Below are 144179 nucleotides of genomic sequence, written 5' to 3'. Positions count from 1 at the left end.
GCTGCGGCGTCCCCCACAGCATCATCACCGACAACGGCACCAATTTTGCCAAAGGTGCATTGGCGCTCATCTGCTCTAAGGAGAGCATCCGGCTGGACTTCGCATTGGTGGCACATCCACAATCCACCGGCCAGGTGGAAAGGGCAAATGGCCTGATCCTGGCCGTCATCAAGCCAAGACTGGTGGCACCACTAGTCAGGTCAGCCGACTGCTGGATCAAAGAGCTACCGGCTGTGCTGTGGATCCTCTGCACCATGCCGAACCGGTCAACCGGCTTCACACCATTCTTTCTCGTATATGGGTCCAAGGCAATCATCCACGTGGATGTTGAGTTCGACTCTCCTCGGGTCACCCTATACACAGAGACGGAAGCAAAGGAGGCAAGAGAAGACGGCGTCGATCTGCTCGAAGAGGCACGAGAGATGACCTTGAGACGGACGGCTATATATCAACAGAAGCTAAGGTACTACCACAACAAGAAGATCAAGCCCCCCTCTTTCAGAGAGGGAGACTTGGTGCTCAGAAGAATCCAGCGAACCGCCGGCCAGCACAAGCTCTCTTCCCCATGGGAGGGACCTTTCATCGTCAGCAGGGTATTGCATAACAATGCATACTATCTGATAGACTCCGAGAAGCCAAGGAAGCGCAAAAGAGACGACTCCGGCCATGAAACGGAGCGTCCATGGAACGCGACATTACTTCGCCTGTTCTACTGCTAGAATGCATGAGAAATAAAAAAGCATGTACGTATGTATCTTCTTCCCTTTTTGGGACTTTTAATGAATGCAATGTGTGTTTCAAGCCGGTGCTTGAGGCACACCTCTTTGAGATTGATGGCAAGAGTTATCCACACATTTGTGATTTCCCTGGTCCGGATCTACGGGCTCAGGGGCTCGCTAGCCAGCCCAAACGGTTTACTTAGTTGTAGGTGAGCGTATAGTGTATGCCAGGTTGAACCCTTACCGTCTCGCACAAGCTACAGTCTGGCTCCCGGCTATCCGGCTAACGAGATGGTGGCGGGGAAGGCAGGCTGCATGAAAAACTCAACTACAAACAAGGTTTTTGGCTCGGGTTGGTTTGATCGCTTTGGATCTTAATTTCTAGTCGGCCTCTGCTGGCTCGCTTTTGAGTCTAAGAGTCTCGATGGCTTCAAAAAATCTAGGTCTAATGTTTTCGAAGGCAGAAGCCTCATCCCAGTCACAGATCGGCTCCCGACTGTCGGGCTAGCGGGGCGGATGCTAGAGAGAACAAAGGAGCTGGGTGAAAAGGAGTCAAAAGGGAATCAAAAGATAAAAATGCGAGTCAGCAAGCACAGTGCTTATGAATACAATGCAGAATAAGATAGCATACATCACATTCAAAGCATTCAGAGGCCCACGACCGAAGTTCATTACATTAAAAGACCCCCAGTGGGTGGAACTATTGGACTGACATCAAAATGCAGAGAAAAAACAAAAAGGGCAAGCTAGTGGGTGGCGGCTCCGTCTGTAGCCCCGGCAGCAGCTCCTGAAGTGGTGGCTTCACCATCGCCGGCTACGTCTGAGGTGGAAGCGCCATCTCTGCCTCGGGCACCTCCGGCACCATCCTTCATGGTTGAGTCCGCGTAGGCCTCGCTGCTGGAGTCGGCGGCTTCCTCCTCAAAGGCCGCCTCGACAGAACTGCCTTCGACGTCGTAAGGCTGCAGATGGAATAGATCCTCAGGGACCACGTTGTCGTATGTGTCATGCTCCAAGCCAAATTCGTCCCACGCGGCGAAGGAGGCGATGCTGCTGGCTCTCACCTGTAGATGATCCTCCAGGGCCACCAGCTCCCCCTCTGAGCCGGGGCATTGTGCTGCGAGCTTGCCTAAGTCCAGGTTTTGGTACCAGGACTTGGCCAAGCGGAGTGCCATGTATGCACCAGCGCGCGCAGCAAATGCGCGCCAGGCGTCGAGGCAGGAGCTGTCGGCCTCAAGCGAGCGGGACAGCCGGCTCATGGACGCCGGCTCCACTCCATCAGGCCACAGCGCCTTCACCATCTCTAGTCTAGCATTCTGGAGCCGCTCCAGGGAGCGCGCTAGTTCGTGAAAGCGGGCCTTAGCGCCAGTGGCAATCTCCTCCACGGACCAGCCGGCATCAGCGTCTACTTCTTCGCCAGCGGCGCGATGCTCTTCACGGCTGGTCTCCATAGCCGCTTCTGCTGCCTCCCGTGTCCCAGGGAAGAACCCTGGGGAATGGGGGATGGTATGAAGGGGAAGCAGGGGAAGCGCCAGCAACAAGGAAGATCAAATCAAGACAAAGGAGACTTACGGTTGAAGTGGATATCGGTCTCATGGGCCTCCTCCAGGGCCTCGCGATCCCGTGTCATGCTCTCTATAGCCATGTGGGTGAGCTCTCCTTGGAGGGCCTGAGCCGCATCGGTCTCCTTCACCAGCTGCGCCTACACTTGGGTCAAGGGCCTCCTTCTCCTTCAGGGCGGCGTCCATGCGCTCCGTCTCCTCGATATGGACCTTCTCCAGGCGCTCCAGGTCGGCGGTGTGGGCGGTGTGCAGTTGTTCCATCTCCGCCTGGTGGGCCGTCTCGCGGTCCTTCTTCTCCCTCCGGAGAAGATCCAGCTACTGGTGGAGCTGCTTGTCCGCCTCGCACAGGGCGTCTCGCTCCGAGACGGCCACGTCGAGCCTGCTCTAAAGGTTGCCGGTTCGGCCTTCGGCCGCCTGGATCCGGGCCAGCAGTGCGTTATACGCTTGCACTTGGGCGTCGTGGAGTTCCTACACACAAGGCAAACAAAGCAAAGAATAAGATTCGGCTCGGCTAATTCTCAGCCGGTCCGATTCTCGGGGGCTACACCCAGTGGGTGCGCTAGCGCACCCCCATTGAAAAAGCAACTGCAAGCAGAACACAATGAGATTCGGCCCGGCCAATTCTCAGGGGCTACACCCAGTGAGTGCGGTGGCGTGCCCCCACTAGCGCAAGAACAAGGTAGAAAGAACCAAAACAAAGCAAATAAAGAGCAAAGGTTTGAGGACTTACGGCAGTTCGGTCCTCAAGGCGATCTAGGTCGCATTTGGCCATCAGGGACGCATGCGACACCTTCTCGCGGCTGCGAGAGAACTCTGCCACCAGCAGCGGGATGTCGCTGAGTTCGGTGCCTGGGGGCAGTGTTGCGCGTTCGGCGTTGGTCGCGCACCAGGTCTTCATGGGCCGGCTCCTGGCGCGGTCGGGCCACGATTGGCCATGACTATTGTGCCCTCTCCGGGTGGTGTGCCTGCTGTCGGCTCCCTCGACGTTTTGGCCGGCGCCATCTCCGTAGCCGGAGGTGGATTTGTCGTCTCCGGCGCCTCCAACATCGTCTCCGACGCCTCCAATGTCATCTCCGGCGCGCCGTCTACATCAGCTTGAGGCGCGTCGGGGATCACATCGAGATCCACTGGCTTGGAAGGTGCCGGCTCAACGAGCTTGGCTATCCCGGCCCCCTTGGTGCGGTTTGGGGTCGGCTCGCTAGTCGGGTTCTCCGCGCGCGCCCGTAAGACGGGGTCGTTCATTGCCTTCGATCGCTTCTCCTTGGAGGGATTCTCGGTCCGTCTGGGTTGAGGTTGTCCTTTGGCCACCTTTCGAGCCGCTTTCTCCCAGGGGAGAGTGGACTCCTCATCCAGCGCCTTCTTGGCAGCATCGGTAGCTGCCCAGGCGGCTCGTTCGACGGCGGAGGCAGTTTCCTCCTGTATCTCTTCGGCATCCCTAACAAATTCAAACCAATAAGGAATCAATCTTCACGCAAGAATCCAAAAAAGGGTAATGATGATCTCTTACCCAGCAACGACGGGCAGTGGCCTCCTACCGGTAGTGGTTCGTTGCTTCTTAGCATCGCTGCCTCGACTCCGGCTGGAGGTCCCGTTGCGGCGCGCTTTGGGAGTCGGCTTGGCACCGGCGACCCCCTTGCCCTTCTGCCGGGCCGCCTCGCCATCCGCCGCCGTCTCGCCAGAATTTCGGCGAGCTCGCGTCAGGGGAGGGCTGGATACTTCTTCCAGGTCCTCTTGGTCCTCCCCGAAGGCTGCACCGTGCATAAGAGGCGGCGTCTCGTCAGCATCCATCCATTCAAGAAGAGAGGGCTTAACGTGCTCATCAGGCGGCTCGGAGCCCTCCGACTCCATCACCTATTCCATATCTACGGAGGCAAAGACCCGCGGCTCCATCACCCCTTCGTCCTCTATCTCTGATGGGTCCGACGCCTCCACGTCGTCCGCCGGCGGCTGAAGTTTTTGCAAGCGCTCGAACATCTGGAGGCCGGAGTCAGCATCCAGCTCAGAAGTGCCAACAGTACATTCAAAATAAGAAAAGAGGATCTGAGGAGGCACTTACCATTGGAGCCGGATGGTTTCGGTCATGGGGTGTCATTCCCCATTCCCATTCTCCGCATTCGTCCATGTTAGCGAGGAGATATGGTTCACGTTCCGGGCCATCGCGCCGGCTCGAAAGTTTTGGTGGAGAGCCGGCAGGGCTCGCGTCGGCCGCCCATCTGATATATCAGATGCGACCGTCGCTGCAGAGGCAGGACCCGGCGTGACACCATGCTGGCGAGCAGGTCACGAGCCAAGAGGCCCCGAATCTTCAAGTTGTCAAGGTGAGCGCATATTTGCTCCACCTCGACGATCGTCTTCGGAAGTGTCGCCTTCCACTTCAACTTCGCCGTCGGAGGAGCGCTGGCAAAGGGGTGAAAATTGATGTAGTCGCGGGAGGGGTCGACGTTCTTCACGTAGAAGAACCCCTTCTGCCACATCTTGACAGAATCTTGCAGCGGCATCTGAGGGAAGCCGGACGACTTCCGGTGACGCACCAGCGCGGCGCCTCACGGGGTCATCGGCTTGGGGCCCGTGTGCTTCGCCGCCTCGGCCTTGTCCATCATCACGGATTGCTGCTTGAAGAAGAAGAACTTCCGCCAAATGTCCAAGCGAGGCTCGATCCCCATGAATCCTTCGCACAGGACGACGAAGGCGGCTAGCTGGAGGATGGCGTTGGGCGCCAAGTGATGCGGCTGCAAGCCAAAGATGGTGAGAAAGCGGGCGAAGAAGTCACTCGCCGGAAGGCCGAAGCCATGGTAGAAGTGTTCTTCGAACACTACCACCTCGCCCTTCTCAGGGGTCGGGGCCGCTTCGGCGCCGGGCACCCGCGCCACCACGAGGTATGCTGGAGGCAGCATGCGGCGGTCGCGGAACGCGTCGATGTTGCCGTAGCAGATGTCGCTGCCCACCCGAGCGCCTCGGAACTGCCCCTTCTCTCGGGCACTGCTGGACATGGTGGGTGGCGGCGGAGGCTGAGATGGTCTTGGTGGCGGCCGGCGGCGATGGCTCGAGCGGTGGCGAAGGCAAAGCGGCGCTCTTATTTCTCTCGCTCACGAAAGGAAGGGCCGTTGGTGCAGGGCGAGAAGGGGGCGAATGGCCTCCTCGACACCCCTGCACCCCATTTAAACCCCCACGGTAGATCGTGGGGTGCGGATCCGGTGTGCATAGTGCCCACCTCCTCCGATTATTATGGGTGCCTTTACGCCCCACGAATCCCAACCGTCGCGGAGCAATCCGCAGAGGATCCGCTCACACGGGGGCCGAGGGGGCGTCATGGCGGGACCTAGGGCGCAGGCCCCATCCCGTCACCTGTTCAATTCATCATCACGTCAGGCCCGGGGCCAAACATGTGGTGCAGCAGCGCTACATGTAGAGAAGCCGAGGCGTCCCTTGGAAGCGAGCCGACTTCCGACCCGGCGCCTCTTGCTGCAAGCGACCTAAGAAGAGCGTCATCAAGGAACTCAAGCCCGCGAGGCCTTCCGCTTTGAGGCGGCAAACCTTCCCTGCTACGGGGACTACTGATGGGGGGATAACCCCGGGGTAGGCTCATCAAGCCTACTCCTTTGCATTCAATACTAAAGGGAAACCACAACTCTCTCCATACGGCCAAATCCTCCGGGCCGGCTAGGAATCGCCTGCCGGCTACGAGCGAGACGGCTACCTCTCTCAGGCCGTCTGGGAGGCGCCTGCCGGCTACGAGCAAGACAGTCGTTCCTAGGCCGGCTAGCGAGGTGGCTAGCCGGCTAGGGAGCTCAAGCCACATCAGATTGTAGGCCATGACGGGACTCTATAATTAAAGGGGAATATGCGTCAGCACGGGTACAAGCTTGGAGCGCACGACAGGTACAGTGTCAGCGGCCATGCCTCTGACCTACTTCAACTCCGATCCATCAACCCCGCACAGTACAGGCCCCTCAGCATCCACTCCATTACCAAGCTCGGCGTGGCAACAGTGGAGACGGTCGTACTGGCGACCCATAACGAACCTCGCAAGACGATGCCGGACGTACTACACGTGTCCTCCTTCGGCCTTACACGAGAGCCTCATTGGCTAGCCGGCGGGTCCCATGGCCAGATGGGACCTTGTAGCCGGTGGGCCCCTCCAGCGACAAGACAAGACTAATGGACCCCCTGGCCAGCTGGCGAGGCTACCATGCGGGTCCCTCCTTTGTACTTTTATCCTTATTGTAGGTCGGTAGGTTCGTCTCTAAAACCCCCTGATCCCCCTCCATGCAGAGGGTCGGTCAACTACTCGCACACACACCCATACAGGAGCGGTAGATGCGAGCCGGCAACTCCTTCTTCCTCCTCCGTCGAACAGCTCCAGGAGCACACGGTAATCCCTTTGGTGCATCAACCATTCCGGTAGGACTAGGGGTGTTATCTCTACGGAGAACCCCGAACCTGGGTACATCGTGCGTCCCTCGCTTGTACTAACCCCGTTCCCGGAGCCTGCCGATGTCCTTTCGGTTCCCACCACTCATGTTTAGCCTACCCATGGCTGATGTCGTGAGTAAAGAGCGACAAAGGAGTTGAATACGATGAGACTTTCTCACTCGTAGCGATGCTAGAAGTCTGTTGGAATTATGTTAGCAGTTGCTGCATTATGAAATCTTGTAGATAGGATGTCAAAACATTGTTTCCTCGATGGTTTCCTTAAGGAAAGGTTGTATGTGATACAACTAGAAGGTTTTGTCGATCCTAAGGATGATAACAAGTATGCAAGCTCCAGCGATCCTTCTATGGACTGGAGAAAGCATCTCGGAGTTGGAATATACGCTTTGATGAGATTATCAAGGTTTTTGGGTTGATACATAGTTTATGAGAAACTTGTATTTTCAACAAAGTGAGTGGGAGTAGTACAAAATTTCTGATGAGTATATGTGGCTGACATATTGTTGCTCAGAAATGATGTACAATTTCTAGAAAGCATATAAGGTTGTTTGAAAAGTGTTTTTCAAAGGAAAACCTGGATTGAGCTACTTGAACATTGAGCATTAAGATCTATAGAGATAGATCAAAACGCTTAATAGAACTTTCAAATGAATACATACCGTGACAAGATTTTTAAGGAGTTCAAAATAGATCAGCCAAAGAAGGAGTTCTTGACTGTATTGTAAGGTGTGAATTTGAGTAACACTCAAAACCCAACCACGGCAGAAGAAAGAGAAAGGACGAAGGTGGTCCCTTATGCCTTAGCCGTAGGTTCTAAAGTATGCCATGATGTGTACCGCACATGATGAGTGCCTTGCCATGAGTTTGTTAAGGGGTACAAGAGTGATACAGGAATGGATCACTAGACATCGGTCAAAGTTATCCTTAGTAACTAGTGGACTAAGAAAAAAAATTCTCGATTATGGAGGTGATAAAAGAGTTCGTCGTAAAGGGTTACATCGATGCAAGATTTGACACTAATCCGGATAACTCTCAGTAGTAAACCAGATTCATATAGTGGAGCAGTCATTTGGAACTGATCCAAGTGAAGTGTGGTAGAAGGATCTACAGTATGACATAGAGATTTGTGAAGTACACACGGATCTGAACATTTCGGACCCGTTGACTAAAAACCTCTCTCACAATCAAGACATGACCAAACCCCATAACTCTATGGGTGTTAGATTCATTACAATCACATAGTGATGTGAACTAGATTATTGACTCGGCTGCAAGTGGGAGACTGTTAGAAATATGCCCTAGAGGAAATAATAAATAGGTTATTATTATATTTCCTTGTTCATGATAATCATTTATTATCCATGCTAGAATTGTATTGATTGAAAACTCAAATAATTGTGTGGATACATAGACAACACATTGTCCCTAGTGAGCCTCTAGTTGACTACCTCGTTGATCAAAGATGGTCAAGGTTTTCTCGCCATAGACAAGTGTTTTCACTTGATAGCGGGTCACATCATTAGGAGAATGATGTGATGGACAATACCCAAACAATGAACGTAGCATATGATCGTGTCAGTTTATTGCTACTGTTTTCTGGATGTCAATGTATCTGTTCCTATGACCATGAGATCATGCAACTTCCGGACACTGGAGAAATACCTTGCGTGTATCAAACGTCACAACGTAACTGGGTGACTGTTGGGTTGGCATGGATCAAGACTGGGATTTGCCACTCTGTGTGACGGAGAGGAATCTCAGGGCCCACTCGGTAATACAACATCACAACAAGCCTTGCAAGCAATTTGACTAAAGAGTTAGTCACGTGATCTTGTATTATAGAATGAGTAAAGAGACTTGCCGGTAACGAGATTGAACTAGGTATAGAGATACCGACCTCGTATCTTGGGCAAGTAATATACCGAAGGACAAAGGGAACAACATACGGGATTAACTGAGTCCTTGACATAGAGGTTCAACGTATAAAGTTCTTCGTAGAATATGTAGGAACCAATATGGGCATCCAGGTCCCGCTATTGGTTATTGACCTTAGAGGTCTCTCGGTCATGTCTGCATAGTTCTCGAACCCGTAGGGTGTGCACACTTAACGTACGTGACACTATAGTATTGGGATATGTATGTTGGTGACCAAATGTTGTTTGGAGTCCCGGATGAGATCTCAGACGTCACGAGGAGCTCCGGAATGGTCCGGAGGTAAAGATTTATATATGGGAAGTCCTATTTTGGCTACAGGAAAAGTTTCGGATTTTATCGGTATTGAGCCGGGAAGCTTCTGGAAGGCTCCAGAAGGTTCCAGAGGGTTCCGGAGGAGTCCGTAAGGCTCCCTCCAGCCTCTAGGACGTGCATGGGCTGTAAGGGGGCGTCCAAGCCTTGTTGGGAAGCCCACAAGGGCCCATGCGGTTGGGAGGGAAGAGTCCCTAAAGGGAGGTGCCTTGGGGAGGGAGGAAACCTCCCTAGGCCCATGCCCCCTCCTTGCAGGAGCGGGTAGGGTTGCGACGCAACCCACCTCATTGCCTCCTATATATAGTGGGGGAGAGGGAGGGGCTGAACACACCAATTCCCACGCCCCAGTGGTAGCCCTACCTCTCCCATAACTCCGTTTTCTCCTTAGATCGGTTCCGGCAGCGCTTGGCGAAGCCCTGCTGGCATTGCTCCACTATGTCGTCGTGCTGGTTGAGATCCCATATACTTCTCCTTCCTCTCTTGCTGTATCAAGAAGGAGGAGACATCATCGAGCCGTACGTGTGCTTAACGCGGAGGTGTCGTCCGTTCGGCACTAGATCGGGGCGGATCGTGATGGGATCGTGGGACGGATCGTGATGGGATCATGGAACGGGCTGTGATTCGGATCGCGAAGATGTTCCACTACATCAACCGCGTCATATACGCTTCCGCTTAGCGATCTACAAGGGTATGTAGATACACTCTCTCCTCTCGTAAACGGTCATCACCATGGATAGATCTTGTATGCGTGTAGGAAATTTTTTATTTCATATGCCACGTTCCCCAACAGATCTAAGTTAGCCCATAGAAACATTTTAAAACAAAGTTTGAGCCTAGGTTGTCACAAGATTCCCTGTGAGTTCCATGGCAGACACACCCCTTCTTAAGTGCATGCGGTGGTGTCGTTTGTGAAGGTAGTCAGATTCGTGTTTAAACACCCCCAACACACTTTGCAAGTTTTGATGGGATTGCTACCCACCAAAGACACGACACTAGCCTAACCATGAAGGCCCATTTGACGAAGAAATCTACCCCTTTGATTTTCTCTATTTTAGCAAAACATCAAAGTTAGAATTAAATATTTTTTACTAAACACATGATTTTTTAAATCTTTAAAACTTTCTGATGCAAATAGATATAAACTTTGTCTTGTTTGAGCAAGGAATGAAAAATATACAAACAAATCAAAACAAAAAGGTGTTTTGTGCAAATTTTAAGAAACATGGTTATAGTTTGTTAAAATTTCAAAATATACTATATGAGCATAATCCTTCCCGGATTCTGATCGAAAAAAACATATAAAGTTTGTCAAAGTCGATGCAAGTCGGAATTACTTGTGATTTTTACAAAATATAAGGACCTATTTTCAAAGTACATGAGGTCACATTTTAAACATAAACAAAGTGGATATTCATAATCTATGCATTTTTTACCCGAAGTTAATATATAATTTATATATGTTTAAGTTTAGATAACTCAAATTTGAAACCCTCAAACTTAGCATTTGTAGAAAACAGAGTAGAATTCAAAATAGTAAAGAAAAATATATATGTCTTCGGTCACCGTTAACGCCATCGGCTTAGTTGTAACGGCATCAATTTTCCGTCAGCCAACGGGCCATATGCCGACAACATGCATAGATGCTTCAATGCTATACTTTACAGACGGTTGGGCATAGGTGGGGGATGTCGGTTTAGTTTTGCTCACGACTGTCGTCGACAAATCTTGGGTTTTGCCAACGGTTGAGGTTTGTCCACGGTTTTGTTCAGGTCGTTGGTGTACATCCATGCATGCCACTTCGATAAAAAAAACGTCGGTATAATTATTTTTATCATTGACAAGTGCTATGTTTCCTCTAGTGATAGACAGAACTGTAGAATAGGATGCGAAGAGAAGCAACTTATAATCGAGATCTTTTTCTTGAGTTTTTCCACCCATAATCTAATTTGAAAGACGAAGGAACCGGTCCTTGATCTCATCACCTAACATTTCTAGCGAACTTAATTACGGAAGAAATTGCTGTCAATTACAATCATCTCTGCCATTTCCTCGGGAATCATCCGATCCAACTGAACCAACGTCTGCGAGTTGACGCATGTGATACACTATACCGCCTTTCTCTGTCTTCAGCGACGAGGTAATCCACGAGCGCAGCGCGGCCAACCACACCACTCGGTGCGGCGCACGCGTCGCTGTCCCTGTCCGCGTCCTTGTCCGCGAGCCTCATCCTTTTTCTCGTCACGCCACACGTATGCCTTGCCTACCCTTTCGCCGTTATCACACGTGAAAGTCAAACACGCCCCCCGGCACTCCGGCTGGCCAACCGGCTGCGTAAGCCTGGAGTCAACACATTGCCCATGCATGGGGGCTAGCTTCCTGAGTAGGAGTACTAGTTTTCATGGCTATGTAGTATACTAGTACTTGCTGAAAAAAAAATTAATTAAACTAGCTTGGCATTATAGAGAGAATTCCTTATTTAACTTCATGCTTAAATTTAATGTCTTATTTGATATCGATAAATATTTTTTCCTACTTAACAATGAGTCTAAATTTTTATGTCTTTTATAACACTTTTGTTTATTTTAAACCTAAACGATAGCTGAAAAACTATTTTGCCCTCATGTGATATGTTTATGTGCACGCGTGTGTGCTACTGCTTGTGACTGTGTGCTATTTATGCTTTATGTGTGCGTGTGTGTTGAAGTGCGTTTGTATGTGTGTGCGCATGTGTGCTACATGTGATATTGCGTGCGTGCATATGTGTGCGTTGCGTGTGCTGCATGGGTGTGCTTTGTGTGTGTGATGCATGCGTGCGCGTGTGCTGTGTGTGTGCTTTGTGCATGTATAACGTGTGCACACGTGCATGTGTGCTGCTGATGCACGTGTGCTGTTGTGTGTGTGTGCGGGTGTGTATGTGTTGTTGTGTGTATGGGGTGTTGCGTGTTGTTGCGTGTGTTGCTGCGTGTGTATGTGTTATTGTTGTTGCGTGTGTGTGTGTGCTACTGTCATGTATTAATGTTGCCCGTGTATCAGTGCTTTGCATTAACGTTGTCTAGATGTCGCTTTCCTCCACATACACATATCACATGAGGGGTAAAACGGGTTTTTTAAATATTACTAAGGCTTAAAATAGATGAAAGTGTTATAAGGGTACAAAATTTAGACTCGTTATTCAAGAAACAAAAAGTTTTCCAATATCAAATAAGAAAACAAAATTTAAGATGGTGTTAAATAAAGAATTACTTCAGCATTATATGTACTACCTCCGTCCAAGTGTATAGGGCATACTTGTAATTTTAGGTTGTCAATTTAACTAGCTAAATATATATTATATGTGATAAAAATTACATATTTAAAAACTACATTCCCACATGAATCCAATGATATATTATTTATTATATATAATATATATTTAACTAGTTAAATTAACAACCTAGAACTACGCACATGCCCTATACACTTGGACGGAGGTAGTAGGACTAGTTTTTTTTACTTTTAGAGCTTCTAGAATAAGGTGTCCTGCATTATCTTCATCTTGGTTTATTAGTTCTTTTTATATTTTGTGCTAAATTGTAATCTTAGTTTTAACAAACATTTTATGATATGCACTAATATTTTGTTAATTAAATTTATGATTAAAAATTGATACAAAATACGAAGTGAACAGGTAAATCCAAATCTTTTTCTAGAAATCTACTTGTCAAGTGTTAACTTGTATGTTTCTAAAAATAGTTTTCGGTTGGGCTTATAGAATAAATTGGATATGAGAAAATTATTTCAAGTTTATTGTAGAATAAGCTGGATAGCCCAGCTTATTTCAACTTATTTTAAAAGTTATTAGAAAAACTCGTCCTAGTAAAACATCCTAGGCTTCTCGCAATGGAAGTTGGGGGAGAGACGGATGAACGTACGTACTCCCTTTGTAAACTAATATAAAAGCATTTAGAACACTATTTTAGTAATTTAAACACTCTTATAATAGTTTACAGAAGGAGTACTAGACACCCGAATGTTGATCCCAAAACTTTAAAAAATAATCAAACACACATGGTTATATGTGTGATCAAGAACAGATCCTACGGTCACAAACATGATTGACACGCGCGGAGAAATCAGCCGAATGAGCACACGCGTTTCCATGATTTTATTTGTGACAGTTTTCTTGCTACCTTTTCAGATGGTTAATTCGCTTTGTACACCCAGCTGAGTCTAGATGTTACGGATAGATAACGAATTTGTATCTATTAGAGCATCTACAATCGGATCCCTCATACACGTCTCAAACGTTCGGGCACGTCATCCGATTACTGACGGGTCACGAAATTTCGACTCACCCGGACATCTCAAACAAACCTCAAATGTCCGGCTCACCTATAACCCTCGTATCCAGCCCAAATATGATGTCTGCCATGTCGGTCTGGCCTGCGCTGGCCCGCATTGACCCCACGTATATTCGTTCCCATTCGTTCGTCGGATCAAACCTTAGCCACTTCACTCCACTCCCCTCCACTCCCACCTGTCATCCAAGCTCACCTCGAGTAATCTCTGGCCTTCTCTGGCATGGAGGGCAGCAATCTAACTTCAACCAGTCCGGATATGTCGATTCGGGTGTCATCCCATGCGGGTTGGAGGAGGCAATGACGGCCCGCATTACATTCCGTCACTCCCACGAGGACATCGCCTGGCTGACGACATGATCTGTCCGTCGCGACCCCATAGCACCGGCTCAACGGGCGCTCGAGTCCTTCGGGGCTGGATCATCGTTGTCCCGGCCGCCGGGAAATCGCTCCTTCCTCTTCACCGATGTGACAAACATATAATGAAAGTCTACAATTGTCGACATATATTTCTCAACTAGATTGCAAAAACCTTTCACATGATTCCTGTCCAAAGACCATGGCCATGTCAAAGTGTGAACAACACCCGGACTGAACTCAAGCAAATGGTATAATCTAGATACAAATAATTTTGCTCGATAATTGGACGGTATTCACATAAGAAATACCTACACCAATTTTCTTTTAAAAACAGAATTGAGAATGACGAGGTGATGATACATAGAGCAATTATTGCATCACAAGGGTTCACGCACATACCCAACTATTCTCCAAAGGTGAAATATCTTTTCAATAACTTATACCATTGGCGATACAAAATCGTTTATCTACGGAGTTGATAGATGTAGTAATTACATATGCATCTGGATCACTAGATTAAGGCATAGATGGTTCCCGATGCAATCTCACTTCTGAATCGAAATGCAAAACGCAACATACATTGTGTAAAATGAGTAAGACACCATATGACTTATTATTGTCGGTACATTTCGTACAATCGATATAGTGAGAGGAGAGAGGGTATAGTTAAGCACTACTTTTTACCCCTCCATGTTATATGGACATTCTGACCCCTCACTGCATATGTCACATACACGTGGGAACCTACAACCTTTACAAAGAAAGCAATCAGGTCCTTGTACATTTTTTGGAAAAGCAATCGGGTCCCTATAACTTTTTCAAAAAGCAATCGGGGCCCTACAACCATGGGTGCGCCGACCATGGTGGTCGGTTGTGCTGGTTGCACCACTAGCCGTCACTACTGCTCCTTGTGTCGCCCATCATAGATGCTTCTTGTGTCGCGCTGCTATGCTGCTACTGTTGTTGCTGCCACGTTGCCACTTCTGCTGCTTGCACCGCCACACTGTTGTTGCCGCTGTCGTGTTGTCGTGCTATTGTCGCTCCTTGGCGGCGGGGTTGCTTCTTCTTGCATCGCCGTCGTGGTGTCGTGCTGCTATTGTTCCTTGCATCAGCGTGTTGTCGTCCTACTACTGCCGCCGCCACGCTGCGTGCTGCTACTGCTGTCGGAGGAGAGAGAGCATGCTCGAGATGAAGAGGAGAGTGAGAGAGTGAGTGTGTATGTTTTTTGTTTGGGTGGGGACCATGTGTAAGCGGTAGAGATGGGAAATACTCTTTTCTTTTTGGAAAACGTTTTGTTTCAACCGGCTGATTTCTGCGTTGTTTAAACTGTCTCAAGAGCTTCGCACGTGTCTCGCCCACACACTCCCTTATCCTATCGTCATCCTGAAACCAGTCGTCCTCCCCTTTCCACTCCTCGCATCGTCTTCCTCCCCCAAACTAATCCTCTTTCTCTCCATCGCCCCTTGATAGAGGTGAAGTTGTCCCTGTCTTTCAATGAGATGCACTACAGGGAGCAGATACTTTGTCGTCTGCCATGGAGGACGGCAAAGGGGGACAACCCGGACGGCAAAGGTCTTTGTCGTCCGTCAGCAGACGGCAAACCGGACGGCAAACTAAAATCCGGTGAAGGGCCTCTTTGCCGTATGCATAGGGACACCTCACGGCAAAGGATCTTTGCTATGAGGTGGCAGACGGCAAAGAATATGGGACGACACATCTGCAAGCACCTCCGTCAAGTGCTAATGGTAGCCTGCTAGGCCCACACATAGTTTGCCGTCTGCCATGGACAACTTTGCTGTCTGCCATGCTGGTGGGCTGACGGCAAAGGTGCCACCAAAGCCCCTCTCATTTTCCCCTTTGCCATCTGCCCACCACCGTGGCAGACGACAAAGGGGCACCCAGTTTGATTCAAAAGGCTAGTTTGGGCCCTTTGTCGTCTGTTGTAGCTCCTTTGCCGTCGTTGGGCAGACGGCAAAGGCTCCAAACTGTTAGAGCATATTTCTCCATATGTGGTTTTGGTAATTAATGGAAATCCCTATGGACTAATGGTTACCTTAAGTTATATTTATAGGATTTGTCCATAGACACTTCTTGAAGTCCATCTGTTGGGTTCAAGGAGTTTATATGATGACCAAGGTGGTATTCAAGGTATTATCCAAAGAATGGTCATAGAGACACAAGGTTGATCAAGAACGTCAGACAAAGAGTAAATCAAGATGATCAACACACAAAGCGTACAAGATGTACCGAGAGGGATCAAGTGATCCCATGGTATGGTAAGCATTGTCCATTACGTGTTTGTGTACTAACCCATGGTCTTCGTGAGAATTCTATGTGGAGTTAGGTGTGTTTTCATGGGCTTGCGTATAGAGGAAGATCTCATACAACCCATGAAGGATGACGTCAAGTGGTGATCGTCATCAAGATTGCGGCATGCAAGTTCAAGTGGATTAGCACGAAGATATCATGCCTGGAGTTTGCCGTCCATTGTGGTGGCAATGGACTTGTGAAGATATGCTGAAGAGAGGCTCACCCATGTTGTGTATGGGGGAGCAATCGACTAGTCTTCATCAAGCCAACGCAATCAAGAAGGTGGTCCATCTTGAGGAAGCCAAGATCATCGTCATCTATCTCAAGAGGACGAGGTGCAAGGTATAGGTTTGCCCTTGATAGGTTTTCTGTTGTAGGATAGATTGTCGTACTGTCAAGGGGGCTCTCAAGTGAGTAGCTTGATCGTATCGCTCGTTGAGAGCTCAAACCATTTGCATTCTTGCATCATACTTCTTGGTTCTTGTTAGGTGTTTCTCTTTGTGAGTTTTAGAGCTTATGGTCATCTTCATGAGAAGCTCGAGTTCATCGAAAACGGAGTCCATATGCATGTTCTATGATGATTTCGATGTTGGGAGTTTTTACCGGTCTTATTCGAAGAAGGGTTCTCACCATTTTCTTATGGGCCTTTTCTCACTTGCTTCTTATTGATAGTTCTATCAAGATTGTGTTAGCCCATGTAGTTAGCTTTCCAACAAACTTGGTTTCATTGAATTCGGAGTGTGTATGCGAAAGTTAGAGCAGTTTTAGTATCTAGAGGTAGTACCGCTAGGGTCTAGAGGTAGTACCACCAGGGCTAGAGGTAAAACCGCCAGGGTCTAGAGGTAGTACCGCCAAGGCTAGAGGTAGTACCGCCAAGGTCTAGAGGTAGTACCGCTAGGATTAGAGGTAGTACCTCCACGGCTAGAGGTAGTATCGCCAGGGTCTAGAGGTAGTACCGCCGGGCTAGAGGTAGTACCGCCAGGGTCTAGAGGTAGTACCGCGAGGGGCTAGCGATAGTACCGCTAGGGCTAGCGGTAGTACCGCTGTGCTCAGGCTGTAAGTGGGGGTAATAGTCTGATTTCTTCCCCCACTATATAAAGGGGGTCTTCTTCCCCCTTGGTCTTTTCTTATCCGTTGAGCTCGTGTTCTTCCCCCATTGTTGACCTTCTTAGAGCTTGCTAACTCTCAATCCCTCCAATGATTCTTGCTAGTTCTTGAGGGAAAAGAGAGAGGAGATCTAGATCCACATCTCCACCAATCACTTTCTCCTCTATGTGAGGGGAACCCCTTGGATCTAGATTTTGGAGTTCTTTGTGAGTTCCTTGTTCTTCCTCTCATATTTCTTCATAGCTTTTGTTGTTGTGGAGGGATTTGAGTGTGAGGGACTTGACAACTTTGTCTGTTCTTGCCATTGCATTAGATGCATCGGTTTGAGTTCTCCACGGTGATACGTGGAAGTGAGAAGTTGAGAAGCTTATTACCCTTTGGTACTTAGTACCCTAGAGATTGTTCTTCGTGGATGCTTTGGCGTCCTAGAAGCTTGGTGGTGTCTCGAAGCTCAATCATTGTGGTGTAAAGCTCCACGCAAGCGTCGGGGTCTCCAATTAGGTTGTGGAGATTGACCTAAGCAATTTGTACGGGTACCGGTGACTGCCCCCAGGGGTTGCCATTTGTACGGGTTCGGTGACCGCCCTCAAGGGTCCCTTAGTGGAATCACGACATCTTGCATTGTGCGAGGGCATGAGGAGATTTCGGTGGCCTTAGTGGCATCTTGGGTAGCATTGTGCCTCCACACTGCTCCAACGGAGATTAGCATCCGCGAGGGTGTGAACTTCGGGATACATCATCGTCTCCGCGTGCCTCGGTTATCTCTTACCCGAACCCTTTACTTATGCACTTTACTTTGTGATAGCCATATTGTTTATTGTCTTATATCTTGCTATCACTTAGTTGTTTATCTTGCTTAGCATAAGTTGTTGGTGCACATAGGTGAGCCTAGTTGTTTTAGGTTTTGTGCTTGACAAATTAAGCGTTAGTTTTATTCCGCATTTTTTCAAACCTAAACCTTAATTATTTTAAAGCGCCTATTCACCCCCCCTTAGGCGACATCCACGTCCTTTCACAAACTACCACTGTTTATTTTATTTTTAATAATATCCCGCAATTTTCACACAAATAAGGAATATATATATATATATATATATATATATATATATATATATATATTTGATAGTTTTATCCATAATCCATAATATATATTTGACAGTTTCATCCATAATCCATAATACATAATATATTTCACACAAACTGCCCCATACTCATAACCATATTAAAAATAAGTTTCATCCATAATACATACATATTATGCAAGTTTCATCCGTACCAAACCATATATTACACTAGTTTCATCCATACATACAAAGTTTCATATCCATTTACTACAATAGTTTCAATCCAAGCTTCCGTGAATCCATTTTAGAAGAAACCATATTGAAGCACTCCATCAATATAATCCAAGCTTCCATGAAGTGAATGTAATCTGCAAAATGGGAAATAAGTAAGTTAGAAGAAGAAGACTAGATGAAGAGGAGAAGAAATAAGTAAGTTTCATATCCATTTAGCTCCAAAAAGACATACTTAGCTAATTTAGCTCCAAGAAGAGGAGAAATGAAAAGAAGGAAGAAGAAGAAGAAGAGAAGAAGAAGAGAAGAAGAAGAAGGAGAAGAAGGTTCCTCCTTCTCCTTCTCCTTTTCCTTCTCTTCTTCTTCTTCTCTTATTCTTCTTCTCCTTCTTTTCATTTCTCCTCTTCTCCTCTTCTTGGATCTAAATTAGCTAAGTATGTCTTTTTGGAACTAAATGGGCTAATTATGTCATTTTAGAGGAAAACAAGCTAAGTATATAATATTCATGAGCTAACCAAGGTTCTTATGCCATTTTGAGCTTATTGTGTCATTTTGGAGCTAAATTAGTCATTTAGTGAGCTAACCAAGGTTCTTATGATGTTTTTACCTAACTAAGCTAATTATGTCATTTTGGAGGATAATTAGCTAAGTCTGTCTTTGTTGGGGAAAATAAGCTACGTAGAAGAAGAAACATAAGAAGCAAGAAAAGAAGAAGAAGGAGAAGAAGAAGAAGAAGGAGGAGGAGGAGAAGGAGGAGGAGGAGAAGGAGAAGCAGAAGCAGAAGGAGAAGGAGGAGGAGAATAAGAAGAAAATAAGGAGAGAAGAAGAAGGAGATGAAGAAGGAGAAGGAGGAGAGAAGAAGAAGGAGGTCTCCTTATCCTTCTTCTCCTCCATCTCCTTCTCCTTCTTCTTCTCTTCTTCTTCTTCTCTTCTTCTTCTTCTTCTTCTTCCTTCTTTTCATTTTTCCCCTTTCTTCTCCTCTTGTCCTCTTCTTCGAGCTAAATTAGCTAATTATGCCTTTTTGGAGCTAATTATGTCATTTTGGAGGATAGTTAGCTAAGTATAGGTCATTTTTTATTAAATAGACCATTTTGGAGCTAACTAAGCTAATTATATCATTTTGGAGGATAATTAGCTAAGTATGTCTTTGTTAGGGAAAATAAGCTACGTAGAAGAAGAAAGAGAAGAAGCAAGAAGAGAAGAAGAAGGAGAAGAAAAAGAAGAATAAGAAGGAGGAGGAGGAGGAGGAGGAGGAGAAGGAGGAGGAGAAGAAGAAGTAAAGAAGAAGAGAATAAGGAGAAGGAGAAGGAGAATAAGGAGGAGAGAAGAAGGAGAAAAAGGAGGGCTCCTTCTCCTCCTTCTCCTTCTCCTTCTTCTCTTCTTCTTCTCTTGTTATCCTTCTTCCATCTTTTCATTTTTCCACTTTCTTCTTCTCTTGTCCTCTTCTTCGAGCTAATTAGCTAATTATGCCTTTTTGGATCTAATTATGTCATTTTGGAGGATAATTAGCTAAGTATAGGTCATTTTTTATTAAATAGACCATTTTGGGGCTAACTAAGCTAATTATGTCATTTTGGAGCATAATTAGCTAAGTATGTATTTGTTGGGGAAAATAAGATACATAGAAGAAGAAAGAGAAGAAGCAAGAAGAGGGAGAAGAAAAATAAGAAGAAGGAGGAGCAGGAGGAGAAGGAGGAGAAGGAGAAGGAGAAGGAGGAGGAGAAGAAGAAGAAAAGAAGAAGAGAAGAAGAAGGAGAAGAAGAAGGAGAAGAAGAAGGAGAATAAGGAGGAGAGAAGAAGAAGAAGAAGGAGGAGGGCTTCTTCTCCTTCTTCTCCTCCTTCTCCTTCTTCTCTTCTTCTTCTCTTCTTCTTCTTCTTCCTTCTTTTCATTTTTCCTCTTTCTTCTCCTCTTGTCCTCTTCTTCGAGCTAAATTAGCTAAGTATGCCTTTTTGGAGCTAATTATGTCATTTTGGAGGATAATTAGCTAAGTATAGGTCATTTTTATTAAATAGGCCATTTTGGAGCTAACTAAGCTAATTATGTCATTTTGGTGGAAGCCTAGCTAACTATAGGTCATTTCGGAGCTAACTTGGGTAGAATAGGTTATTTCGGAGCTAACTATGCTTATTAATCCATTTTGGAGCTAGCTAAGCTAATTATAGGCCATTTAGTAGCTATGTTAGGGGGAATAGGTCATCTTGGAGCTACGTAAGCCTTATTATGTCATTTAGGAGAGAATTTAGCTAAGTATACGTCATTTTTTATTAAATAGGTCATTTTGGAGCTAACTAAGCTAATTATGTCATTTAGGTGGAAGCCAAGCTAACTATATGTTGTTTTGGAGCTAACTTGGGTTAAGTATGTCATTTTGGAGCTAAGTATGCTTATTAAGCCACATTGGACCATTATGCGGTTGTTAAGCAAAACACTAGAAATAACATACCATTATCGTCATCACGGCGGTGAAGCACTGTGGCTCTGGCTTGTTTCACCTCGAGAAGGCTGCCCTGGAGAAGGCTCCACTGTAGAAGGGTCGTGCGATGCGTTTCGGAGATATTCTGCAGCAAACATCATTTGCAATGTGTCGTTAGCATGATGACAATCTTGAGATCACTGCATTGAAATGAAACTCACCGTCCCCGCCATGTCAATGACTGGCATCGCCGGAGGGACGTAGTCGGTCTTCTCGCACATAGACTGTACATTTGGTTTCGACAAGTCAAACTTTTTAGTTATTAATGAAACGGACATTAAAATGCAAGATTTGAAATAATATGAAGAAGAAACTTACCAATAAGAGCTCCTACATGGCCCTGATAGATGCATCATTCCCTACCCTCTCCACCTCCACCAATGCAGCCATACTCTCCTCCAGCTCCTTCATCTCCTTATCCTTCTCCTCCAAAAGCGCTTGCATTGCCTCTCTCTCTTTCAGAATAGCATCCTGCAACACAACTCATTGTTAGCATTGTAATCATATTGGTTCCCACGCACAACATAATGCGGAAAGATAGTTGAGTCCATTAAACTAACCTCGACGGCGAGCTCGACTGGCCGTGGACGAGGTGTTATCTCAGGACAGGAGCTCATTTGGCATGCCTTTATATGAGAGAGAGTGCTAGGACAACGTATAAGGTCATCTCTGATGGCGATCGAGCCATGGGGCCTCCCGTTGCCAGCTATCATCACCAGCTCTGGATCAATAGGCCCCTCGCTCCGGTTAAAGTCCTCCCCTTTCCTCGCCTTCCCGTGATCTCTCTACTTCATGAGCTTGTGGTGGGAGGAGATGTTGGTGAAGTTTTCTAGATGCTCGGTGTCAGACTCACAGAATGCCTTGACTTTCTTGTACAGGCAGTATGGGCCATCGCATACAGGTCGTACATCTGTGGCACCTCCGTCTTATTGTGACGCGCCTAAAAGAGAGAGAGAGGAAAAATGTATTAGTAAAGGGCTCAAGATAGCATTAAGAATGAATTGCATGAGGCATGAAGCAAACCACATACCCAGTTCTCGCCAAATTAGACTAAGTTGACGCTCCCTTGATGGTGTGGCACACCAACCATTTTTCCACGCCTCTCCTTGGCGTTGTTGTGGATGGCCTCCCACGTTTCGGAGCACCACTGATCCACCAAGGCCTCCCAACAATCCATCTTATACACACACCATCTCGGGGGCACCTAAGTTAATAAAGAGAAATTTGAGCGCAGCGTGTTGATACGTCCATTTTTCATCATGCTTTCATGTTGTTATTTATAGCTTTTTGGGCTGTTATTTCACTTCACGGTACAATACTTATGCCTTTTCTCTCTTATTTTATAAGGTCTACATGAAGAGGGAGAATGCCGGCAGCTGGAATTCTGGTCTGAAAAGGGAGCAAGTTTGATATACCTATTCTGCACAACTCCAAAAGCCGTGAAAATAAACGGGGAATTATTTTGGATTTTATGAAATATACTCGATGGAAGAAGTACCAGAGGGGCGCCACCAGGAGGCCACAAGCCTGCCAGGCCCGGCCTACCCCCCTGGCCGGGCCTGGGGGGCATGTGGGCCCCCTGTTGCCCCTCCGGCGCTCATCTTTTGCTATATGAAGGGTTTCGTTCCAAAAAAAACAGAAGGAGGCTTTCCGGAGGATTCGCCGCCGCCACGAGGTGGAACTTGAGCAGAACCAATCTAGAGCTCCGGCAGGACGATCCTGCTGGGGAAACTTCCCTCCCGGAGGGGGAAATCGTCGCCATCGTCATCACCAACACTCCTCTCATCAGAGGGGACTCGTCACCATCAACATCTTCATCAGCACCATCTCATCTCCAAACCCTAGTTCATCACTTGTAACCAATCTCCGTCTCACGAGTCCGATTGGTACCTGTAAGGTTGCTAGTAGTGTTAATTACTCTTTGTAGTTGATGCTAGTTGGATTACTTGGTGGAAGAGTTTATGTTCAGGTCCTTGATGCTACTCATTACCTCTCTGGTCATGAATATGATTATGATTTGTGAGTAGTTACTTTTGTTCCTGAGGACATGGGATAAGTCATGCTAATAGTAGTCATGTGAATTTGGTATTCGTTCCATATTTTGATGTGTTGTATGTTGTTTTTCCTCTAGTGGTTTTATGTGAACGTCGAGTACATAACACTTCACCATTATTTGGGCCTAGAGGAAGGCATTGGGAAGTAGTAAGTAGATGATGGGTTGCTAGAGTGACAGAAGCTTAAACCCTAGTTTATGTGTTGTTTCATAAGGGGCTGATTTGGATCCACTAGTTTAATGCTATGGTTAGACTTTGTCTTAATTCTTCTTTCGTAGTTGCGGATGCTTGCGAGAGGGGTTAATCATAAGTGGGATGCTTGTCCAAGTAAGGGCAGTACCCAAGCGCCGGTCCACCCACATATCAAACTATCAAAGTAACGAACGTGAATCATATGAACATGATGAAAACTAGCATGACAGAAATTCCCGTGTGTCCTCGGGAGCGTTTTTCCTCCTATAAGACTTTGTCCACGCTTGTCCCTTGCTACAAAAGGTATTGGGCCACTTTGCTGCACTGTTTCTACTTTTGTTACTTATTGCTTGCTACGAATCATCTCACCACACAATCCCTTGTTGCCGATAATTTGAGTGCTTGCAGATATTACCTTGCTGAAAACCACTTGTCAGATCCTTCTGCTCCTCGTTGGGTTCGACACTCTTACTTATCGAAAGGACTACGATTGATCCCCTATACTTGTGGGCCATCACGCGTAAGAATCAAATCAAGGAAACTAACTACAAGGCCTTAATAATATGTAATTACCTTCATGTAATGCTCCTTCTCCATCTTAGAATCGCTACATGTCGCCTTGTCCTTCCTAATACGCCGCAAGGCATAGTAGTCTCGAACAGCCTGCACCCGAGCCTCGTGCCAAATTTTTTGAAGTAGGCGACGACATTCGGTTTCGATAACCTTTGCCGCGTCCTCCTCGTATCCCTCCTCACACATGTAGTAGGTCTGCAAACGAGACAACACTGATTAGTACAATAATTAGCTATGGTTGATTTATAATTGTGTTAAGGAGAAATTACCCAGAACTGTCGGATCACCATGTTGGCCCTCGTGTGGCACAAAACACCCTCGATCTCTACCTCCGGCAGGGCCGGGGCACCCAAGTAGTGCTCCCAGGTCATTCCAACCTCTCGCTCCCGACCGGGCAACGTAACAAACCCCGGGAAGTTTTGACGGCAAAGCACACCAAGGACGCTGTTGGACTTGCGGACACCCTTGGCAACAATCCAACCCCTGCAGTATGACAAATTAAAGCCAAAACATTAGATATTTGAGAAAACGTGAAGGCAAAAGGTTAAATAAGAGTAAATTAACTTACTTGTCGCCATTTGGCTTAATCGACCACCTCTGCTTGCGGGTCGCCGGCACGAGCGGGAGCCCCGAACTACCATGCTGGTAGACAGTGGCCCCCTCACCCAGCTCCTCGTCGCTATCAGCATGGCCACTTGGCACAGGCTGACCCAGATCAGCCCAGGTATCCCACTGGGTCTCTAGGGACGTACCCTCATCCCTGCTTTGCTCCGGAGTCGCCTCGAACGAAGCCTCTGGGACACGAGTCTCGTGAGTCGAAGGCTCGTCGACCTGAGCCTCGTGAACCGGAGACCGTGTAGCCTCCACGTGAGACGAATCCACCCTAGAAGTCATGTGCTCAGGTGAATCAACTTGGGGTGGCGGCGAGGAAGGCGTGGCAGCCACCGCCCTACCTCTCCCGCGGCCACGTGTACCTTTAGTACAACATAAATACCAACATGAGTAATAAAATGTATGTAAATACCAACATAAGTACAACATAAATACCAACATGAGTACAACATAAATACCAACATGAGTAATACCTTTAGTACCTCTCGGCTTCGTGGGGGGTCGGCCTCCTCTCACGAGGGCGGGAGAGTTGAAGAAGCGGCCACTCCATGCAGAGTAGAGAGCAACGCTCTCCGAAGAGGCGAGGAAGGAATGGAAGTACCCATCCCACCACTCGCCGACGAAGAAGGAGCTGCGGAGTGCTTTCGACCCTTTCCCACCATCTTTCAACACCTGTCATGACAAAGAGTAAATGAAATTAGTACAGCATAAATACCAACATGAGTAATAAAATGTATATAATTTAAGTGTATCATCATCATAAATACCAACATGACTAATAAAAATTGAATAGCTAACGTGAACTCAAAATTTATATATAGTAATAGTTGAATACCTGACATGAACTAATAACAATCGTGCTCGTCTATATATGCTTCATGGTCAATAAATGCATCATGATCATCACTATCATCAATAAATGCATCATCATCATCACTATCAGGAAGAACATGTAGAAGGCCACCATTATGTAATCGGTCACGAAGTGACAGGTCATCCGCAGCAGTAACCTCTTCTTCTTCGTCTCTTCCTGTTCGGGCTCAGGGGTGAAGACAGATTCACTGTCGCTGTCTACTTCAATGTTCTGGGGTGAAGTAGAGTGGTTCTTGAAACGTTTCTTGGACATACGTGTTTCTTTGAATAATTCTCCTTCATATGTGTTTGCGTTAATGTGAGGTTCGTAATCCTCTTCATTGAGGGTAGGTGGTCTAAAATGTGGCGGCACTTCATAAACGACATCCCAACCTTTTAGATTTGGATCAGTTTGGCAGGCCCACGGTAGATAGAAAACTTGTGTTGCCTGTTGAGCCGTAATATAGACATCGGGAACATCTAAGTGGGTGTTTTGGTTGATTTCGACTAGTCCTATATGTTCATGAGTCCTTCTAGTCTCCCTCGGCTCAAACCAATAACATTTGAAGACTACAACGGTCGGTGGGTTTTCACCATAGAATAGAAGTTCATAAATTGCTTCAACTCTTCCATAATACTCGATGCCTCCTTCGCCGATAGCAGAGACAGAACAATTTGTAGTCTTTAGGTCGGGCATAGATAGCTATTTGCCAAAGGTACGAAAGTGATACCCATTGGTGTTGTATTTGTCAAATGAATGGACCTTATAGTGAAAACCATTAGCGACTTATCTCAACTCGGCTTCCATAGACTCTGCATCAGCCTACAAGTTTAATACGAAAGAATGGATGCATTAGCCGCAAATTAGACCAAGAAATCAAATGGCCCATTAATGGTAATTAATTACCCTTTGTTTGAACCAAGAGATGAAACCGGGATGGTCGCCTCCATGCTTTGCGAGAAGCTCATACTCGTCGATGAAATCCTTTTCGATGACCGCTCCATCCGAGAATTCGCGACATATCGACTATATCAAATATTCAGGAATAAGAGTAGTTCAAAGGAATTAGAAGTTGCGGAACAATAATTTACCGAGAACTTATTCGATGTACGACCGCACTTCTGTTAGGTTGGTGAAGATATATAATGAAATGGTCCGCCATTCTTCGACATCCAACGATTGCCCTTTCGAAGCACCGGATGGTGCGAGCTTCCCTTTGAATAGGCTCAGGTTGGATCGAGCTTTTTTAGGATCGCCATCATTGTACCGAGGCTTCGGGTTATGCAAATGATGATTTTTGGCTTCGTAGTGTGCTATCATGAAGTTTGACGCCTCCTCAGTAATGAATGCCTCGGCCATCAATGCTTCAATTCTAAGTTTATTTTTACATTTAGCTCGAAGCGTCTTCTGCATCCTCTGAGTTGAGTAGCACCATCGATTTTGAACGCCCCCCTCCCAATCTTGCCTCGGTCGGGAGATGCAAAATCTAATGGTGCATTGGATTAAAAAAGCCCGGTGGAAAGATCTTTTCTAATTTGCAGATCAACTCCACCGCCAACTCTTCCATTTCATCTAGGACGCGAGGCGATAGTTCTTTCACACAAAGAGAACGGAAGAAATAGCTCAGCTCTGCCAATACTAGCCATTCATCCTTAGTGATAAAGCCACGCAACATCACCGGCATTACCCGCTCAATCCATTTGTGCCAATCATGACTCTTGAGACCAAATATTTTCAATTTCTCAAGACTCGCTCCCCTCTTTAGATTCGCAGCATACCCATTGGGGAACATCAACCGCATTTTTGACCCACAATAGCATTTCCCTCATAGCTGGCCTTTCAAGATTGAACCATTCCTTTGGCTTCGCTATGCTTTTCTTTCCTTTCCGTTCTCGTAGGTTTTGTAATGGTCTATCACATAGAACCTCCAGGTCGGTTCTAGCCTTAGGATTACCTTTTGACTTCCCCTCTATGCCGAACAATGTACCAAAAATGGCCTCCGCAATATCCTTTTCGGTGTGCATGACGTCGATGTTGTGTGGGTAAAGGTGGTCTTTGAAGTAAGGAAGATCCCATAAGCATGACTTGTGAGTCCAGGCGTGTTCCGTATTATACCCTTTGAAGTACCTTGGACGCAAAGGATCATGCTCGAGAGCGTTTAACTGATCAAGGGTCTGTTGGCCTGTCAACGCAGCTGGAGCAATGCTTTTGACAACTCTACATTTGATGAAATTTTTCTTGTATTTTCTGAACTTATGGTCAGGATCGAGGAACTCTCTATGCATGTCGAAGCAAGAAAACTTGCGACCAACCTACAGCCAATGGAACTGAAGACCTTCCTTGCATGTGGTGCAAGGGAACCTTCCATGCACACACTAGCCAGCGAATAGCGCAAACGCCGGATAATCATGCGTCGAGTACATGTACCACACATGCATTTTAAAATTTGTTTTGGTAGCGGCATCGTAGGTCTTGATCCCATTATCCCAGGCTTCTTGCAACTCATCCTTAAGTGGCTGCATGTACACATTCATATTATTCCCCGGATAGTTGGGACTTGGGATTATGAATGTCAGGAAAATGTTCTTTCTTTTCATAATCTCTCCGGGTGGGAGATTGAGTGGAGTGACAAATACAAGCCAACAATTGTATTGTGTTGCTGTCATACCATACACATTGAACCCATCTGTGCTGATGGCAACTCTAGGATGCCTTGGATCTTCCGATTTATCCTTGTGTAATGCATCGAAGTGCTTCCACGCAAAACCATCTGAAGTGTGTACTAGCATCTTGTTCCCATCCGCATCTAGTTCAGTTCTTTTGCCCAATTTGTGCCATGTCATCTGTCTGGCCGTCACTTCGACCATGAAAATACGTAGAAGTCTTGGTACGACTGGCAGATACCGAAGAATACTAATAGGGATTTTGGTATGATTCTTCTCACCCATACCGTTGTCTACCATAGTATACCTGGAAGAATTGCAAATGGGGCAATAGTTCAAGGCCGCATACTCAAGCCTAAATAAGGCACATCCATTCTCACATGCATGTATCTTCTCATAGGGCATCTTAAGTACACGGAGGATTTTCTCTGACTGGTACAGGTTTGCACGCAATACATGGCCTTTGGGTAGAAAGCGTCCAAATATCGTCATAATCACATTGTAGCATTCTCTCCCTAGGTTGAATTGAGCCTTCAGAGCCATTACTTGCGCGACGGCATCCAACTGACAAAGCTCAGTCTGCTCGTGGAGAGGACATTGTGAAGACTCCAACACTTCATAGAAGGCCTTTGCAGATTCCTCCATCTCATCGTTTGAATCCCGAGCATCATCAAAGTCTTGCACCATGTCTTTGATCCCGGTACCATGCTCGTCGATGCGACGACGAATCACCTCAGCTCTGCCACGTTGGTCAGACTCACCATGAAAAGTCCACACCGTATAATTAGGCGTAAAACCCCACTTCTGCAGGTGTTTACCCATTTCAAACTATGTCTGCTTTTTCCAGTTGTCACAATTGGGACAGGGGCACCATGTTTTTTGCTGGCCATTTGCAAATGCGGCTCTCACAAACCCCTTGGTTTTTGTTAACCATTCATGGGTCATGTCTTTCTGACTAGGGTGACAAGTGTACATCCAAGCACGATCACTCATCTTGCCTAGCTACCTATGGGCACACAAGAAATAAATATATAATTCATCAGCTATATTCATTCGCTAATCAAGTTTGTTAGTTTTATTACGTCCATGCAATCTACACGCTAATAGGTAAAGATAGGTCCTAATCCCACCCGAGTATGTGTAGATTGGGTTCGTTTTCCCATGCTCTGCTCCAGATCTGATGCAGAATTTTGGCAGCACCTCCCCGTTGTTCTCCTGAAAACACGCCTCGGCAATAAGTAGAGAGGATATGTACCCAGAGAACAACAGGGAGGCACTGACAAAATTCCGCATCGAATCCGTAGCACAGCATACGGGAAAACGAACCGAATCTACACATACTCGGGTTGTCCATGGATAACGTTGGACAATTCGAAATGATGGTGGTTATAAATATGCAAAGACATGCATATTTATAGATGTCGCCCTTTCGAACGGGAGACACTTACTGGTCACGCATACTCATGATTGAAGAAACCTATAGCTAGCAAGTTTCATCGGCACGAAGACCGGAACAGAGCAAATTAAGGGGGTAGGAGGAGAAGTCATTTGTGATCACGAACAAACGCACGGGCGGAGCTCGTCCAACGCACGTGGAGGTCGTCGAACAACTACGCATTCAAATTCACCCGATGAACACAAATATGATGTTTTTATAATTAACATAATCATGAAATATGTCGAGGGTCGGTGGTGTCGGGTGTCGGTGGCGTCGGGTCGGTGGTTAATAAATGGTGTCGATGGTCGGGGGTCAGTGTCGTCGGGGGTCGGGGGTCTTTTCGGTCAACAAGAGGCCGAAGAGGTGTCGGGGGTTGGGGGTCAGTGGCATCGGGGGTCGGGGGTAGGGGGTCGGGGTCGGGGTCGAGGGTCACTGGCGTGGGGGGTCAGGGGTCGAGGGTCAGTGGCGTTTGGAGTCGAGGGTCAGTGGCGTGGGGCATAGGGGATCGGGGGATTGTGGCGTCGGGGGTCGGGAGTCGGGGGTCAGTGGCGTCAGGCGTCGAGGGTCGGGGGTCGGGTGTCAGTGGCATCGGGGGTCGGGGGTCGAGGGTCTGGGGTTGGTGGCGTCGGTCGTCGGGGGTCGGGGGTCGTGGGCCGGGGGTCGGAGGTCCGTGGCGTTGGGGGTCGAGGGTCAGTGGCGTCGGGGGTCGAGGTTCGGGGGTCAGTGGCGTCGGGGGTCGGGGGTCAGTGGCATCGGGGGTCGGGGTCGGTGGCGTCTGGGGTCAGGGGTCAGTGGCGTCGGGGGTCAGGGGTCGGGGGTCGAGGGTCGGTGTCGGGGTGCCGGGGTTCCTTTTTCCTCTTCTTTCTTCTTCTCCTCTCTCCTCTTTTTCTTGTTCTTCGTCTTCTTCTTTTCTTCTTCTTCTTCTTCTTCTTCTTCTTCTTCTTTCTCCTCCTCCTCCTCCTCTTTCTTCTTCTTCTTCTTCTTCTTCTTCTTCTTCTTCTTCTTCTTCTTCTTCTTCTTCTTCTTCTTCTTCTTTCTTCTCCTCCTCCTCCTCCTCCTCTTCTTCTTCTTCTTCTTCTTCTTCTTCTTTTTCTCCTCCGCCTCCTCCTCTTCTTCTTCTTCTTCATCTTCTTGTTCTTCTTCTCCTCCTTCTTATTTTCCTTCTTCTTCTAATTATTTTCTTCTTTTCCTTTTTTATTTTTCATTCTTTTCCTTCTTTTTTTCCTCTTTTTTTCTTCTAACCTAATTAGCTTAATAATCTAACCTAATAAACTAACTAAATTAACCTATGATAGAAAACTAACCTAATAAACTAACTAAAGTAATTAACTTAATAAAAAATAAAAAGAAAAAGAACTCACCGGTAGTGGGCGGCGGGGTGGCATGGGCGGCGGTGGACGATGGCAGGGGGCAGCAGGGGGGCGGCGTCCGCGGCGGTGGACGATGACAGGGGGGCGGCAGGGGCGCCGCGAGGGCCGGAGCGGGCTGGGGTGGCCGGGTGCAGCTGTGGCGGTCGGGGCGGGGTGTTGGGCCGGAGCAGCTTCGATGGCGGCGGCGATGGGTGGGCACGCGCGCGAGAGAGAGGACAGGGCGAGAGGGAGAGCGGGAAGGTTGGGCGCGAGAGCCGTTAGGGGAGGGGGTGGGGGTTGTGCGCCGTTAGAGAGGGAGCCCCTTTGCTGTCTGCAAAGGCTGGGTGACACACGACAAAGGGGTGGGTGGGGTGGAGTGGGATCCGGCCGTTAGGGTGGCACCCCCTTTGTCATCTGCCACCCCTTTGTTGTTTGCCTTTGGCTTCTTTGCCGTCCGCTAGCTGACGGCAAAGGGAAGGCCGACGGCAAACAAAACTTTTGCCTTAGGTGTTGTGTTTGCCTTATGCTTTGTGCCAGCTGACGACAAAGACGCTCTTTGCCATGTGTGAGCAGACGGCAAAGGCAAGGCTGACGGCAAATTTCTGAATTCCAGTAGTGATGGTGGCTAACGTTTTTGGTGGAGTAGACTTTGACGATCCGACTACGAATGTGCGAAGACGTCGCGCCTTAGCAATCGCTAAACCAACCCCGAGAGGTTATTGACCATGCCGGAGCATAATCAACTTGACCACGAAGGTTTGTTTCCTGCACGCAAACGAAGAACAAGCAAGAAGCTGAAATTGCAATCTGGATATTGCGAATATAAGAGGAAAGCTTTATTGATGAAAGTGGGGTTCTGTGACGTCTTGGTCTGGTCATAGAACACAAACGAAGAATGCGAAGTTGTAGTTATGGCGAACTTGTAATCTAAACAAAACCCCAATCTAAATGGTGCCCTAAGGGCTGTATATATGGGGGGATAGAGGGGAATTTTGTGACCCCTTGGAGGAGGGATCCGAAAATAGTCTAAATGTCTCTATTTAATCCACCCATAAAACGTGCATGCATAGCTTCATTGTCCTCAACTAAACCACATCTAATCATGCCAGTATGTAATTCCTGATAATGTTCTTCTACAGAATTTTTTCCTTGTCTTAAGTGCTGCAATTTTTGAAGTAATTCATGTTCATAATATGGTGGAACCCAACGAGTACGCATAGCATTTTTGAAAGCAGCCCAAGTAGTTGGAATATTAGCATGGTGTATTCTACAATGTTCAGACCACCAAACACAAGCAAAACTAATGAATGAACAAACAGCAGCAGCAACACATCTATCCTCAGGAAATTGTAAGCATGTAAAACGTTGCTATGTTTCTAACTCCCAAGCAAGATATATATGAGGAACATATCTACCATAAAATGTAGAAATATTCAATATAAGTTTAGGTAGATGGTCTTGATCCCTTACATGAGAGGGTGGAGCAGCCCTACCATTGTGATTGTATCCATGTGGACGACCCGGTGATCGTGGTGGCGGTTGTTGTCCCTGGTGCTGATTTGGAGCAACCTCCCCCTCACCATCGTAATCACCATCATAATCCTCATTTTGCTCCGCCACAGAAACCTCAGTAGTAGAAGCAGGAGCAACAACACCAAAATTCTATGCTTGGCCGAAAGGCACACATCGCGCTCGTCCCACAAATTCTGGGCCTCGTTGCTGTCATTTTGTTGTTGTTGGAGAGGGACAGGAGCTGCAGCTGGTGGTGGTAGATGGGAAAGCACCTCATTGAACTTGGCATCCATCTTGGTGTCGAATGTATTCTCCAAACCGTCTAGCTTCTCCATGGCCTCTCCAAGGCTAGTCACATAGTCTTGTACATGGTCAGTCATCATTTGTTGAAATTTATCATGGAGCTCCTGGTTGGTCAGGCTCTCCCAGTCGATCTCGTCGGCTTGTGATCCTCGCATGGTTAGCAACAATAGGAACACTGAAGAATATGAACCTGCAAACTACCAGGAATGGTGGTGGTGGTGGTGTGTCACAAATCTGTTAAGAAAATCTCAAATTCTTACCCAACAGCACGTGGTAATCGGCAACCGGTGTAATCAAAACTCTCAAAGCTTGGATAGAGCGATTGCCACGTGGTGTCAAACACACGATGTAGATGTATGTGAAGCTTGGAAAGCTTATAATATGGTAGCAAAAACTGTCAGCAATAATCGGTTCAGAGATGCAAAGTTGAAAGGATGCTCAATGACGGTACCGTGTTGGTCCTAGGCTAGACCATACTAGAGACGCGAGCCTCGAACACAAACAAAATCACGACGCTACATGTAATGAAGGGAAGAGCCACTCTAGTTTTTACTGATTTTTTGCGCTCTTTTTTCAGAAAATCACCATAATGGCGAGTGTCTCAAAACTCTTCCGAAGGACTTAAAACAGGATAGACACAGAATTTTTTTGACTATTTTTTGTTTTTTTCAGAAGATATTCGTGATGCGACGACCAAAAATTGCGACAAAAAAATCGCTATGATGGCGAGTTTCTCATAACGCTCCGGACAGCCAAAAAACAGGATAGGGGAAATATTTTCGCCCTGTCACATCCTTGGAACCCTAACCAAGGTTTAGCATTGTGCTCATATCTTCTTTGCATTGCATCCAAGAAAATGGCAACAAGAACAAAGTAAGTGGTGAAGGAAAACTCAAAAACCCTAGCTACTTCTCAAATTCAAAGGAATTATAAACTTATTCAAATCAATGAACCCAAAATGGCCTCAAGATAAGTTCAACTTTTCTGATAACTCTTGAAAACAAATAAGCAATGAAGGAAGCCATTTCCTTAATACTTTTGGCATTTTAAATAAATGCAAAAGACTACTGGTTTCAAGTTTTAAATTTGAATTCAAAAATATATAGCTTTCAAAAATGCTGAATACTTTATGGGTGATTGGAAATATTCCAACTAACACCCCAGCATTTTCCAAACTATTTATAGTTTGATTGTGAAGCCAAAATAAATGGAAAACAATGTCAATAAATAAAACAGAAACAAAATAGCCCACGAGGGGCTCCCTGGTCATCTTCCTCCTCCTGCCAGTAGGCAGAGGGGAAGATGGGCACGGCGGCCAGCCCCGGCCACCTCCTGCCTGCCTGCTCGCCGCTGGAGGCCTCCAGGAGCACCAGCGTGATGCCCCGTGCCTTCTTCTCCTCCTCCTCCCCTCTGCCTTATCTCCTCCTCTCTTCCTCTCGTCCCCCCCTCTCGGACCTCTCTCCCAGGAGCTACGGTCGCCGCCGATTCGTCGGCTCCCGGAACTCCCCGACCCTGCTGTCAGCCTCAGACGAATCACCGTGAGGCACTCGCTCCATTCCCCTCTTCCCCAGCGTTCTTCCCCTCACTTTTCCGCACCGTAGCCCCATTCCCCACCATGACCAGGAGCTCCTCGCCGCCGGCCAGCGCCGCCGTCGCATGTTGGAGGTCGGGAACGAGATCCTGGAGCCGCCAGGAACGTGTTGAGCCCGTCAGCTTCCCTTCCCGTGCCCTGCAGCCATCACCCGCACAAGGCCGAGCTTCGGCCGCCGCTTCGGCTCGTCGACGGCACTCTCTCCGGCGAAATGAGCTCCTCGTGATGCCCCTGCTAGATCGGGTGCTTCGCCAGCTTCGCGTAGCCGCAAACCGCGTCCGATTTGCGTTTAGCTCAACTCCAGCGAGTCCTCCGCCGCGCCCATGGTCGCCGCCGGCCACATTCCGGTGGGGGCCGACGTGGTCAGCTAATTAACCCACTAACACCCCCCTAGCCGCTGACAGTGGGCCCCAGGGTGGGTCAAACCCCAGTTAGGGGTTGGTGAACTCGGGGATTAGCCCCTGGTCACTGACCAGTGGACCACACTGGTCAGGTTTGACCTGGCCCAGCCCCTGTTGACCAGAGACGTCACTGTGACGCAATAAAGGATTTTCTAATATAAAAATAATTCCAGAAATGTCTAAAACTCCTAAAAATCATAGAAAATAATCTGTAAGTCCAATGAAAATAATTTATATATGAAAAAGTATCAGAAACATTCAAGGAATCTGAATATGTCATTTTCAAACATGTTTGAAAATGTTACTGAACCCAAACATATAGATTAATCAATAAGTTAACTCTTATAAATACTTTGATGATGGAATTTGGAAATTATTTAAATTCCACTTCAAATGATATGATCAAACATTGTCCAAATCACAAACCAACAACCTAACATGTCATTTCCATGCATGTTAAAAGCAAGTTGATCTGAGCATCAGGTCGAATCAATTAAAATGGTATCCGAGAATACCTCGTTTGAAGTGATATTTGAATTTGATTCAAATCAACTTCAAACCTAATAAATGTTAGCTATAATAGTATACCACTTTGCATCCTCATGCCATGCTCATGCATCATCTTGTTGCATATGCTTGTTATTGATTGTTGTCACTCTTTTCGGTAGGCTCCGCTCCTCCGGATTCCACCGAATATCCGACTGACGGATATTGTCCCTCCTCTGAGCAACAAGGCAAGCAAACATTTTGATCATCCCGATAAATCCCATGTTCTCGCTCCTGCACTTACTTATTGCATTAGGATCAAATGCTTCAAATGCTTTTGCCACGTTAGTTGAACCCACTTCCTTTGCGTGACCTATCCTTGTCACAGTAAATAGCTGAACCTTGCAACCTAGCATACCTGGTAGTTGCTTGAGCCATGATGTGCCTTATCCTGCTATGCATGCTATGCTTACATTTGAGTATGGTCTGTCATCTGGGAGATGAGCATAATTGTGATAATGTGTTCAGTAAGTAAAGGTTGTGTGTTGAACCTGATTTGGTAAAGGTACCGGTGAAAGGCTGTGTAGGAGTACATGGCGGGTTCTTTCATTGGAACCGTCCTTAGGAACTGAGTTCCGTGTATGTAATCCAAGACGAGATACTACCACATGCTGGGCCCTGAAATATGACCATGCTCGACTTATTAATCGCTTAGTACTCGGTCTAGGAGTTGCAAGTAGTTTCTGGTGTTTATAGTCATGCTGGAGGCCGTGCATAGTGCTGACCCGAGAGGTGGGTTGTGATGCGATAGGCAGTGGCACGGTGTACCAAGTGGCACCCGGATGGTGGGCTTGGGAACCCTGTGCACATCATTTGGGGCCGTGGCGGAAACCTCGGCCGGACTTTCGTGCAGGTTACCCTCAGATAGGCGATAGACCCGGACTAAGTACTATCGTGGTTAACGGCCGTGGCCGACTCCCTCGTTGGGCTTCCGCTTGAAGGTTGCCGAGGTGCATGACGTGCACATGGCGATAAGTGGCGAGAGCGTGTGTGACAAAGTACACCCCTGCAGGGTTATGATCTATTCGAATAGCCGCATCCGCGGATATGGACTACTTGGAGACATATGTTGTTCATAGATAACTTCAATGGCTACTCATAAAATTGTCAAGATAAGCGTGAGTGTCGTGGACGGCATTTTCATATGGAGACAGAATGATTCCACGATGGAGTATTGTTGTGGTGTTAGTGGACTCGTGTGCAATAAATCAAGTTGTCAAAAATTGTTTTAAAATTTAAGTTGTCTAGCCACGAGTCAAATGCTGGCTTTCCGCATGAAACCCCACAATTCCTTATTGATACATTGCATGAGTAGATAGTTATCCTAAAGTCTTGCTGAGTACCTCCGTACTCATGTTTGCTTAATAATTGTTGCAGAGGTTGTTAATGACCCTAACGGAGGGTTCTTCCTAGACATCGACGACGACGAGTAGCTGGTGTCCCAGCTACGATTTGGCCCTAGGTTGGGTCTGTAGTATAGTCAGGCCATGTGCCTTCTAGTTTCACTTGTCTGTACTCAGACAGTTTTAAACACTTCCGCTGGCTAGTAACTGAATGACTGCTATGATGGTTCGTGAGACCCTTACTGTGTAATATTATGAGTGTGGCTCTTCCGAGCCTTTTAAATAAAGCTTGTATGTTTATGGTTATGTTGTGATTCCATCGATGTATCTATACATATCGGTATGCCATGCGTACGTGTGTCGTACTTGATATGTATGGGGTTCGATTACCTAGCCATAAACTTTAGTAGCACTCCTTACAGGGAAATGCCCCTTTGTGATCCAATGAGCCATGGTAGTTCGCTACTGCTCCGGACACATTAGTTGACCGGCGTGTGTCCTTCTTAGCTGTTGTGTCTGTCCCCTCTGGGGAAATGTCACGCGATGTAATGGAGTCCTTGTAGCTTGCTACGACTCGTCTACATTCGCTGGTGACCGACACCAGCTTTGCTGGGTCATGTATGTCTGTCCCTGTGCGGAACTGCCACTTTGGTTTATGACTAGACATGTCGATCCGGGTTTTTTGTAATTGGATTGCTAGCGACACAATTGCATACGTGAGTCAAAAGGCGCAAACGGTCCCGGCTAAGGTAAGGCTGCAGCCGTGGGGTTAACCGTGCGTGAGACCGCAAAGGGATGCGATGTGTTAGAGGCTGGATTCCTATGGCTTAGGATCGGGGTCCCGACATTGTTGGTATCAGAGCCTGACTGACTGTAGGACTACTAAGCCAAACTGGTCGAAGTTGAGTCTAGAATTTCTTTAGTTATATATAAGGGAATTGTTTGTGGGAGGGAACGTAAGACTCTTGTTCTCTTCTCAAGTTATTCTATTCTGGTCATCCTCGTCTTTTCTGCAGGAATTAAAGACTAGGTTACTCATCTTCTTCTAGGCTCGTGTTTCTGATCGGTAGATTATAAGACTACGGGTCGAGAGTTATATTGGGTTTCTTTTATCCCTAGGAAAAAGGAAGTAAGTTTGATGATCAGAGAATTGAACTTGTTAGTTGAGTGGTTACGCCATCCTATTTTTGGGGTTGTCTCAAAATTGTTTTTGAGCATTTACAACCGTTATGCTGCCCAATTTTGCATTCAGAGCTCTAATGCTTTCGCATTACTCTCTATTTTCAGATGCATGGCCGTCCTTCTCGTCAGGTGGTACGTCTAACCAGGTGCATTGATGTGCCGGCTCATACGGCCATGCTGGTCAGGGTGATGTCGGTGTGCGGTTACCGCTGGTACCCTGAGTACACAGTGGAGGAACAGTACCGAGACTTCAACCAGAGCCAGTATATCTGCACTGTTAGGGTATTTCCAGACTACCCTGGAGCTGAGGAGCCAATCCATTGGTCCTATGGGTTGGGAGTCACTGTTGACATGACAGTACAAGATGCTGCCTATTCAATGCTGACCATTATGAGAGCGAGACATGCACTGCTGCAGAATTCAGAGTTCTGCTATGTTCCTGCCTCTCAGCCTGGTGAAGAGGGATACCTCAGCGGAGTCTATTTTGATTCCTCTATGGAGGATCCGCTACTGCGGTCCACTGCTGAGATGCTAGAGAACAGAGACAGGGATGCTCATGCTCTCTGCATGGAGCTTTATGCTACACGTGCCCGTCTGTGGACGGCTTTGACGCAGCTGGCACCGGTAGTCCAGACAGGGTACAGAGATATGGAGATGCTGAACCCTGTTAGGACCCATCTTCCGGCCCAGGTTGACTGGCCAGCTATAGGAGGAGTCACCCCTCTTCGGGGACCCCTATTACCACGAGTCAGGGGACCAAGGCCACATCCGTGTCCTTATGGATCCCAGGGATCTCAGGCCAGAGTGGTTCCTGATCCGCAAGTTGAGCTTCCAGGCCATGGAGGTAATCTCTATGAGATGTTCTATGCGGATGCCTGAGCTGTGAGTGGAAGGATAGTATGGTAGTAGCCGTACGTTCGCAGTCCTGCGTGACTTGTGAAGTATGCTTGTGATGTGAAATGAATTCCGGAGGCCTAGATAAATAATGTATAGGAAGCTTGTAAGCCTCTGATGAGTAGTTTCATAATTTCAGTAGTTTGCTCTTCGATTAAGGTTGTACTGAACAAAGTAAGGGTGTGTATGAACCATGGTGTATATATAGCAGTTGCTTGTTACCATGTTGTTCGGATATTCATTTCCGCATTCCGTGTGTTCTGTACATTCTTAATCATAGCTAGTACTGATATGATATTGGTCTAAGCTGTGAGTTTGTTTGTCACAATGGTGTTCACCAGGTTGAACCGTGCCCCTGCTCATGAGCAAGGCGAGGGTAGTCAAGCGTCGTAGGAAGACCTGCCTCACCCGCCCTCTCTGGCGGAAGTTATGCTTGAGGCAGAGAGGAACAAAAGAGAGACCAACCGACTGTTAGAGCGTATTGAGCAGAATACGGCTCGTCAGCCTAGGAATGCTGCAGTGTCCCTCAACGACTTTGTGAAGCTGAATCCTCCAAAGTTCCATCACTCCGTCGATCCCCTCGACGCTGATGACTGGCTGTGCAGCATCTCACGCAAGATTCGCTCTGCGAATGTTTCTGAGGCCGACAAGGTGACCTTTGCGACGTATTTTCTGGAAGGACCCGCCAATCTGTGGTGGGAGAACTTTGAAGCTATGCGTCCTGCTGAACTAGCAGCCACATGGGCAGACTTCAATGCAGCCTTCCATCTGCACCATATTCCAGAGGGCCTGATGAACAGAAAGAGAGAGGAGTTATGTGCTTTCACCCAGGGCAAGTTGACCGTGGATGCCTATAGCCGCGAGTTCGGTAACCTCGCCCGCTATGCAACAGAGGAGGTTTCTACTGACGCCAAGAAGCAAGCAAGATTCCATAAGGGTATGAGCCCTGAGCTTCGTCGTGATCTGCGCCTCCACGAGTGTGCAAGTTTCCAGGCCCTGGTCAACAAGGCGACCAGTGCCGAGACTGGCCATACCGACTTTGAAGCCACAAGGAAGCACTCCCGTGACTTTGGCTCGTCATCTGGTTCCGCGTTTCCAAAACGCAGGTTGTGGGTTCCGAACAGTTCTCTGCCGCCAAGATACACTCCGAGGACATCCTACGTGGCGCCTCAGACGAATCAGACCAACCCTCCAGCAAAAACTTATGGTGGTCCAGCTAGCAATGCTGCACCATGTGCCAACCAAGTGATATGCTACAAGTGTGGAGAACCAGGGCACTATTCCCGTGAGTGTCCTCAGAATGTGGGTGCCAAGCAACCTGGAAAGTCCGTCGGGCAAGGCAAGTCGGGCAAAGCTTACTATGTGAAGCCAACTCCTGCATGTGGCCATATGAACTATGTCTCAGCAGAAGAAGCTGCAGAGGATCCCGATGTCATACTGGGTACGCTTCTTGTTAACCATCACCCAGCTTATGTTCTCTTTGACACTGGGTCTTGTCATTCCTTCATTTCAGAAAGTTATGCACAGTTGCATAACATGTCTTTTTGTGATATGCCAATTCCATTGGTTGTCCAAACTCCTGGTAGTAAATGGAAAACCTCTAGGAAAACCTATGACAATGAAATTCTAGTAGACAGGCTAGTTTTTCTAGCCTCATTGATAGCCCTGAAATCTTCGGATATTAATATGATCTTGGGTATGGACTGGATGTCAGCTCACTATGCCAAGATTGATACTCATTCTAGAAATGTTCAGCTTACCCATCCCTCGGGTGAGATAGTCAATGTCTCTACTCGAGTTGCCAAATGCCAACTCTATTCCCTAAATGTCAACCCTCTTCCGGAACTTGAAGACATCCCGATTGTCCGTGACTTCCCGGATGTTTTTCCACAGGAACTGCCAGGAATTCCACCTGACAGAGATGTAGAGTTCGTGATAGATCTTGTTCCGGGAACTGGTCCAATAGCCAGAAGACCATATAAAATGGCACCCCTGGAGCTAGCCGAACTTAAGAAGCAACTAGATGAGGCCTTGAATAAAGGTTTCATTCGTCCTAGCTCTTCTCCTTGGGCTTGCCCCATCCTCTTCGTCAAGAAGAAAGACGGAACGGATCGGATGGTTGTAGATTACCGACCAGTTAATCTGGTCACCATAAAGAACAAGTATCCGCTCCCCAGGATCAACGATCTGTACGATCAGCTCGCTGGATCCTCAGTCTTCTCCAAAATGGATTTGAGGTTAGGATACCATCAAATCAAGATCAAGAACGGGGTCATTCCAAAAATGGCTTTTGTTACTCGTTATGGCCAATACGAGTACACCGTCATGTCCTTCGTTTTAACCAATGCCCCAGCCACCTTCTCTCGTCTGATGAATTCAATCTTCATGGAGTATTTGGATAAATTCGTCGTGGTATACCTCTATGATATTCTCATCTACTCGAAGAACGAACAAGAACATGCCGAGCATCTAAGGCTGGTATTGATGAAACTTCGAGAGCATCGCCTTTATGCCAAGTTTTCAAAATGTGAATTTTGGTTACCAGAAGTGACCTATCTAGGTCACGTAATCTTTGGTAAGGGTATTGCTGTCAATCCCGAAAGAGTTCAAGCCGTCCTTGATTGGACTCAACCTGAATCGCTTAAGCAAGTTAGGAGTTTTCTTGGTCTAGCTAGCTATTGTCGCCGCTTTGTCGAGAATTTCTCCAAGGTTGCAAAGCCTCTAATTGAACTCCTCAAGAAGGATAGAAAGTTCGAGTGAACACCACAGTGTGAGCATAGTTTTCAGGAACTGAAAAGACGCCTGACTTCCGCACCTGTGTTGCTACCACCGGATTTTTCTAAGGACTTTGTTATCTATTGCTACGCCTCGCGACAAGGATTAGGTTGCATTCTCATGCAAGATCGTCATGTGATTTCATATGCATCTCGACAGTTGCGTCCACATGAGGATAACTATCCCACACATGATCTTGAGCTTGCAGCTGTAGTCCATGCACTAAAAACCTGGCGACATTAACTTCTGGGTAATCGTTGCGAAATTTTCACTAATCACCAAAGTCTGAAATATATCTTCACCCAGCCGGATTTGAATCTCAGGCAAAGACGATGGGTTGAGTTGATCTCGGATTACGACTTAGGGATAACTTACACCCCGGGGAAGGCCAATGTTATGGCTGATGCACTAAGTCGTAAATCTTATTGTAACAACTTGATGCTACAACAAGGTCAACCACATCTCTATGAGGACTTTCGGAAGTTGAATCTTCATATTGTTCCTCAAGGATTCCTTTCTACCCCGGTGGCGAAGCCTACCCTTAAGGATCAAATTATAGCTGGCCAGAAGCGTGACAAGGGTATATCACGGATCAAGGAGAATATTATTAGGGGAAACGCTAAGGAATTTTCCATGAATGATCAAGGTGTTGTGTTCTTCCAGAATCGTCTAGTGGTTCCTAAGAACCTACATCTAAGGCAGTTAATTCTTAAGGAGGCCCATGATTCTCCTCTCACCATTCATCCCGGTAGTACTAAGATGTATCAAGACCTACGCCAGAGGTTCTAGTGGACTAGGATGAAGAGAGAAATTGCTGAGTTCGTTGCTAAATGCGACGTTTGTCGTCGAGTTAAGGCAGAACATCAAAGGCCTGCTGGCACCCTTCAACCTTTAGCTATTCCTGAATGGAAATGAGATAAAGTTAGTATGGATTTCATTACCGGATTTCCCAAGACAAAGAAAGGAAATAATGCTATCTTTGTGGTCATTGACCGTCTTTCCAAAGTAGCTCATTTTCTTCCAATTCGTGAGAGTATAACAGCTTGCCAGCTAGCAGAGTTATATATCTCTCGAATAGTGTCTCTTCATGGTGTTCCCCTGGAGATTAACTCAGACCGTGGGAGTATCTTTACTTCTCGATTCTGGGAAATTTTTCAGAATTCCATGGGAACTCACTTATCTTTTAGCACTGCTTTCCATCCTCAATCACGTGGTCAAGTAGAAAGAGTAAATCAAATCGTAGAGGATATGCTCCGAGCTTGCGTTATATCGTTCGGTATGAATTGGGAGAAGTGCCTTCCATTCGCCGAATTTGCTTATAACAATAGTTATCAATCAAGCTTGGGCAAAACCCCTTTTGAAGTTCTCTATGGACGAAGATGTCGAACACCTCTTAATTGGTCAGAAACCGGAGAGAGGCAACTCTTTGGCCCGGATATGATCCAGGATGCAGAAGAGAAGGTTCGCATTATTCGTGAAAAGTTGAAAACAGCCCAGTCTCATCAAAAGAGCCATTATGATCGTCATCATAAGGTTGTGACCATTGAAGTTGATGAGAAGGCTTACCTTCGGGTTACACCTTTGAAGGGTACCCATCGATTCGGTATCAAGGGCAAGTTGGCTCCTCATTACATTGGTCCTTTTCGCATTCTTGCCAAACGAGGAGAAGTTGCCCACCAGTTGGAACTTCCTCCGCATCTTTCCAAGGTTCATGATGTCTTCCACATCTCGCAATTCAGGCGTTGCTTTTCGGATCCTATCCGTGAAGTGGACCACGAAACGCTTGATCTCCAAGATAACCTTTCTTATCGATAATACCCTGTTCGTATTCCCAACCAAGCTGAGCGTACTACTAGACGTCGGAACATTAAGTTTCTTAAAGCTCAATGGTCAAATCATTCTGAGAAAGAGGCAACATGGGAAAGAGAGGATCGTTTTAGACAAGAGTACCCGCGCTATTCCCGTCGACTTCTAAATCTCGGGACGAGATTCTTTTGAGTGGGGGTGAGTTGTCACATCCCTGGAACCCTAACCAAGGTTTGGCATTGTGCTCATATCTTCTTTGCATTGCATCCAAGAAAATGGCAACAAGATCAAAGTAAGTGGTGAAGGAAAACTCAAAAACCCTAGCCACTTCTCAAAATCAAAGGAATTATAAACTTATTCAAATCAATGAACCCAAAATGGCCTCAAGAAAAGTTCAATTTTTCTGATAACTCTTGAAAACAAATAAGCAATGATGGAAACCATTTCCTTAATACTTTTGGCATTTTAAATAAATGCAAAAGACTACTGGTTTCAAGTTTTAAATTTGAATTCGAAAATATATAGCTTTCAAACATGCTGAAAACTTTATGGGTGATTGGAAATATTCCAACTAACACCCCAGCATTTTTCAAACTATTTATAGTTTGATTGTGAAGCCAAAATAAATGGAAAACAATGTCAATAAATAAAACAGAAACAAAATAGAAGAAATAAGAGAAAAGAAAAGCATACCTGCTATCTGTCGCCGGCCCAGCCCACGAGGGGCTCCCTGGTCATCTTCCTCCTCCTGCCAGTAGGCAGAGGGGAAGATGGGCACGGCGGCCAACCCCGGCCACCTCCTGCCTGCCTGCTCGCCGCTGGAGGCCTCGAGGAGCGCCAGTGCGACGCCCCATGCCTTCTTCTCCTCCTCCTCCCCTCTGCCTTATCTCCTCCTCTCTTCCTCTCGCCCCCCCTCTCGGATCTCTCTCTCCCAGGAGCTACGGTCGCCGCCGATTCGTCGCCTCCCGGTCCTCCCCGACCCTGCCGTCAGCCTCAGACGAATCACCGTGAGTCACTCGCTCCATTCCCCTCTTCCCCAGCGTTCTTCCCCTCGCTTTTCCGCACGGTAGCCCCGTTCCCCACCATGGCCGAGAGCTCCTCGCCGCCGGCCATCGTCACCGTCGTTGTGGTGCCTCTCTCGCGTGTTGGAGCTCGGGAACGAGATCCTGGAGCCGCCAGGAACGTGTTGAGCCCGTCAGCTGCCCTTCCCGTGCCCTGCAGCCAACACCCACACAAGGCCGAGCTTCGGCCTCCGCTTTGGCTCGTCGACAGCACTCTCTCCGACGACATGAGCTCCTCGTGATGCCCCTGCCAGATCGGGCGCTTCGCCAGCTTTGCGTAGCCGCAAACCGCGTCTGATTTGGTGCCCTGTAGCACCATTTAGCTAAACTCCGGCGAGTCCTCCGCCGCGCCCGTGGTCGCCGCCGGCCACATTCTGGTGGGGGCCGACGTGGTCAGCTAATTAACCCACTAACACCCCCCTAGCCGCTGACAGTGGGCCCCAGGGTGGGTCAAACCCCAGTTAGGGGCTGGTCAACTCGGGGATTAGCCCCTGGTCACTAATCAGTGGACCCCAGTGGTCAGGTTTGACCTGGCCCAGCCCCTGTTGACCAGAGACGTCACTGTGACGCAATAAAGGATTTTCTAATATAAAAATAATTCCACAAATGTCTAAAACTTCTAAAAATCATAGAAAATAATCTGTAAGTCCAATGAAAATAATTTATATATGAAAAAGTATGAGAAAAATTCAAGGAATCTGAATATGTCATTTTCAAACATGTTTGAAAATGTTACTGAACCCAAACATATAGATTGATGAATAAGTTAACTCTTATAAATACTTTGGGGATGGAATTTGGAAATTATTTAAATTCCACTTCAAATGATATGATCAAACATTGTCCAAATCACAAACCAGCAACCTAACATGTCATTTCCATGCATGTTAAAAGCGAGTTGATCTAAGCATCAGGTCGAATCAATTAAAATGGTATCCGAGAATACCTCGTTTGAAGTGATATTTGAATTTGATTCAAATCAACTTCAAACCTAATAAATGTTAGCTATAGTAGTATACCACTTTGCATCCTCATGCCATGCTCATGCATCATCTTGTTGCATATGCTTGTTATTGATTGTTGTCACTCTTTTCAGTAGGCTCCGCTCCTCCGGATTCCACCGAATATCCGACTGACGGATATTGTCCCTCCTTTGAGAAACAAAGCAAGCAACCATTTTGATCATCCCGATAAATCCCATGTTCTCGCTCCTGCACTTACTTATTGCATTAGGATCAAATGCTTCAAATGCTTTTGCTACGTTAGTTGAACCCACTTCCTTTGCATGACCTATCCTTGTCACAGTAAATAGCTGAACCTTGCAACCTAGCATACCTGGTAGTTGCTTGAGCCATGATGTGCCTTATCCTGCTATGCATGCTATGCTTAGAGTTGTGTATGGTCTGTCATCTGGGAGATGAACAGAATTGTGATAATGTGTTCAGTAAGTAAAGGTTATGTGTTGAACCTGATTCGTTAAAGGTACCGGTGAAAGGCTGTGTAGGAGTACATGGTGGGTTGTTTCATTGGAACCGTCCTTAGGAACTGAGTTCCGTGTATGTAATCCAAGACGAGATACTACCACATGCTGGGCCCTAAAATATAACCCCGCTCGACTTATTAATCGCTTAGTACTCGGTCCAGGAGTTGCAAGTAGTTTCTGATGTTTATAGTCATGCTGGAGGCCGTGCATAGTGCTACCTGAGAGGTGGGCTGTGACGCGGTAGGCAATGGCACGGTGTACCAAGTGGCACCCGGATGGTGGGCTTGGGAACCCTGCGCACATCATTTGGGGCCGTGGCGGAAACCTCGGCCGGACTTCCATGCGGGTTACCCTCAGATAGGCGATAGACCTGGACTAAGTACTATCGTGGTTAACGGTCGTGGCCGACTCCCTCGCTGGGCTTCCTCTTGAAGGTTGCTGAGGTGCATGACGTGCACATGGCGATAAGTGGCGAGAGCGTGTGTGACGAAGTACACCCCTGCAGGGTTATGATCTATTCGAATAGCCGCGTCCGCTTATATGGACTATTTGGAGACATATGTTGTTCATAGATAACTTCAATGGCTACTCATAAAATTGTCAAGATAAGCATGAGTGTCGTGGACGGCATTTTAGTATGGAGATGGAATGATTCCACAATGGAGTATTGTTGTGGTGTTAGTGGACTCGTGTGCGAGAAATCAAGTTGTAAAAAATTGTTTTAAAATGTAAGTTGTCTAGCCACGAGTCAAATGCTGGCTTTCCGCATGAAACCCCACAATTCCTTATTGATACATTGCATGAGTAGATAGTTATCCTAAAGTCTTGCTGAGTACCTCCGTACTCATGTTTTCTTAATAATTGTTGCAGAGGTTGTTAATGACCCTAACGGAGGGTTCTTCCTAGACATCGACGACGACGAGTAGCTGGTGTCCCAGCTACGATCTGGCCCTAGGTTGGGTATGTAGTATAGTCAGGCCATGTGCCTTCTAGTTTCACCTGTCTGTACTCAGACAGTTTTAAACACTTCCGCTGGCTTGTAACTGAATGACTGCTATGATGGGTCGTGAGACCCTTACTGTGTAATATTATGAGTGTGACTCTTCCGAGCCTTTTAAATAAAGCTTGCATGTTTGTGGTTATGTTGTGATGCCATCGATGTATCTATACATATCGATATGACATGCGTACGTGTGTCGTACTTGATATGTATGGGGTTCGATTACCTAGCCGTAAACTTTAGTAGCACTCCTTACAGGGAAATGCCCCTTTGTGATCCAACGAGCCATGGTAGTTCGCTACTGCTTCGGACACATTGGTTGACCGGCGTGTGTCCTTCTTAGCTGATGTGTCTGTCCCCTCTGGGGAAATGTCACACGATGTAATGGAGTCCTTGTAGCTTGCTACGACTCGTCTACATTCGCTGGTGACCGACACCTGCTTTGCTGGGTCATGTATGCCTGTCCCTGTGCGGAACTGCCACTTTGGTTTATGACTAGACATGTCGATCCGGGTTCTTTGTCATTGGATTGCTAGCGACACAATTGCATACGTGAGTCAAAAGGCGCAAACGGTCCCGGCTAAGGTAAGGCTGCAGCCATGGGGTTAACCGTGCGTGAGACCGCAAAGGGATGCGATGTGTTACAGGCTGCATTCCTATGGCTTAGGATCGGGGTCCCGACACGCCCGCTGAAATTTTGACCTAAAGACTGCTCTGAAAACTCTGCTAGACCTACTCACGCAAGGAAGCACGAAACCAAAAACAAAGGAATCTCAAAATGAAACCTAATATGTAAAGGACTCGGATTGATGGCGGATATGTGGTGGGATATATGGTAATGATGATGATAATAATGGGTGATGATATATGGCAGCCGTGATGATAGTGGTGGGTGGCAGCGAAATCGAAGATGGGGCGGCGGCGGCGTGACAACTTGTGAATAGAACCTGAAGCTCTAAAGAACTAGACTCTAAAACCAGCAACTCGGCACGTCGATGCAACCGCAAGTTCAGGAAAGCAAAATAATGAACATAAAATTGCAGAAGACACAGATTGGTTCGGATAGGATGAACTAACCCTATATTTTTTTGTCTTTTTTTCGTGGACTATAGGTATGAAGAACAGATGCGATCTAAACTACGAAAAACTAGTAAAATCTCACTGGGCAACATGGATATATGATACAGGCGAAGTTGTCCCTGTCTTTCGATGAGATGGTGGCTAACGTTTTTGGTGGAGTAGACTTTGAAAATCCGACTACAAACATGCGAAGACGTCGTGCCTTAGCAATCGCTAAACCAACTCCGAGAGGTTATTTACCACGCCGGAGCATGATCAACCTCACCACGAGGTTTTGTTTCCTGCACGCAAATGAAGAACAAGCAAGAAACTAAAATTGCAATGTGGATATTGCGAATATAAGAGGAAAGTTTTATTGATGAAAGTGGGGTTCCGTGATGTCTTGGTCTGGTCATAGAACACAAATGATGAACGCGAAGTTGCAGCTATGGCGAACTTGTGATCTAAACAAAATCCCAGTCGAACGGTGCCCTAAGGGCTGTATATATGAGGGAATATAGGGGAATTTCGTGACCCCTTGGAGGAGGGGTCCGAAACCAACCCTAACTCCGTTTCCCCACACATACTAAATCTAAAAACAGCCTATAAAGTGGTATTTCGAAATTACATGGGCTTGGCCCAAAAATAAGGTGACGCAACACCTATAATGGCTTATGGACGAAATTTATGAAGTGGCATCTTGTGTATTTCGTCCAAGCCTTCATGCTCTCATTATGGTGGCTTGAAAATACGAAAGTCAACACGGGAAGCTCCATTGTTCTTTCCTCCGAGCACCTTCTCGTCCATGCTTGTTCCCGCTCCAATGGCCATCCTTCTTGTCCATGCTAGGTCCTTCATTCATAAGTAAAACAAAAGTATCTAACTTAGGGAGCATCATATGTTCATGAAAATTAGAAGGATTTCCAAGAAACGAAAGTACGTGGTAATTCAATTGGCGTGCGTCTGCTCTAGTAACTGTTCCAGTATATATAGCAGCACAGGTTGTGGGTGTAACAATGGTATTCATGTCCTCATCACCCCTCCTCCAACACAAACCCATGCACAACCTCGCGTGCCACTGTTGCCAGTCGTGAAACCCTCCGTCTGGCCCGCGCGCTGCTCCCCCTCCCCCTTCCCCAACAACAGTAAATCAATGGGAGGTGTCTCCCATTGTTGCAAGCAGAGAGGTGCACAACACCGAGCTCTGTCATGCTTCTGTTGCTTTTGCGCTGCATCGAAGCATCTGTCGCCGTCGCACGGCTGCACCCTCTCGTGTTGGTGCTATCATTGTTGTTTGTTGCTTCGAAGCATCCGTTGGTGCCGCTGCATGTTGGTTGCATCCGTGCATCCGCCCCTGTTGTCGCACGTTGTGTTAGTATTAGCCGTTGTCATCGCACGCTTCAATGCAGCATGACCAGGCGTTGAAGCGTTGCGAGGTCGTTGAAGCTTCATCGGGATGCAATGAAGCATTACCGAAGCGGCAACGATGCACCGTCAGCGCTGCAATGACGCGTCGTCGGAGCTGGGGTGATGTACTATTGGAGATCCAATGAAGCATCACGGGAGCCATTAAGGCTTTGTCGAGGTTGCATTGAAGAGCCGTCAGAGCTGTAATGGAGCACCGTCGGGCACCGTCGGTGCGGCCACGAGAGCTGTTGATGTGATTCTGCATGGCCAACGATGATTGTTGCAGAGGAGACGAGGGAGTGGCTTCTGTTGGTGAACATGAGTGAGAGCTGGGTTGTGGCGTGTTGTTGCAATTTAAGGAGAACGACTACACATGCGGGTGTTCACCTATCCAAAGGATGTAGGAGAAAGGGTCCAACGACGGCTGACCCGACTGATTTCCCATGCAAATCAGTCGGTTGATCCATAGAAATTGCCTTTCTTTTTTCCTTTTTCTTTTCTTTCGATGGCTCCCGCTTCTGTGTAATAGGCAACAAGGGGTACAGATGTCCACATAATAGCTCATTCACGGCCAAATGAGTTTGAACGGACGAAAATGGAACAGAAGGGTATTACCATAATGGCACCTAACGGAAGAGGGGTATATTTGAGCACTAATTTTTAGGGGTAAAGATGAGGTTGGGCCAAAAATATGGGGGGAAATGTAAATGTCCCTTTAGTGAGTTCCTTACATGCAAGGATTGCTTCTACAATGATGATTATCCATGCATTCTCGTCATACACAAGGATTACTCCTCCAATGGTGAATCGTGTAATCATCTACATGACGGAATTTGGGATGAAGGATTTGGGTAAAACCTCGAGCACCTTCACTCATTAATTAGGGAACACCATGTTTTCTATATCCAAAATATTGGAAAAATTGATTGTGGAAATGTCTTATCCATCCATAGTTCTCATGGTTGTTCGTTCTCTAGACATACAAAAAGATTCATTTAGACCATCAGGAGATGGAAATAAGATGTTGGGACCTAAGGTTCCATACCACCGTGGATGTACTGGATTCATCAAACACAATTGATTGAGACTTGAAAATACCTTTCGATATCTCCAATGCATCAATTTTTTTGTCCTAATCTTTTATTTTTAAGATAAATCTAGACACCAATATCATTGGATACATCGATTAGATCCCTACAATGTCCTATGATAGACAAGCTTTGTGTTCCTATTAGTTGTGGTAGCCATCCCATGAAAGTCTTCAAAACAAACTTTGTGGCTACATCCACCAACCATTATCTGAAAGATAATGTTGCTTGTGTTGCCCGAATGCCAACAGGTTACGTAATAAGCAATATCACTATATTTCATATATTCCAATTCAAATCATGCGACTGATTTGTTTACCAAGCCTCTACCAACTTGTATACTCCAGAAATATGTTTATGAAATTGGTATGTGTCGGCTTCAGAATTTGTAAGAATCGGGAGGGGTATCTTCCTGAATTGTTCATGTTCAAAGCATCATATTATACTCTTTTTGCCTTCGTGATTTTACTTACTGGTTCTCACAAAGGTTTCTAATGAGGTAATATCAACACAAGACCATATGTCATACTTTCCGTTTTCCCCACCAGAGTTTTGAAGAAAGTATATACGACATGTTTAGAGTCCTTTTAGTTCTATGAGTTTTCTCATATTGAGTTGAAAGAGAAAATGACCATTATATATTGCATCATTTCTCCTTATTTTTTCAGTGGATTTTGAAGAAGTTTTGGCAAAATATCAAATATTATACTTCTCACATTTTTCCCACAGGGTTTTGGAGAAGCTTTTATTTAAGATGATAATGTCTACAAGGATAGCGTAGATTCGGGAGGTGTTGAGATTTAATTAACCCATGTGTTAATTAAGGTTAATCTCCACTATCCCTAACCGCCATGCACGAGGGACACGATTGTTCGCTCGTGTCTCTCTGAACCATTGCATTTGTTGGATCCATCCCCTTGGGACTATATATACTTGTAATCGATCATCAATAAAGACAACCGTTTACTCTACATCTCTTGATCTTGTCTCTCCTTCTCTACTCGAAACAAATTTGTACATGCACTTAATTCATTAGGGGTGGGGTAATTAAAGAGGAGAGAGGTGGTGGCTTGCACTTTATTTTTTTACTTCACTCCATAATTTATCATAGTATAATTTTTATATATACATTTATTCATGGACCGAAGAAGTACACCATTGTACCAAGTTATTACCGTCTGCATTTAAAAAAGTTATTACCGCCCGCCCAAACATTTTCCCATAAGACACGTTCCTTTTCCAATTCATCTTACTCCTAGCCCATGATATTTCCCTCTATTTTTGATTGAAGATATTTTATACTCCCTTCAGTTTTAAATAAAAGTTATTTTATATATTACACTACAGATACATATAAATGTATATAGACATATTTCAGAGTGTAGATTTATTCATTTTCCTTTATATATTGTCTCTAGTAGAATATCTAAAAAGACTTATATTTAGCAACAGAGGGAGTAGAAATGATGGAGGATGAGATTAGTTTAGTTCTAGCTAGTTTTTTTGTTAAGATTTTCTATGGATTTTGGAAAATTGACGCACATGTCACAAATAGATTATGAATTTGTATCTATTAGAGCATCGACAACCAGAGCTCTCATATCCGTCTGAAATGTCCGGACAGGTCGCCCGATTACTGATCGATTGAGAATTTTGACCCAGTCGGGCGTGTCAAATGGGCGTGAAACTCCCGGGCTGACCGGCAACCCTCATATCCATCCCACATATGGGGCGGATATGGGGTTGCTCGGGCACACCCGCCATGTTGGCCTAGCCCATGCTGGCCCCATCGACCCCACATATATTCGTCCTCATTCGCTCGCTGAACCAAATCCTAGCCACTTCACTCCACTTCCCTTCACTCACCTCTGGCGATCTCCGGTTTGGAGGGCAGCAGACCTTACTTCAACAGTCGGAATCCGTTGACTCGGGTGTCATCCCGTGTGGGATTGAGGAGGCAATGGCGGTCCGCATTGTACTCCACTGCTCCCGTGAGGACAGCGCCCGGTCTATGACAGGATCTGTTCGGCGCGACTCCATATCATTAGCTCAACGGACGATCGGGTCCTCCGGGGCTGTATCATCGCGGTCTCCGTGGCCAAAAAATCTCTCCTTCCTCATCACCAGTCTGGCAAACTATGAGTCCCACCTAGAACGGGCTATCCGCCGTGGGAAGGAGAGGATAAGGGCCACCAAGGCTAGTATCACGGAGGAAATGGCGACGATGGAGCCGGCTGATGTGACAACGTGGGCGATTGTAGAGGAGGAAGCCATCCAGCCAGCATTTTAAAGAAACAACAGATGAGGAACACGCGCGCCCTTGCTAGAGAGCAGAAACGGAAGGATCGTGAAATGACCGGACTACCATTGAAGGTGGAGAGGGAGCTCCGACGAGGAGGAGGTCCGTCTCGATCCGTATTGCGTCTTCGACCGGTACTTTCACGAGAAGGATAGCAAGGGCTCCGGAAAGGGGAAGGGCAGTTGTGGGTGATGTCCACAATAGCCAAACAAGCCAAATTTTGGTAGTCTAATGTGTTGGGAATGTTGCATGGGAAACAAAAAAATTCCTACGCTCACCAAGATCAATCTATGGAGACTAACATCTACAAGAGGGGGATTGCATCTACATACCCTAGCAGATCGCTAAACGGAAGTGTATATAACGTGGTTGATGTAGTCGAATGTCTTTGCAATCCAAATCACAATCCGTCCCGCAATCCCCTCACGATCTGTCCCGATCTAGTGCCGAACAAATGGCACCTCCGCGTACAACACACGTACAGTGATGTCTACTACACAACTTGTTCTTGTAGACACGTGTTGGGCCTCCAAGCGCAGAGTTTGTAGGACAGTAGCATTTTCCCCTCAAGTGGATGACCGAAGGTTTATTAATCCATGGGAGGTATAGGATGAATATAGTCTCTTTCAAGCAACCTTGCAACCAAATAACAAAGAGTCTCTTGTGTCCCCAACACACCCAATATAATGGTAAATTGTATAAGTGCACTAGTTCGGCCAAGAGATAATGATAAAAGTGTAGTATGGATAGTAGATATGAGTTTTTATAGTGCGAACAATAAAAAACACCAAGGTAGTAAATAGTAAAACGAAGCACAAACGATATTGCAATGATAGAAAATGAGGCCTAGGATACATACTTTCACTAGTGCAATCTCTCAACAATGCTAACATAGTTGGATCATATGATTGTCCCTCCAAGTGCAATAAAGAACCAATCCCAAGTTGCTATTAGCGGAGAACATAAGATAGAAATTTGTGTAGGGTAGGAAACCACCTCAAAGCTATTCTTTCTGATCGATCTATTGGGATATTCCTAGAAGTGTCACAAACAACCCTAGAGTATGTAATAAAATAACACCATATGACACACATCAATCAACTCTAAATTCACCTAGATACTCCAATGTCACCACAAGTATCTGTGAGTTGATTCTATGATATGCATCAAACAACTTCATAATCATAATATTCAATCCACGCAAAGAACTACAAGGAGTCCCCAAAGTTTCTATTAGAGAAAAGATAATGAAAACGTGCATCAACCCCTATGCATAGATTACCCCAAATGTCACCGCGGGAATCCGCAAGTTGAGTGCCACAACATTCATCAAGTGAATCAATATTATATCCCATTGTCACCTCGAGTATTCATTATGCAAGACATGCATCATGTGTTCCCAAATCTGAATATTCAATCCGACAATAACAAAACTTCAAATGGAAAAGATTTAACTCATCACAACAAGGATGGAGAGGGGAGAAACATCATATGATCCATCTATATTAACAAAGCCCATGATGCATGAAGATCGTGACATCTCAAGATCACAAGAGAGAGAGAGATAGATCAAACAAATAGCTACTAGTAAATACCCCTAGCCTAGAGGGTGAATTACTCTCTCCTCGTCATGGTGGCCACCGGGATGATGAATATGGCCTCCGGTGATGATTTCCCCCTCCGACAGGGTGTGAGAACACGGTCCAGATTGTTTTTCAAAGGATACAGAGGCGTGCGGCGGCGAAGTCCAAGTTCTCGGTTATCCATCAGAGGTTTCTATATATATGTGAATTTTTGGCGTTGATTCACGCGAAGGGGAGCCTTAGGGGGCCCACACAACATCAGCCCATGCCGAATGGGGGGGGTATTGTGTGGGCACTTTGAGCATCTTCTGGTCCTTCCTCAAAGCTTCCTAAGGCTCTTTCCTTATACAAAAAATCATCAAAAAATTCGTTGCATTTGGAGAACTTTTATTTCTGCACAAAAAACAACACCACGGTAGTTCTACTGAAAACAGCGTCACTTCGGGTTAGTTCTAATCAAATCATACGAAAGCCATATAGAATTGTGATAAACATGACATGAATACTTCATAAATTGTAGATACGTTGGAGACGTATCAACATCCCCAAGATTAATTCCTGCTCGTCCTCGAGTAGGTAAATGATAAAAGAAATAATTTATGAAGTGTGAATGCTAGCATAATGCATAAGTTTGATCAATGATAATTTCAGTCACTTTCTCTAGCATCATAACAACAACTTATTCTCATAAAACTCATCATGACCAAGTAGCAACTAATTCACAAGTTATGGTTCAAACACTGCATTCTCTTGAAACTCAACAACCTATGTTCTTAGTCACCAAGCAATTGTAATTCAACTTAATTCAAAAAAGTCTAAGAAAGATCTCCACATACTCAATTATCATTTAGTCTTCCATGATTGCTACTACTCAAAGCATATTTTAGAACAAATGGCATCCATCAAACACAGACAAAGATAGGGGCGTAATTTTCGCCTCCCAACTTATTTATCATAGAGATCATTGTCAACAATAATTATTCATGATCAAATATATTTGACCGGTCATATGTGCTTTGATCTTTACCCACCACATGATGCTTGACAACGAGAGAATAGGTTTGGAGAATGAATTTACTCAACATGAAAGTAAATGGCATAAAATTAAATAACATGAAAGTAAAAGATAGGCCCTTTGCAGAGCAAAGTAGAGGTTGGCATGCGCTTTTTTATTTTTGGATACACAAACTCTTAATGCGAAGGAACGTCACGTGATATTGCCCCTTGTGATATCAACATTTATTATAAAATTCGTCACTTTTATTGCATTACCATCACAAGTACGTACCACCCTTATTTTCCCTTACAATAAAAGATCATATTTAATTTAGGAGCAATTTCTATTGATTTTTTGCATCGATGACAACTTACTTGAAGGATCTTATTCAATCTATAGGTAGATATGGTGGACACATATGGCAAGGAACTTGGTTTATAGGTTTTTGGATGCACAAGTAGTATTTCTGCCTAGTGAGAATTTTTGGATAGCAAAAGATCCTAAGCAAGCACCACATGTTGGAGGATCCATAACAATATAACTTCTATGCAAATATACCCAAATATAACTCATTACGTTGTCTTCCTTGTCCTACTTCAACTAATTTCCTCAAGTTTGAAAATAATTAATGAGTATTCACAATAATAAAAGATGTCCAAGATAATATATTTATATGTGAAAGTTCTCTTCCTCATACTATTCATTCACGAATTGTTTGTATGCCCAATATTGTGATTGTCAAGCTTCAAAAGATTGCACCATCTAAACTCAATGTGGAGCTACCACTAGGCATGATACAAGCATATGAAGCTCATAATACTTCAACTTTATGATATTCAATTCATTAACAATTTACTCATAGGATACAAGTGAAGAACAAGAGTAAATGACAAACTACTCCAAAAAGATATAAGTGAAGATCAAATGAGTAGTCAAACAATTAAGTAGCTATGTGAGGACTCTCTCTAAATAAAGATTTCAGATTGATGATATTATTAAAACAGCAAACAAAAGGGAAATAATATGACACACCAAGTATAGCACAACTCATGTGAAGAAGCAAAAACTTAGGCTCAACAAAAACTAACTCATAATTGTTCAAGAAGAAAGGTGGGATGCCTACCGGGGCATCCCCATGCTTAGTTGCTTAAGACTTATTGAAATATTTTTGTGGGATGCCCAAGCTTGAGCTTTTGTGTCTCCTCAATTCCTCTCATATCACTATTTTTCTGAATCTTAAAAACTTCATCCACATAAAACTCAACAAGAACTCCTAAGATAAATTAGTATAGATCAATGCAAAACCTTATCATTCTCTACTGTAACAAATCACTAAAATTATAATTTAACATTGCATACTGAATTACTATGCATATTTAATACTCCTATCCTCAAATAGGACCGTTAAACAAGCCAACATATGCAAACAATGCAAACACAACAGCAATCAGTCTAAACAGGAGAGTCAGTAAATAATGCAGCAAGATCCATGCTTAATTAACTCCAAAAATATTGAAATTTTACCAAACTGTAGAGAATTTCTAAGAGCATTATGTGTCAAAATTTCAAGATTTCATGGTATACTAAATTTTCTAGGGAATTTTTGGACTTGCAGCCAACTTTATTTTTTGAAACAACAACTCATTCACTTCCAGATTGAGCATGGTAAAGGCTACACTTGACACTTCTATTGAAACAAAGGATAATAAACTTAATAACAGGAATCAAAATTCAAGAGAATAAAATGACGCTCCAAGCTAAACACATATCATGTGACGAATAAAAATATAGTCCCAAGTGAGTTACCGATAATGTTGAAGACGAAAGAGGGGATGCCTTCCAGGGCATACCCAAGCTTAGTTGCTTGGGTATTCCTTGAGTATTACCTTGGGGTGCCTTGGTTACCCCCAAGCTTAGGGTCTTTCCACTCCTTATTCTCCTCATATCGATATCTCACCCAAAACTTGAAAACTTCAATCACACAAAACTTAACGGAACTTCGTGACATGAGTTAGTATGATAAAGAGCAAATCATTCACTTAGGTACTATCAAAGATAAGACCCATAATTGTTCTCACACAATGCCTACTGTACTCTATCATTTCCAAAATGTATATCACTTAATATAAGCTATGGAAATCCTAAAACAAGCAAACTATGCAAACAAGGCAGATTCTGTCAAAAACAGAATAGTCTGTAATGATCTGAACAACCACCAAACTTATACAACTCCAAAAATTCTGATAAATTAGGAAAAACGTACAGAATTTGTATATAAATCATTTGTAAAACAATCAGAAGATTTTGGCGCTTTGATGAATTTATAATAATCACAAACATTTCTGTTTTTGCACACAATCAAGTCAACTATCATCCACACTATCCCAAAGGCTTTACTTGGCACATTATTGAAATAAAAGCTATAAAACATGACTACCACTGTAGATTAATCATGTGAACACACAAAAATAGTAGGTAAAAGTGTTGGGCTGTCTCCCAACAAGCACTTTTCTTTAATGCCTTTCAAGCTAGGCATGATGATTTCAATGATGCTCACATAGAAGATAAAGATTGAAACACAAAGAGAGCATCATAAAGCATATGACTATCACATTTAAATCTAACCCACTTCCTACGCAAATAATTTATTGGAGCAAGAATCAACTAGAATAGGAAGGCAAAACAAGCATGACTTCAAACTTTCAACACAGAGAGAGGAACATTGATATTATTGCAATATGTAAAAGCATATGGTCCTCTCTCATAATAATTTTAGTAGCATCATGAATGAATTCAACATTATAACCAACAGATGAATAATTCTTTTCATGATCCACAAGCATAGAAAATTTATTACTCTCCACACAAGAAAATTTCTTCTCGTCAATAATAGTGGGAGCAAACTCAACAAAATAACTATCATGAGAAACTTGATTGACATAATCCAATTGAAAATAAAAATCATGATGATAAGTTTCGTCATTATTCTTTATATCATACATGTCATAAAAATAATCATCATAAATAGGAGGCATGCTTTCATCATAATAAATTTGCTCATCCAAACTTGGGGGACTAAAAATATCATCTTCATCAAACATAGCATCCCCAAGCTTGTGGCTTTGCACATCATTAGCATCATAGATTGTCACATCCCTAACCCTTAAGCAAGTTAGTCTTGTGCTCATGTCTTCTTTGCATTTGCATCTAATAATTCTCCAATCAAGAACAAGAAAGTGGCAAAGGAAAAAAACTCAAAAACCCTAGCCACTACTTTAAATAAAGAAAATCTCAAACTAGTTGAAATCAATGAACCCAAAATGGCCTCAAGAAATGTTCAAACTTTCTGATAAATCATGAAAGTAAATGAGCATTAGAGAAAACTATTTTCTTGACACTTTAAGCATTTTAATTTAAAGCAAAAGCCACTGGTTTCAAACTTTAAATTTGAAATCAGAAACTATAAATTTTCAAAAATGTTGAAAACTTTGGAAATGGTTGAGAATATTATAAAAAATATTCAGGTGTGTTTAAATTAGTTTTTACAACCTTTTTGGAGCTTAAATAAATAGCAAATCAATGTCAGAAATTAAAACAGAAATAAAACAGAAGGAAATGGAAAAAGGGTTACCTGACGCCTAGCCTGGCCCGGCCCATCTCCCGGAGTCGTCCCCTCCCTCGCGCCAGTAGGAGCAGGAGGTGGCCGTCGCCTTCTCCGGCGTGGCCACGCACCTGTGCGCGTGCCTGGCCGCCGCTTCGCGCTGGCAAGGCCGGGGATAAGCTCCCCGAGGCCACCGCTATCCATTCCCAGCGTCGGTTCCTTCCCTTCCTCTCGGATCTCTCCTTCCCCTCTTGCCGCCATTGGAGCCGAGCAAAGCTCGAGCTGCCTGTGCCCCTAGCCTTAGCCTCCTCTTGCTGAGCACGCCGTTAGCTCCGCCTCGTCGAGCCGGTCCTCTCTGCAGAAGCCGAAGCTTCCACGAGCTCTGCATCGCCCCCAACGCCATCGTCTTCCACCTTCGGCCGCCGGACCTCTCCCGTCGATTCGCTCCCTCCCGCGCACCCCCGAGCCCCTCAGCAACACCATCGGAACCGCCGTGAGCTCGTCATCGTTTCCCCTCTCGCCCCACGCTCTTTGCATCGTAGCCCTGTTCCCCACCAAGGCCGAGAGCTCCTCGCCGCCGGTCATGTCGCCGTCGCTGTGGTGTCTGATCCACACGCTCGAGCTAGGGTTCGAGCTCCCGGAGCCTCCAGGAGTGTGATGAGCGCCTCAGCTGTCCTCCTCGTGCCCTAGAGCCATCAACTGCGGGAGGCCGAGCTTCGGCCGCCGCTTCGGCTCGTCGCCGGCGCCTCTCCCGGCGACCCTAGCCTCCCCTGATGCCCCTGCCAGATCGGCTACTTCGCCAGCGTTCCGTAGCTGCAAACCGCGTTCGAATTGGTGCTGTGCAGCGCCGTTTAGATCGTCTCCGGCGAGCCCTCCATCACGGGCTTGGTCGTCGGCGACCACCCTCGGGTGGGGGCCGACGTGGCAAAGCTAACCCAGTAGATTAGGAGCTTAATCTCTCGCTGACAGTGGGCCCAAGGCCAAGTCAACTCAGTTTAGGGGCTGGTCAGCGCGGGATTAGTCCCAGAGAGGCTGACCAGTGGGTCCCCCCTGTCAGGTTTGACCTGAACAGGTCGGCTGACCTGCTGACGTCAGTCTGATGCAATAAATAGAATTTCTAGTATAGAAATAAATCCAGGAAATTGCTAAAACTTGTAAAAATCATAGAAACTAATCTGTAACTCCAATGAAAATAATTTATATATGAAAAAGTATCAGAAAAATTCAAGGAATCCGAATATCCTATTTTCAATCATGTTTGAAAAAGTTACAGAACCCTAAAATGTGGAATAAGGAATAATTCAATTCTTATAATTACTTTTAAATGGAATTTGGAAAATATTCAAATTTCATTATGAATGCCATGATCACACACTGTCCTAATTACAAATCAGTACATTAACATGACATCCCATGCATGCTAACATCAAGTTGATCTGAGCATCAGGTCGAATCAATTAAACCGGTAACCGTGAATACCCCGTTTGAATTGATATTCGAATGTGATTCAAATCAACTCTAAACCTAATACATGTTGATTGTAATAACCTATCACTTTGCATTCTCATGCCATGCTCATGCATCATCTTGTTTGCATGTGATTGTTATTGAATGTTGCCATTCATTTCGGTAGGCTCCGCACCCTCGGATTCCACCGAATATCCGTCTGACAGATATCGTCCCTCCTCTGAGCAACAAGGCAAGCAACCCTTTTGATCATCCCGATAAATCCCATGTTCTTGCTCCTGCACCTATTTATTGCATTAAGATCAAATGCTTCAACTGCTTTTGCCACGATTGTTGAACCCACTTCCTTTGCATGACCTAACCGTGTCACAGTAAATAGCCGAACCTTGCAACCTAGCATACCTGGTAGTTGCTTGAGCTATGATGTGCCTTATCCTGCTATGCATGCTATGCTTAGAGTTGTCTATGGTCTGTCATCTGGGAGATGAACAGAATTGTGGAAGATGTTCGGTGAGCAAAGTTTGTGTGTTGAACTGGATTTGGTAAAGGTACCAGTGAAAGGCTGTGTAGGAGTACATGGCGGGTTGTTTCATTGGAACCGTCCTTAGGAACTGAGTTCCGTGTATGTAATCCAAGACTAGATACTACCACATGCGGGGCCCTGAAATATGACCCCGCTCGGCCTATTAATCGCGTAGTACTCGGTCCAGGAGTTGCAAGTAGTTTCTGGTGTTTATAGTAATGCTGGAGGCCGTGCATGGTGCTGACCTGAGAGGTGGGCCGTCATGCGGTAGGCAGTGGCACGGTGTACCAAGTGGCACCCGGATGGTGGGCTTGGGAACCCTACGCACATCGTTTGAGGCCGTGGCGGAAACCTCGGCCGGACTTCCGTACGGGTTACTCTCAGATAGGCGATAAACCTGGACTAGCTACTAGTGTGGTTAACGGTCGTGGCCGACTCCCTCGCTGGGCTTCCGCTTGAAGGTTGCCGAGGTGCATGACGTGCACATGGCGATAAGTGGCGAGAGCGTGTGTGACGAAGTACACCCCTGCAGGGTTATGATCTATTCGAATAGCCGCGTCCGTGGATATGGACTACTTGGAGACATATGTTGTTCATAGATAACTTCAATGGCTACTCCTAAAATTGTCAAGATAAGCGTGAGTGTCGTGGACGGCATTTCCGTACGGAGACGGAATGATTCCACGATAGTGTATTGTTGTGGTGTTAGTGGACTCGTGTGCGAGAAATCAAGTTGTCAAAATTATTTAAAAATGCAAGTTGTCTAGCCACGAGTCAAATGCTGGCTTTCCGCATGAAACCCCACAATACCTTTTGATACCTTGCATGAGTAGTTAGTTATCCTAAAGTCTTGCTGAGTACCTTCGTACTCATGTTTGCTTAATACATGTTGCAGAGGTTGCTAATGACCCTAATGGAGGGTTCTTCGTAGACATCAACGACGACGAGTAGCTGGTGTCCCAACTACGATCTGGCCCTACGTTGGATCTGTAGTATAGTCATGCCATGTGCCTTCTAGTTGCCCTGTCTGTACTCGGATAGTTTAAACTCTTCCGCTGGCTTGTAACTGAATGACTGCTATTATGGGTCGTGAGACCCTTAATGTGTAATATTATGTGTGTGGCTCTTCCGAGCCTCTTAAATAAAGGTTGTATGTTTATGGTTATGTTGTGATGCTATCGATGTATCTATACATATCGGTATGCCATGCGTACGTGTGTCGTACTTGATATGTATGGGGTTCGATTACCTAGTCGGGAACTTTAGTAGCACTCCTTACAAGGAAATGCCCCTTTGTGATCCAATGAGCCTTGGTAGTTCGCTACTGCTCCGGACACATTGGTTGACCGGCATGTGTCCTTCTTAGCTGCTGTGTCTGTCCTCTTTGGGGAAATGTTACGCGATGTAATGGAGTCCTTGTAGCTTGCTACGACTCGTCTACATTCGTTGATGACTGATACCTGCTTTGTTGGTTCATGTATGCATGTCCTTGTGCGGTACTGCCACTTTGGTTTATGACTAGACATGTCGATCCGGGTTCTTTGACATTGGAATGCTAGCGACACTATTGCATACGCGAGTCAAAAGACGCAAACGGTCCCGGCTAAGGTAAGGCTGCAGCCGAGGAGCTAACCGTGCATGAGACCGCAAAGGGATGCGATGTGTTACATGCTAGATTCCTATGGCTTAGGATCGGGGTCCCGACATAGATATTCGTAGAAAGCATACTAACAACATTTCAATCATGCTCATCATTCAAATTAAACATTTTATGGAATTCTTCTTCAATCAATTGAGCACAATTTTCAGAATCCTTATTTTCAAGAAATACATCATAAAGGTAAAGCATTTCAAGCAACTTCAATTCCATTTTTCAATTTTCTTTTATAAAACCAAACTAGTGATAAAACAAGAACCTAAAAGACTCGATTACATGATCTAAATATATACCTTCAAGCACTCACCTCCCCAGCAACGGTGCCAAAAAAGACCTTGATGTCTATTACACAACTTGTTCTTGTAGACACGTGTTGGGCCTCCAAGCGCAGAGTTTTGTAGGACAGTAGCAATTTTCCCTCAAGTGGATGACCTAAGGTTTATCAATCCGTGGGAGACGTAGGATGAGATAGAATCTCTCAAGCAACCCTGCAACCATAACAAGGAGGCTCTTATGTCCCCAACACACCCAATACAATGGTAAATGTATAGGTGCACTAGTTCGGCAAAGAGATAATGGTAAAAGTGTAGTATGGATAATAGATATGAGTTTATGTTATGCGAACAATAAAAACAGCAAGGTAGCAAATAGTAAAACGGAGCTCAAACGGTATTGCAATGATAGAAAATGGGGCCTAGGATACATACTTTCACTAGTGCAATCTCTCAACAATGCTAACATAGTTGGATCATATGATTATCCCTCAAAGTGCAATAAAGATTCACTCCCAAGTTCCTATTAGTGGAGAACATAAGACAGAAATTGTTTGGAGGGTACGAAACCACCCCAAAGCTATTCTTTCTAATCGATCTATTGGGGTATTCCTATAAGTGTCACAATCAGCCCTAGAGTTCGTACTAAAATAGCACCATATGACACACATCAACCAACTCTAATGTCGCCTATATACTCCAATGTCACCACAAGTATCCATGAGTTGATTCTAGGATATGCATCAAACAACTTCATAATCATAATATTCAATCCACACAAAGAACTACAAGGAGTCCCCAAAGTTTGTATCGGAGAAAAGCTAATGAAAACATGCATCAACCCCTATGCATAGATTACCCCGATGTCACCGCAGGAATCCACAAGTTGAGTGCCACAACTTACATCAAGTGAATCAATATAGTGCCCCATTGTCACCTCGAGTATTCATTATGCAAGACATACATCATGTATTCCCAAATCTGAATATTCAATCCGACAATAACAAAACTTCAAAGGGAAAAGATTCAATTCATCAAAACAAGGAGGGAGGGCGAGAAGCATCATATGATCTGTCTATATTAACAAAGCCCATGATACATCAAGATCGTGACATCTCAAGATCACAAGAAAGAGAGAGATAACACAAATAGATACTAGTACATACCCTTAGCCACAAGGGTGAACTACTCCCTCCACGTCATGGTGGTCGTCGGGATGATGAATATGGCCTCCAGTGGTGATTTCCCCCTCCGGTAGGGTGCCGGAATAGGGTCCATATTGGTTTTCAGAGGATACAAAGGCGCGCGGCCAAGTTCTCGGTTGGCCAAGGTCGGAAGATTCCACCTCCCATAAGGGAGGTGGAAGCCCTAAGGAGGACTCCCTTCTCTCCAAGGCACCCCCACCTACCACCTTGTGTGCATGGGTCCTTTAGGGGTCGGCTACCCAGCCCACTAGGGGCTAATGCGCCACCTCTTAGGCCCATGTGCCCCCCGGGGTGGGTGGCACCCTCCCGGTGGACCACCGAAACCCTTTCGGCACTCTCGGTGCACTACCGGAAACACCAGAAACCTTTCAGGGACCCGAATACCACTTTTCTAAATATAAATCTTTACCTCCACACCATTCCGGAGCTCCTCGTGACGTTCGGGATCTCATCCGGGACGCCGAACAACTTTTGGTCACCAACATATATAACTCAATAATATCAATTTGTCATCGAACGTTAAGTGTGCAGACCCTGCGGGTTCGAGAACTATGTAGACATGACCGAAACACTCTCCGATCAATAACCAATAGCAGGACCTAGATGCCCATATTGGCTCCTACATATTCTATGAAGATCTTTATCGATCGAACCACGATGTCAAGGATTCAATCAATCTCGTATATTGTTCCATTTGTCCATCGGTATGTTACTTGCGTGAGATTCGATCGTCGGTATCTCTATACCTAGTTCAATCTCGTTACCAGAAAGTCTCTTTACTCGTACCGTAATACAAGATCATGTGACTAACTCCTTAGTCACATTTCTTGCAAGCTTCTTGTCATGTCGTATTACCGAGTGGGCCCTACAGATACATCTCCCTCATACGGTGACAAATCCAAGTCTCGATTCACACCAACCCAACTGACACCCTCGGAGATACCTGTAGAGCACCTTTATAGTCACCCAGTTACGTTGTGACGTTTGATACATACAAGGAGTTCCTCCAGTGTCCAGGAGTTGCATGATCTCATGGTCATAAGAACAAATACTTGACATGCAGAAAACAGTAGAAATAAACTGACATGGTCATATGCTACCTTCATAGTTTGGGTCTTGTCCATCACATCATTATCCTAATGATGTGATCCCGTTATCAAATGACAACTTATGTCTATGGCCAGGAAACCTTGACCATCTTTGATCAACGAGCTAGCCCATGAGAGGCTCACTATGGACACAATCTTGTCTATGTACCCACACATATATTTGAGTTTACAATCAATACAATTCTAGCATGGATAATAAACGGTTATCTTGAACAAGGAAATATAATAATAACCAATTTATTATTGCCTCTAGGGAATATTCCAATAGTCTCCCACTTGCACTAGAGTCAATAATCTAGCTCACGTCACTATGTGATTGTAATTAATCTAACACCCATACAGTTCTCGGGATTGATCATGTCTTGCTTATGAGAGAGGTTTTTAGTCAACGGGTCCGAAACATTCATATTTGTGTGTACTTTACAAATCCCTATGTCATACTATAGATGCTACTACCACGCTCCACTTGGAACAATTCCAAATGACTGCTCCACTGTACGAATTTGTTTTGCTACTCACAGTCATCCGGATTGGTGTCAAATCTTGCAATGACGTAACCATTTACCACAAACTCTTTTATCACCACCATAACCGAGAAAAATTTCCTAAGTCCTCAAATTACGAAGGATAATTTTGACCAATGCCCAGTGATCTAATCCTGGATCACTCTTGTACCCCTTGACAGAATCATGGCAAGGCACACATCAGGTGCAGTACACGGCATGGCATACTATAGAGCCGATGACTAAGGCATGGGGGATGACTTTCGTCCTTTCTCTTTCTTCTACCGTGGTCGAGCTTTGAGTCTTACTCAAATTGACACCTTACAATACAGGCAAGAACTCCTTCTTAGATTGAATCATTTTGAACTCCTTCAGAATCTTGTCAAGGTATGTATTCATTGAAAGTTTTATCAAGCGTCTTGATCTATTTCTATAGATCTTGATGCCCAATGTTCAAGTAGCGTAATCAAGTTTTTTTAAACACCTTTCAAACAACCCTATATGCTTTCTAGAAATTCTACATCATTTCCGATCAACAATATGTCAACCACATATACTTAGCATAAATTCTATAGTGCTCCCACTTACTTTCTTGTAAATACAAGTTTCACATAAACTTTGTATAAACCCAAAAGCTTTGATCATCTCAGCAAAGCGTATATTACAACTCCGAGATGCTTGCCCCAGTCCATAGAAGGATTGCTGGAGCTTGCATACTTGTTAGCATCCTTAGGATCGACAAAATCTTCTCATTGTATCACGTACAACGTTTCCTCAAGGAAGTCGTCAAGGAAATAACGTGTTGACATCCATCTACCAGATTTCATAATCGAAAAACGTAGCAACTGCTAACATAATTCCAAAATACTTTATCATCACTACGGGTGATAAAGTCTCATCGTAGTCAACTTCTTGAACTTGTCGGAAACCTTTTTATGACAAGTCGAGCTTTCTAAATGGTGACATTTACAATCATTCTTTGTCTTCTTTTTAAAGATACATTTGTACTTAATATCCTTTCGACCATCAAGTAGTTATTCCAAAGTCCACATTTTGGTTTCATACATGGATCCTATCTCAGATTTCATGGCCTACACCCATCCGTCGGAATCCGGGCCCACCATCGCTTCTCCATAGCTCGTAGGTTCATTGTTGTCCAACAACATGACCCCCAAGACAGGACCACCGAACCACTCTAGAGCACTACATGTTCTTGTCGACCTACGAGGTTTGGTATTAACTTGATCTGAAACTTCATGATCACCATCATCAGCTTCTACTTCAACTCGTGTAGGCACCACACGAACAACTTCATGTGCCCTACTACTCTGTGGTTGAAGTGATGGTTCAAAAACCTTATCAAGTTCCACCATCATCCCACTCAGTTCTTTCGAGAGAAACTCTTCCTTGAGAAAGGACCCATTTTAGCAACAAACACTTTGTCTTCGGATTTGAGATAGGAGGTATACCCAATTGTTTCCTTTGGGTATCCTATGAAGATGCATTTATCCGCTTTGGGTTCGAGCTTATCAGGCTAAAGCCTTTCGACATAAGCATATTATCCCCAAACTTTAAGAAATGACAGCTTAGGTTTCTTTCCAAACCATAATTCATACGGTGTCATCTCAACTGAATTATATGGTGCCCTGTCAAAAGTGAATGTGGTTTTCTCTAACGCATAACCCCAAAATGATAGTGGTAATTCGAAAAGAGACATCATAGTATGCACCATATCCAATAGGGTGCGGCTACGACATTTGGACACACCATCACACTATGGTTTTCCAGGTGACATGAGTTGTGAAGCAATTTCCACAATGTACTAAATGTATATCAAACTTGCAACTCAGATATTCACCTCTACGATCATATCGTAGACATTTCACCCTCTTGTCACGACTATATTCAACTACACTATAAAATTCCTTAAACTTTTCAACATTTCGGACTCGTGATTCATCAAGTAAATACACATGTATCTACTCAAATCATTTGTGAAGTAAGACCATAACGATATCCACTGCGTGCCTCAGCACTCATTGGACTACATACATCAAAATGTATTATTTCTAATAAGTCACTTGCTCATGCCATCTCACTGGAAAACAAGACCTTCAGTCATCTTGACCATGTGGCATGGTTTGCATGTCTCAAGTGATTCAAAATCAAGTGAGTCCAAAAGATCCATCTGCATGGAGTTTCTTCATGAGTTTACAGCAATAGGCATTGTCCACATGTCTCAAATGATTCAAAATCGAGTGAGTCCAAAGATTCATCAACATGGAGTTTCTTCATGCATTTTATACCAATATGACCTAAGCGGCAATGTCACAAGTAAGTGTTACTATCATTACTAACTTTGTATCTTTTGGCATACATATTACGAATGTGTGTATCACTACGATCGAGATTCAATAAACCATTTGTTAGGTCATATTTCTCCCTAAGTGGTTTTGGTGATTGAAGACAATGCATGTGTGGACTAATCGTGTGCATTGAGCATTACAGATAATTCATGACTAGGCACAAGACGATTCGGTGCCCCACGGAGTCTTTCAAAGACTGTTGCTTTCTACGTTTCTCTTTGGTGGATTTGAGTCATAGGAAAGCCGTACTATTAAGAGGGGGTCCGCTTTGAAAAGGTTTGGGTTGAATCAACCCGTACACATTTCTATTGCACCACCTTTCCCTTGCTTCAAATGAAGCTCCAACCATGGTTTTCCCTATAGGTGCAAAAGGGCCAACGGTAGTACCAGTGGTGCCAGCTGTACAAAGTGGTAGTACCGCCCTCGGGGCGGTAGTAGTTTTTTACTATTGTTGTGTGGGCTGTAGTACCGCTCTGAGGGCGGTAGTACCGCTCTGTGGGCGGTAGTAGTTTTTCACTACCGCTCAGTCAAAAAATTTGCGCATCCTTTTGCCTCAGCAGTGGTAAACACGGTAGTATTTTCTTACTACCATGGCTGGTGAACTGCCGTGCGGTAGTACCGCTTGTAGGAGCGGTAGTACCGCTCGGCTAGTGTAGTAAGTGGGGGGGTAATGGTTGGATTGTTCCCCCCACTATATAAAGGTGTCTTCTTCCCTGAGAAGGTCACCTCTTACCTCCCTAAGATCCATTGTTGCTCCAAAGCTCATTCTTGCCCGATCTCTCTCCCTAGCCAATCAAACTTGTTGATTTCCTAGGGATTGGTTGAGAAGGCCCCGATCTACACTTCCACCAAGAGATATTTGAGTCCCCCCACTAATCCTTTGCAGATCTTGTTACTCTTGGGTGTTTGAGCACCCTACAGGATTGAGGTCACCTCAGAGCCACATTCCATTGTGGTGAAGCTTCGTGGTCTTGTTGGGAGCCTCCTAGCTTTGTGTGGAGATAGTCCCAACCTTGTTTGTAAAGGTTCGGTCGCCGCCTTCAAGGGCACCAATAGTGGAATCACGGCATCTCGCATTGTGTGAGGGTGTGAGAGAATACAGTGGCCCTAGTGGCTTCTTGGGAGCATTGTGCCTCCACACCGCTCCAACGGAAACGTACTTCCTGTCAAAGGGAAGGAACTTCGGTAACACATCCTCGTCTCCACTGGTTCCACTTGCGGTTATCTCTTACCTTTACTTTGTACTTGCTATTGTTATGGTGTATTCCTTCCTTGCATTTGTTGTCCTTCTTGTTAGCATCATATAGGTTGCTCACCTAGTTCTTCATATAGAGAACCTTTTGTTGCTAACCCTAATTTGTTAAGACAAGCTAAAAATTGGTAATTGCCTATTCACGCCCCCTCTAGTCAATCATATCGATCCTTTCAATTGGTATTAGAGCCACGTCTCTTTATTAAGGGTTTCACCACCCGAAGAGTATGGTTGACGATGGTGGGGTTGTGCCCGAAGGGTCCGAGGCCGTGGAGTTGGTTTCCATCACACAGGGCGACTTGAATGAGGAAATGGCCTCACTCAAGACATCCATGACAACCGAAGTCAAGTACATGCTTAAATAATTACTTGAGAGGATGAAGAATTCTCCTGACCCGTTGCTTGTGGTTAAACCCACCACATCGGAGTCGGAGGCCAATTCCGATAAGGAAACGGCTAAAGGTACTCAAACTTATTCCCTTCTTGACAAGAATGGTACAGGAACCTTTGCCTCGGCTCATCCTCCCCCGGTCTATGGAGGACCGATCCCTACATCGCATATTAATAACATTGGTCCTCCTCCTAAACTTGTTTAAGGTGATTTCGCTAACTGGGTCTTTTCCATCAAGTATCATTTGAATCACAGATCAACAAATCTTTGGAGAATCATCGAACAAGGCTTTTACCCACATGATCCAAACAACCTCACTCTAAGAGAAGAGGCGGACGATCAATACAATCACTCTGTGTTGTTCGTCCTTCAAACCGCGGTTCTTCCCGAAGATCTACCTAACTTGCGCCCCTTCTCCCGTCCAAAGGATTGTTGGGAGCACATCATGGTGTTGTACAAGGGGAGCTCAAGCAATCAACGGTCTAATTTGAAGTGGTTCTTGATAAGGATGATGAGTTTTGTTGGAAATATGCCCTAGAGGCAATGATAAAATAGTTATTACTATATTTCATGTTTCAAGATAATCGTTTATTATCCATGCTATAATTGTATTGAATGAAAACATAAATGCATGTGTGGATATATAGACAAAACTATGTCCCTGGTAAGCCTCTAGTTGACTAGCCAGTTGATCAAGGATAGTTAAGGTTTTCTGACCATATGCAAGTGTTGTCACTTGATGACTGGATCACATCATTGGGCGAATGATGTGATGGACAAGACTCAAACTATAAACGTAGCATGTGGTCGTCTCATTTTATTGCTATTGTTTTCTGCGTGTCAAGTATTCATTCCTATGACCATGAGATCGTGTAACTCACTGACACCGAAGGAATACCTTGTGCGTATCAAACGTCGCAACGTTACTGGGTGACTATAAAGGTGCTCTACACGTATCTCCGAAGGTGTCCGTTGAGTTAGCATGGATCAAGACTGGGATTTGTCACTCCGTGTGACGGAGAGGTGTCTCGGAGCCACTAAGTAACACAACATAACATATAAGCCTTGCAAGCAATATCACTAAAGTGTTAGTCACGGGATCTTGTATTACGAAACGAGTAAAGAGACTTGTTGGTAACGAGATTGAAATAGGTATAGCGATACCGACGATGAAATCTCGGGCAAGTAACATACTGAAGGACAAAGGGAATGGTATATGGGATTATATGAATCCTTGGCACAGAGGTTCAGCCGATAAGATCTTTGTAGAATATGTAGGATCCAATATGGGCATCCAGGTCCCACTATTGAATATTGACCGGGGAGTATCTCAGGTCATGTCTGCATAGTTCTCGAACCCGCAAGGTCTGCACACCTAATGTTCGGCGACGTTTCGGTATAGCTGAGTTATAAGTGTTGCTGACCGAAGGTTTGTTAGGAGTCCCAGATGAGATAACGGACGTCATAAGGGTTTCCGAAATGGTCCAGAAACGAAGATTGATATATAGGATTGTTTCATTTGGCTTCCGGAAAGATATCGGGCATTACCGACAGTGTACCGAGAGTGACGAATGGGTTCCGGGTTTTTACCGGGAGGGGCCACCCACCCGGGACAGAACCTAATAGCCCATGGGTGGCGCAACAGCCCTTGGTGGGCTGGTGAGGCCAGCCCAATAGGGCTATTTCGGCCAGGAAAGAAAATCAAAGGAGAAAAAAAGAGGAGGTGGGAAGGAAGGAAGGGACTCCTCCTTCCAAACCGACGCCCTTGGGGCTTCCTTGAGCCTCAAGGCTAGCCCCTCCCCTCCTCCTATATATACTAAAGGTTTTAGGGTTTTTGAGACACGAATTTGCCACGTGAACCCTAAACCTCTACTTCGCAGTTCTTCCTCTAGATCGGTTTTCTGCGGAGCTCGGGCGGAGCCCTGCAGGAATAGATCATCACCATCATGGGCGCGTCGTCACGCTGCCGGAGAACTCATCTACTTCCATGACTCTCTTGCTGGATCAAGAAGGCGGAGATCGTCATCGAGTTGTACGTGTGCTGAACGCGGAGGTGCCATCCGTTCGGTGCTAGATCGGGACGAATCGTAGGACGACACTGATTTGAATCACGAAGCCGTTCCACTAAATCAACCGCGTTTTTCTCAACGCTTCCCGCTTAGCGATCTACAAGGGTATGTGGATCCTATCTCCCTCTCGTAGATGAACATGACCATGATAGGTCTTCGTGTGCGTAGGAATTTTTTTGTTTCCCATGCAACTGTCACGCCCAAGATGCGACCTTATCCTCAATTTGGCACGAGGACTTCGTCAGGGATAGAAGCGCATCTCGTCGTGTCGCAAGAATGGATATCATTCAAGTACCTGTACTGAAAAGATGAGATACATATTATTGGCTTACACTCGCCACAAGCTACATCAGAGTCACATCAGTACATTACATAATCATCAAGAGTAAGAGCAGGGTCCGACTACGGACGAAAACAAACGACAAAGAAGAACGACGTCCATCCTTGCTATCCTAGGCTGCCGGCCTGGAACCCATCCTAGATCGATGAAGAAGAAGAAGAAGAAGCAACTCCAAATGAACAATCAACGCGCTCGCGTCAAGTAACCTTTACCTGTACCTGCAACTGGTGTTGTAGAATCTGTGAGCCATAGGGGACTCAACAATCTCATTTCCAAAGGTATCAAGACTAGCAAAGCATAATGGGTGAGGCATGGTTAAGTGGTGAGGTTGCAGCAGCGGCTAAGCATATCTTTGGTGGCTAAACTTATGAGTACAAGAAATAAGAGGGGGAAGATCTACGCATAGCGGACGTGAACTACAGATGATCAAATGAATGATCCTGAACACCTACCTATGTTAGACATGACCCCACCGTGTCCTCGATCGGAGAAGGAACTCACGAAAGAGACAATCACGGTTACGCACTCAGTTGGCAAGTTTTAATTAAGTTACTTCAAGTTATCTAGAACCAGTGTTAAACAAAGTTTCCACGTTGCCACATAACCGCGGGCACGGCTTTCCAAAAGATTTAACCCTGCACGGGTGCTCCAACTAGTCCATCACAAATTACCACAAGCCGCATAGAAATCCTCAATCACGAAGCTCGCGATCTCATCGGATTCCCTAGCAGAAAACCTCAACCCTGAGTTTACCCAAAGCATCACCGGAATCCCGATGCACAAGATATCTCGTCAAAGGTAAAACTAATCCAGCAAGGCAGCCCGGCGTGTCGACGATCTCGATAGGAGCCGCGTATCTCGTTCTCAGGACACGACGGATAAGCACAGCGTACGGTGGCCTGATAGAAATCTCCCGAGTTGCCCCGGGTTGGCCCCGCAAACGGCTCTAGTTTTGGACCAGCACCAACAGCACTGGCCCCCCGGTATTATGTAGAATTACTCCTCGGGTAGCGCTAACTCCCTATGCATTTCAATATTATCAAGTTATTATGTTGGGAAAATGTAGTACCAATGTTGGGCCTTGCCAGACTAGCTTTAATCTAAAACGAATTATCAAGGGGGTCCCCATAACAACCCCGATCGTGTTAGGAGCGCTCAATTATAGAACATAACACCGGTAGCCGAAACTAAGGGGGCAAAGGTGGAACAAAACACCAGGCTAGAAAGACCGAGCCTTCCACCTTTTACCAAGTATATAGGTGCATTAAATTAAATAGCATTTAAATATGGTGATATAACAAGGAACCCATGTTTTCACATCGAAGCAACTGCACCTGCAACTAGCAACGCTATCAACAGGGTTAAGCAAGCAGTAACATAGCCAATCAGTGGTTTGCTAGGTTGAGCAGGTTGAAGGTTTTCATGGCATTGTTGAGAGGCTGATATTTAACATGTGGTAGGCAACGAGATATATTCGATAGAAACGGTAATACTAGCATGGCAATGATAGTAATGGTATCTGGGGAAATGGCCATCTTGCCTGAGATCCCGCTTGGAAGAAGAATGCCTCCGTGAAGCAGACGAACCGATGTAGTCGAACGGGTCCTCACATCCGACACGCTTGCGGAACTCTATCGAGACGGGGAAAACTGGATACAAGCATCAACACACGATATTCACCACACGGTGCACAACACAAATGATGCATGAGCAGCTGAACACATGCAAGTCACAGCATGACAATTCACACAATCAAACACTACATGTTAGGTGAAGTTCAATATGCAACGAGTTGCATATTGACGAAACTCCACGTTTAATTATTTAGTTCTATCCCGATTAGATACACGGCATTATTAAATGTGATTAAACATGGCAAGAGGTGAAGCGTAAGTAATCTACCTATCTAGGCATTTTATTTGAAGTCGGAAATGACATATAGCACCTCCGAAACGACCTCACATGTTAATTTACAATTCTGTCCAGATCTGATCTAATGCATTTAATTAGTTGTTAAACAGCAAAAAAAAATAGGTTCACGTGATTCTACGCGTCGAGACAAGCAATTTACACATAGAGATCATCTCCACCGGAGCTACGGATCAAAAGTTACAAGCACCGCAAGATATGATGGCATGAATGCAATATGTGTGCAACGGCGGTCACGAGCACTTCAAAACATACAACCAGCAAGAGAAAATGAAACTACACGAGATTCTAAGCAAGTTTCATGTAGGACACGATCAAAACGGAGCTACGATTCAAAAACTACGAGCAAAACAAGAAATCACTACAATCTGCCAAAATCAGCCACATAGCATTTTCTACACCCCCACAACTACGAGCTACATAACTCAAATATAATCAACCAAGGCATGACACGAAAGAGGACAAGAAGCACTACTACAAACAACTAACAACAACTAACATGGCAGCAAGGATCACTAGGGAAACAAGACACAAAATGGCATCTCACACACTATTTCAGACTTAGCGAAAGTTACACCTCATGAAAGTGCAATTTTCGATCTGAAGCCATATTGACAGCAGAAAAATCATAATCTACAGGACTACAAATGGCATGAAAATTCACAGCATGCTAGAGAAACACAAGGGCTACAAATAACTCCATTGGACCAATCTCAAAAGAGCTACATGTCACAAGATACAAGCAAGACAAGACAACAACAAAATATAACAGATTCCAGACTTAGAATTATTTCAGCTCCTCCAAATCAGCACTATTTATAGCAACTTGAGAGCAATCAAACAACACCTAAACATGCATTTCTATTGCAACTAAAAAAACTAGGGGCTAGTCTAAACATCAAAGATCAACTCCCTAGTTGACAACTCCGTCAAACGAAGCACGGAATAAATCCTAAGAAATAAACAAAAGGGCATCATGGCAGAATATCGCACGAACTAACTTGCTCTAATGCTAAAACTAATTGCGCAGAAAAATCCCACCTCGAAAACATACAAAATATGTGGGGTTGCACAACAATATAATGCCACACAAAAATACGAGAAAATAACCTATACACGGGAAAATAAACTAGCGGCAATCCCTACATGCAAAAGTACCAATGACCGCTCTAAAATACATGGAAAATTAGTTCCTAAAACATGGGAATTTCTATTACGGCATTCGAGCTATTCGGGCACGCACGAAAAATAACTACGACAATAAACCTATCAAGACAGCACACTAAACTAGACATACGACACGTCAAACAATGTCGAATAAATATGCAAGTTGTGAAATCGTGTTCTACTCGCAAAACTACCCCAAAACCATATAAAATACGCCTCGATCCGACTACCGTTTAATAAACTACGGGCGTTTGAAAAACAAGAATATTTTCTGAAATTAATTAAATCTCCGGTTAATTAGGAAATCGCCCACGGGCCGAATTTGATGCTAATGGGCTCAACAGGCGCGTGCACAAAACCTATGATGCGCACAAGGCGGAGGATAGATGGGTCTCGGGGGATGCTCACCTTGGGCCGTCGGGCCGGCCGATGAAGAGGCTGAGGCAGGCCGGGGAAGCTCGGTCGGGGCGGCTGGCCAGCTGGGCCGCGGCTCGGGGCGTCGGGCCGCTGCGGAACGGGGCCGGCCTGGGCGAGCGACGCGCTGGCGAGCGAAGACCGTCGACGGGAGGTTGCGCCCTCGCTGCCGGCTGCGGGCGCTGGGACGAGCGGACGCATGGTCAACGGGAGACGAGGAGGTGGAGCACGGGGCTTCCATGGGAGGAGCTCGGGAGGAGAGGGGAGCCGACGGGAATGGCTCGTTGCACTGCGGTCACCCGGACATGTCCGAGTTGGTCACGGACATGTCCGGTAGGTGGGTTTTTGGGCAAATCTGGGCCTTTGGATGGATATCCAATGGTCCAGATCTGACCTGAGATTGGATTTCGGGGAGAGAGGAGGTGGAGCTAGCACGTGGGGTTTTTCTAGGGGGGTGGCTACAAAAATGACTAGGGGAACCCTAGTGAAGTGAGAGGGTCTCTCTAGGGGGTGTTACTTATATAGGGTTGGTCTCTGGTGGGGTGGACCTCGCCCGTCCGATCTCGATCCGACGACCACGAACGGAGGGAGTGGCTAGGTGGAACTAGTGGGCTGTGTAGAGCGGTTATCCGGAGTCGAGAGGGAAAACGGGCGGCGCGGCAACGCGATTTAAAACACCGACACACGTCCGACGGTAGACCGAATACGGTGCCGCTACGGTCAACCATTCGGGTACCAGACGGACTCCGATCGCGACGAAATACGATAGGCGGCCTGGCTATAACTAATCACGACCGCATGCCAAGTTTCACCTTGATCAGAGAAAGTTTTTAACACACTTTTAAAACAGGGTTTTGACGATGCCGCGAGCGCGTGCGTGTGCGGTGGGGCTCAGAACGGAAAACGACGAGAACCGGCAACTAACAACGGATGCAACTTTTGAAAACTGGCGGCAACGGAGATGCCGATGCAATGCAGATGGTGCGAATGATGCGATGATGATGCGACAAATTAAAATAAGCCACACGACGAAAACGGAAATAAAGGGGAATGTTCTGGGGCGTCGGCAACGGGCTATCACAACTCTCCTACACTACAAGAGGATCTCGCCCCGAGATCCAAGAATGAAAGGGGGAGCGGATGAGAAAGAACAAGAGGTAAAAACTTAGTCGCTTCTTTGACAAACGAGTGAAACCAATGATCCTTGAAAGTTGCAAGGTGATGAGGAATGAAAAGAGAAAGAAGCAAGAATTCACGGAAAAGTTCGGCAGCACTTCGGTAGGAAAATGGGACAAAAAATTCGATAAGATGGAAGAATTAGACAATATTCACAACAAACAAGTAAATAGAACAAGGGAACGCCATGATCTTGATAGAACAACATGATTGACCCAAAAGAGCAACAACACAACGCCTCCTGGACAATAGAATAGGAACTAGCTCATACAGAAGAAGAGAATGAAGAGAGAATGACAACTAATACTCCAATGAACTTGGCAAGCATGCTTGCAAGAAAAATTGGACGGAGTTCTTGGAAAAACAACAACGAAAAGAACAAGATAGTAGTGGGCTTATGAAAACCATCTCACAGTTATGAGATGACAACCACCCACTAAAAGAAACAATGAATGATTGGGAGAAACAAGATATGAACAATTCCTTACACCAAGAGGATACATTGAGAACTTGGATTAATGACAAGCACCATGATAGCAACAATCCATACGAAAAGCTTTAGGTGAAATCTAAACCAAGATAGCACAATGAAGAAATCATGAGTTGCAAATATCTCATGATCATAGAATTGGTGGATTTAATTATCTCATTCTTGAAAGGAAAACTCTTCGAGGCTCCTACACTAACAAGAATGCCATAATACCACCTCAAAGGATAAAGGAAGGACAAATGCACATAGAAATGCAAGAGAAAGGATACTTGAGGTTCTCCAACAAGAATCTTGAAGAACACTTGAGAATGGATTGAAACCTTGATAAACCACCATGAAGGACCTTCCTATACAAATGAATGATGCAAAGATATCAAGGTAGAAAACAATAAGATTATGACCTTGCCAAGATTTAGATGAAGCAACACGAAGAGATACTGATAGACTTGGAACTTCGGAAAAGAAAGATAAGCAATTGAGAAAAGAATTGATATCATGAGCCCACCGGAAGAAGAATTGAAATCTCTTGGAAGAAGGAAGGACAATAATAAGAATTATGTTATGCTCATCCTTCATCAAATTAAATTGATGACAAGCAACGGATTTAAGCATACAACTTTTCTTCTTGAAAAAATCTTGAAGAGCCAGAGAGATAAGCACCACTTGAGGAAAAAAATTGAAGGACGCACCGGTAATAATTGAAATGAATGAGGCAACCATGAATGACTGGAGATACATGAGAATGAAGAGATCTTGAGCCACCTAAGAGAAAACTAGAACAAGGCACCAGAAGAAAGGAGAGACGAACGAAGAGACAACAATTAAGAAGAATTGAGGATGAAGCTGAAAGCTGAGAACGAAGAATCTTCTAAAATGATGGCCTTCGGAGGATCGAGAATGAAAACAACTCAGAAATGCACCGGGTCGCAAGAAAGGAATTACTCATGAATGACAACAATTAAGATGATGGCACAAAGCTGAAATGATGAATCTTCAAGAGAATGAACTAAGATTTACGAGGAACACTCCTTCAAATTTGCAAGGTGAGAATGAAGACGAGAACAACACCACCAAGAATTAATGAGACACTCCGGAATAAGAATATGCAAGGCTGGGCGAAATGAGAATTAATTCCAATAGATCTTGACAAAGGGATATGACTGATGAAATTCATACTTACATCATAGTTGAAAAGAATTAGAGATCTCCGGGAAAAAAATTAGAAGAGCCAGGAAAGACCCTAGGAAAGAACCTGTGGGTTATGGGCCCACTCAAAGAAACCACTGTTGAAAAGATTACTAGAACGAGAGATATTGTACCGGTATGAAGAGAACTAGATGAGGTTAGAACCTCGAAATAATTGAAAGAATTGAAAACGAGAAACTACTGAAATATCTTCAACGCTCCGGATAGACTAGAGAGAAATGATAACAACATAGGCTGGCAAGAATTCCCAACATAGGAAAGAATTTAATGGTTGAAAAGGATATGATGACCACGGATAGCTGAATTAAATTCACCGGTAAGGATGACAAGAATGAACAAATATGATACGAATCTCCTGAGAATCTTCACAATGAATCACCGGATAGGACACGGAAGAAAAGATAGCGGAAGCAACAATGAAATGAATGCACTTGTATGAAAACCAATCACCGAAGACAAAGGGTGGGAGGACGGGGAAAACAAAAGATAACTTGGAACAGATGAGATGAACTCCGGAAGAAATGAGAGATTGATCTTGCAAAATTGGAGAGGATTGAAATACTTGAAGAGAAACACACCGGTTGAAAAGGATTAACATGACGACTCCGGTTGACAAGAATTGATAAGACAACTGATTGAGCAAAAGAATTAGCATTCACATAAAAATATGAGAACACCTCTTGGAAATGTCTGAAATCACCACTTGACATCGAAGCAACTTGAATTACCATATTCCAACAAAACAAAGGGTGAGGCTTATGAAACAAGCCAGAACAAACTCATGAGAAAGATTTCTTCTGACATTTTCGTGGATAGGAATCCATTAGATGTCGAACCCCAACCTAACATCATGCATTTGTTGGAAGATTGTCCTATAAGCAACTACTTGAATTCCCACCTAAGAATTCCCGAAATATCTGGTCATGCAATCTGGTACACGGATACAAGGAGTAATATCATACAACTCCTATACTAACCCGTCACCGGTATCACATCCGTCAACACACAACCAGAATCTCGGACCTTCATCTACAACAGACCCTCGTGATCACAACGATACAAAGTATGGCAGTACTCCCGAACAATCTGCACCAGTACTGGGGACATCGGGGTTATCTCTCCACTACTAGCATTGAAGAAATTACGAACATCCTTCGTTCTGAGATACTAAGTAATCTGAATGATAACGATGTCCTCAAGAATCCCCTGGAGCTCAACTCCCCTGAAACTTAAAGCAGATAGGAGGCACCAAGACAGAACTCCGTCACATCGGCATCATATAGATTCCAAGAATATCTACATGATCCTAAAAAAAATTGAGTGAGAAGAGGAGTAGAATTAAATTATTACGTCAAGATTCCTCACCAGAGCATAGAAGAGGAGAAAAAAGAATCCTACTCTCCGATATATAACTAGACTCAAAACAGTTTTTTCACTAGACTCGACTCGGCCAAGTTCGATCAATCAAGGGGGCTCCTAGGTCGGTACTGCTCTGATACCAACTTGTCACGCCCAAGATGCGACCCTATCCTCAATTTGGCACGAGGGCCTCGTCGGGGATAGAAGCGCATCTCGTCGTGTCGCAAGAATGGATATCGTTACAAGTATATGTACTGAAAAGATGAGATATATATAGAATTGGCTTACACTCGCCACAAGCTACATCAGAGTCACATCAGTACATTATATAATAATCAAGAGTAAGAGCAGGGTCCGACTACGGACGAAAACAAATGACAAAGAAGAACGACGTCCATCCTTGCTATCCGAGGCTGTCGGCCTGGAACCCATCCTAGATCGATGAAGAAGAAGAAGAAGCAACTCCAAATGAACAATCAACGCGCTTGCGTCAAGTAACCTTTACCTGTACCAGCAACTGGTGTTGTAGAATCTGTGAGCCAAAGGGGACTCAGCAATCTCATTTCCAAAGGTATCAAGACTAGCAAAGCATAATGGGTGAGGCATGGTTAAGTGGTGAGGTTGCAGCAGCGGCAAAGCATATCTTTGGTGGCTAAACTTACGAGTACAAGAAATAAGAGGGGGAAGATCTACGCATAGCGGACGTGAACTACAGATGATCAAATGAATGATCCTGAACACCTACCTATGTTAGACATGACCCCACCGTGTCCTTGATCGGAGAAGGAACTCACGAAAGAGACAATCGCGGTTACGCACTCAGTTGGCAAGTTTTAATTAAGTTACTTCAAGTTATCTAGAACCAGTGTTAAACAAAGTTTCCACGTTGCCACATAACCGCGGGCACGGCTTTCCGAAAGATTTAACCCTACAGGGGTGCTCCAACTAGTCCATCACAAATTACCACAAGCCGCATAGAAATCCTCAATCACGAAGCTCGCGACCTCGTCAGATTCCCTAGCGGAGAACCTCGGCTCTGAGTTTACCCAAAGCATCACCGGAATCCCGATGCACAAGATATCTCGTCAAAGGTAAAACTAATCCAGCAAGGCCGCCCGGCGTGTCGACGATCCCGATAGGAGCCACGTATCTCGTTCTCAGGACACGACGGATAAGCACAGTGTACGATGGCCTGATAGAAATCTCCCGAGTTGCCCTGGGTTGGCCCCGCAAACGGCTCTAGTTTTGGACCAGCACCAACAACACTGGCCCCCCTGTATTATGTAGAATTACTCCTCGGGTAGCGCTAACTCCCTATGAATTTCAATATTATCAAGTTATTATGTTGGGCAAATGTAGTACCAATGTTGGGCCTTGCCAGACCAGCTTTAATCTAAAACGAATTATCAAGGGGGTCCCCATAACAACCCCGATCGTGTTAGGAGCGCTCAATTATGGAACATAACACCGGTAGCCGAAACTAAGGGGGCAAAGGTGGAACAAAACACCAGGCTAGAAAGACCGAGCCTTCCACCTTTTACCAAGTATATAGGTGCATTAAATTAAATAGTATTTAAATATGGTGATATAACAAGGAACCCATGTTTTCACATGGAAGCAACTGCACCTGCAACTAGCAACGCTATCAACAGGGTTTAGCAAGCAGTAACATAGCCAATCAGTGGTTTGCTAGGTTGAGCAGGTTGAAGGTTTTCATGGCATTGTTGAGAGGCTGATATTTAACATGTGGTAGGCAACGAGACATATTCGATAGAAATGGTAATACTAGCATGGCAATGATAGTAATGGTATCTGGGGAAATGGTCATCTTGCCTGAGATCCCGCTTGGAAGAAGAATGCCTCCGTGAAGCAGAAGAACCGATGTAGTCGAACGGGTCCTCACATCCGACACGCTTGCGGAACTCTATCGAGACGGGGAAAACTAGATACAAGCATCAACACACGATATTCACCACACGATGCACAACACAAATGATGCATGTGCAGCTGAACACATGCAAGTCACGACATGACAATTCACACAATCAAACACTACACGTTAGGTGAAGTTCAATATGCAACGAGTTGCATATTGAAGAAACTCCATGTTTAATTATTTAGTTCTATACCGATTAGATACACGGCATTATTAAATGTGATTAAACATGGCAAGAGGTGAAGCGTAAGTAATCTACCTATCTACGCATTTTAAATGAGGTCGGAAATGACATATAGCACCTCTGGAACGACCTCACATGTTAATTTACAATTCTGTCCAGATCTGAACTAATGCATTTAATTAGTTGTTAAAAAGCAAAACAAATAGGTTCACGTGATTCTACGCGTCGAGACAAGCAATTTACACATAGAGATCATCTCCAACGGAGCTACGGATCAAAAGTTACAAGCACCGCAAGATATGATGGCATGAATGCAATATGTGTGCAATGGCGGTCACGAGCCCTTCAAAACATACAACCAGCAAGAGAAAATGAAACTACATGAGATTCTAAGCAAGTTTCATGTAGGACACGATCAAAACGGAGCTACGGTTCAAAAACTACGAGCAACACAAGAAATCACTCCAATCTGCCAAAATCAGCCACATAGCATTTTCTACACCCCACAACTACGAGCTACACAACTCAAATATAATCAACCAAGGCATGACACGAAAGAGGACAAGAAGCACTACTACAAACAATTAACAACAACTAACATGGCAGCAAGGATCACTAGGGAAAGAAGACACAAAATGGCATCTCACACACTATTTCAGACTTAGCGAAAGTTACACCTCATGAAAGTGCAGTTTTCGATCTGAAGCCATATTGACAGCAGAAAAATCATAATCTACAGGACCCGAAATGGCATGAAAATTAACAGCATTCTAGAGAAACACAAGGGCTACAACTAACTCCATTGGACCAATCTCAAAAGAGCTACAGATCACAAGATACAAGCAAGACAAGACAGCAACAAAATATAACAGATTCCAGACTTAGAATTATTTCAGCTCCTCCAAATCAGCACTATTTATAGCAACTTGAGAGCAATCAAACCACACCTAAACATGCATTTCTATTGCAACTAAAAAATCAGGGGCTAGTCTAAACATCAAAGATCAACTCCCTAGTTGACAACTCCGTCAAACGAAGCACGGAATAAATCCTACGAAATAAACAAAAGGGCATCACGGCAGAATATCGCGCGAACTAACTTGCTCTAATGCTAAAACTAATTGCATAGTGGATTTTTCTACCTCGAAAACATATAAAATATGAGGGGTTGCACAACAATATAATGCCACACGAAAATGCGAGAAAACAGGGAAAATAAACTAGCGGCAATCCCTACACGCAAAAATACCAATGACTGCTCTAAAATACATGGAAAATTAGTTCCTAAAACATGGGCATTTCTATTACGGCATTCGAGCTATTCGGGCACGCACGAAAAATAACTACGATAATAAACCTATCGAGACAGCACACTAAACTAGACATAGGACACGTCAAACAACGTCAAATAAATATGCAAGTTGTGAAATCGTGTTCTACTCGCAAAACTACCCCAAAACCATATAAAATACGCATCGATCCGACTAACGGTTAATAAACTATGGGCGTTTGAAAAACAAGCATATTTTCTGAAATTAATTAAATCTCCGGTTAATTAGGAAATCACCCACGGGCCGAATTTGATGCTAATGGGCTCAACAGGCGCGTGCACAAAAGCTATGATGCGCACACGGCGGAGGATAGATGGGTCTCGGGGAATGCTCACCTTGGGCCGTTGGGCCGGCCGATGGAGAGGCTGAGGCAGGCCGGGGAAGCTGGGTCGGGGCGGCTGGCCAGCTGGGCCGCGGCTCGGGGCGCTGGCCCGCTGCGGAACGGGGCCGGCCTGGGCGAGCGACGCGCTGACGAGCGAAGACCGTCGATGGGAGGCTGCGCCCTCGCTGCCGGCTGCGGGCGCTGGGACGAGCGGACGCAGGGTCAACGGGATCCAGATCTTCCCTGGATCGGCGAGGGGCCGAGCGGTAGGCACCCGACGACGGCTGGCGACGAGGCCCCCGCGGCACACGTGGCGGGCACCGGCGGGATCTGCGGCTGCGAGGGGGACCGGGGCTCCGGCGGCCGAGCTGCTCGATCCGGCGAGCTCCGGCCGGCGCCGACGAGAGCTTCGGTCGGCTGCCCCCGGGAAGACGAGGAGGTGGAGCACGGGGCTGCCATGGGAGGAGCTCGGGAGGAGAGGGGAGCCGACGGGAATGGCTCGTTGCACTGCGGTCACCCGGACATGTCCGAGTTGGTCACGGACATGTCCGGTAGGTGGGTTTTTGGGCAAATCTAGGCCTTTGGATGGATATCCAATGGTCCAGATCTGACCTGAGATTGGATTTCGGGGAGAGAGGAGGTGGAGCTAGCAGGTGGGGTTTTTCTAGGGGGTGGCTGCAAAAATGACTAGGGGGAACCCTAGTGAAGTGAGAGGGTCTCTCTAGGGGGGGTTACTTATATAGGGTTGGTCTCTGGTGGGGTGGACCTTGCCCGTCCGATCGCGATCCAACGACCACGAACGGAGGGAGTGGCTAGGTGGAACTAGTGGGCTGTGTAAAGCGGTTATCCGGAGTCGAGAGGGAAAACGGGCGGCGCGGCAACGCGATTTAAAACACCGACACACGTCCGACGGTAGACCGAATACAGTGCCGCTACCGTCGACCGTTCGGGTACCAGACGGACTCCGATCGCGACGAAATTCGACAGGCGGCCTGGCTATAACTAGTCACGACCGCATGCCAAGTTTCATCTTGATCAAAGAAAGTTTTTAACACACTTTTAAAACAGGGTTTTGACGATGCCGCGGGTGCGTGCGTGTGCGGTCGGGCTCAGAACGGACAACGACGAGAACCGGCAACTAACAACGGATGCAACTTCTGAAAACTGGCGGCAACGGAGATGTCGATGCAATGCAGATGGTGTGAATGATGCGATGATGATGCGACAAATTAAAATAAGCCACACGACGGAAACGGAAATAAAGGGGAATCTTCTGGGGTGTCGGCAACGGGTTGTCACAGCAACGTTCCCCAACAGTGGCATCATGAGCTAGGTTCATGCGTAGATGTAACCTCGAGTAGAACACAAAAGTTTTTGTGGGCGTTGATGTTCGATTTGCTGCCCTCCTTAGACTTTTCTCGATTTGGCGGTATTGTTGGATTGAAGCTGCCTGGACCAACCTTACTCGTACGCTTACGAGAGACCGGTTTCATCCACTAACATGCAACTTGTTGCTTAAAGATGACTGGCGGGTGTCTGTTTCTTCAACTTTAGTTGAATTGGATTTGACCTAGGCGGTCCTTGGAGAGAGGTTAAATAGAAATTTTCACATCACCGTTGTGGTTTTGCGTAAGTAAGATGCGATCATACTAGATACCCACAACAGCCACGTAAAACATGCAACAACAAATTAGAGGACGTCTAACTTGTTTTTGCAGGGTATGCATGTAATGTGATATGGCCAAAGACATGATGTGATATATTGGATGTACGAGATGATCATGTTGTAATAGTTAAATATCGACTTGCACGTCGATGCTACGGCAACCGGCAGGAGCCATAGGGTTGTCTTTAAACTAATGTTTGTGCTTGCAGATGCATTTACTATATTTCTAGGTTGTAGCTTTAGTAGTAATAGCATAGATAACACGACAACCTTGATGGAGGCACGTTGATGGAGATCATGGTGTGGCGTCGGTGACGATGAAGATCATGCCGGTGCTTTGCTGATGGAGATCAAGAAGCACGAGATCATGGCCATATCATGTCACTTATGAATTGCATGTGATGTTAATCCTTTTATGCGCCTTATCTTGCTTAGAACGACGGTAGCATTATAAGGTGATCCCTCACAAAAATTTCAAGATAAAATTGTGTTCTCCCCGACTGTGCACCATTCTGACAGTTCGTCGTTTTAACACAACACGTGATGATCGGATGTGATAGACTCAACGTTCACATACAACGTGTGCAAAATAGTTGCACATGCGGAACACTCGGGTTAAACTTGACGAGCCTAGCATGTACAATCATGGCCCCAGAACACAAGAGACCGAAAGGTCAAGCATGAATCGTATGGTTGATATGATTAACATAGAGATGTTTACCACTGAAACTGCACTCAACTCACGTGATGATCGGACTTGAGTTAGTGAATTTGGATCATGTGACACTCAAATAACTAGAGGGATGTCTATTTGAGTGAGAGTTTGTTAGTAATATGATTAGCTAAACTCTAATTGTCTTGAACATAGTCTAAGTAAACTTTGCAATATTTTATGTTGTAGATTAATGGCTCACGCAGTAGCAACCCTAAATTTCAATACATTCCTAGAGAAAGCTAAGCTGAAAGATGATGGTAGCAACTTTGTAGACTGGGCTAATAATCTGAGGCTTATCCTACAAGCTGGGAAAAAGAATTATGTCCTTTATGTAGCGCTAGGAGATGAACCACCCGCTACGTCTGAACAAGATGTTTTGAACGCTTGGCAAGCACGTAAGGACGACTACTCACTAGTTCAACGTGCAGTCTTGAATGGCTTGGAACCGGGACTTCAACGGCGCTTTGAACGTCATGGAGCATATGAGATGTTCGAGGAGTTGAAGTTTATCTTTCAGAAGAATGCCCGGATCGAGAGGTATGAGACCTCCAATAAATTCTATGCTTGCAAAATGGAGGAGAATTCATCTGTCTGTGAACATGTGCTCAAAATGTCTGGGTACTCAAACCGTCTAGCTGAGTTCGGGATTGAACTCCCGCAAGAGGCTATCATTGACATAATTCTTCAATCAGTGCCACCTAGCTACAAGAGCTTTGTGTTGAACTATAACATGCAAGGGATGAATAAGTCACCCGGCGAGTTATTTGCGATGCTGAAAGTCGCGGAGTCAGAACTCCGGAAAGAACATCAAGTGTTGATGGTCAATAAGACCACAGGTTTCAAGAAAAGCGCAAAGGCAAGAAGGGTAGCTCCAAGAAGAGAGGCAAAGTTGTTGCCCCTCCGACGAATAAACCCAAGGCTGGACCTAAGCCAGAAACTGAGTGCTATTATTGCAAGGGGATGGGTCACTGGTAGCGCAACTGCCCCAAGTATTTGGCTAATAAGAAGGCGGCCAACGCCAAACAAGCTATATGTGATATACATGTTATTGATGTGTACTTAACCAACTCTCGTAGTGGTGCCTGCGTATTTGACACCAGTTCTGTTGCTTGCATTTGCAACTCGAAGCAGGAACTGCGGTATAAACGAAGGCTGGCGAACGATGAAGTGACGATGCGCGTGGGAAATGGTTCCAAGGTTGATGCAATCGCCATCGGCATGGTCTCACTTCAGTTACCATCAGGATTAGTTATGAACTTAAAAAATTGTTATTTAGTGCATGCGTTAAGCATGAACATTATATCTGGATATTGTTTATTGTGAAACGGTTACTCATTCAAGTCAGAGAATAATGGTTGTTCCATTTATATGAGTAATATCTTTTATGGTCATGCACCCAATTTGAGGGGTTTGTTCATATTGAATCTTGATTGTGACGACACACATATCCATAACATTGAGACCAAAAGATGTAGAGTTAACAATGATAGCGCCACCTTTTTGTTGCACTGCCGCTTAGGTCATATTGGTGTAAAGCGTATGAAGAAACTGCATGCTGATGGGCTTTTGGATTCACTTGATTTTGAATCACTTGACACGTGCGAACCATGCCTCATGGGCAAGATGACTAAGACTCCGTTCTCTGGAACAATGGAGCGTGCAAGTGACTTGTTGGAAATCATACATACTGATGTGTGCGGACCAATGAGTGTGGAGGCGCGCGGCGGATATCGTTGTTTTCTCACCTTCAGTGATTATTTAATTAGGTATGGATATATCTACTTAATGAAGCACAAGTAAGAAACATTTGAAAAGTTCAAACAATTTCAGAGTGAAGTTGAAAATCATCATAACAAGAAGATCAAGTTCCAACGATATGATCGAGGGGGTGAATATCTGAGTTTCAAGTTTGGTTCTCACTTAAGACAATGTGGAATCGTTTCACAGTTGACACCGCGTCGAACACCACGGCGTAATGGTGTGTTCGAACGTCGTACTCGTACTTCGTTAGATATTGTGCGATCTATGATGTATCTTACCGATTTGTCATTATCGTTTTGGGGTTATGCATTAGAGACAGTTGCATTCACTTTAAATAGGGCACCATCAAAATCCATTGAGACGACACCATATGAGTTATTGCATGGCAAGAGGCCAAAGTTGTCGTTTCTTAAAGTTTGGGAATGCGATGCTTATGTCAAAAAGCTTCAGCCTGAAAAGTTGGAACCCAAAGCGGAAAAGTGTGTCTTCATAGGTTACCCAAAAGAGGCAGTTGGGTATACCTTCTATCTCAGATCCGAGGGCAAAGTGTTTGTTGCTAAGAACGGAGCTTTTCTTGAGAAAGAGTTTCTCTCGAAAGAATTGAGTGGGAGGAAGATAGAACTTGATGAGGTTGTGGAACCTCTGCTCCAATAGGATGGTGGCACAGGGCATAGGGAAATCTATGTCGAGGCAACACCAGTTGAGGAGGAAGCTAATGATGATGATCATGAAGCTTCGGATCAAGTTACTGTCGGACCTCGCACGTCGACAAGATCACGTACTGGTCGTGAGTGGTACAAGAATCCTGTCTTATCTATCATGTTATTAGACAACAATGAGCGTGTGAATTATGAAGAAGCAATGGTGGGCCCAGATTCCAACAAATGATTAGAGGCCATGAAATACGAGATAGGATCTATGTATGAAAACAAAGTGTGGACTTTGGAAGTATTACCTGAAGGTCGCAAGGCTATTCAAAACAAATGGATCTTTAAGAAGAAGACGGACGCGGACGGTAATGTGACCGATTATAAAGCTCGACTTGTGGCAAAGGGTTTTTCACAAGTTCAAGGAGTCGACTACGATGAGACATTCTCACCCGTAGCACTAGCTGCATTTTTCGATTACAAAATCTGGCAGATGGATATCAAAACAACATTCCTTAATGGTTTTATTAAGGAAGAGTTGTATATGATGCAACCCGAAGGTTTTGTCGATCCAAAGAATGCTAACAAAGTATGCAAGCTCTAGTGATCCATTTATGGACTCGTGCAAGCATCTCGGAGTTGGAATAAGCACTTTGATGAGGTGATCAAGGCATTTGGGTTTATACAAGTTGTTGGAGAATCTTGTATATACAAGAAAGTGAGTGGGAGCTCTCTAGCGTTTCTAATATTATATGTGGATGACATATTGCTGATTGGAAACAATGTGGAGTTTTTAGAAAGTGTAAAGGATAACTTGAACAAAAGTTTTTCAGTGAAAGACCTAGGAGAAGCTGCTTACATATTAGGCATTAAGATCTACAGAGATATATCGAGGCGCCTAATAGGACTTTCACAAAGCACATACCTTGATAAAGTTTTGAAGAAGTTCAAAATGTAGCAATCCAAGAAGGGGTTCTTGCCAGTGTTACAAGGTGTAAAGTTGAGTAAGACTCGGTGTCCACTAACTACAGAAGATAGAGAAAAGATGAGTATCGTCCCCTATGCTTCAGCCATAGGGTCTATCATGTATGCAATGTTGTGCACAAGACCGGACGTCAGCCTGGCCATAAGTATGGCAGGAAGGTTTCAAAGTGATCCAGGAGTGGAACACTGGGCGGCGGTCAAGAATATTTTGAAGTACCTGAAAAGGAGTAAGGAAATTTTTCTCGTTTATGGAGGTGACGAAGAGCTCGTCATAAAGGGTTACGTTGATGCAAGCTTTGACACTGACCCGGATGACTCTAAGTCTCAAACCGGATACATATTTATTCTCAATGGGGGTGCGGTAAGCTGGTGCAGTTCCAAGCAAACCGTCGTAGCAGATTCTACATGTGAAGCAGAGTACATGGCTGCCTCGGAGGCGGCTAAGGAGGTTGTCTCGATGAAGCAGTTTATGACGGATCTTGGAGTTGTGCCGAGCGCACTAAATCCAATAACTCTGTTCTATGACAATACTGGTGCCATTGCTCTAGCCAAGGAACCAAGGTTTCATAAGAAGAGACACATCAAACGACGCTTCAACCTCATCCGCGACTATGTCGAAGGAAAGGACGTAAATATTTGCAAAGTGCACACTGATTTGAATGTTGCACGTCCGCTGACTAAGCCTCTTCCACGAGCGAAGCATGATCAACACCACAACTGTATGGGTGTTAGATTCATTACAATGTAAATCACATAGGAATATGAGACTAGATTATTTCTCTAGTGCAAGTGGCAGAGTGTTGGAAATATGCCCTAGAGGCAATGATAAAATAGTTATTATTATATTTCCTATTTCAAGATAATAGTTTATTATCCATGCTATAATTGAATTGAATGAAAACATAAATGCATGTGTGGATATATAGACAAAACTATGTCCATGGTAAGCCTCTAGTTGACTAGCCAGTTGATCAAGGATGGTTAAGGTTTTCTAACCATATGCAAGTGTTTCCACTTGATGACTGGATCACATCATTGGGAGCATAATTTGGTGGACAAGACCAAAATTATAAACGTAGCATGTGATCGTGTCATTTTGTTGCTATTATTTTCTATGTGTCAAGTATTCATTCCTATGACCATGAGATCATGTAAGTCACTGACACCGGAGGAATACTTTGTGTGTATCAAACGTCAGAACGTTACTGGGTGACAATAAAGGTGCTCTACAGGTATCTGTGAAGGTGTCCGCTGAGTTAGCATGGATCAAGACTGGGATTTGTCACTCCGTGTGACGGAGAGGTATTTCGGGGCCCACTCCGTAATACAACATAACATATAAGCCTTGCAAACAATATGCCTAAAGTGTTAGTCATGGGATCTTGTATTACGGAACGAGTAAAGAGACTTGTCGGTAACGAGATTGAAATAGGTATAGGGATACCGACGATCAAATCTCGGGCAAGTAACATACCGAAGGACAAAGGGAATGGTATACGAGATTATATGAATCCTTGGCACAGAGGTTCAACTGATAAGATCTTCGTAGAATATGTAGGATCCAATATGGACATCCAGGTCCCGCCATTGGATATTAACCGGGGAGTGTCTCAGGTCATGTTTGCATAGTTCTCGAACCCGCAGGGTCTACACACTTAAGGTTCGATGACGTTTCGGTATAGTTGAGTTATAGGTGCTGGTGACCGAAGGTTTGTTCGGAGTCCCAGATGAGATCACGGACGTCACGAGGGTTTCCGGAATGGGCCAGAAACGAAGATTGATATATAGGATTGTTTCATTTGGCTTCCACAAAGATTTCGGGCATTACCGACAGTGTACCGGGAGTGACGAATGGGTTCCAGGGTTTTACCGGGAGGGGCCACCCACCCGGGAGAGAACCTAATAGCCCATGGGTGGCGCACCAGCCCTTGGTGGGATGGTGAGGCCAGCCCAATAGGGCTATTTCGGACAAGGAAAGAAAATCAAAGGAGAAAAAAAGAGGAGGTGGGAAGGAAGGAAGGGACTCCTCCTTCCAAACCGAATTGGAGTAGGAGTCCCTCCTCCTCCCTTCGGCCGATGCCCTTGGGGATCCCTTGAGCCTCAAGGCTAGCCCCTCCCCTCCTCCTATATATACTAAAGGTTTTAGGGTTTTTCAGACATGACTTTGCCACGTGCAACCCTAAACCTCTAGTTCGTAGTTGTTCCTCTAGATCGGTTTTCTGCGGAGCCCTGCAGGAATAGATCATCACCATCACCGGCGTGCCATCACGCTGCCGGAGAATTCATCTACTTCCCCATCTTTCTTGCTGGATCAAGAAGGCGGAGATCGTCATCGAGCTGTACGTGTGCTGAACGCGGAGGTGTCGTCCGTTCGATGCTAGATCGGGACGGATCGTGGGACGACGGTGATTTGAATCACGAAGCTGTTCCACTACATCAACCGCATTTCTTAACGATTCCCGCTTAGCGATCTACAGGGGTATGTGGATCTGATTTCCCTCTTGTAGATGAACATCACTATGATAGGTCTTCATGTGCGTAGGAAATTTTTTGTTTCCCATGCAACGTTCCCCAACAAGTTTGTGATGCTAGAAGATGAGGACCCCCGTGATCTCTATCGAAGGGTGACTGCTCTTGCCATTGCTCCCCAAGACCATGGGAGCAAGGATAAGGCTGACACTTGGATCAAGCGCAAGTTTCTCAAGGCCATCATGCCATTCAACAAAGCCATGTCTTCCGTCATTCGTCAAAGGCCAGATTTCCACACCTTAACCTCAGGCGAAGTGTTTGATGAGTTCATTGCTATGGATATTATGAACAAGACCGCCGACAATGCTCTTGCTCGTTTCCGGTCGAAGATAGCCTCACCCAACCTTGCCTTGAGAGCCATAGCCATTGTTGATGAATAAGAAGAGGAAGAAGATGGATGCCCCGAAGACACAAAGTATGCTTATCACGAGCACATGGCTCTTGCATCAAGGCAGTTTTGGGGCAACAAGAGAAACTCAAGGCCCAACTTCTCCAAGGACAACTAAAGTGGGTCCAAGAACAAACAACGAGTACGAACATGCTATAACTGAGGCAATGTGAGTCACCTTGTGGAATATTGTCCTTATGAGAAGAGGGAAGACAATGGGGGCAAGCTCATTCGCAAGGACAGAGTCAAGTCCTTCCCAAGTAATAACACCTTGACCAAGAATACTCTTCCAAGGGGTTTGGTGGTCCATGAAGAGTACACCTCTGATGATGAAGAAGATGATACAGGGCGTGAGGGGATGGCAACGGCTACCGTGGCCATTGCCACTTCCTCCCCCAAGGTGTCTCTCTTCGGCGCCACCAACGAGAACCGCATCACCAAGTGCCTCATGGCCAAGGGTATCAATAAGGTAACCCCCAACATCAAGACCACTATCACTACTTCTCCTTCTTTGTTAGATTGTGTTGATAATAGTGAATTGTGGAGCTTGATGAGAATGAGTTTGACAAATTCATGTGTAAGATCAAAGGTGAAACCAAAAAGCACTTTGTTGCTCTTTTGGAACAAGTTGGTGTGATCAATGATATCATTGAGACTCCTGATGATACTATATCCAAGTTGCAAGAACATAGTCATTATTATGTCGATGAGATTGCGGAACTATCCGTTGCCCTAGAGGAAGAGTGTGGTGACCATTTGGCTCTTGAGGATTCACACAACGATGATCATGCTAAATTACAAAAAGAGCTTGTTCATGCTATTGTTCTTACACGTGTGCTTAAATCCGAGAAAGTTGCACTTGGGGTTGGCCATGATAGACTCAAGGAAGAATTTTACACACTTGACAAGGCCCACAAGGTCTTGAAAGGTGCTCATTTCTCTCTTAAGGAGTCTCATGATCAACTCCAAGTAAAACTAACCAAGGAGATTTCTACTTGTCCTCCTTTTGTTCTAATTGATAATGCTTGTGCTACTAACCCTTGTTGTGAGCATGTGCATCTTATGGAGGAGAATGCCAAGTTGAAATAACAACTTCAAAAGGGCCTTGTGGCATGCATCTAATGCGAGAATAATCTAAACGACCTTTTGAGTAATCAAAAGGAAGTGGTACGAAAGGAAGGACTTGGGTTTGCACCCAAGTCTAAAAAGAAAAGGAAGAACAAGACCAAGCTTTCTCCCTCTCTCAAGAACATCTTTGTCAAAGAGGGTGAGAGTACTCATAAGAAGATGAAGAACAAGGAAGGGGTGACAATGCCAAGAAGGGCAAAACCACCTCTACCAACAAAGCCGGTGACTTTAACCCCTCTTATGTTTTATGTCATGCTCGTGATGGGCATGTTTATGCCAAATTTGTTGGTTCTTATTATGAGTACATTGAATGGGCTATTCGGGTTCCTAAGACCCTTGTTTCTAACATCAAAGGGCTCATTCAAGAATGGGTACCTAAATCCAAGCATTGATCTCTTGTAGGAGTTTGCTTTCGGTGGGGTGTCATGTTTGCTAGACAGTGGAGCAAATCATATGACCGGAAGCAAGGACTTTGTGGTGGATGTGCATCAAATTCCATCTATGCCCACCATGTCCAATTTGCTGATGCCTCAACATCCAAGGTAATGGGATTTGGCAAGGTGGTCATCTCTGAAGATTTATCTATAGAGAAGGTCATGCTTGTTGAATCCCGTGCATAGAATTTTCTTTCCGTTGGTCAGGTTGCAATTATGGGCTTTTCCACATTATTTAATCTTGATACCATGGCCCTTTTGTGGAGCAAGACTCTTAAAGTAGCATTTGTTGGACATGTTGAGAACGGTCTCTATGTGGTGAACTTTTTGGAGCGACCTACTAAGATCACAAATTGTCTAATGGCTAAAGTATATGTGGGTTCACTGTGGCATCGCCGGCTAGATCATGTCAATATGAGATCTTTGCAAAGTCTCCTCAAAGGGGACCATGTTCGTGGACTAACAAATGTGAGTTTTGCGACAGACCGTGCTTGTAGTGCTTGTATTGAAGTAAAGCTTCATGAAACAGCTCACCGTCCCACAACTATCATCTACTCTAAAAGGCCTTTGGAGCTCCTTCACATGGATCTCTTTGGTCCTCCATCTTTTGATAGTCTTGGGGGAAGAAAGTATTGCTTGGGGATTGTGGATGACTACTCAAGATACACTTGGGTATACTTCTTCAAGAGGAAGAGTGAGACTCAACAAACTGTCATCGACTTTGCTAATGAAACTCAATGTCAACATGAAGCAAAGATATTGATGATTATAAGTGACAACGGCACCGAGTTCAAGAACTACACCTTGAATGAGTTCCTTAGTGATGACGGGATCAAGCACCAATATTCAGCACCCTATACCCCCAACAGAATGGTGTGGCGGAGAGGAAGAACCAGATGTTGATGGACGCGACAAGAACCATGATGACGGAGTTCAAATCTCCATACAACTTTTGGGCCGAAGCATTAGCACCGCATGTCATGTATCCAATTGGCTCTACTTCCACAAAGGCTTGAACAAGACTCCATATGAGATTCTTACCGAGAACAAGCCCAATCTCAAGTACTTCCTGGTGTTCAGTTGTAAGTGTTTCATACTCAAGAAAAGTGTCCGTTTGTCTAAATTTGAAGCTAGAGATCATGAGGGCATATTTGTTGGTTATGCTACAAACTCTCATGCTTACTGTTTCTCAACAAGTCCACCAGACTCATTGAGGAGAAGTGTAATGTAGAGTTTGATGAAAATGATGGCTCCCAACTGGAGCAAAGTGGTATTTGTGATCTAGGTGATGAAATTCCTCCTCAAACCATAAGAAGAATGGGGATTGGTCAAATACTCCCCATTGAGGAACCCCCTATGGCCGAAGGAGAAGGACAATGCTCTACTCAAGTGGAGCCATCACCCTCGCTAGACCCACATGGTTACGAAGAACAAAGTAAAGGCCCTCAACCCGATGAACAAGATCAAGGACAAGATCAACCTCATGAAGATGTTGTTGCACCAAATGATGTCCAAGATCATGCTCAAGACTCCGAGTTTGCTAAAGATCAAGTGTAACCACAAGATCAAGGGAAAACTAGTGAGAAAGCTCAAGACGGTGCTCAAGATGTTCAAGAAGACGCTCCTAAATTATCCAGTAAGGAAGTCTTGAAGTGTCGCGCCGCCAAGATAGATAACAAGCTCTAGGTTCGACAAAATATCTTCAAGATTGTGCTTGGAAGCTTCAATAAGGGGGTAACTACTCGTCAACAATGATCAAACTTTTGTTTGCATCACGTGTTTGTTTCGTGTGTTGAACCCCAAAAGGTACATGATGTGATCGATGATGAGGATTGTCTTGAAGCCATGCATGATGAACTTAACAACTTCGAGCGCAATCCAGTTTGGGAATTAGTGCCAAGGCCAACGGAGGAACATAATGTCATTGGAACCAAATGGATATTTAAGGACAAGCAGGATGCAAATGGTGTTGTCATTCAAAACAAGGCAAGATTGGTGGCTCAAGGATACTCCCAAGTCGAGGGTATCGACTACGGTGAAACCTTTGCCTCTGTTGCTCATCTTGAATCTATTCGCATGCTGCTTGCATTTTCTTCTCATCATGATTTCAAATTGCAACAAATGGATGTGAAGAGTGCATTTCTTAATTGTCCCTTAAATTGGTTGGTATATCTCAAACAACCCCCAGGATTCGAGGATCCCAAGCTCCCCACTCATGTATACAAACTCAAGAAGGCGCTCTACGGCCTTAAACAAGCCCAACATGCATGGTATGAGTACACTACCGAGTTGTTGCAAGATCCTGGGTTTGAGATTCGGAAAATTGATCCCACCCTTTTTACAAAAAAGGTCAAAGGGGATTTGTTCATATGCCAACTATATGTTGATGATATTATTTTTTGGTTCTCCTAACGAATCTTTCAATGAAGTGTTTCCTGCACTAACGACCGAGAAGTTTGAGATGTCTATGATGGGAGAGTTGAAGTTCTTTCTCGGGTTTGAAATCAAACAAGGAAGAGAAGGAACATTCATCACACAAGCCAAGTACACTCAAGACATGCTCAAGAGATTCGAGCTCAAGGACATCAAGTCGGTCAAATTTCCCATGCCAACCAAATGGAATATTGACAATGATCCCAATGGTAAAGCAATGGATGAAAAGGTATACCGCTCCATGATTGAATCCTTACTTTACCTTTGTGCATCTAGACCAGATATCATGTTGACTGTGGGAATTTGTGCATGGTTTCAATCTGCACCAAAGGAAAGCCTCTATGGGGCAGTCAAACAAATCTTTTGATATTTGGCTCACACCCCAAACTTTGGCTTATGGTACCCCAAAGGAGCAAGCTTTAGTCTAGTAGGTTACTCTGACTCAGATTGGGCTGGAGACTATGTCGGAAGGAAGTCAACCTCTGGAGGATGCCAATTCCTTGGTCGCGCTTTCGTAAGTTGGTCTTCGAAGAAGCAAAACTATGTGTCACTCTCTTCCACCGAGGCTGAGTATGTAGCTGCTACAAGTTGTTGTGATCAATTATTATGGATGAGTCAAACTTTAAAGGACTGCGGTGTCACTTCTAACAAAGTGCCTCTTCTATGTGACAATGGAAGTGCCATCAAGATATCTCTTAATCCGGTCCAACATAGTAAGATCAAGCATATTGATATTCGTCATCAATTTATTCGCGATCATATCAAGCAACGAGATATTGAGGTCCTCTTCATCAACACTCAAGAGCAACTTGCGGATATTTTCACCAAACCTCTAGATTAAGCTGTTGGAATTATGCCCTAGAGGCAATAATAAATATAGTTATTATTATAATTCCTGTATCAAGATAATCGTTTATTATCCATGCTATAATTGTATTGAATGAAGACTCATTTACATGTGTGGATACATAGACAAAACACTGTCCCTAGCAAGCCTCTAGTTGGCTAGCCAGTTGATCAAAGATAGTCAGTGTCTTCTGATTATGAACAAGGTGTTGTTGCTTGATAACTGGATCACGTCATTAGGAGAATCACGTGATGGACTAGACCCAAACTAATAGACGTAGCATGTTGATCGTGTCATTTTGTTGCTACTGTTTTTTGCGTGTCAAGTATTTGTTCCTATGACCATGAGATCATATAACTCACTGACACCGGAGGAATACTTTGTGTGTATCAAACGTCGCAACGTAACTGGGTGACTATAGAGATGCTCTACAGGTATCTCCGAAGGTGTTAGTTGAGTTAGTATGGATCAAGACTAGGATTTGTCACTCCGTGTGACGGAGAGGTATCTCGGGGCCCACTCGGTAATACAACATCACACACAAGCCTTGCAAGCAATGTAACTTAGTGTAAGTTGCGGGGTCTTGTATTACGGAACGAGTAAAGAGACTTACCGGTAAACGAGATTGAAATAGGTATGCGGATACTGACGATCGAATCTCGGGCAAGTAACATACCGAAGGACAAAGGGAATGACATACGGGATTATATGAATCCTTGGCACTGAGGTTCAAATGATAAGATCTTCGTAGAATATGTAGGATCCAATATGGGCATCCAGGTCCCGCTATTGGATATTGACCGAGAAGTCTCTCAGGTCATGTCTACATAGTTCTCGAACCCGCAGGGTCTGCACACTTAAGGTTCGACGTTGTTTTATGCGTATTTGAGTTATATGGTTGGTTACCGAATGTTGTTCGGAGTCCCGGATGAGATCACGGACGTCACGAGGGTTTCCGGAATGGTCCGGAAACGAAGATTGATATATAGGATGACCTCATTTGATTACCGGAAGGTTTTCGGAGTTACCGGGAATGTACCGGGAATGACGAATGGGTTCCGGGAGTTCACCGGGGGGAAACCCACCCCGGGGAAGCCCATAGGCCTTGAGGGAGGCGCACCAGCCCTTAGTGGGCTGGTGGGACAGCCCAAAATGTCCCTATGCACATTGGAAGAAAAATCAAAGAGAAATAAAAAAAAGGAGGAGGTGGGAAGGGAAGGAAGGACTCCCACCCACCAAACCAAGTCCAACTCGGTTTGGGGGGGAGACCTTCCCCCCTTGTCTCGTCCGACCCCCTTGGGGCTCCTTGATCCCCAAGGCAAGGCCCCCCCTCTCCCACCTATATGTACGGAGGTTTTAGGGCTGATTTGAGACGACTTTTCCACGGCAGCCCGACCACATACCTCCACGGCTTTTCCTCTAGATCGCGTTTCTACAGAGCTCGGGCGGAGCCCTGCTGAGACAAGGTCATCACCAACCTACGGAGCGCCGTCACGCTGCCGGAGAACTCTTCTACCTCTCCGTCTCTCTTGCTGGATGAAGAAGGCCGAGATCATCGTCGAGCTGTACGTGTGCTGAACGCGGAGGTGCCGTACGTTCGGCACTAGATCGTGGGACTGATCGCGGGATAGTTCGCGGGGCGGATCGAGGGACGTGAGGACGTTCCACTACATGAACCGCGTTCACTAACGCTTCTGTTGTACGGTCTACAAGGGTACGTAGATCACTCATCCCCTCTCGTAGATGGACATCACCATGATAGGTTTTCGTGCGCGTAGGAAAATTTTTGTTTCCCATGCGACGTTCCCCAACAGTGGCATCATGAGCTAGGTTCATGCGTAGATGTCTTCTCGAGTAGAACACAAAAGTTTTTGTGGGCGGTGATGTGCGTTTTTCTGCCCTCCTTAGTCTTTTCTTGATTCCGCGGTATTGTTGGATTGAAGCGGCTTGGACCGACATTACTCGTACGCTTACGAGAGACTGGTTTCATCGCTACGAGTAACCCCGTTGCTCAAAGATGAATGGCAAGTGTCGGTTTCTCCAACTTTAATTGAATCGGATTTGACCGAGGAGGTCCTTGGATGAGGTTAAATAGCAACTCATATATCTCTGTTGTGGTGTTTGCGTAAGTAAGATGCGATCCTACTAGATACCCATGGTCACCACGTAAAACATGCAACAACAAAATTAGAGGACGTCTAACTTGTTTTTGCAGGGTATGCTTGTGATGTGATATGGCCAACGATGTGATGTGATATATTGGATGTATGAGATGATCATGTTGTAATAGATAATATCGACTTGCACGTCGATGGTACGGCAACCGGCAGGAGCCATAGGGTTGTCTTTATACTAATGTTTGTGCTTGCAGATGCGTTTACTATTTTGCTAGGAAGTAGCTTTAGTAGTAATAGCATGAGTAGCACGACAACACCGATGGCGACACGTTGATGGAGATCATGGTGTGGCGCCGGTGACAAGAAGATCGTGCCAGTGCTTTGGTGATGGAGATCAAGAAGCACATGATGATGGCCATATCATGTCACTTATGAATTGCATGTGATGTTAATCCTTTTATGCACCTTATTTTGCTTAGAACGACGGTAGCATTATGAGGTGATCTCTCACTAAAATTTCAAGACGAAATGGTGTTCTCCCCGACTGTGCACCGTTGCTACAGTTCGTCATTTCGAGACACCACGTGATGATCGGGTGTGATAGACTCAACGTTCACATACAACGGGTGCAAAACAGTTGCACACGCGGAACACTCGGGTTAAGCTTGACGAGCCTAGCATGTGCAGACATGGCCTCGGAACACATGAGACCGAAAGGTCGATCATGAATCATATAGATGATATGATTAGCATAGGGATGCTTACCACTGAAACTATACTCAACTCACGTGATGATCGGACTTGAGCTAGTGTAAGTGGATCATGAACCACTCAAATGACTAGAGAGATGTACTTTTTGAGTGGGAGTTTAGCGAATAATTTGATTAAGTTAAACTCTAATTATCTTGAACATAGTCTAAGTCCACTTTGAATATATTTGTGTTGTAGATCATGGCTCACGCGACAGTCACCCTGAATTTTAATACGTTCCTAGAGAAAGCTAAGTTGAAAGATGATGGAAGCAACTTTGTAGACTGGGCTCGTAATCTTAAGCTAATCTTACAAGCTAGGAAGAAGGATTATGTCCTTAATGCTGCGCTAGGAGATGAACCACCCGCTACGGCTCATCAGGATGTTAAGAACGCTTGGTTAGCACGTAAGGAGGACTACTCAGTAGTTCAATGTGCAGTCTTGTATGGCTTAGAACCGGGACTTCAACGTCGCTTTGAGTGTCATGGAGCATTTGAGATGTTCCAGGAGTTGAAGTTTATCTTTGAGAAGAACGCCCGGATATAGAGATATGAGACCTCCAATAAATTCTATCCTTGCAAGATGGAGGAGAACTCGTCTGTCAGTGAACATGTGCTCAAAATGTCTGGGTACTCAAACCGTCTAGGTGAGCTGGGGATTGAACTCCCGCAAGAGGCTATCACTGACAGAATCCTTCAATCACTGCCGCCAAGCTATAAAGGCTTTGTGTTGAACTACAACATGCAAGGGATGAACAAGTCTCCCGGCGAGTTGTTTGCGATGCTGAAAGTTGCAGAGTCTCAACTCCGTAAAGAGCATCAAGTGTTGATGGTGAATAAGACCACTAGTTTCAAGAGAAACGGCATAGGCAAGAAGGGTAATTCAAAGAAGAGCGGCAAGCCTGTTGCCAATCCGACGAAGAAACTCAAAGCGGGACCTAAGCCTGAAACAGAGTGTTACTATTGCAAGGGTATGGGTCATTGAAGCGCAATTGCCCCAAGTATCTGGCAGATGAGAAGGCGGCCAAAGAAAAATCAGGTATATTTGATATACATGTTATTGATGTGTACTTAAACGGCTCTCGTAGTAGTGCCTGGGTATTCGATACCGGTTCTGTTGCTCATATTTGCAACTCGAAACAGGAACTACGGAATAGACGAAGGCTGGCGAAAGATGAAGTGACGATGCGCGTAGGAAATGGTTCCAAGGTTGATGCAATCGCCGTCGGCACAGTTTCACTTCAGTTACCATGAGGATTAGTTATGAACTTGAATCATTGTTATTTAGTGTCTGCGTTGAGCATGAACATTATATATGGATCTTGTTTATTGCGAGACGGTTACTCTTTTAAGTGAGAGAATAATGGTTGTTCTATTTCTATGAGTAACATCTTTTATGGTCATGCACCCAATGTGAGAGGATTGTTCATATTGAATATTGATAGCGATACACACATACATAACATTGAGACCAAAAGAGTTAGAGTTAACAATGATAGCGCCATATTTTTGTGGCACTGCCGCTTAGGTCATATTGGTGTAAAGCGCATGAAGAAACTCCATGCCGATGGACTTTTGGAGTCACTTGACTTTGATTCACTTGACACGTGCGAACCATGCCTCATGGGCAAGATGACTAAAACTCCGTTCTCCGGAACAATGGAGCGTGAAAGTGACTTGTTGGAAATCATACATACCGATGTGTGTGGTCCGATGAGCGTAGAGGCACGCGGCGGATATCGTTATTTTCTCACCTTCACTGACGATTTGAGTAGATATGGTTATGTCTACTTAATGAAGCACAAGTCTGAAACATTTGAAAAGTTCAAGCAATTTCAGAGTGAAGTTGAAAATCATCGTAACAAGAAGATCAAGTTCCTACGGTCTGATCGTGGGGGTGAATATCTGAGTTTCGAGTTTGGTGCTCACTTAAGACAATGTGGAATTGTTTCACAGTTGACACCGCCTGGAACACCACAGCGTAATGGTGTGTCCGAACATTGTAACCGTACTTTATTAGAGATGGTGCGATCTATGATGTCTCTTACCGATTTGCCGTTATCGTTTTGGGGTTATGCATTAGAAACAGCTGCATTCACTTTAAATAGGGCACCATCAAAATCCGTTGAGACGACACCATATGAACTGTGGTATGGCAAAAGGCCAAAGTTGTCGTTTCTTAAAGTTTGGGGATGTGATGCTTATGTCAAAAAGCTTCAGCCTGAAAAGCTGGAACCCAAAGCGGAAAAGTGCATCTTCATAACTTACCCAAAAGAGACAGTTGGGTACACCTTCTATCTCAAATCCGAGGACAAAGTGTTTGTTGCTAAAAACGGAGCTTTTCTCGAGAAGGAGTTTCTCTCGAGATAATTGAGTGGGAGGAAGATAGAACTTGACGAGGTTGTCGAACCTCTCATCCCTCTGGATGGTGGCGCAGGGCAAGGGGGAACCTCTGTCGTTGCAACGCCGGTTGAGGAGGAAGTTAATGATGATGATCATGAAACTCCGTTTCAAGTTTCTGTCGAACCACGCAGGTCGACGAGACCACGTGTTGCTCCAGAGTGGTACGGTAATCCCGTCTTATCAATCATGTTGTTGGACAACAATGAACCTGCAAATTATGAAGAAGCAATGGTGGGCCCAGATTCCAACAAATGTCTAGAAGCCATGAAGTCCGAGATAGGATCCATGTATGAGAACAAAGTGTGGACTTTGGAGGTACTGCCTGAGGGCTGCAATGTGACCGTTTATAAAGCTCGACTTGTGGCAAAGGGTTTTTCACAAGTTCAAGGAGTTGACTACGATGAGACATTCTCACCCGTAGCGATGCTTAAGTCCGTCAGAATCATGTTAGCAATAGCTGCATTTTTCGATTATGAAATGTGGCAGATGGATGTCAAAACGGCGTTCCTTAACGCTTTCCTTAAGGAAGAATTGTATATGATGCAACCCGAAGGTTTTGTCGATCCTAAGAATGCTAACAAGGTGTGCAAGCTCCAGCGTTCCATTTATGGACTGGTGCAAGCATCTCGGAGTTGGAACAAACGTTTTGATGCGGTGATCAAAGCATTTGGGTTTATACAAGTGGTTGGAGAATCTTGTATTTACAAGAAAGTGAGTGGGAGCTCTGTGGCGTTTCTAATATTATATGTGGATGACATATTGCTGATTGGAAACAACGTAGAGTTTTTGGAGAGCATAAAGGATTACTTGAATAAAAGTTTCTCTATGAAGGACCTAGGAGAAGTTGCTTACATTCTAGGCATTAAGATCTATAGGGATAGATCAAAACGCCTGATAGGACTTTCAAAAAGCACATACCTTGATAAAGTTTTGAAGAGGTTCAAAATGGAACAGTCCAAGAAGGGGTTCTTGCCAGTTTTACAAGGTACGAGATTGAGTAAGACTCAGTGCCCAGCAACTGATGAAGATAGAGAGCATATGCGCTCCGTCCCCTATGCTTCAGCCACAGGTTCTATCATGTATGCAATGTTGTGCACTAGACCGGACGTTAGCCTGGCCATAAGTATGGCAGGTAGGTTCCAGAGTAATCCAGGAGTGGATCACTGGACGGCGGTCAAGAATATCCTGAAGTACCTGAAAAGGACTAAGGAAATGTTTCTCGTATATGGAGGTGACGAAGAGCTCGCCGTAAAAGGTTACGTCGATGCAAGCTTTGACACAGATCCGGACGACTCTAAGTCGCAAACCGGCTACGTATTTATTCTTAATGGGGGTGCGGTAAGCTGGTGCAGTTCCAAGCAAAGCGTCGTAGCAGATTCTACATGTGAAGCGGAGTACATGGCTGCCTCGGAGGCGGCTAAGGAGGGTGTCTGGATGAAGCAATTCATGACGGATCTTGGAGTGGTGCCAAGCGCACTAAATCCAATAACCTTGTTCTGTGACAACACGGGTGCCATTGCCTTAGCAAAGGAACCACGGTTTCACAAGAAGTCCAGAAACATCAAACGACGCTTCAACCTCATCCACGACTACGTCGAAGGGGAGGACGTAAGTATATGCAAAGTGCACACGGATCTGAATGTAGCAAGACCCGCTGACTAAACCTCTTCCACGGGCTAAGCATGATCAACACCAGAACTGTATGGGTGTTAGATTTATTACAATGTAATTCGCATGATGATGTGAGGACTAGATTATTGACTCTAGTGCAAGTGGGAGACTGTTGGAATTATGCCCTAGAGGCAATAATAAATATAGTTATTATTATAATTCCTGTATCAATATAATCGTTTATTATCCATGCTATAATTGTATTGAATGAAGACTCATTTACATGTGTGGATACATAGACAAAACACTGTCCCTAGCAAGCCTCTAGTTGGCTAGCCAGTTGATCAAAGATAGTCAGTGTCTTCTGATTATGAACAAGGTGTTGTTGCTTGATAACTGGATCACGTCATTAGGAGAATCATGTGATGGACTAGACCCAAACTAATAGACGTAGCATGTTGATCGTGTCATTTTGTTGCTACTGTTTTTTGCGTGTCAAGTATTTGTTCCTATGACCATGAGATCATATAACTCACTGACACCGGAGGAATACTTTGTGTGTATCAAACATCGCAACGTAACTGGGTGACTATAAAGATGCTCTACAGGTATCTCCGAAGGTGTTAGTTGAGTTAGTATGGATCAAGACTGGGATTTGTCACTCCGTGTGACGGAGAGGTATCTCGGGGCCCACTCGGTAATACAACATCACACACAAGCCTTGCAAGCAATGCAACTTAGTGTAAGTTGTGGGATCTTGTATTACAGAACGAGTAAAGAGACTTGCCGGTAAACGAGATTGAAATAGGTATGCGGATACTGACGATCGAATCTCGGGCAAGTAACATACCGAAGGACAAAGGGAATGACATACGGGATTATATGAATCCTTGGCACTGAGGTTCAAATGATAAGATCTTCATAGAATATGTAGGACCCAATATGGGCATCCAGGTCCCGCTATTGGATATTGACCGAGAAGTCTCTCGGGTCATGTCTACATAGTTCTCGAACCCGCAGGGTCTGCACACTTAAGGTTCGACGTTGTTTTATGCGTATTTGAGTTATATGGTTGGTTACCGAATGTTGTTCGGGGTCCCGGATGAGATCACGGACGTCACGAGGGTTTCCGGAATGATCCAGAAACGAATATTGATATATAGGATGACCTCATTTGATTATCGGAAGGCTTTCGGAGTTACCGGGAATGTACCTGGAATGACGAATGGGTTCCGGGAGTTCACCGGGGGGCAACCCACCCCGGGGAAGCCCATAGGCCTTGAGGGTGGCGCACCAGCCCTTAGTGGGTTGGTGGGACAGCCCAAAAGGGCCCTATGCGCATTGGAATAAAAATCAAAGAGAAAGAAAAAAAAGGAGGAGGTGGGAAGGGAAGGAAGGACTCCCACCCACCAAACCAAGTCCAACTTGGTTTGGGGGGGAGACCTTCCCCCCTTGGCTCGGCCGACCCCCTTGGGGCTCCTTGAGCCCCAAGGCAAGGCCCCCCCTCTCCCACCTATATATACGGAGGTTTTAGGGCTGATTTGAGATGACTTTTCCACGGCAGCCCGACCACATACCTCCACGGTTTTTCCTCTAGATCGCGTTTCTGCAGAGCTCGGGCGGAGCCCTGCTGAGACAAGGTCATCACCAACCTCCGGAGCGCCGTCACGCTGCCGGAGAACTCTTCTACCTCTCCGTCTCCCTTGCTGGATCAAGAAGGCCGAGATCATCGTCGAGCTGTACGTGTGCTGAACGCGGAGGTGCCGTCCGTTCGGCACTAGATCGTGGGACTGATCGCGGGATAGTTCGCGGGGTGGATCGAGGGACGTGAGGATGTTCCACTACATCAACCGCGTTCACTAACGCTTCTGCTATACGGTCTACAAGGGTACGCAGATCACTTATCCCCTCTCGTAGATGGGCATCACCATGATAGGTCTTCGTGCGCGTAGGAAAATTTTTGTTTCCCATGCGACGTTCCCCAACATAAGCAAGGTTTGGCGAGTTAAGGCATGAACTAAGAATCCCCAAGGGACCCCAAGAATTCTTGGTATACGCTCATTCCAATCCTCAATTCTCCTTTTGTTCCACTTTTGGAAGACCTTGCGTTATGTCACTAGATCCCGATTTTTCATATATAAACGTAACCAAACTATCTCCCTTGTAAAGGATTTCTCCATAATGACCATTAACAGTTGCTCCTGTAGTGTCCAAATAAGGTTTAGCTGCTCTTATAACATAGGAATCCATATTTACACTGAAAATTTGACCAGATTTTTTTATGTACAATTTAAATAGACATAAGTTTTTATAAATAAATTGTTCAAGGTGAATTATTGCCAATGTCTCTTCCCAAGAATCAGGATAGACAAAGTGACAATTCAAAAGGAATGGATCCAACATTATGTTACTATCAAAATTTGAAATCCTTTTATTTTCATCTATTAAAGAGTATTTAAGTTCTTGAAATATCATTGATTCAAGTAATGTGGATTGAAACTAGGCATACCACACCTCACTCATCATTATATTTTGCTCTAGGTGTAGGCACGTACATAGGGGGGTGTTGTTCTCTCAATGAACTTTCCCTCCCCCCATTATGCATAAATTGATCACGTATTTCACATTAGCCATTGTTGATGGCACTTGTGCTTCAAAGACGAGATGTGGTCATGAACCCAAGGATAATTCTTCGCAGTGTCATACCATTTGTCTCAAACATTGGTGGCTCCGGCCAACGCCCTCTCTTTGTGAGAAGATTTGGTTCTGTGTTCAAGTTGCGTGCGTGTTATTTTTATCTTCATTTGGGTTTTCCTGTGCTTTTTATCTTCCCTTGTAAGGTTCAAAGTGTTTTTATAAAAAGGGGGCAAGGTTCAAAGTGTTTTTGTAAAAAGGGGCACGGTACTACTGCTCCAGGCACGACAGTAAAGTTTTACTACCACTGGACGAGCGGTACTACCGCGATGATCACGGTACTACCACGCCGCCAGGGCCACAGGGGGTTATTTTAAGGCAGGGGCAGTTCTTTCTCCCCCATACACATTCATCTCGTGGCTCTCTCTTTTTTCTCTCTCTCTTCTCAAGAAACGGTGCCGGAGGGACTCGTCGGATCTCCTTCTCCAGCCACTCTCCTCCGATTCCGTTTGGTGGGATCGTCTCCCTCCTCTCCCTCGTGCCATGGACCTCGGTATTGCCCTTCATTCCCTTCTCTTTGCTTCGTTCTTGTTGAATCTAGGGTTAGGGGCATATGCGTGTTCATTGTTTCATGGCACAATATTTTCATGCAAGAAGGGTTGGAGAGTACTTGTGTGGTAGAACTTTTACTGTGTAGGTTGCAACATGTGGGTTTGGGTATCTGGTAGTACCGGATCTGAAGTTTCACTTGTCAGATCTGGCACTTTCTCGCCCGTGCGGTACTATCGCTTCTCGTGGAGCGATACTACCGCTGTGGAGCGGTACTACCGCTGTCAGAGCGGTAGTAATTTTTTACAACCGCTTGAGCAGCGGTACTACCGCTATCAGGGTCGTACAACATCTGTCTGAGCGGTAGTAAAATTTTACTACTGCTTGATCAGCGATACTACCGTTGTTTCCAGAGTACACATGTTATGTCCTTCCACTTCTCCTTTATCTAGGATTTTCTGGTTTGCTTTGGTCTTTGCCTTGACTTCTTTTGCCGTTTTATTGTGTTTGCGTTGTGTGTCATAGGTGATGGATCCAGGCGCTCGAACCCTCCTCGCAATGGTAGTTCCAAGCGTCCTCGCTCTTCAGATATACCCGAGGGGTCCAAGGCTCTAAAGCGCCATTTCAAGAGGCCCGCTCAAAAGAACAAGGGCAACGTTGTTGATTGGGACGTTATGCCACAAGCTGAGTTTCAGCTTCGCCGGAAGATCAACCCCTATGACAACGCTAGGGTTCAGTTCCCAATAGGTGAAATGTTCTGGTCTATGCAGCAGGCTCGTATTTATGAAGATGTGATCAAGACCAAGAAGAATATCTATGTGTCGGTTCAGTGGATAGACATGGAGCATCTCAAGAAGGACCCGGGATACTCTGGTGAAGCTCTGGCCATGGTGGAACAATTTGAGATTGCGGAGCTCATCACTTTTCACTTTGAATTTGATCCTGAGATAGTGGCTCTGTTCTTTGTTACTGTCCACTTTCACTCTGATGAGGAGCACACTATGTCTTGGAGGACCAATGGGGAGAGGATGGCTGCTACTTGGAAGGAGTTTATGGACCTTCTACACATCCATGATGAGGGGTTAGAGCACCCAGTTGGTTTGCGCCCACACGCCAACCCATCTGCTATAGCTAAGGAGAAGTTGATGCCCTTCTTTATTGAGAATATATCCCCATCTGGTGAGGTATCTCACGTGCTGAACCCATTCCTTGATGTCATGCACCATATCTTTGGCAACACTCTTTTTCCACGCGTTGGCAACAAGGACCAGGTGCATTCATACCTGGTGGATATGCTTATGATGTGTCAGAAAGGGTGGACTCGTTCCTCTAGACCACTTGATGTATCTCACGTCATGTCGAGCGAGCTTCAGTCGACAGTCTTCCACCGTAAGGTCCCAATCTATGGCCCTTATATGTTTTATCTGATCAAGAAGAAGTGGGTGGAGGCCTTCCCAGGTTTTGAGTTCCATGCTCCCGGGTGGATTCGCCATGAGCATATTAAGCTGCGACAGAAGAACAAGTGGGCCAACACCACCACTACACCTGCTGCTGCCACTATGGATTCTGATGAGGATGAGGCTATGGATGAGGATGAGGGCATTCCAGATTCACATGTGCCTTCCTCTGCCGAGCCTTCTTGGGCCAAGAAGCTCACGGACCGGATGAAGACCTTGTTCTGCATGCAGGCGAAGGGGCAGTACATGACTCATGTTGCTCAGAAGGAGAGCCATCAGCGACAAGCTTATTATGAGGAAGCTCGACGTGCACATCTCCAATGCGTCTGAGCAAGACATCACTCCTGAGGCTGCTTGGATGAAAAAAACAATCTTCAGTGGGCTGAGTCTCACAAGCAGTCTGATGAGGATACAGAAGACGAGACTGATGAGGAGTATATTGAGGAGTCTGATGGTTGAGTCCTCTACAGTTCGAGCTACCACCTGTGTCGTAGTTGTCCTCTCTGCGTTTTGGGTGTCTCGATGCCAAAGGGGGGAAGAGAGAGAGTAGGATTTGCGATTTTCCTCGTTTTCTATGTTTCTTTATTTCTTGAACTTTGGTTGTCTTTGCTTTGTGTGTGAGACCAGGAGACGTCGTACTTTATCATATGATGTGATACATATGCTATCACTCCTCTATCTTCTCATATTATCTAGTTTATTAGTAGCTTGTGAGTCTAATTATTATGTGCCCTTATCTTCTTGCTCACATGTTATGCCTTGCTTCCATGCTTAGTGTTTATTCACTTTGTTGCAAGGATTGCATCGTCTATAAAATCTAGTGGGTGATTTTCTTTGGTTGTGTGTTGGACAGTCCATATCCTTTTTTCTAAAGTATGCACACATCCAGGGGAGCATGTCTCTAGTTTTTAGATTTTAGGTTTGCACATGCTATTTTTATATCCTTTAGTGCAAATCATGTATTATCATCAATCCACCAAAAAGGGGGGGATTGTTAGGGCATATTTCTCCCTAAGTGGTTTTGGTGCTAGATGACAATGCATGTCCGTACTAATCGTGTGCATTGAGCATTTCAGATAATTCATAACTAGGCACATGACAATTTGGTGCCCCTCGGAGTCTTTCAACGATGGTTGCTTTCTACGTTTCTCTTTGGTGGATTTGAGTCGTAGGAAAGCCGTACTATTAAGAGGGGGTCCGCTTCAGAAAGATTTGGGTGGAATCAACACGCACACATTTCTATTGCACCACCTTTTCCCTTGCTTTAAATGGAGCTCCAACCATGGTTTTCCTTGTATGTGGAAAAGGTCAAGCGGTAGTACCGCTAGCACAGCGGTAGTACCGCCCTCTTGGCGGTAGTAGTTTTTTACTACCGCTCTATGGGCGGTAGTACCACTCTAAGGGCAGTAGTACCGCTCTGTGGGCGGTAGTAGTTTTTTACTACCGCTTCATCGGACTTTTTGCGCATCCTTTTGCCTCAACAGTGGTAGGCACGGCAGTAGTTTCTTACTACCATGGTTGGTGAACAGTCGTGCGGTAGTACCACTCGTAGGAGCGGTAGTAACGCTCCTAGCAGCGGTAGTACCGCTCGGCTAGTGCAGTAAGTGTGGGGGGTACCGGTTGGATTGTCCCCCCCCCACTATATAAAGGTGTCTTCTTCCCTGAGAAGGTCACCTCTTACTTCCCCAAGCTCCATTGTTTCTCCAAAGCTCATTCTTTCCCAATCTCTCACCCTAGCCAATCAAACTTGTTGATTTCCTAGGGATTGGTTGAGAAGGCCCTCATCTACACTTCCACCAAGAGATATTTGATTCCTGCACTAATCCCTTGCGTTTTTTGTTACTCTTGGGTGTTTGAGCACCCTAGACGGTTGAGGTCACCTTGGAGCTACATTCCATCATGGTGAAGCTTCGTGGTCTTGTTGGGAGCCTCCAAGCTTTGTGTGCAGATAGCCCCAACCTTGTTTGTGAAGGTCCAGTCGCCGCCTTCAGGGGCACCAATAGTGGAATCACGGCATCTCGCATTGTGTGAGGGCGTGAGGAGAATGCGGTGGCCGTGGTGGCTTCTTGGGAGCATTGTGCCTCCACATTGCTCCAACGGAGACGTACTTCCTGTCAAAGGGAAAGAACTTCGCTAACACATCCTCGTCTCCACCGGTTCCACTTGCAGTTATCTCTTACTGTTACTTTGTACTTAGTATTGTTGTGGTGTATTCCTTGCTTGCACTTCTTGTCCTTGTTGTTAGCATCATGTAGGTTTCTCACCTAGTTGTTCATATAGAAAACCTTTTGTTGCTAACCCTAATTTGTTAAGACAAGCTAAAAATTGGTAGTTTCCTATTCACCCCCCCCCCCTTCTAGTCAACTATATCGATCCTTTCACCATTCACATTGGGTGCATGACCATTGAAGGTATTATTCATGTAAACAGAATAACCATTATTCTCTGACTTAAATGAATAACCGCATTGCAATAAACACGATCTAATCATGTTCATGGTCAATGCAAACACCAAATAACATTTATTTAGGTTCAACACTAATCCTGAAGGTAAAGGGAGTCTGCAATGGTGATCACATCAACCTTGGAAATACTTCCAACACCCATCATCACCTCGCCTTTAGTTAGTCTCCATTTATTCCATCGCTTGTATTTCAGTTACCAAAATTTAGCAACTGAACCGGTATCTAATACCCACGTGCTACTAGGAGTACTAGTAATGTACACATCAATAACACGTATATCTAATATACTTATGTTGACATTGCGGGCCTTCTTATCTACCAAGTACCTAGGGCAGTCCCGCTTCAGTGACCGCTCCCCTCATAATAGAAGCACTTAGTATCGGGTTCGGGTTCAACCTTGGGTTTCTTCATTGGAACAACCACTGGCTTGTCATCCTCGAAATTTCCATTCTTGCCCTTACCCTTCTTGAAACTAGTGGTTTTACTAACCATCAACGCTTGATGCTCCTTCTTGATTTCTTCCTTCACGGTGTCAAACATCACGAATAGATCAAGGATCATCTCATACATCCCTGATATGATATAGTTCATCACGAATCTCCAGTAGCTTGGTGGCGGTGACATTCGAGAATTATGTCAATCGCTATCTTATCTTGGAATATCAACTCCCACTTGATTCAAGTGATTGTAGAACCCAGAATATCTGAGCACATTCTCACCAATTGAGCCATTCTCGTTCATTGTGTAGGCAAAGAACTCGTCGGAGGTCTCATACCTCTCAACATAGGCACGAGCCTGAAATCCCAATTACAACTCTTGGAACATCTCATATGTTCTGTGATGTTCAAAACGTTTTTGACCCTCCATTCTAAGCCATAAAGCATGACCCACTGAGCTATCATATAGTCATCAAAACGTGTATGTCACATGTTCGCAACATCCACAGACAACACTTGGGGTAACACACTAATACGTCCATTTTGCATCATGCTTTCATGTAATATTTATCGCTTTATGGACTGTTATTATACTTTGTGGAACCTTACTTATGCCTTTTCTCTCTTATTTTGCAAGGTTTATTTGAAGAGGGAGAATACCGGCAGCTGGAATTCTGGACTGGAAAAGGAGCAAGTCTGAGTCCTCTATTCTGCGCAACTCCAAATGCCCTGGAAGTCAACGTGGATTTTTTTTGGATTTTATAAAAAATACTGGGCGAAGGAAGTGTCAGAGGGGAGCAAACAAGGGCCCACAAGCGTGGTTGCCGCGGCCTACCCCCTGGCCGCGGCAACAGGGCTTGTGGGAACCCTAGGGGCCCACTGGCCCCCCACTTTTGCTATATGAAGGGTTTCGTCCGGAAAAAAATCAGGGTGGAGCTTTTTCGTGGATTCTCCGACGCCACGAGGCGGAACTTGAGCACATCCAATCTAGAGCTCCGATAGGACGATCCTGCCGGGGAAACTTCCCTCCCGGAGGGGGAAATCGTCACCATCGTCATCACCAACACTCCTCTCGTCGGAGGGGAGGCATCTCCATCAACATCTTCATCAACACCATCTCCTCTCCAAACCCTAGTTCATCTCTTGTAACCAATCTCCGTCTCGCGACTCCGATTGGTACTTCTAAGGTTGCTAGTAGTGTTGATTACTCTTCGTAGTTGATGCTAGTTGGATTACTTGGTGGAAGAGTTTATGTTCAGATCCTTGATGTTATTCATTACAACTCTGATCATGATTATGATTATGATTTGTGAGTAGTTACTTTTGTTCCTGAGGACATGGGATAAGTCATGCTAATAATAGTCATGTGAATGTGGTATTCGCTCGGTATTTTGATATGTTGTATGTTGTTTTTCCTCTACTGGTCTTATGTGAACGTCGACTACATAACAGTTCACCATATTTGGTCCTAGAGGAAGGCATTGGGGAGTAGTAAGTAGATGATGGGTTGCTGGAGTGACAGAAGCTTAAACCCCAGTCTATGTGTTGCTTCGTAAGGGGCTGATTTGGATCGACTAGTTTAATGCTATGGTTAGACGTTGTCTTAATTCTTCTTTCGTAGTTGTGGATGCTTGTGAGAGGGGTTAATCATAAGTGGGATGTTGTCCAAGTAAGGGCAGTACCCAAGCGCCGGTCCACCCACATATCAAACTATCAAAGTAACGAACGCAAATCATATGAACATGATGAAACTAGCATGACAGAAATTCCCGTGTGTCCTCGGGAGCATTTTTCCTCTTATAAGACTTTGTTCAGGCTCGTCCCTTGCTATAAAAGGGATTGGGCCACTTGCTGCACCGTTGCTACTACTTGTTACTTGTTACTTTTCGCTTGCTACGTTTCACCTCGCTACACCATCACTTGTTACCGCTACTTTCAGTGCTTGCAGTTATTACCTTGTTGAAAACCGTTTATCAGAGCCTTCTCCTCCTCGTTGGGTTCGACACTCTTACTTATCGAAAGGACTACGATTTATCCCCTATACTTGTGGGTCATCAAGACTCTTTTCTGGCGCGGTTGCCGGGGAGGGGAAGCGCTTTGGTAAGTGGAATTTTGTAAGGAAACATTTATATACTGTGCTGAAATTTATTGTCACTTCTCACTATGGAAACTGTTCCTTTGAGGAGTTTGTTCGGGGTATCTTCACCACGAACGGAAGCATGGGGAGTTGTTCCTCAACCTGAGGTACCTACTGAAAATATCTTTTATGAAATTCCTTCGGGTATGCTTGAGAAACTGTTGGCTAATCCTTTTACAGGAGATGGATCTGCACATCCAGACTTGCATCTAATCTATGTAGATGAAGTTTGTGGTTTTTTTAAGCTTGCGGGTTTGCCCAAGGATGAGGTCAAGAAGAAAGTATTTCCTTTATCTTTGAAGGATAAGGCGTTGACATGGTATAGGCTATGTGATGATACTCGATCATGGGACTACAATCGGTTGAAATTGGAATTTCATCAAAAGTTTTATCCTATGCATTTAGTAAATCGTGATCGGAATTATATTTATAACTTTTGGCCTCGTGACAGGGAAAGCATAGCTCAAGATTGGGGGAGGCTTAAATCAATGCTATATTCATGCCCCAATCATGAGCTCTCGAGAGAAATTATCACTCCAAACTTTTATGCTCGGCTTTCCCATGAAGATCGGACCATGCTTGACACTTCGTGTACCGTTTCTTTTATGAAGAAGGATATTGACCACAAGTGGAATTTATTGGAAAGAATCAAACGTAACTCTGAAGATTGGGAGCTTGAAGAAGGTATGGAGTCAGGTATGAATTTCCAGTTTGATTGCGTTAAATCTTTTGTTGAAACAAACACTTCTAGAGATTTTAGCGCTAAGTATGGACTTGACTCTGAGATAGTAGCTTCTCTATGTGAATCTTTTGCTGCGCATGTTGATCTTCCCAAAGAGAAGTGGTTTAAGTATCATCCTCCTATAGAAATCAACATAGTTAAACCGAATCTAGTTGAAGAGAAAGTCATTGCCTTTAGTGATCCTATTGTTCCTTGTGCCTACGCTGAGAAACCACCTTACCCTGCTAGGAAAAATGATTATTCTAAAGCTCCAACTGTGATACGTAGGGGTTGCATTAGACCACTTGCACCCCTTGAGGAAATTAGAGTTGAACCTAGTGTTGATATTATCAAAGATCTCTTAGCCGAAGACATAGACGGGCATGTTATTAAATTCTGTGAGGACTCCGCTAGAATAGCTAAACCTCACGCGAAAGACAAACACGGACCTATAGTTGGCCTGCCCGTTGTTTCTGTTAAGATAGGAGATCACTATTATCATGGTTTATGTGATATGGGTGCTAGTGTTAGTGCAATACCCCGTTCCCTATATGATGAAATCAAAGATGAGATTGCACCTGCTGAGTTAGAACCCATCGATGTCACTATTACGCTAGCTAATAGAGACACTATCTGCCCTCTGGGAATTGTGAGAGACGTAGAAGTCCTGTGTGGTAAGGCGAAGTATCCTACTGATTTCCTCGTCCTTGCTACTGCACAAGATAGCGTTTGTCCCATCATATTTGGTAGACCCTTTCTCAACACTGTCCATGCTCACATTGATTGCATTAAATAGACTGTCACTGTCAGTTTCGAGGGTGTGTCTCATGAATTTAACTTCTCCAAGTTTGGAAAACAACCCCATAAAAAAGAGTCGTCTGGTAGGGATGAAATCATTGCTCTTGCATCTATTGTCGTACCTCCTACGGATCCTTTAGAGCAATATCTGCTTGAGCATGAAAATAATATGCATATGGAGGAAAGAGATGAGATAGACAAAATTGTCTTGGAACAATATCCTATTCTCAAGAATAGTCTGCCTGTTGAATTGCTTGGGGATCCTCCCCCACCAAAGGGTGATCCTGTGTTCGAGCTAAAACAGTTACCAGATACTCTTAAGTATGCCTATCTTGATGAGAAGGAGATATATCCTGTTATTATTAGTGCTCACCTCTCGAGTCACGAAGAGAAGAAGTTATTAAAGACTTTGAGGAAGCACCGTGCTGCTATTGGATATACTCTTGATGATCTTAAGGGTATTAGTCCCACTCTATGTCAGCACAAGATTAAAACCGATCCTGATTCTAAGCCAGTTGTTGATCATCAACGGAGATTAAATCCGAGGATGAAAGAGGTCGTGAGAAAAGAAATATTGAAGCTTCTGGAAGCAGGAATCATTTATCCTGTTGCTCATAGTGATTGGGTAAGTCCAGTACATTGTGTACCTAAGAAGGGAGGTATCACCATCGTTCCTAATGATAAGAATGAACTAATCCCGCAGAGGATTATTACTGGCTATAGGATGGTGATAGACTTCCGGAAACTGAACAAGGCAACCAGGAAGGACCATTATCCTTTGTCGTTTATCGACCAAATGCTAGAAAGGCTATCCAAACACACACACTTCTGCTTTCTAGACGGTTATTCAGGTTTCTCGCAAATCCTGTTGCACAATGTGATCAAGAGAAAACCACCTTCACATGCCCCTTTGGTACCTTTGCTTATAGACGTATGCCTTTTGGCTTGTACAGTGCACCTGCTACCTTTCAAGGATGTATGATGGCTATATTCTCTAACTTTTGTGAAAAGATTGTTGAGGTTTTCATGGATGATTTCTCCGTCTACGGTTCTTCCTTTGACGATTGCCTCAGCAACCTTGATCGAGTCTTACAGAGATGCAAAGATACCAACCTCGTCTTGAACTGGGAGAAGTGCCACTTCATGGTTAATGAAGGCATCATCTTAGGACACAAAATCTTTGAGAAAGGCATTGAAGTTGATAAGGCTAAGGTAGATGCAATTGAGAAAATGCCTTGCCCCACAGATATCAGAGGTATACGAAGTTTCCTAGGTCATGCTGGTTTCTATAGGAGGTTCATTAAAGACTTCTCTAAGATTTCTAGGCCTCTTACCAACCCCTTGCAGAAGGATGTTCCTTTTGTTTTTGATGAGGATTGTGAGGAAGCTTTCGAAATACTTAAGAAGGCCTTAATAACCGCACCTATTGTTCAACCACCTGATTGGAACTTGCCCTTTGAAATCATGTGTGATGCTAGTGATTATGCCGTTGGTGCTGTTCTAGGACAAAGAGTTGACAAGAAGTTGAATGTCATTCACTACGCTAGTAAAACTCTAGACAGTGCCCAAAGAAACTATGCCACTATGGATAAGGAGTTTTTAGCACTCGTGTTTGCATGTGAACAGTTCAGATCTTATATAGTTGACTCCAAAGTCACTATTCACTCTGATCATGCTGCTATTAAGTACCTCATGGAGAAGAAGGACGCTAAGCCTAGGCTAATCAGATGGCTTCTCCTGCTACAGGAATTTGATTTGCACGTTGTTGACCGAAAGGGTGTTGATAACCCTGTAGCAGATAACCTGTCTAGGCTAGAGAATGTCCCTGACGACCCACGACCTATTGATGACAGCTTTCCTGATGAGCAATTGAATGTCATCCGCACTTCACATAGTGCACCGTGGTATGGTGATTACGCAAACTATATCGTAGCCAAATACATACCACCCAGTTTCACCTACCAGCAAAAGAATAAATTCTTCTTTGATTTGAGACACTATTTTTGGGATGATCCTCACCTTTATAAGGAAGGAGTAGATGGTGTTATTAGACGTTGTGTGCCTGAACATGAACAGGGACGGATCCTGCAGAAGTGTCATTCCGAGGCTTACGGAGGACACCATGCTGGAGAGAGAACTGCTCATAAGGTATTGCAATCAGGTTTCTATTGGCCCACTGTCTTCAAGGATGCCCGTAAGTTTGTCTTGTCTTGTGACGAATGCCAAAGAATAGGGAATATCAGTAAGCGTCAGGAAATGCCTATGAACTATTCACTTGTCATTGAACCATTTGATGTCTGGGGCTTTGATTATATGGGACCCTTCCCGAGTTCCAATGGGTACACTCACATCTTAGTTGTTGTGGACTACGTCACTAAGTGGGTAGAAGCTATCCCCACTAAAACTGCTGATCACCACACCTCTATTAAGATGCTTAAAGAAGTCATTTTCCCAAGATTTGGAGTCCCTAGATATCTGATGACGGATGGCGGTTCACACTTCATTCATGGTGTTTTTCGCAAGATGCTCGCTAAGTACGATGTCAACCATAGAGTTGCATCTCCTTATCATCCTCAGTCTAGTGGTCAAGTGGAGTTGACTAATAGGGAGATCAAATTGATCTTGCAAAAGACCGTCAATAGAACTCAAAAGAATTGGTCTAGCAAACTTGACGATGCACTATGGGCTTATAGGACTACTTATAAGAATCCCATGGGCATGTTGTCGTATAAAATGGTTTACGGTAAGGCCTGTCATTTACCTCTTGAGCTGGAACACAAAGCTTATTGGGCAATCAAAGAGCTCAACTTTGATTTCAAACTTGCCGGTGAGAAACGGTTGTTTGATATTAGCTCGTTAGATGAATGGAGGGCCCGGGCATATGAGAATGCCAAGTTGTTCAAGGAAAAGGTTAAGAGGTGGCACGATAAAAGAATACGAAAACGGGAGTTCAATGTAGGTGATTATGTCCTGCTATATAATTGTCGTTTAAGATTCTTCGCAGGCAAGCTTCTCTCTAAATGGGAAGGTCCCTACGTTGTCTAGGAAGTATATAATTCCGGTGCCATCAAAATCAATAACACGGAAGGTAATTTTCCTAGGGTGGTAAACGGGCAAAGAATCAAGCATTATATCTCTGGTACTCCCATAAATGTTGAGACCAATATCATCAATATCGTAACTCCAGAGGAGTACATAAGGGATGTTTATCAGCCTGTTTCAGACCATGAAAACCAAGAGGTGTCTGTTTCGGTAAGTAATTGGACTCCGAAACTTTTCCAATAGGAAATTTTCTCCGTTTTGGAATTTATGGAAAATTAGAAAAATAAAAAGCAGTCCGGAGAGCGCACGAGGCGGCCACAAGCTTGGTTGCCGGGGCCTCCCCCCTGGCCGTGGCAACAGGGCTTGTGGGCACCTCATGTGCCTCCCGGACTCCGTTTTCTTGCGGAGCACTCCTTCTGGTCCAGAAAAAATCATTATATATACGCCCGAGGGTTTTGATCTCCGTATCACGCAGTTTTCCTCTGTTTTCGTTTCGACCTTGTTTCTGTCGCAGATCTAGTCCATCACGACTTCCCCAAAAGCTCCTAAGGACAAGATCTTCGAGAAGGTCATCAATCCCTACCTCACGGAAGTGCTCAAACACCCTCACTCTATTAAGATTAGTGAGGGGATGTTGCACATCCGTGATGTTGAGGGGCCTAAGAAGACCGGAAGCGTGGAGACGAGGCTCGAAGCAATGGAGCAACAAGTCTTCAAGTGCCAAGGGATGGTGGAGCGTGGACTCAACGCCAACCACATGATGATCACGGAGTTCACCAGCAATCACAAGATGGATGCCATTGACATTGGGAAGCACCTCTCCAGGCTCTATGACAGGGTTGATCAACTCCAGGGCCAGATCTATGACCTGCAGAACCAAAACTGTGAGTATGAGTATAGATTTAAATCAATACGGCTGGCTGTAGATTTGAGGATTCTGGCGACTCATTCATCCTGCCATGATGGAGCACCTATGCCTTGGAAGACGGAGGATCGGACTACTTCAACAACACCACCACCATCACCACCAAAGGAAGACAACTAACCATTGGTATAGGCAATCCCCTTGGCTTTTTCCAAGCTTGGGGGAGTTGCCCTGGTATCGTATCACCTTTATATCTTTTGCTTTTACCTTTGTTTTAGTTCTTTCCTTTTCAGTTTTTATTTCTTCTCTTAGTGGAATAAGTCTTTAGTGTTTTAGTTTGAGTCTTTTGCCTTGTGTACCCCCGATGTATTTGAGCTTGCGAGCCATATAATAAAGAGTATCTTATTCAAGGGCTTTGTTTTGTGCCGTGATCAAAAGTATGAAAAGAAGGATAGCATGAAAGATCATGAGATGATCCTATGGAAAGTGATAGCTTCACATGTAACAAGTATGATGATTGAAACTTGTTGGGAGTAGACCAACATAGACCTCAGTCATTGTTTCAATTAATAAGAAGTAATAAGGAAAGAGAGGTTCACATATAAATATATCATCTTAGACACCTTCTATAATTGTGAGCACTCACCAAACTATTACATGCTTAGAAGTAGATGTTGGACAAGGAAGACAACATAATGAATTGTGTTTGCTTGGTTCCAAACAATGTTATATGATTAGAGATCCCTTAGCATGTGACGATTGCTTCCACCTCATATTAGCCAAAACTCCCGCACCAAGTAGAGATACTACTTGTGCATCCATAAACCTTCAACCCAGTTTTGCCATGAGTGTCCACCATACCTACCTATGGATTGAATAACATCCCTCAAGTAAGTTGTCATCGGTGCAAGCAATAAAAATTGCTCTCTAATATGTATGATCTATTAGTGTGTGGAAAATAAGCTTTGTACGAACCTGTGATGAGGAAGACATAAAAGCGACAGACTGCATAATAAAGTTCTTTATCACAGGAGGCAATATAAAGTGACGTTCCTCCGCACTAAGAGGGCACGCATCCAAACCTCAAAAGCGCATGACAACCTCTGCTTCCCTCTGCGAAGGGCCTATCTTGTACCTTTACTTTCTGCCCTTGTAAGAGTCATGGTGATCTTCACCAATTCCTTATCTAGCCTTTTTCTTGGTGAACGTCATATTCTTGGGGAAAGATCTATATTCATATATCAACTTGGAGCTGAGTACTTATGCTTTATTATTGTTGACTTTACCCTTGAGGTAAATGGTTGGGAGGCAAAATTATAAGCCCCTATCTTTCTCCGTATCCAACTGAAACTTTGATATCATGAGTACCACGTGAGTTGTAACAATTGTGGAAACCGAAAGAGATGATTGAGTATGTGGATTTGCTTTGCAAGCTCTTATTTGACTCTTTCTGATAATATGATAAATTGCAATTGCTTCAATGACTTTGGACGGTTGTTGGCCACTTCTCGGTAAGGTTTTTGTTTCATACTTTGCTTTGTGAAGGAATTGTTACTTTCCCTTAAGAATCTCTATGATGTATTGTTGTTCTATGTGTGTTCATGATGCTCTCATGTCCGTATTTTGTTTTATCGACACCTTCATCCCTAAACATGTGGACTTGTTTTGGGTCTTGGTTTTTGCTTGAGGACAAGCGAGGTCTAAGCTTGGGGGAGTTGATACGTCCATTTTGCATCATGCTTTCATGTTGATATTTATCGCTTTATGGACTTTTATTATACTTTGTGGAACCTTACTTATGCCTTTTCTCTCATATTTTGCAAGGTTTATTTGAAGAGGGAGAATACCGGCAGCTGGAATTCTGGACTGGAAAAGGAGCAAGTTTGAGTCCTCTATTCTGTGCAACTCCAAATGCCCTGAAAATCAACGTGGGTTTTTTTGGATTTTATAAAAATACTGGGCGAAAGAAGTGTCAGAGGGGAGCAACCAGGGGCCCACAAGCCTGGTTGCCACGGCCTACCCCCTGGCCGCGGCACCAGGGCTTGTGGGCACCCTGGTGGCCCGCTGGCCCCCCTCTTTTGCTATATGAAGGGTTTCGTCCAGAAAAAAATCAGGGTGGAGCTTTTTCGTGGATTTTCCGCCGCCACGAGGCGGAACTTGAGCAGATCCAATCTAGAGCTCCGGCAGGACGATCCTGCCGGGGAAACTTCCCTCCCGGAGGGGGAAATCCTTGCCATCGTCATCACCAACACTCCTCTCGTCGGAGGGGAGGCATCTCCATCAACATCTTCATCAGCACCATCTCCTCTCCAAACCCTAGTTCATCTCTTGTAACCAATCTCCGTCTCGCGACTCCGAATGGTACTTGTAAGGTTGCTAGTAGTGTCGATTACTCTTTGTAGTTGATGCTAGTTGGATTACTTGGTGGAAGAGTTTATGTTCAGATCCTTGATGCTATTCATTACACCTCTGATCATGATTATGATTATGCTTTGTGAGTAGTTACTTTTGTTCCTGAGGACATGGGATAAGTCATGCTAATAATAGTCATGTGAATTTGGTATTCGTTCGGTATTTTGATATGATGTATGTTGCTTTTCCTCTAGTGGTCTTATGTGAACGTCGACTACATAACAATTCACCATATTTGGGCCTAGAGGAAGGCATTGGGGAGTAGTAAGTAGATGATGGGTTGCTGGAGTGACAGAAGCTTAAACCCCAGTCTATGCGTTGCTTCGTAAGGGGCTGATTTGGTTCCACTAGTTTAATGTTATGGTTAGACGTTGTCTTAATTCTTCTTTCGTAGTTGAGGATGCTTGCGAGAGGGGTTAATAATAAGTGGGATGCTTGTCCAAGTAAGGGAAGTACCCAAGCGCCAGTCCACCCACATATCAAACAATCAAAGTAACGAACGCGAATCATATGAACATGATGAAACTAGCATGACAGACATTCCCGTGTGTCCTCGGGAGCGCTTTTCCTCTTATAAGACTTTGTTCAGGCTTGTCCCTTGCTACAAAAGGGATTGGGCCACTTGCTGCACCGTTTCTACTACTTGGTACTTGTTACTTTTCGCTTGGTACGTTTCACCTCACTACACCATCACTTGTTACCGCTACTTTCAGTGCTTGCGGTTATTACCTTGCTGAAAACCGTTTATCAGAGCCTTCTCCTCCTCGTTGGGTTCGACACTCTTACTTATCGAAAGGACTACGATTGATCCCCTATACTTGTGGGTCATCACACACCGAGCAGTGCATCAAGCGCATAAGCCTTCTGTGCAGCAATGAGGACAATCCTCAGTTTACGGACCTAGTCCACATAATTGCTACTATCATCTTTCAAGTTAGTTTTCTCTAGGTATGTATTAAAATACATGGGAGCTACAGCGCAAGCTATTGATATACAACATAATTTCAAAGACATTTTGAGTATGTTCATGATAATGAGTTAAAATAATCATATTACTTAAGAACTCCCACTCAACTCAACATCCCTCAGGTTGTTCGAGTGTTACATGATCCAAATCCACCAACCCATGTCTAATCATCACATGAGATGAGGTGGTTTCAATGGTGAACATATCCATGTTGATCATATCTACTACATAACTCACGTTCGACCTTTCGGTCACGTGTGTTCCGAGGCCATGTTTGTACATGCTAGGCTCGTCAAGCTTAACCTGAGAGTTCCACATGTGCAAAACTGTCTTGTACTCATTGTATATGAATGTAGAGTCTATCACACTCAATCATCACGTGGTGGCTCGAAACAACGACCTTTCACAATGGTGCACACTCAGGGAGAGAACAATTTTATCTTGAAATTTTAGTGAGGGATCACCTTATAATGCTAGTGTCGTCCTAAGCAAAACAAGGTGCATAAAAAGGATTGACAACACATGAAAATCATAAGTGACATGATATGGCCATGATCTTCTGCTTTTGATCTCCATCTCCAAAGCACGTGCATGATCTCCATCGTCACCGGCACATCACCATGATCTCCATCATCATGATCTCCATCATTTTTTTGCCATCGAGTTTGTCGCGCCAACCATGCTTGTACTACTATTCCTACCATTTTGCGATAAAGTAAAGCATTACATAGCGCTTAATGATTGACACACATGTCATACAATAATTAAAGACAACCCTATGGCTCATGTCGGTTGCCATAGCATCAACATCCAAGTCGATATAAACTATTACAACATGATATATCATACATCAAATATATAACATCATGTCTTTGGCCATATCATATCACAACATACCCCGCAAAAACAAGTTAGATGTCCTCTAATTTGTTGTTGCATGTTTTACGTGGCTGCTATGCGTATCTAGTAAGAATGCTTCTTACCTACGCAAAACCACAATGGTGATATGCAAGTTCCTATTTAACCTTCTACAAGGACCGTCTGTGTAGAAGCCGATTAACCTAAAGTGGGAGAGACAGAAACCCGCCAACCATCTTTATGCAACAAGTTGCATGTTAGTCGATGGAACCGGTCTCTCGTACGTCGACGAGCAAGGTTGGTCCGGGCTACTTCATCCCACAATACCGTTGAATCAAGAAAAGACTAAGGAGTAAAGAAATCTGACTATCAACGCCGACAAACTCCTTTGTGTTCTACTCGAGATGTCATCTATGCATAGACCTAGCTCATGATGCCATTGTTGGGGAACGTCGCATGGGAAACAAAAAAAATCCTATGCTCACCAAGATCAGTCTATGGAGACTAACATCTATGAGAGGGGAGTGCATCTACATACCCTTGTAGACCCCTAAGCGGAAGCATATATAACACGGTTGATGTAGTCGAACGTCTTCGCGATCCAAATCGCAATCCGTCCCGCGATCCCATCATGATCCGTCCCGATCTAGTGCCGAACGGACGACACCTCCGCGTTCAGCACACGTACAGCTCAATGGCGTTCTCCACCTCCTTGATCCAGCAGGCGATGGAGGAGAGGTAGATGAGCTCTCCGACAGCACAACGGCGTGGTGGTGGTGGTGATGGAGCAATCTCAGCAGGGCTTCGCCAAGCGCTGCCGCAAATGCGTTTTGGAGGAGAAATAGATCTAAGCAGAGAGGGAGTTGCACCTATGCATTGGGGTATTTCTACCCTCCCTCTCCCTCTCTATTTATATGAGGAGAGGTTAGGTGGGGTGCAGCCCTTTCCCCTCCTCCAAGGAGGGGTCGGCTGACCAAGGTGGGAAGAGTCCACCTCCCACAAGGGAGGTGGAAGCCCTAGGGAGGACTCCCTCCTCTCCAAGGCACCCCCACCTACCACCTTGGGCGCATGGTCCCTTTAGGGGTTGGATGCCAAGCCAACTAGGGGCTCTCGCACCACCTCTCAGGTCCATGTAGCCCCTCGGGGTGGGTGGGCCCCTCCCGATGGATCCCCGGATCCCTTTCGTCACTCCCGGTACACTACGAGAAACACCCGAAACTTTTTCGGAACCCGAATACCACTTTCCTATATATAAATCTTTACATACTGACCATTCCGGAGCTCCTCGTGACGTCCGGGATCTCATCCGGGACTCCGAACAACTTTTAGTCACCACCATATATAACTCAATAATACCAATTCGTCATCGAACGTTAAGTGTGCAAACCCTACGGTTTCGTGAACTATGTAGACATGACCGAGACATTCTCCCATCAGTAACCAACAAACATCGAGAATTAAGTGTGCAGATCCCGTGACTAACTCCTTAGTCACATTGCTTGCAAGCTTCTTGTGATGTTGTATTACCGAGTGGGCCCTAAAGATGTCGGGTAATGTAGCATAAATTCAAAATTTTCCTACGCCATATTGAGATCTTCCTACGAGAGAGGGGAGAGTGCATCTTCATACCTTTGAAGATCGCTAAGCGGAAGCGTTGCTAGAACACGGTTGATGGAGTCGTACTCGCGGAGATTCACATCGCGGTGTGATTCCGATCTAGTGCCGAACCACGGCACCTCCGCGTTCAACACACGTGCAGCCCAGTGACGTCTCCCACACCTTGATCCAGCAAGGAGGAGGGAGAGGTTGGGGAAGATCTCCGGCAGCACGACGGCGTGGTGTCGATGGAGAGATGAGGTCTCCCGGCACGGCTTCGCCAAGCATCGTGGGAGAGGAGGAAGAAGAGGGACAGGGCTGCGCCGAGGGAGAGATCAACTTGTGTCCCCAACAGCCCCAAACCCCTCTCTATTTATAGGAGGAGAGGTGAGGGGTGCGCCACCTCTAGGGTTCCCACCCTAGGGGTGGCGGCAGCCCAGATGGGAGAGGGGGCGGCGGCCAGGGCAGGAGAAGGGTTGGCGCACCCCCTGGTGGGCCTTAGGCCCACCAACCCCTAGGGTTCCCCCCCCCCTTTGCTCTCTGATGCGCCATGGGCTGGGTGGGGGGCGCACTGGCCCACCCAGGGGCTGGTTCCCTCCCACACTTGGCCCATATAGCATTCCGGGGCTTGTGGCCCCTCCTGGTGGGCCTCCGGAACCCTTCCGGTGGTCCCGGCACTTTGTCGGTGGTGCCCGAAACATTTCCGGCGTCCAAACCCATCCATCCTATATATCAATATTCACCTCCGGACCATGCCGAAGCTCCTCTGACGTCCGGGAACTCATCCGGGACTCCGAACAACCTACGGTAACCTCATATAAAATTCCCTATAACCCTACCGTCATCGAACCTTAAGTGTGTAGACCCTACGGGTTCGGGAGGCATGCAGACATGACCGAGACACTCCCCGGCCAATAACCATCTGCGGGATCTGGGTACCCATGGTGGATCCCACATGTTCCATGATGATCTCATCGGATGAACCACGATGTCAAGGACTCAATCAATCCTGTATACAATTCCCTTTGTCTGTTGGTACAGAAATTGCCCGAGATTCGATCATCGGTATACCCATACCTTGTTCAATCTCGTTACCGGTAAGTCTCTTTACTCGTTCCGTAGCACATCATCCCGTGACTAAATCCTTAGTCACACTAAGCTCATTATGATGATGTTCTATCGAGTGGGCCCAGAGATACCTCTCCGTCACACGGAGTGACGAATCCCGATCTCGATTCGTACCAACCCAACAGACACTTTCGGAGGTACCCGTAGTGCACCTTTATAATCACCTAGTTATGTTGTGACGTTTGATACACCCAAAGCACTCCTGCAGTAACCGGGAGTTGCACAATCTCACGGTCGAAGGAAAAGATACTTGACATTAGAAAAGCTTTAGCATACGAACAACACGATCTATTGTTATGCTTAGGGTTGGGTCTTGTCCATCACATCATTCTCCCAATGATGTGATCCCGTTATCAATGACATCTAATGTCCATGATTAGGAAACCATGATCATCTATTGATCAACAAGCTAGCTAACTAGAGGCTTTTCTAGGGACACATTGTGATCTATTTATTCACACATGTATTACTGTTTCCTGTTAATACAATTATAGCATGAACAATAGACGATTATCATGAACAAGGAAATATGGTAATAACCATTTTATTATTGCCTCTAGGGCATATTCCCAACAGTCTCCCACTTTCACTAGAGTCAATAATCTAGTTACATTGTGATGTATTGAACACCCGTAGCATTGTGGTGTTGATCATATTTTGCTGGAGGAAGAGGTTTAGTCAACGAGTCTGCAATATTCAGATCCGTGTGCACTTTACAAATATCTATTACTCCTCTGTCGACCTGGTCCTTGATGGAGTTGTAGCGGCGTTGGATGTGCTTGGTCTTTTGGTGAAATCTAGGCTCCTTGGCTAAGGCAATGGCTCCAGTGTTATCGCAGAAGAGTGGCATTGGGCCCGACGCTCTTGGAACCACTCCAAGGTCGGTGATGAGCTCCTTCATCCAAATCCCTTCATGAGCCGCTTCTGAAGCAGCTATGTACTCCGCTTCACATGTAGATACTGCCACGACGTCTTGTTTGCTGCTGCACCAGCTCACTGCCCCGCCATTCAAAACATACACGTATCCGGTCTATGACTTAGAGTCATCCAGATCTGTGTCGAAGCTAGCATCGGTGTAACCCTTTACGACGAGCTCTTCGTCACCTCCATAAACGAGAAACATCTCCTTAGTCCTTTTCAGGTACTTAAGGATATTCTTGACCGCTGTCCAGTGTTCCATACCGGGATCACTTTGGTACCTCCCTACCAAACTTATGGCAAGGTTTATATCAGGTCTGGTACACAGCATGGCATACATTAGACAGCCCACAACTGAAGCGTAGGGGACAGTACTCATCTTCTCTCTATCTGCTGTCGTGGTCGGTGACTGAGTCTTACTCAATCTCATACCTTGCAAAATTGGCAGGAACCCCTTCTTTGATTTTTCCATATTGAACTTCTTCAATATCTTGTCAAGGGATGTGCTTTGCGAAAGACCTATGAGGCGTCTTGATCTATCTCTATAGATCTTTATGCCTAATATGTATGCAACTTATCCAAGGTCCTTCATTGAAATACTCTTGTTCAAGTAGGCCTTTATGATCTCCAATAACTCTATGTTATTCCCCATCAATAATATGTCATCCACATATAGTATGAGGAAAGCTACAGAGCTCCCACTCACTTTCTTGTACAAACAGGCTTCTCCATAAACCTGTATGAACCCAAACGCTTTAATCACCTCATTAAAGCGAATGGTCCAACTCCGAGATGCTTGCACCAGCCCATAGATGGAGCGTTGGAGCTTGCATACCTTCTTAGCACTCTTAGGATCGACAAAACCTTCCGGTTGCATCATATACAACTCTTCCTTAAGATACCCGTTAAGGAACGCTGTTTTGACGTCCATTTGCCAAATTTCATAATCATGAAAAGCGGCAATTGCCAACATGATTCGGACTGACTTTAGCTTCGCTACGGGAGAGAAAGTCTCATCGTAGTCAACTCCTTGAATTTGTCGAAAACCCTTTGCGACAAGTCGAGCTTTGTAAACGGTCACATTACCGTTTGCATTAGTCTTCTTCTTGAAGATCCATTTATTTTCTATGGCTCGCCGATCATCGGGCAAGTCCACCAAAGTACATACTTTGTTCTCATGCATGGATCCTATCTCGGATTTCATAGCCTCAAGCCATTTGTTGGAATCCGAGCCCGCCATTGCTTCTTCATAGTTTGAAGGTTCACCGTTGTCTAACAACATGATTTCCATCACAGGGTTGCCGTATCACTCTGGTGCGGAACGTGCCCTTGTGGACCTTCGTGGTTCAGTAGCAACTTGATCTGAAGCTTCATGATCATCATCATTAACTTCCTCTCCAGTTGGCGTGGGCGCCACAGGAACAATTTCCCGCACTGCCCTACTCTCCGGTTCGAGAGGGGGTGTAATTACCTCATCAAGTTCTACTTTCCTCCCACTTACTTCTTTCGAGAGAGACTCTTTCTCTAGAAAGGATCCGTTCTTGACAACAAAGGTTTTACTTTCGGATCTAAGATAGAAGGTATACCCAATAGTTTCCTTATGGTATCCTATGAATACGCATTTCTCCGCTTTGGGTTCGAGCTTTTCTGGTTGAAGTTTCTTCACATAAGCATCGCAGTCCCAAACTTTTAGAAACGACGGCTTAGGTTTCTTGCCAAACCATAGTTCATACGGTGTCGTCTCAACGGATTTAAACGGTGCCCTATTTAAAGTGAATGATGCGGTTTCCAATGCGTATCCCCAAAATGATAGCTGTAAGTCGGTAAGACACATCATAAATCGTACCATGTCTAATAAAGGGCAATTACGATGTTCAGACACTCCGTTACATTGCGGTGTGCCAGGTGGTGTCAGTTGTGAAACAATTCCACACTTCCTTAGGTGTGTGCCAAACTTGTGACTCAAATATTCTCCTCCACGATCAGATCGTAGACACTTTATTTTTCTGTCACGTTGATTCTCAACCTCATTCTGAAATTCTGTGAACTTTCCAAATGTTTCAGATTTGTGCTTCATCAAGTAGATATACCCATACCTACCCAAATCATCAGTGAGAGTGAGAACATAACGATAGCCACCGCGAGCTTCAACGTTCATTGGAACACACACATCAGTATGTATTATTTCCAATAAGTCGGTTGCTCTCTCCATTATTCCTGAGAATGGAGTCTTAGCCATTTTGCCCATGAGGCACGGCTCGCATGTGTCAAATGATTCAAAGTTAAGAGACTCTAACAGTCCATCAGTATGGAGCTTTCTCATGCGCTTAACACCGATATGACCAAGGCAGTAGTGCCACAAGTATGTGGGACTATCATTATCAACTTTACATCTTTTGGTATTCACAATATGAATATGTGTAACATCACGATCGAGATTCATCAAGAATAAACCATTCACCAGCGGAGCATGACCATAAAACATATCACTCGTATAAATAGAACAACCATTATTCTCTAACTTAAATGAGTAGCCGTCTCGCATTAATCAAGACCCTGACACAATGTTCATGCTCAAAGTTGGAACTAAATAACAATTATTAAGGTTTAAAACTAATCTTGAAGGTAGATGTAGAGGCAGTGTGCCAACGGCGATCACATCGACCTTGGAGCCATTCCGAGTGTGCATCGTCACCTCGTCCTTGGCCAGTCTCCGCTTATTCCGTAGTTCCTCTTTGAGTTGCAAATGTGAGCAACAGCACCGGTATCAAATACCCAGGAGCTACTACGAGCGCTGGTAAGGTACACATCAATAACATGTATATCATATATACCTTTAACGTTGCCGACCTTCTTGTCCGCTAAGTACTTGGGGCAGTTCCGCTTCCGGTGACCTTTTCCCTTGCAGTAGAAGCACTCAGTCTCAGGCTTGGGTCCATTCTTTTTCTTCTTCCCGACATCTGGCTTACCGGGCGTGGCAACGACTTTGTCGTCTTTCTTGAAGTTCTTCTTACCCTTGCCCTTCTTGAAACTGGTGGTCTTGTTGACCATCAACACTTGATGCTCTTTCTTGATTTCTACTTCTGTAGATTTCAGCATCGAGTACAACTCGGGAATACTCTTCTCCATCCCTTGAATGTTGTAGTTCAGCATAAAACCCTTGTAGCTTGGTGGGAGAGATTGGAGGATTTTGTCAATTACAGCGTCATCCGAAAGTTCGACTCCAAGCGAAGTTAGACGACCATGTAACCCAGGCATTCTGAGTATATGCTCACTAACAGAACTGTTCTCCTCCATCTTACAGCTAAAGAACTTGTCGGAGACTTCATATCTCTCGACACGGGCATGAGCTTGAAAAACTAGTTTCAGCTCCTGGAACATCTCATATGCTCCGTGTTGCTCAAAACGCCTTTGGAGCCCCGGTTCCAAGCTGTATAACATGCCACACCTAACCAGAGAGTAGTCATCACTCCGCGTCTGCCAGACGTTCTGAATGTCCTGGGCCACTGCGGGAGCATGAGGGTCACCTAGCGGCGCATTAAGGACATAAGCCTTTTTAGCTGCTTCGAGGATGAGCTTCAAGTTGCAGACCCAGTCCGCATAGTTGCTACCATCATCTTTCAGCTTGTTTTTCTCTAGGAATGCATTGAAATTGAGGTTGACAGGTGCGTTGGCCATTGGATCTACAATATTTCGTAAAGAAAACTTTTAGACTAAGTTCATGACAATTAAGTTCATTTAATCAAATTAAGTATGAACTCACACGTAAATCGACATCCCTCTAGTCATCTAAGTGATACATGATCCATGTTGACTAACCCGTGTCCGATCATCACGTGAGACGGACTAGTCGTCATGGTGAGCAACTTCATGCTGATCGTATTCAACCATACGAATCATGTTCGACCTTTCGGTCTCTTGTATTCGAGGTCATGTCTGTACATGCTAAGCTTGTCGAGTCAACCTAAGTGTTTCGCGTGTGTAAATCTAGCTTACACCCATTGTATGCGAACGTTAGAATCTATCGCACCCGATCATCACGTGGTGCTTCGAGACAATGATACTTCGCAACGGTGCACACTTAGGGGAATACGTTCTGGAAATTTTTATGAGGGATCATCTTATTATGCTACCGTCGTTCTAAGCAATAAGACGAAAAACATGATAAACATCACATGCAATCATATAGTGACATGATATGGCCATTATCATCTTTGCTCTGTCGATCTCCATCTTCGGGCATCGCGTGATCATCATTGTCACCGGCGTGACACCATGATCTCCATCATCATGATCCCCATCATCGTGTCTCCGTGAAGTCGTCACGCCAACTACTACTACTACTACTATAGCTAACTATTAGCAATGAAGTAAAAGTAGTAAACACATGGCGTTGCATCTCATACAATAAATTAAGACAACTCCCATGGCTCCTGCCGGTTGTCATACTCAACGACATGCAAGTCGTGAATCCTCTTACAATAACTTGATCATCTCATACATCACACATGTAACATCACAACTTTGGCCATATCACATCACATGTCAAGCCCTGCAAAAAACAAGTTAGACGTCCTCTAATTGTTGCTGCAAGTTTTACGTGGCTGATTTGGCTTTCTAGCAAGAAAGCCTTCTTACCTACGTGATAGCCACAACGATGATATGCCAAAGCTATTTACCCTTCATAAGGACCCTTTTCATCAAATCCAATCCGACTAGAGTGGGAGAGACAGACACCCGCTAGCCACCTTTATGCACAGTGTGCATGTCGGCCGGTGGAACCTGTCTCACGTAAGCGTACGTGTAAGGTCGGTCTGGGCCGCTTCATCCTACAATACCGTCGGAAAAGAATAAGACAAGTAGCGGCAAGCAATTGACAAATCAGCGCCCACAACCTTTTGTGGTCTACTCGTGCATGAAATCTACGCATAGAAAACCTGGCTCGGATGCCACTGTCGGGTAACGTAGCATAAATTCAAAATTTTCCTACGCCATATTCAGATCTTCCTATGAGAGACCAGCAACGAGAGAGGGGAGAGTGCATCTTCATAACTTTGAAGATCGCTAAGCGGAAGCGTTGCTAGAACGCGGTTGATGGAGTCGTACTCGCGGCGATTCAGATCGCGGTGTGATTCCGATCTAGTGCCGAACCACGGCACCTCCGCGTTCAACACACGTGCAACCCGGTGATGTCACCCGCACCTTGATCCAGCAAGGAGGAGGGAGAGGTTGGGGAAGATCTCCGGCAGCACGACGGCGTGGTGTCGATGGAGAGACGAGGTCTCCCGGCAGGGCTTCGCCAAGCACCGTGGGAGAAAAGGAAGAAGAGGGACAGGGCTGCGTTGAGGGAGAGATCAACTTGTGTCCCCAACAGCCCCAAACCCCTCTCTATTTGTAGGAGGGGAGGGGAGGGGTGCGCCACCTCTAGGGTTCTCACACTAGGGGTGGCGGCGGCCCAGATGGGAGAGGGGGGCGGTGGCCAGGGCACGAGAGGGGTTGGCGCATCCCCTTGTGGGCCTTAGGCCCACCAGCGCCGAGGGTTCCCCCCCTTTCCTCTCTGACGCGCCATGGGCTGGGTGTTGGTGTTGGAAATATGCCCTAGAGGCAATAATAAAATGGTTATTATCATATTTCCTTGTTCATGATAATCGTCTATTGTTCATGCTATAATTGTATTAACAGGAAATAGTAATACATGTGTGAATAAATAGATCACAAAGTGTCCCTAGCGAGCCTCTAGTTGGCTAGCTCGTTAGTCAATAGATGATCATGGGCATTAGATGTCATTGATAACGGGATCACATCATTGGGAGAATGATGTGATGGACAAGACCCAATCCTAAGCATAGCACTAGATCGTATTGTTCGTATGCTAAAGCTTTTCTAATGTCAAGTATCTTTTCCTTCGACCGTGAGATTGTGCAACTCCCGGATACTGTAGAACAACGTAACTGGGTGACTATAAAGGTGCACTACGGGTACCTCCGAAAGTGTCTGTTGGGTTGGTACGAATCGAGATCGGGATTTGTCACTCCGTGTAACAGAGAGGTATCTCTGGGCCCACTCGGTAGAACATATCATGAGCTCAATGTGACTAAGTAGTTAGTCACACGATGACGTGCTACGGAACGAGTAAAAAGACTTACCCGTAACGATATTGAACAAGGTATTGGTATACCAATGATCGAATCTTGGGCAAGTTCTATACCGACAGACAAAGGGAATTGTATACGGGATTGATTGAATCCTTGACATCGTGGTTCATCCGACAAGATCATCGTGGAGCAAGTGGGAGCCACCATGGGTATCCAGACCCCGCTGATGGTTATTGGCCAGAGAGGTGTCTCGGTCATGTATGCCTGTCTCCCGAACCCGTAGGGTCTACACACTTAAGGTTTGGTGACGCTAGGGTTATAGGGAATTGTTATATGAGGTTGCCGAAAGTTGTTCGGAGTCCCGGATGAGATCCCGGACGTCACGAGGACCTCCGGAATGGTCCGGAGGTAAATATTGATATATAGGACGGATGGTTTCGGACACCGGAAGTGTTTCGGGCATCACCGCTAACGTACCGGGACCACCGGGACCACCGGAGGTGGCCCCGGGGGTCCACCGAAGGGGGGCAACGACCCCGGGAGGTAAGGTGGGCCAAGTGGGGGAGGGAACCAGCCCCTAGGTGGGCTAGTGCGCCTCCCCACTCAGCCCAATGCGCAGGGGAGAGGGAAGGGGGGCAAACCCTAGGCACAGGTGGGCCTTAGGCCCACCAGGTGGTGCGCCACCCCCTCCCACCCTAGCCGCCGCCCCCTTTCCCATCTGGTGGCTGCCGCACCACCTAGGGGGAACCCTAGGGGTGGCGCACCCCCCTCCCCCTCCTCCTATAAATAGAGAGGGGTTTTGGCCCTTGGGAGACAGACTTCTCCCTCTCCCTCGGCGCAGCCGTGCCCTTCTTCCTCCTCCTGTGTGCCGGTGCTTGGCGAAGCCCTGCCGGGAGACCTCGTCTCTCCATCGACACCATGCCGTCGTGCTGCTGGAGTTCTTCCCCAACCTCTCTCTCCTCCTTGCTGGATCAAGGTGCGGGAGACGTCACCGGGCTGCACGTGTGTTAAATGCGGAGGTGCCGTAGTTCGGCACTAGATCGGAATCGCTGCGAGTACGACTCCATCAACCGCGTTCTAGCAACGCTTCCGCTTAGCGATCTTCAAAGGTATGAAGATGCACTCACCCCTCTCTCATTGCTGGTCTCTCCATAGGAAGATCTGAATATGCGTAGGAAAATTTTGAATTTATGCTACGTAACCCAACAGTGGTATAAGAGCCAGGTTTTCTATGCGTAGATTCTATGCACGAGTAGAACACAAAAGTTGTGGGCGATGATTTGTCAATTTTCTTGGCGCTACTAGTCTTATTATTTTCCGGCGGTATTGTGGGATGAAGCGGCCCGGACCGACTTTACACGTACGCTTACGTGAGACTGGTTCCACCGACAGACATGCACACCGTGCATAAAGGTGGCTAGCGGGTGTCTGTCTCTCCTAATCTAGTCGGATTGGATTTGATGAAAAGGGTCCTTATGAAGGGTAAATAGCTTTGGCATATCATCGTTGTGGTTATCACGTAGGTAAGAAGGCTTTCTTGCTAGAAAGCCAAATCAGCCACGTAAAACTTGCAGCAACAATTAGAGGACGTCTAACTTGTTTTTGGAGGGTTTGACATGTGATGTGATATGGCCAAAGTTGTGATGTTGCATATATGATGTATGAGATGATCATGTTATTGTAATAGGTTTCATGAATTGCATATCGATGAGTATGACAACCGGCAGGAGCCATAGGAGTTGTCTTAATTTATTGTATGAGATGCAACGCCATGTGCTTACTACTTTTACTTCATTGCTAACGGTTAGCTATAGTAGTAGTTGGCGTGACGACTTCATGGAGACACGATGATGGAGATCATGGTGTCACGCCGGTGACGATGATGATCATGCGATGCCTGAAGATGGAGATGGAAAGAGCAAAGATGATAATGACCATATCATGTCACTATATGATTGCATTGTGATGTTTATCATGTTTTACATCTTATTGCTTAGAACGACGGTAGCATAATAAGATGATACCTCCTAAAATTTCGAGAACGTATCCCCCTAAGTGTGCACCGTTGCGAAGTATCGTTGTCTCGAAGCACCACGTGATGATCGGGTGTGATAGATTCTAACGTTCGCATACAACGGGTGTAAGCCAGATTTACACACGCGAAACACCTAGGTTGACTCGACGATCTTAGCATGTACATACATGACCTCGAATACAAGAGACCGAAAGGTCGAACATGAGTCGTATGGTTGAATACGATCAGCATGAAGTTGCTCACCATGGTGACTAGTCCGTCTCACGTGATGATCGGACACGGGTTAGTCAACATGGATCATGTATCACTTAGATGACTAGAGGGATGTCGATTTAAGTGGGAGTTCATACTTAATTTGATTAAATGAACTTAATTGTCATGAACTTAGTATAAAAGTTGTCTTTATAAATATTGTAGATGGCCAACGTCAACCTCGATTTCAACGCATTCCTAGAGAAAAACAAGCTGAAAGATGATGTTAGCAACTATGCGGACTGGGTTCGCAACTTGAAGCTCATCCTTGAAGCAGCTAAAAAGTCTTATGTCCTTAATGCGCCGCTAGGTGACCCTCCCGCTCCCGCAGCAGCCCAGGACATTCTGAACGTCTGGCAAACGCGGAGTGATGACTACTCTCTGGTTAGGTGTGGCATGTTATACAGTTTAGAAACGGGGCTCCAAAGGTGTTTTGAGCAACACGGAGCATATGAGATGTTCCAGGAGCTGAAGCTAGTTTTTCAAGCTCATGCCCGTGTCGAGAGATATGAAGTCTCCGACAAGTTCTTTAGCTGTAAGATGGAGGAGAACAGTTCTGTCAGTGAGCACATACTCAAAATGTGTGGGTTACACGGTCGTCTGACTTCACTTGGAGTCGAACTTCCGGATGATGCTATAATTGACAGAATCCTCCAGTCTCTCCCACCAAGCTACAAAGGCTTTGTGCTTAACTACAACATGCAAGGGATGGAAAAGACCATTCCCGAGTTGTACTCGATGCTCAAGTCTGCAGAAGTAGAAATCAAGAAAGAGCATCAAGTGTTGATGGTCAACAAGACCACTAGTTTCAAGAAAGGCAAGGGTAAGAAGAACTTCAAGAAAGACGGCAAAGCTGTTGCCACGCCCGGTAAGCCAGATACCGGGAAGAAGAAAAAGAATGGACCCAAGCCTGAGACTGAGTGCTTCTATTGCAAGAGAAAGGGTCACTAGAAGCGGAACTGCCCCAAATACTTAGCGGACAAGAAGGACGACAACGTTAAAGGTATATGTGAAATACATGTTATAGATGTGTACCTTACCAGCACTCGTAGTAGCTCCTGGGTATTTGATACCGGTGCTGTTGCTCACATTTGCAACTCAAAGCAGGCACTGCGGAATAAGGGGAGACTGGCCAAGGACGAGGTGACAGTGCGCGTCGGGAATGGTTCAAAGGTCGATGTGATCGCCGTCGGCACGCTACCTCTACATCTACCGTCGGGATTAGTTTTAAACCTTAATAATTGTTATTTAGTACCATCTTTAAGCATGAACATTGTATCAGGGTCTTGCTTAATGCGAGACTGCTACTCATTTAAGTCAGAGAATAATGATTGTTCTATTTATATGAGTGATATGTTTTGTGGTCATGCTCCACTGGTGAATGGTTTATTCTTGATGAATCTCGATCGTGATGTTACACATATTCATAGTGTAAGTACCAAAAGATGTAAAGTTGATAATGATAGTCCCACATACTTGTGTCACTGCCGCCTTGGTCATATCGGCGTTAAGTGCATGAAGAAGCTCCATACTGATGGACTATTAGAGTCTCTTGATTTTGAATCATTTGACACATGCGAACCGTGCCTCATGGGCAAGATGACTAAGACTCCATTCTCAGGAATAATGGAGAGAGCAACCGACTTATTGGAAATAATACATACTGATGTGTGTCGTCCAATGAACGTTGAAGCTCGCGGTGGCTATCATTATGTTCTCACTCTCACCGATGATTTGAGTAGGTATGGGTATATCTACTTGATGAAACACAAATCTAAGACATTTCAAAAGTTCAAGGAATTTCAGAGTGAGGTCGAGAATCAACGTGACAGAAAAATCAAGTGTCGACGATCTGATCGTGGAGGAGAATATTTGAGTCACGAGTTTGGCACACACCTAAGGAAGTGTGGAATCGTTTCACAACTGATGCCGCCTGGCACACCGCAACGCAACGGAGTGTTTGAACGTCGTAATCACACCTTATTAGATATGGTACGATCTATGATGTCTCTTACCGACTTACCGCTATCATTTTGGGGATACGCATTAGAAACTGCAGCATTCACTTTAAATAGGGCACCGTCTAAATCCGTTCATACGACACCGTATGAACTATGGTTTGGCAAGAAACCTAAGTCGTCGTTTCTTAAAGTTTGGGGCTGCGATGCTTATGTGAAGAAACTTCAACCAAAAAAGCTCGAACCCAAAGCGGAGAAATGCGTATTCATAGGATACCCTAAGGAAACTATTGGGTATACCTTCTATCTTAGATCCGAAGGTAAAACCTTTGTTGCCAAGAACGGATCCTTTCTAGAGAAAGAGTTTCTCTCGAAAGAAGTAAGTGGGAGGAAGGTAGAACTTGATGAGGTAATTACACCCCCTCTAGAACAGGATTGTAGCACAACGCGGGAAGTTGTTCCTATGGCGCCTACACCAACTGAAGAGGAAGTTAATGATGATGATCATGAAGCTTCGGATCAAGTTACTACTGAACCGCGAAGGTCCACAAGGGCACGCTCCGCACCAGAGTGGTACGGCAACCCTGTGATGGAAATCATGTTGTTAGACAACGGTGAACCTTCGAACTATGAAGAAGCGATGGCGGGCCCGGATTCCAACAAATGGCTTGAAGCTATGAAATCCGAGATAGGATCCATGTATGAGAACAAAGTATGGACTTTGATGGACTTGCCCGTTGACCGGCGAGCCATAGAAAATAAATGGATCTTCAAGAAGAAGACTGATGCAAATGGTAATGTAACCGTTTATAAAGCTCGACTTGTCGCAAAGGGTTTTCGACAAATTCAAGGAGTTGACTACGAAGAGACTTTCTCTCCCGTAGCTAAGCTGAAATCAGTCCGAATCATGTTAGCAATTGCCGCCTTTTATGATTATGGAATTTGGCAAATGGACGTCAAAACAGCGTTGCTTAACGGGAACCTCAAGGAAGAGTTGTATATGATGCAACCACAAGGTTTTGTCGACCCTAAGGGTGCTAACAAAGTGTGCAAGCTCCAGCGCTCCATCTATGGGCTGGTGCAAGCATCTCGGAGTTGGAACATTCGCTTTAATGAGGTGATTAAAGCGTTTGGGTTCATACAGGTTTACGGAGAAGCCTATCTGTACAAGAAAGTGAGTGGGAGCTCTGTAGCTTTACTCATACTGTATGTGGATGACATATTATTGATGGGGAATAATATAGAGATGTTGGAGAGCATAAAGGCCTATTTGAACAAAAGTTTTTCAATTAAGGACATTGGAGAAGCTGCATACATATTAGGCATCAAGATCTATAGAGATAGATCAAGACGCCTCATAGGTCTTTCACAAAGTACATACCTTGACAAGATATTGAAGAAGTTCAATATGGAAAACTCAAAGAATTAAAGGGTTCTTGCCAGTTTTGCAAGGTATGAGATTGAGTAAGACTCAGTCGCCGACCACGGCAGCAGATAGAGAGAAGATGAGTTATGTCCCCTACGCATCAGCCGTGGGCTCTCTAATGTATGCCATGCTATGTACCAGACCTGATATAAACCTTGCCATAAGCTTGGTAGGGAGGTACCAAATTGATCCCCGTATGGAACACTGGACAGCGGTCAAGAATATCCTTAAGTACCTGAAAAGGACTAAGGAAATGTTTCTCGTTTATGGAGGTGACGAAGAGCTCGTCGTAAAGGGTTACGTCGACGCTAGCTTCGACACAGATCCGGATGACTCTAAGTCACATACCGGATACGTATATGTGTTGAATGGTGGGGCAGTGAGCTGGTGCAGCAGCAAGCAAGAAGTTGTGGCAGCATCTACATGTCAAGCGGAGTACATAGCTGCTTCAGAAGCGGCTCATGAAGGAATTTGGATGAAGGAGCTCATCACCGACCTTGGAGTGGTTCCAAGCGCGTCGGGTCTAATGACACTCTTCTGTGATAACACTGGGGCCATTGCCATAGCCAAGGAGCTCAGGTTTCACCGAAAGACGAAGCACATCAAACGCCACTACAACTCCATCCACGACCATGTCCAGAGTGGAGTGATAGATATTTTTAAAGTACACACGGATCTGAATATTGCAGACCCGTTAACTAAACCTCTTTCACGAGCAAAACATGATCAACACCATAATGCTATGGGTGTTCGATACATCACAATGTAACTAGATTATTGACTCTAGTGCAAGTGGGAGACTGTTGGAAATATGCCCTAGAGACAATAATAAAATGGTTATTATCATATTTCCTTGTTCATGATAATCGTCTTTTGTTCATGTTATAATTGTATTAACAGGAAACAGTAATACATGTGTGAATAAATGGATCACAAAGTGTCCCTAGCGAGCCTCTAGTTGGCTAGCTCGTTAGTCAATAGATGATCATGGTTTCCTGATCATGGGCATTAGATGTCATTGATAACGTAATCACATCATTGGGAGAATGATGTGATGGACAAGACCCAATCCTAAGCATAGCACTAGATCGTATTGTTCGTATGCTAAAGCTTTTCTAATGTCAAGTATCTTTTCCTTCGACCGTGAGATTGTGCAACTCCCGGATACCATAGGAGTGCTTTGGGTGTATCAAACGTCACAACGTAACTGGGTGACTATAAAGGTGCACTACGGGTACCTCCGAAAGTGTCCGTTGGGTTGGTACAAATCGAGATCGGGATTTGTCACTCCGTGTGACGGAGAGGTATCTCTGGGCCCACTCGGTAGAACATCATCATGAGCTCAATGTGACTAAGGAGTTAGTCACACGATGACGTGCTACAGAACGAGTAAAGAGACTTACCGGTAACGAGATTGAACAAGGTATTGGTATACCGACGATCGAATCTCGGGCAAGTTCTATACCGACAGACAAAGGGAATTGTATACGGGATTGATTGAATCCTTGACATCGTGGTTCATCCGATGAGATCATCGTGGAGCAAGTGGGAGCCACCATGGGTATCCAGACCCCGCTCATGGTTATTGGCCAGAGAGGTGTCTCGGTAAAGTCTGCCTGTCTCCCGAACCCGTAGGGTCTACACACTTAAGGTTCGGTGACGCTAGGGTTATAGGGAATTGTTATATGAGGTTACCAAAAGTTGTTCGGAGTCCCGGATGAGATCCCTGGTGTCACGAGGACCTCCGGAATGGTTCAGAGGTAAAGATTGATATATAGGACGGATGGTTTCGGACACCGGAAGTGTTTCGGGCATACCGGGAACGTACCGGGACCACCGGGACCACCAAAGGTGGCCCCGGGGGTCCACCGAAGGGGGGCAACGACCCCGGGAGGTAAGGTGGGCCAAGTGGGGGAGGGAACCAGCCCCTAGGTGGGCTGGTGCGCCTCCCCACTCAGCCCAATGCGCAGGGGAGAGGGAAGGGGGGCAAACCCTAGGCACAGGTGGGCCTTAGGCCCACCAGGTGCTGCGCCACCCCCTCCCACCCTAGCCGCCGCCCCCTTTCCCATCTGGTGGCTGCCGCACCACCTAGGGGGGAACCCTAGGGGTGGCGCACCCCCTCCCCCTCCTCCTATAAATAGAGAGGGGTTTTGGCCCTTGGGAGACAGACTTCTCCCTCTCCCTCGGCGCAGCCCTGCCCTTCTTCCTCCTCCTCTCTGCCGGTGCTTGGCGAAGCCCTGCCGGGAGACCTCGTTTCTCCATCGACACCACGCCGTCGTGCTGCTGGAGTTCTTACCCAACCTCTCCCTCCTCCTAGCTGGATTAAGGTGCGGGAGACGTCACCGGGTTGCTCGTGTGTTGAACGCGGAGGTGTCGTAGTTCGGCACTAGATCGGAATCGCTGCGAGTACGACTCCATCAACCGCGTTCTAGCAACGCTTCCGCTTAGCGATCTTCAAAGGTATGAAGATGCACTCACCCCTCTCTCATTTCTGGTCTCTCCATAGGAAGATCTGAATATGCGTAGGAAAATTTTGAATTTATGCTACGTAACCCAATAGTTGCGGGGCGCACCAGCCCACCCAGGGGCTGGTTCCCTCCCACACTTGGCCCATATAGCCTTCCGGAGCTTGTGGCCCCTCCCGGTGGGCCTCGGAACCCTTCTGGTGGTCCCGGCACTTTGTCGGTGGTGCCCGAAACATTTCCGGCGTCAAAACCCATCCATCCTATATATCAATCTTCACCTTCGGACCATTGCAGAGCTCCTCGTGACGTCCGAGATCTCATCCGGGACTCCGAACAACCTTCGGTAACCTCGTATAACAATTCCCTATAATCCTGGCGTCATTGAACCTTAAGTGTGTAGACCCTACAGGTTCAGGAGGCATGCAGACATGACCGAGACACTCTCCGCACAATAACCATCAACGGGATCTGGATACCCATGGTGGCTCCCACATGTTCCACGATGATCTCATCGGATGAACCACAATGTCAAGGATTCAATCAATCCCGTATACAATTCCCTTTGTCTGTCGGTACAGAACTTGCCCGAGATTCGATCGTCGGTATACCCATACCTTGTTCAATCTCGTTACCGGTAAGTCTCTTTACTCGTTCCGTAGCACATCATCCTCTGACTAACTCCTTAGTCACACTGAGCTCATTATGATGATGTTCTACCGAGTGGGCCCAGAGATACCTCTCCGTCACACGGAGTGACAAATCCCGATCTCGATTCGTACCAACCCAACAGACACTTTCGGAGGTACCCGTAGTGCACCTTTATAATCACCCAGTTACGTTGTGACGTTTGATACACCCAAAGCACTCCTACGGTATCCAGGAGTTGCACAATCTCACGGTCGAGGGAAAAGATACTTGACATTAGAAAAGCTTTAGCATACGAACAACACGATCTATTGCTATGCTTAGGATTGGGTCTTGTCCATCACATCATTCTCCCAATGATATGATCCCGTTAACAATGACATCTAATGTCCATGATTAGGAAACCATGATCATCTATTGATCAACGAGCTAGCTAACTAGAGGCTTTGCTAGGGACACATTGTGATCTATTTATTCACACATGTATTACTGTTTCCTTTTAATACAATTATAGCATGAACAATAGACGACTATCATGAACAAGGAAATATGATAATAACCATTTTATTATTGCCTCTAGGGCATATTTCCAACAAAAGATACCTCTCCATCATAGGTTGTGACAAATTCCAGTTTCAATTCACGCCAGCCCAACAGACACCCTCGGAGATACCTGTAGAGCACCTTTATAGTCACCTAGTTACGTTGTGACGTTTGATACACATAAGGTATTCCTCCGGTTTCCACGAATTGCATGATCTCATGGTCATAGGAACACATACTTGACATGCAGAAAACAGTAAGAATAAACTGACACGATCATATGCTACGTTCGTAGTTTGGATATTCTCCATCACATCATTCTTCTAATGATGTGATCCCGTTATCAAATGACAACTCATGTCTATGGCCAGGAAACCTTGACCATCTTTGATCAACGAGCTAGCCTACGAGAGGCTCACTAGGGACAGAGTATTGTCTATGTACGCACACATGTACTTGAGTTTTCAATCAATACAATTCTAGCATGGATAATAAATGATTATCATGAACAAGGAAATATAATAATAACCAATTTATTATTGCCTCTAGGGAATATTTCCAACATAATAGCATGCTAGAGCATCTCTAGTCGCGCCCCCAACAAGCCCCCCGAGAGCACTTTTTAACTATCGACGCTAAAAAATCGCCCAGTCGTGCCCCCAGCCTCTCATTTTTTGTCGGATTTGACTAAAAAATGCGTCGTCGTCCCGAAGGCAAATCTAGGGATCCCGAGGAGGCTAATTTCACGGGCATGCAGGCGCTGGCCCACCTGCCAACGTCTCTCAATCTCTCCTCTCTCCTCTATTTCCCTCCCTCGCCCACCCACGTGCTCCCCTCCACACACACCCATCCTCTCTCCCCCCCCCCCCCTCCACGCACACACGTACACGGTTCCTGGGGGACGCAATGAGTGGAAATTTTTTCCTCCCGAGGCCAAAATTTTCAACAACAGCCCTTCAAGCGGCGAAAAAATGCCTCTGATGGGCAAACGGCTAGAGATGCTCTTAGTAACCGAACTATGTGTGTAATGCATCGATGTAGTAGTTGCATGAGTTTATATGAATTTGAGATATCATATTTGAGGTATCCGCTTGGGATAAGGAAAATTTGAGATTTCCCTCGTCGGTATCCATGAACGCGCATGGAAGCGTCGACGGACATTTTAGAGGTCGGATTATCAAGTTCCGGTTGTCCATGCTCTTACTTCCTCCGTTACAGATTAGTTGTATTATATTTGTCTAGATATAGATGCACCTGGACACGTTTTAGTTCGTATTTAAATAAATTTATGACAACTAATTTGAGACGGAGGTAAGTACGATTGGAAATTTGGAATATGCACGATTGTCCTAGAAGTTTCAGAAAATGCATAACTTTTTTGACAATCAGGTGAACTTATTGTTTGATCTTTATAATTGCATCTAAACCAAAAATGTTCTTTGGAGGACGAGCTCCATGGAGCTCGTTTTTTTTTTTGAAAAAATTGAAAATCATATTTGTAAGTTTCAAAGTTTTTTAAAAAAATCATACACGTTCATACGGATGTATAACACATGTGTGTGAAATCTGACGATGAAATACATTAAGGTGAGAGCTACACAAAAAAGGCAAAATCGTGTTTTTAAAAGGGTGAACAGTACATTCACCGTTCACAAAAAAAATGAAGGAATTTGTCTTTTTTGTGTAGCTCGCACCATAATGTATTTCATCATCAAATTTTACACACATGTAAAACACATCCATATAAACGTGTATGATTTTTTCAGAATTTTTTGAAACTTAAGAATATGATTTTTGAAAAAAATTTAAAACGAACTTCATGGAGCTCGTCCTCCAAAACGCCTCACCCCGTCTAAACCCATTATATTTTCATAACATAGGCAGGCAACGCACTATAACCTGCATGTACCTTCATAGCCACCACATCACAAGATTTATGACTCTAGTGCAACGGTCTATCTATAGAAGTGCTAACAAACGAAAATAATAAATACGATATAAAAGAGAAAAAGAGAAGGTAAAAAAATGTACGACTCAAAAAGTCAACTTTATCATATGAATAACTATATATAATGACTTTAGAAGTCATGACAGTTGTAAGAGCCAATAATGAACTATATTTTTTTAAGATAGTACAGATGTAAGTAACCATATACACACGCATATACTCATCTCTATAAACGCATACACGTACA

The sequence above is a fragment of the Hordeum vulgare genome, chromosome 7H (assembly GCF_904849725.1).
Source record: "Hordeum vulgare subsp. vulgare chromosome 7H, MorexV3_pseudomolecules_assembly, whole genome shotgun sequence".
In the NCBI taxonomy this organism is placed as follows: domain Eukaryota; kingdom Viridiplantae; phylum Streptophyta; class Magnoliopsida; order Poales; family Poaceae; genus Hordeum; species Hordeum vulgare.
The sequence above is the reverse complement of the archived record's forward strand: the minus strand, read 5'-3'. Positions refer to the sequence as shown.